This window comes from Nelusetta ayraudi, unplaced genomic scaffold (assembly GCF_046127955.1).
Source record: "Nelusetta ayraudi isolate G7.1 ecotype Tasmania unplaced genomic scaffold, CSIRO-AGI_Nayr_v1 ptg000026l, whole genome shotgun sequence".
NCBI lineage: Eukaryota > Metazoa > Chordata > Actinopteri > Tetraodontiformes > Monacanthidae > Nelusetta > Nelusetta ayraudi.
The window spans coordinates 10,340,663-10,479,120 of record NW_027466076.1 but is presented as its reverse complement, the minus strand read 5'-3'; the positions used below and the strand labels follow the sequence as shown (position 1 = coordinate 10,479,120).

Genomic DNA, 138,458 nt, shown 5'->3' with positions numbered 1-138,458 from the left:
CGGCGGGCGCCGACTGGACAAGGTCAGAGCCGCTGACAAGTGGAGAGGAGGGATGGAGGGAAGGAGGGAGAGGGGGAGGGAAGGTAAGAAGGCCAAAAAACAGATGACTTCATTGACCATTCCCTACCTGAGGAGAGGGGTTGGGGAGTGGGGGTTGGAGGGGTGGGGGGGGGGAGCAGAGCAAACACGGTGACGGCGTGATGGAGGGGAGTCACCGTTGGCTTCGATCAAAGCGGCAATTCCTCAGTAGTCACGCTGGTGGCAAAACAAATCGCTGCCGGGTTTACGAGCCGCATCTGGTCGACGGAGATTCATCACACACGTCGGAGAAGAGAAAAAAAACAACCAAAAAAAAACAATTATGCGCGGAAGTAATTGGAACTTCCTGAATAATTCAGTTAGCTAATTTAGACGGCACAGCACTCTGGCCCCAACTGTCTTTTCTTTTCCTTTCTTTTTTTTTTTTTTACTTCACACAAACTCGTCCAATCACGCAGAAATACCCAGTCTGGTTGTTTTCATAGAGTTTTTCTGTTTTGTTTTGTTTTTATCTTCCTCCATCCGCTCGTCCAATCTACTTGCGGTACAAAAGGCCTGTTCTCCAGAACCGCTTGAGGGCCAGATGACACATAAGCCGCTCTGACGGTGTATTTCTTAAGGATTTTTCAACTTCGCTTTTGTGGTGTGCAATGGGGACGGAAGCACCACACTCAGATAGCATCCACCTGCTATCAGTCCCAACGCTCAAAAACCCAACATTTTGGGACATCTCTGTTTTCTCTTTGGTTGGTTTGATTGTTTGTCGTTTGGTTTTCCGAAATCTGCTCTCCGTCAGTTCACTTTCTGCACAAACACAGCAGAGAAAGCCTGGGTGAGTCGGGGGGGAGGGGGAAATAAAATGTGTCTTGACCCAGCTTTACCATCCTCATCGTCAAACTTTATTTAAAAATCATTGAGGGCAAGCCCGTATTTTCAAAGATGTTGAGAGTACGGAAACATTCAAATACACTCATATTGTGTCCAGGCTAAACCAGAAAACGTTATGCTAGTTTGCTGAGCTGAGGAGCAACTGTTCCAAGTGAGATGTATATACTTGGGATGTGTGTGTTCTCCAACAGACTATAAGGTCGATAGTGGAATGGAATCGCTGGCGGAAAAGAGGAGCTGTGCATACATTTCAGCCACCCAGTGACTTATTTTGAAAGTGTGCGAAAGAGGCCGTCAGTAATTGGCCTCTCGCTTTAATAATCGCACCACCTGATCAATCGCACCGCCGAGTAATCGTATTATATTCGGCTAATTCCATTGCGGCATGAGAAGGAGCGGATAATTCCTGCTGGCTCAGCGCTCCTCCGTCCTACCTCGGCTCTCCGAGGTTGTGGCTGGAGTCGTTTTTGACCAGGGGCTATCTCGGCGCTGGAGCTCATTTGCTAATTGAAAAGTGATTGACAAATCAGGGGGCCTTCATGACGGGGAATCCCTTCAGCCAATTAGCGGCCTCGGGCAGGCGACGAAGGAGAACCGAGGGGGATGATGAGACTCCCCGCGTCCAACTTGGACGGGAAGGACTCGGGGCAGGACGCGGAGAAGAGGCTGAATCCTTCATTGCCATTCCCAGCGGAGGAGGAGCCACCCGGCAGCTGAAATGCCTTCTGTCAGTGCCTTTTAAAAGTGAGCAATAACAAATTTCGAGGCTAATGGTCAGTGAATTAAGCCGCCAGCCTGTATAGACAGTGCGCAGGAGAGCAGGGGCTCCGTCCAATCGTCCCCACCTCCCCCTCCCCCCCCCCCCCCAACAACCCATTACCTGTCACACCGCCGGGCCGCTCCGCAATTAACAGAGACAAGTCCTCTCGTGGCACGCGTGCGAGCCGAGGAGGGCTCACAGCTCCCCGGAGACTTGTCACGAAGCCGAGCGGCCCGCCAGAAATCACGCGGCAAGGCCCGATGGAACGATTGGAAAGGTGCGCCAGAGCGGACGGTGGGGGGGGGGGGTGGTCGATCCGGCCAGTATCTTGAGTGTTTTTAGAAGTTCATCGGTGCAGAGGCATGATACGATGTGCAGGGAGGATGTGAAGAGGAAAAGCCAAATTATCTACAAAATAAAAGATCTACGTGAATCGGGTTGGAAAAAAGAAGCTTGTATCCTATTTGGTGAACCTTTAGGTTGTAGTGCTTGTACCCATTGGAACCATGCTGCTGGATCCAGTCGTACATGGACCAACGTCCCTTTTTAAAGTAAACTGAAAACATTGCATTTTAGCTAAGACTGCTTTTGTTTGTTTCATTTCTGTTTTTTTCCGCTTGACTCTGTTTTATATATCCATTTATTCTTATTTTTTTATTAAATATTCTCATTTTTGTATTTTCTTTTTTTTAAAAGTAATAGTCATAGTTTATGCTGTATTCCATTTTATTTATCAGTTTATAGAATTTTTAGTCTCCACCTTCTATTGGTTCATTTCTTCAGGCTGCGTGTGGTAAAGTTTTGCTTTCCTTCCTTTGCTTGCTGAACGGGCACAGCAGGTTCTCTCCAGGCCAGCGGTTCACATTAGGAAGCGTTGGTAGTGTGAGAAGGCCAATGGAAACACCTGTTTGGTCGACCCTGAGATAATCCGGGCAAAGGTTAAATGCTTTCAGCCACATTTCCAGCTCCAGGTCATCTGGGGTTTCATTAATCTGATGGCTCTCAAGATTATCGAGGCAAACTTTGCCGCGGCGTGAGTTCTTTTAATGGTGATTCTTAGCCTCAGAAGATGATCGAGGCCACTCTGAGATGGTATCAAATATTAAACAATCAGTGATTTAAGATCAGAAATCCAGGTTTGATAAGGGGATGCAGCGGGAGGGGAAGGGGGAAGGGGGGGTGAAGCAGCTCACAGTGTGAAATTTTCCCTTTGTGATTAAGTTTTGGGGTCTCTCCTCCCCTCCAGCTCAATCAATCTCAGTGTGTAGCAGGCTTTAGACAGGTGCAATATGTACAGCCTAATGAAATGACATTTGTATGAACCTAATGAAAGCACTGCTTTGGGAAGGAGGAAGCAATTTAAGGCCGAATCTTGTTGAACACAGCAGGAAGAAGGAAGATGCATCCTCTATATTTACACACTGTGCATTGTCTTAAATCTAATATCTTGTTTTCTTGGTGAACCAGGCGCCCCTTAATTCTGGGTTTGCTAGTCGCCAAGGCAGCGGCCGAACAGCGGAAAACTCCTTCCGCCTCCCACTTCTCTCCACTGCCGCTGACCTTTCTTGACGTGAGAGCGCCCCACATCTCTTCCCTGCTGTTTAAGCCCCTCCCCCCCGTCCCCCCACCTCAGTCTCACAGTCACGAGTGACTAATCGTGGCGTCGTAAAAAAAAAGAAAAAGGAGAAGAGCCACCGCTATCTACACGGCATACATGCCATCCCGCCATCACTCTTCCTTAACAGTCTTTAATTAATCCCGATTATCACTACAGGGGGGGTCATTGTCCCGGGATGAATGGCAGCATTACACGGTCAATTTACCGCTGTGTTCTTATCAATGCCTACCTCACATAACCCCCCCGCCCCCTTCGCTTTAAAAGAGCTAATTAGCTGGAAAATACATGACAAGTCAATTGTGACTGCGGCTGAGGCAGAATGAAGCTGCAGTTTCCACCAATGTCTGCTGGCCACAGATACTCTTGTTGTGCAGCTGGGCGGTGGCCGCCCACCGCCTGATAATGGTTTGTTACCGGGCACCTAAAGGCAATTTGCTAATTGGTCCAACAGCAACTTTCCCTTAGATGCGCCATTTCTTTTCTTTTCTTTTCTTTTCTTTTTTTTTTTTTTTTGCGGCAGGATCACTGCAGGCTCAGGCTCAGGCTCGGGCTTACATTTCTCTTTATTCAAAACATTATATGATCTCTATGAATCAGCTTATGTAGCCCTGTGGCTGCAGGCTTTCACGTAAAAACTCTGGGTTCTTGCTTTCTACTAATATTTTTGAGTGAAGGATAGATTTTAATTTTAATTTCCTCTGGAGGGTTCATTCATAGGCTTGTTGTTATTACATAAAGTTTGGTGAAGGGACTTCTGCACAATACCTTGTGTTGCTTTCGCTATAGTGATACTGAATTCTAGCGGATAGCCCTCTGCATAAATACATTTTTTTGAGTGTTATAGTCCATAGGCCAGTGACTCACCTCTCGTATGGCATGGCACAGTCCTGTTGGGACTTCCTGACAGCCATATTAAGCCGACTGGCCCAATGAATTATTTTTGATATTTATTATCACAGTATCATAAAAAAAAAACACCATAACAGTTATGAATGAATGAATGAATGAATGAATGAATGAATTATTATTTTTTTTTTCAAACAGGTCAACAGTCAAAAATCATATGTGTTCATTTAACATGTATATATACAAAAAAGACAACAAAGAGAGAATCAGATAAATAACCATCATCTATCCTGTTTGAAAAAAGGAGGAGTGCATCTTACACATAGTCCCAGTTAACACCCTTCCTCTTCAAGATACCTACTGAGCAAAAGTACATCTTTTTTTTTTAAACTGGTCCATGTTTGTCCTCTGTTTCAGCTCAAGTTACCAGACGGTTGCACAAATCTACCCCACAGATTGATAAGATCACATTTTTCATTTCAGTTGAAAGATTAAATAAACGTATAATGAGGATATTATTTACAAAACGTAAATCCCAATTAACTGGACACATTCATTTTCAAATAACGAGACAATTCAGAGTGGCCTGGGTGCAGGAAGTTGCAGAGTAGTAGTAGAATAAAATGAGATTCAGACTCCAGCAACAAGTTATCAGGAGCGCGCAGTAAACACTCCAAACAGACTGGGAGAGCGGCGGACGCCCGCGGAGGAAGAGAATGCGACTGCTGACGCATGGACACGTTGCCGTTTGTTCGAGTCGACTGTGACCGACTCCACGTGTGTCCGCCGTCTCAGGGTCGTCCAAGAGAAACCAACTCGGGCGGCAGCTGCGTGCGCCATCGACGCGGCTGATTAATTTGCGCAATTAAACCCCTTTTTACTGCCGTTTTGATTCCTGCTGAGGCCCGAGAAAAGAAAAACGCAGCACATCTGCAGCGTGATCGCGGCGCTCTGCGGACAGCGAGGCTCGTCTCTGTTCTCTCTGTTTTGTTTCTGCGACGCGGCGAGACTAATGAGAGGTAACATCTGAAACTATCCCTCAAATGTCTGAATAGGGAAAAAGGATGAACTGTTGCTTTTGGCAGTGGCTCCGGACCCGCCATAACGCGCCCGTTAGCGCTGCTCCTCCTTTGGCTTTTGATTGCGGGCGGGGAATTTATGTGGCAGCGGATCCATCTTGCAGAGCGGCCCATCTGCCCTGAGCTGCCGCCACTGGCACCGACTCCCTAACGCTGCAGATTGCTAATGTGGCATTAAACGGTAAATGGATGAAACTCTGTTCCTTCGCTAATTCCTGAAAGCCGTCAGAGTGAGCAGCTGCACAGTCCTGGACTCGCTGTTTCCACGGTTAACATGGTTAAGCTTCTTCTTCTTTGTTTGTTTGTTTTTTTTTGTTCTAGAAATCATCTTCCCCTCCACTTTTCTCATCCACCTTGCCGGCTTCCAACAGATAGCAGTTTTTAACTGGGTGGTGTGATTGGATTCGATTATGCGGCCCAATCAGATTGAGATTCTTTTCAGCTGTGATGACCTGCACTCAAAAAAGCAAACCCTACAAGAAGACGACGATAAACAGAAAGCGGCGAGCTGGTGCTAAACAGATTAGCGCAAGGTGCTGCAGTAGAAGCATGTTTAAAAGACGGTGCTTTCACATTGAAAGATGGTCAAAAAGAAAAACTTAAACCAAAATTTCAAACTTTATTTGTCTCGATAATAGTTAAATGTTGCTTAACTAGCAATAACAATTATGACTAGGTCAGACTTTATGAGTTTCACCATCCCTTTGCAAATGATTTCTATGGGCTCTTTACCAGATGGCCAGTCAGAAGTCTAGATTGAGAACTAAGTGGGTCAAAAAGTGTTTTCAAGTGAAGTTGCGATGACCTCACTCATGAATTCCAACTGACTCCAAATATGATGAATGTCCACACTTTTCTCAATCCCGTCATGCAAAACTTCTGAATATAGAAACCCAATGGGGGATGTAGCTTCTGGGGTCCAAACCTAAAAATATTTCCGCAACACTATTCAAAAAAGAGCTCATGCTCGTGTTTTCTCTATTTTGTAAAGATGAAAACAATCTAATAATAAATTGCGTTTTTTTTTTTTTCTGTGCGCGATAACTCAGACGAGACACTCTTGAAAGAAAAATGATGCTGACTTTGGAGAGCAGCCGCGCACACGGTCTTCAAACGACCGGCGAACCAAGCGTGAGTAAGGCCTTGGATGCTCGGAGGGAAAAAGAAACAGAGGTCTGGGGTTGAATGTGTGGGCAGCGGAGGCGTCCCGTGGAGGAGGCTGTTTTCTCTCCACACACTGGGCACCGAGCTCGCCTCCGCTCCTCGCCAGTCCCACGTTAGCTCGCTGCGAGCCGTTTATTTTCGCTGCAGCAGCCAGAATGTCTCTTTTGATCCGGAATATTGTTCAGTCAGAGGTGTCAGTGGTCAGCGGGCAGATCTGGCGCTGGAATACTGGCCCGCTGGCCGCTGAGCGGAGAGCACGGGAGGAAAGAGATGTCGTAAGCAGATTTCTCAGCTTGTGCGTGACACATTACTTGAATTTGGCATTTTTGTCGGACTGCGTGATGATTTCCACTGACCGAAACAGCGCTCACAACCATCCCAACGTATTAGTGGCCGTGATAAGTATTTTTATAGCATTTGTTGGCTCCCAGATAGATTCTAACTAGAACCAAAAATGAAGTCAACTAAAGTTAAAGCGCTCTCATTAAAGAGGAACTGCTGCTTCTTCAGACAGCCGTGCAATTTAAAACCTCAAATATCCCGCTGTCACTTCATTGGACCGTTAAAGTTGGAACTTCATTATCACTATATGATTAATGACCAAGGAGGTGAGGTCATCTCACTGAGGTCTACGGCCTTGCCCGTTAAATGATTCTGATCCCATCCTCAGAAAGTAAAAATCTGTCACTTTAAAACATTTGGCCCTTGCCCTGCATACATTTTAAAGTTCTTGGAAGTCAAAATAAACGGTCATTGACAGGTAAAAATATATTCGATTTGGAGGTTTTTTTTTTATTCACGCAAGAACAAAGAAGAGTATTGAAGGCTTTTCTCGGGAGACAACACACTTTTTGAAGCACCGATTGACATTTGGTTTATCCAGTAACACACACAAAGACAACCGCCATGCAGGGAGCGAGACGCTCTCCCTCTTTTTACACGACGCCACGCCCTGCTGGAATGACGTTAGCCAGTGCCGCACTGGGTTTATAATGGCCCGTTGAGATGTGCCTTTGAGTTCCCCTTGTTTCAACCAGCGGGAGCAGCAGCGGCGCAAGCAGCAGGAGCGCGGGTCGGGAGGTCAGAGGTCACGGGGGTCGCCATCATCCGCTGCTTTGCCTAATTACAGTGGGGAGGCGAGAGCTTGGTTGGAATGGTCCTGATGGGAGAAGCGTGGCGGCAGTTCAGAGTCCCGCTATGGAAATCCTTAATATTTAATACATCGATTAACATTAAGAACTCAGGCAGAACTGTTTCAACAATTCCATTATTATTTGATATCTCTCCATAGAGCGATGATGGGTGGCATAATGAAAGGTGGATCTCTATTTCAACCTTGAAGGGGCTGGGCAAAATGCCAGTAATGAAGACATATTAAAGCTTAATGTAGCTTAATGTAGCAGGTGTCATATATATAATGTACAGAAGCTCTTTCTAAAGCATTATATTCATCGCTACTACCTTAAAAGCCACTAAATCTTCCTGGCTAAGTTAGTCTGGCTATGATTCTCTTCCAATTAATCAATAGAAAAATTGTTAACACACCTTAACTGGGATCCATTAGAGTGTCCCCGGGTAATAAATGTTCCCGCGGCGCTCCGAGTGGGGGATAGGCAAACTGCCGGCTGCACTCAGGTTAATGGGCAAAGTTGAGAGAAGTGACCACTAAATCTGCAAGGACACCACATTCACACTGGCCGAGCCCTGCCGCCCTGCCGCCCGCCGCGAGGCAAATGACCGCGCCTAAGAGCTCGGCGCTAATCAATTGTTTCTGGCGAGGGAGAGAGAGAGAGCGGCCGGGGGGCTCCGCAGAGACCCGCGAGAGAACATCGCGTGTGATTCATTTAACCTCCGTTTGAATCCGTCGCCGGGCCGCCTCGCGCGGGTTTAGGTGTTGTATTGATACAAAGGCCACTTATCACTGTCGACGGGCCTGACAGAAGGGAACCGCCGTGATGTATCGGCCCAGTTCTGCCGCGGCGAGGACCTCGCTGACCTCCTGAAGGAGAAAATTACGCCATGCCGCGCTCCATATGTACTTATAAAAGTGGAACTCTTTGTGTATTTCGCCTGTCAGCTCCTTGATATCGCAGCAGAGAAGGTCAGGAAATTGTGGATGTTGTGGGGGGGGGGGGGGGGGTGGGGGGGACAAAAAGCAAAACAGAATCCGCGCCGAGGTCAGACGTCAAGAGCGGCAGACTCGGAGTGATGTTGCAGGGTTGATGTGAGGAGAGAGCAGTGATAGCTGATAGCCGCTGTCGATTCTTCTAAAGGTCCCACATTAAACAGTCTTGCTGGTCTTTAGCATCCATCCCAGTAGACTCCAGTACAGCCGCCTCACTTGAAGTCTGACGGATGTCCAGAAAACAGTATTTAAGCCAACTGTTTTGGCTTCTTACTTAAGCTGATGCTGTATGCGACCTTAGGTATCCCCTGTATTCCCTTTATGACATCACAAGAGGTTAATTTCTAGAACTTTGTTTTTTTTTTTTCCGTACGCATATGTTTGCTCAAGAAGTGAAAATGGACTTTGCATCTTTCCAGAGAATTCACTGGCAGGCTGGAGGCACAAACTGTGTGAAAAATTGTCAAAATGAAATTTTCATGCTCGGAGATCTTTAAAAGTTATAGAAACAGACAAACCAAGTTACCATTTGTGGGAGACGGGAAAGAGAAAAACGTCTCATGGCCGCACGATTTCATTTTTCAGAGTAAAAATGCAAGTCGAACGAAGCAGAACGATGTCATTCTAATTTTTTGCGGGCAGAAAATATTTCCTCTGTTTGGTGCTAGAGGGGTCAGAGTGTCTATGGAGATTAAGGAGACCTCAAACAAACAGCAAGCACTGCACATTTTGCAAGCATAAAAACATGATAGATAATTTAGCTGCTCAAAAGGATAGAAATGGTAAATAGTAAAGGGGGATCTATTGGTTGGATAATTGTTTAGACACACAATAAAAATGTAATCATATGAATTTAAAAATGCAACAAAAAAAAAAAAGACCACCAGTTAGGTGACAAATTAGGAAATGTTCTAATGACATTTTGCATTCGCTGCATTCATTCTGGCAGCTTCACACGGAGCCATAAAGCCGTCCGCCGCCTTGCATCTTATTCACATTTGCTTCCTGCTGAGAGACCAGCCAAGTGTCAGGCAGTACCGGGCCCCGGCTCAGCAGCCATCATCATCATCATCATCATCATCATCATCACCACCATCATCATCATCATCATCATCATCATTATCATTCGGATGAGTCAGCTCCCCGTGCGTCACGGCGTTAAAAAGGGCCGGGAGTGAACGTCGATGCGAAGGCAGACAGCCGGGGGCCTCGCTCCGCTTTAGCGCCACTCTGAGCTGTCAGAGAATTAGATCAGGCGGAAAGTGTATGTGACAAGAGCTAATTAAGTCACGGCGCGCCGCGAGAACCTGACGGGAGGAGGAGGGAAAACGCCCGGGGATAATTGCGTTTACTTCATCTTGTAATGCGGGGCCATCATAACTGCTAATTCAATTGTACAATCATTCTGCCAACTCTTGGCCGTTAACCGCACATTTAATTGCTTCCATAAAGCTTTTAATATGCAGCGCACAGTGCGGGTGTGGAGGCGGGGGTGGGGTGGCTGGTGCTGGTCAGGGGAGAGGGGGGGTGGGGGGGGGAGAGACCACGGGGCCCTCGGCACCAGCACAACATGCAGATGTCCCGGCCGCCGTCACCACAGAGACACGGGCCCGGCCGTTATTGGACAGGCCCGCTTCCAATACATCATCATTAGACGAGTGTTTAGGGCCCATTTCGCGGTTGTAATCCTGAGGCTGGATGGATAGATATCAGCTAGTAATTTGTGTCCGACAAAGCTCCCCATTGTTGTGCGACCGCCGCCAGCCGCCAGCCGCCGGCCGCCGTCCCTGTCTGTCTTATCTCCGCGGCACCTTTCAATAACAAGGGGAGTGGAGGTGCCCGCGCAGGGAAAGAAAAAAAAAAAAAAAAAAGACATTATGGATGGCAGGATTGAAAGAGGCATGAGGGAATTTTAAAAGGGGTCATATCGGGCAGATTTTTATGAGAGCTGATACAGTTAAAATGAAGCCATCTGCATTTGACTTGAGTCTGAGGTGAGTGTGAGCTCTGTGGAACCCAAATGTTGCTTACAAGGAAGTTGCAGCATCACCTTTTTTTCTTCAAACCATTTTAAGGTATTTTTTTAATGATTATTTCATCTGATAACCAATCGTCATCAGCAGAAAAAGGAACAGCATCTGCCACTGTGGTCACATTTCATCATATCTCATCTGACAATTACTGGCAATTACCCTAACATCTTTAATAAATAAAATAAGTAACCCCCCCGCCCCCCTTAGTGGTCTCATGTAGCTACCTTAATGTTAGATACGAATATTGAAAATACATTTTTTTTTCTGTTTTGCTATTATATACAAAAATTCTGTTCGCCACAGACGGCTTTATTTCAGCAGTCAAATTAGATATTAACCTTCTCATTGAGCGAAATCTTTTTTTTTTTTAATTGGCAGATCTACAATGAAATATTGAAATATACATAGATATTGCAAAGCGCACCAAGACTCTGAGTGTGTCCCAGCACTACCCACACAAATGGCCAGCTGACTGAAAGTGTCAACTGCCGACAGCCAAAGGCTTCATTTAAACAGGGACTTAACCACTGTGGAGCAGTTGTTATCGAAATACGATGAATTGAAATACATTCAAGCGGGTCGTGAATTCCTAAAGTAAACAAACAGAAAAATTGAAAAATAGGAACCCCATGTTTGAATATCAAGTATTTTCACCTTTTTTTTTTTGTCAGAAATCACTAGTATAACGAATTTCATGTATCATGTGGGACTTTAAGTAGCTGCGTGTGATTGTGCCCCCTGAGGCGAAGGCTGGAATTGCAGTGAGAGGGTTAAAAAAAAAAAAAAAAAAATATATACAGTACGAAGCCTAATCTTGTAAATGTTGGTAGCAACAGCGTCCATGTGACCGCTTTTGGACGTGCGGTGATAAGCAGACGCGCTGTGTGAGCTGAAAGGGGGAGTAAAAGGGGGAGGAGCTGGCGTTAGGGGGAGAACAAAAGGGGGGAGGCAGTGTCTGATAACGCCCCCGTAGGTGCCCTGACAAGAGGCGGCATATATATCTGGGGGACAAAGCCCCGAGGAGGCGCACCATCAATACGCGAACATGTAACACCGTCCTTACTGTCCCCCGGACAAAAGCCCGTGTCAATAGCGGCGCCGTTATGGAGCGGTCGCTCAAATTAAAGTCCTGTATCAAACTTCATCTGATGGCAGCCGCCGTTTCACCGCCACGTTTTATGGCCGAGCCAATGAAAAGTAATAACAGTTTTATTTAATGTATCTGCTCGTGCCAGCTGCCGGGCAGAGAGGGTCTTAATAGGAGCTGTCCATCACTGTCAGTGCCGAGCCGAGGACCAACAAGAGGCCCGACTGTAATAAACATGAGGGAAGATAACGCCGGCTGCCTTCTGCCCGACCATCGCGCTCTTGTTAACTTCCTGCTCAAGTGCCCGTTTGTCATCTCGCGTTGCGGCTCTCGTCATTTGTCACGCGCCGCCCTCGGAGGGACGTTTTCACCTTAGTCCATGCAGCAATCCATCTGCTGGCGGGCCAGGCAGCGGCGTCGGGGACGCTGACTGACACCTGCACACCTGTGTGAGGATTAAAAGGCGCATCCGACATGCTCCATAATAGAATTCTTGACTTTAGGTGGGGTTTTTTTGGGGCGTGAGGGAGAAGGGGGGGGTAATATCGATGTAGCAGCATTTTCAGTTTTGCAGTATCACAGGTGAGGCGAATTGGAGTGACAGTTACTGTCTGCCAATGCCCAATCTGCTCAGCATACCTTCCTACTTACAGGCGTCCAAGGCAGTAGAGTTAAACTTGATACTTGATACGGAAAAAAAATATATATATATGATGAAACATAACAGTATATAGACCCCTTTTGAGTGCAACGTCACAAAAAATATGCGAGGCATTTGCACACTTTGTTGTTTTGATTGTTGCCCTGTCAAGATTCTTTCAAAAAGCAACAACAAAGTTATTACTTTCCTGGATTCTGACTGGGTAAAACCATTCTCAATCAACATTACATCCTATTGGAACGTTAATGTGCAGCTGCATTAGACGCCACGTGTTTCCCGTTTCAACAAAACAAAAGTCGTTTGTGGCTCAAAGCGCTAAAACAAGAAGACTGCAGTGATGCTGCTGCTGTTAAAGAGGCTCGTGTTGGTAGCGCTCACTTCATTTCAAGTTATCGATGATCAGCCCTTTCTGGTAGATTACACTGGAAAGCCTGGGACGCATGTGAAACCTATGCTGCCTAAAGTTATTGTGTGGTGGACTTAGCTTGCTAGCTTACAAACAGCCATCAGCTAGCATTCTTGTTGGCAACTAAACATGGCATGCTAACTAGGTAGAATTCCTCACGACCCTTAATGGACAACAGATGCGCATATTCATAATTATCTGGTGAAGGGCTGTGGGCGTCCATGCTCATTGCTTACCTGCAATGACCACATGATGCGCGTGCATCATGTGGTCATTGCTAGGCTAGGCTTGGAAATAGGGTTGCCACCCGTCCCGTTTTTCCCAGAACTGTTCTCTTTTTTCACCACCTGTCCACCACCCCCCCATCGACAGACTTGAGAAATCCCCCCCGAGATGTCCCAGATTTGAACTCTAGGAGGTGGCAACCCTACTTGGAAAGTCTGTACACAATGAAGAGGTCTCTGTCCAGATATTATGCTAAATTCAAACCGACTGCTGGTAAATGAGACAAGTCCGTCCTTTACTCCTTTTGCTCGCTCCACCCCGTAAGAAAGTGCATGTTTGAGTTGAAGCACTCAGATCGGGTAAATCAGCTCTTTGTGATGTCACGAGGGGGTCACGTTTTTCGCCGTGTTGCTACATATTTTGAAATGGCTTGTGTACACTACGCGTGGGCGCGGCGACAAATCCACTAGTGGGACTCCTCCTCCCCAGAATGCACTGCGGAGCCTCTCATCCCCTTGATTAGAGGACGGCAGTGTGGGTTGTAAGAGTGTGGCGTTTCCTGGTGCAGTTTTAATCTTTATAAAAACCTTCACCCGCGTCCCCCATCCCCGCAGGAGGGAGATTAAATGCTTCTTCACATTAGTAATGTCAGCGCAAAATGATTATCTTTTCTGAATAATTTATGCCCGGGCCCGGGCGTAATTTTCTTATCTCTCGCTTTTTGCCTCTTTTACTCGGCGGGAGACAGTAAATGGCCGTTAGTCTCCAGAAAACCTATGGATCGCCGTTTCCATCAATCAATTAAAAAACACTTACCTCACACTCAACATGATTTATATCTTGTTAATAGAATTGTCTCACTATATCCCTATATTATTATAGCCCTAATTCCATTAGCTATTTGCTTAATGCTTCTTTTTTTTAAGGCTGACCTCCGGGAGCACAGAGATAGAGGGGGGGATTAGTACCATTCTGGCCACAATATACAGGCTCATTTCTGGGAATGTTGTAGGTCAGTGTCAGGACTCCGGACACTCCTTCCTGATTGGCTGTTGCAGTCCTGCCTTGATTCCCTATTTACTGTTGTGGCATTCAGTGGAACGACCGCTTTGCGAACAAAGGATCGTTTCATGCAGACGCAGGTCCCAATGCTTTCCAGGCTCTTCGCTCCTTCCAGCAGGGAAACGATGGACTGGATTTGATTTCATTTGTGATCAGTCACTGTCAAGTCCTTGCCTCAAATGCAAATTCATTCGAAAGGCATCTAGACGTGGCGACGACTTCCTGAAGTTCAAAGCGAGCATCAGAATGGGGGGAAGGAAGGAGATTTGGTGGCACAGTTGCTGGTGCCAGACTTGCTGATCCAAGTGTTTCACAAACTGCTACTGGTCCAGTTGGATTTTTATGCACAACCATCTCTTGGTTTTATAGCGAGAAAGGAAACAGTGACTCAAATAAGCAGCGGTTGCAGCCAAATGACCCAGAATACAGTTTCTGAATCCACAACCTTGTCGTGCTGTATGTATATGAATATGCATATAGACACTTACAAGTCACTTCACTATGTACCGGAACCTGCAGTGTGGCCAGTGAGTGTCATTTGGATGCAAGATGCTTTTATCACACCACAGCCATTTAGCCTGTTTTTGTTTTTTTTTTGTCTGATTTTAATGAGAGAAGGCACTTGCTGTACATGACAGCTTGTTAAGTATACCAACAGTGAATTCCTTCTCATGATACCTGGTCAGAACTGTTCATATGTTCACATAGATTGCGTTGTACAGACGTTTTGCAGTTGCGACACAATGCGTTACAGTTACAGTCCTTTTGTTCACCACAGCATGCCAAGGTGACCTGAGAACAATGCAGCTTGGACATACGGCCGTACTTCTTGGATGGTCGTACTTGTTCCTGACTCACTTTCTGCATGACTCAAGCGCAAGTCACGCTGGAAAATCCCGATTTCCGCCCGAGCCGGCGAGTCATTTTACCGTCATCTTGCAAGTAGTGGCCGGAATCCAAAGTGTCAGGCCGGATCCAACACATGGGGATTCGTTCATTATTCAATCCGACGTGATGTATTATTCATAATGTTTGCTGTCAGCGATTTACAGTCAAAGTCCAAACAATTGATTTAAAAATCAGCCTGACGAGGAGTGAGCTGATTTGTTTATGGACTTGTCACCGATGCCAAACTAATCATTTAGTCCGTGCCCTTGACACAGTTGTGTGTAAGTTACATTAGGTTGTATTTTAAATATTCATCACATATGGCCCCATGAACCCATTACTGTGCTCCATGTTTAATACCCGCGAGGCTGCTCTCTCTCTCTCTCTCTCTCTCTCTCTCTCTCTCACACACACACACACACACACACACACACACACACAGGAAAATGGCGAGGGAAAAACTACCTGAAAGTGTCATCAAATAATCAATCATACGCCCTGACTGTGATTGCGCTCATCTATTACTTAAGCATGTTGCATAGTATTTTAATATATTAGAGGGGAACGAACAGGATGTCAACGTCGGGCCGGTGCTACAGGAAGCAGATGAATTCAGCTGTGCCGGTTAATGAGGATCATATGAGGCAACCTTTGGTTCCAAACCTCCTCCGGGTCCATATCAAACTGGAGGGTCTCACCTGGACAAGGTCACTGTCTTGTGTCCGGAGCGCCGCCCAGCAGCCAGTCTCCCATTGGTCCATTGAGATGAGAGTAAGAAAATGAAGGATGGGCTTTTGTCATGTCTGCAAAGTTTGTTAAGAGGCCAGAAAACGGTGGCAAAGCGGCAATGTGACGCTTTCATTCTGGAAGTGAAGGCGATTTGTCTTTGCCTGCAAACCAAAAACCACACGCCGCCATTATCACATTACTGATTTAGCATTATGTGGCGGGGGGTAGACAGAGCCTCAGATAATTCAGCCTAATTGAATGAGAGCTCTCAGGGCCGATCTCGCCCAGGATATGGAGCATTAATTGACATTTGCTGAAGCCAAACAAAGGACAGTGGAGCCGTAACGCTCATTTAAACCTATTAATCCCGGGAATAAATTGTCCTCTTCGATCTGCTATTGATCTGAAAACAGGTTAAGCGGGAAATCAATCCGGAATACATAAAAACAAATCGGGCATTTTCCCAGATTTATGTGAATTTGTTTAAAACCGGGTTAGGCGTCTGATTGGTCGGGGTTTAAGAATAAGGGAGCTCACACACACAGAGACACACACACAAACCTGTGAGACTGGAGAGACTCTTATTACAGCGGAGGCCCCCACCTCCCTCGACACACACACACACACACCCCTCCAGGGCTCCATCACGAGCCGATAGATAATCAGAAAGCCCTGCAGCAGGCTTCTAAGGACAGCGTGATAGTGGAGGGTTTTGGATGAGGGGTTAAACTGGCGAGAGCATGTTTGCTAAGCTCTTTGAGGAGCATTCTCATATGGCCCCCGCTGCAGCGATGGGGTAAGTGGGTGGAGGAGGGGTTGGTTGGGGATGAGGAGATGAGGAGGGGTATACTTCTTTTTTTTTTGCTCCCCCTTCCCTTCCCTTCCCTCTCCCACCACCTCCTCCTCCTCCTCCTCTTCTCCTCCTCCTCGTCCTGCCTTTCCATCTCAGTGTACCAAAGTGCAATGATGGAATGACCTGGACTTGATCTTTGAGGGCAACGCGTCTGATGGCTGCTGCAGATTGATAAATTGATTCAAAACTATTACCATGGTAAAAAAAAAAAAAAAAAAAAAAAGCAATAAGGTCATAAAAATTGCATCGGTCCAGCCGGCTAAGTAAATCCGAGGCATTTTCAGGAGTCGCACATCGGCGGGACAGGGGACGGCGGGCATGAGGTGGAATGAGAGAGCGAGAAATGACTTTGAAGAGCTCATCATCTTCAATCTATTTTTCCTGCCAGGGCTCCATGCCGCTGCATAGAGGAACTTCATTACAGGGGAATAACTGTATACAGGCAGAGCCGGCGGGCCGGCCCGCTCCCATCCCCTCGGCCCCCCGGGGGGATCCAGCTGGTTAATACCTCATCACTGGCTTCATTGAACGCTTTAATCTGCACTCCCGTGATCAATAGGAGGCCCGCTGTAAATTAAAAGGGCCATTCCGTGTAATCAACCCCGTTAATGCGCGTTCTGAAAACCATTATTTGTGGAAGGTATTTAGGAGAAAATTGCCGCCCCGTGACGAGTCGCGTGTCTACTTTGTGTGACACGCGACAGAAGGAGCTGCGCTGCCGGTGCTGCTGGGCAGGATCTCACTGACCGGGGAGGAGGGGGTGGGGGCGGCGGTGACGAGAGTGTTGTGTCCAGGGGAAGAGAGGAAGATTCTGTCAGTAAGCCTCCGAGATAAAGTGATGATAATGACAAGGGAGAAGAAAGAAATTGAATTTATAGACCATAACCCTCACAAAAGTATTGTATGGGGGAAAAAAAACAAAAGGCATGAGAGAAGAAATAGGGAAGAATGAAGAGACATTATGAAAAAGGTTTTGCGACACGTAGAAACCTACAGTCAGTTATCAAGTGAACTGCAACAGGAGAAAGGGTGGATGCAGCGTTGTGACTTTACATTATAGGAACGTGGTAGCAGAGTCGTATTCATTTGGGAAAGTCCCTATTAGCCAATGTAGTAATGGATCCTAATACAAATTTTTATAGCCATGAAAACTGGCTTTAGAAATCAAGGAACAGATTTATTATCAATGTCTTTTGGGTTTTTTTTTGCAGGCAATGACACGACAGGCAAATGAATTAACTCAACCATTGCTTTCATGTTTTCAATTAAAAATATGAAGTCATGAAATCATGAAATCATGAATGTTTTCTTTATTTAGGTGTCCTTCAGCAGCAGCTTAAGAGGCCTTATGTGCACTTGTGTGCTGATGTATTTGTCGTTTTGCTGATTAAATTAAATCCAACGTTTTAATTTCCACGACACAATGCACCGAATTCTTTTAATTTTCAGAAAAGCCCCCCCCCCAAAAAAAAATGTTCAAGATGCAAATAAAAGGAATAAAAAGGAATGTGGGCTTCCTCGTCCGAGCCACTGAGAGCAGCGCATGGCGAGGGAGAGGGAGAATTGTGAGCGAGGGGGTCCGAAATGGAGTGGGGCGGATGTCTGCACGGAAGCACTGAAAACTGCCAAATGGAGGAGAATAGATCAGTCGGGGAGGAAAAGGATGTGCCTCGACTGCACGTGCGCACTCGCGCGCACGCACCCCCCCCACCACCACACACACACACACACGTATCAGCCGAGGAGGAGCGAAAATGAAATTTTCCAGGCCGCTATTTCTGCAGCAAATTCAATTACTGGAGGCACTTGTACAAAGAGCTGTGACTTCCCTGATGGTGAGATTGGAAAGGTCCGACGGGCAGGAGACAGTGAATAACAGGACATGGCTGCCCAGGGGTGGGGGAAAGTGGGGGGTGTCGGTGGGCAGGTACCTGGGACCAAAACAATAAGAGCGGTCGGGGACAGGTGAGGGAGGGAGGGGTGACGAAAGGTCGCCAGTTTCGGACGAGAAAAAAAAAAGAAGAAAATTCCGTGGCCTTATCTTCCACCCTTATATATAAAGTGAGGGATCAGATTGAGGCGTGACCCCCGGCGCCGCGCCAGCATTTACAAATTGCCGTTGTCAATACATATGAGGCGTCCTCCATCACATGGCGCCGCGCTTAAACACACCTGAGATGATGAATAGGGGCCGAGACAGGGCAGGATATTAACCCCGCACACCTGTGGAGACACGAGGGCAGTGAATCAACAGAAAAGTTGAGGGGGAAAAAAAATAGTATTCAAAAAACTAAAATTAATATTTAGTAATTTAAATGTTTCAAACCGTGTTTTAAACCACAAGCACGGTAGTGGCGTCGATGTTTTTCTAATTCCTCTTTCTGTGCAATTGTCAGCAACGTTATTCTTCCCTCATTTATCTTAATGCGTTTCGCCATGTATGTATTATCCACAACCAACGCTTGCCAAGCCGAGGGTTTGAGTGCTTAAAAACAGAACACACCTTACAAAAGACAAGAAAAAAAAAAAAAAGGAGCACTGTTGCATTTACGGCCCCTCGCTCAGGCTTTGTCTGGCTTGACCGGCCACTGGAAAATGAGCGTCCTGTCAGGTAATCCTCATCGCCTGCTCCTCATTCACATTGTGTGCTTTCCCTTTAATTTCCCCTCTCTCTCTCTCCGCCACAAAGCTGGCCGCATTAGTTACGAGGAAGAGGGGGGATCTAAAGTATTTGATTCCAATTCCCGGCAAACCCTGAGGGGGACTTCATCAGCACGGCGGCCTCTCATGTTTCACACTGAGGCAGACAAGAGGGGGGGAGAGAAAACCTATTAAAGTTGTATCTTAAAAGGTCAATAACGTTCTCTGTAATGACTCCGACTGTTTAATCCAAATATATGGGTGTGTGGCTGAGCCCTGCTGCTGACACTGATAGACTTGAGTGGCAAGTGAGGGATCCCTCGCTGTCAAAACATTGCCGGGCTGCGAGGTAATGAGAAAGGCAAACTCTCTTACGGCACGTCTCGCTTCTCCCTTCAATCGGCAACGCGGCTTCCCTCCTGCATGCGGGTGCGTGCGGCGTCATGAATTCTAAGGCATTTTTACAAAACTGGAAAGAAATAGCCACTATATATTTTGGTATTTCTACAAAATGTGAACTGAGTTGTTTGAGACAAACAAGGCAAAATATATATTTGCATTGTAAAATAAAATATAATAAATAGATTTTGAAGAAACAATTTTACAATTGTTTTGTGTGTGTGTGTGTGTGTGTGTGTGTGTGTGTGTGTAGGGGAGGAAATATCTAGACACAAATATGTATATATATATATATATATATATATATATATATATATATATATATATATATATATAAGTAATATTTCCCCAATATGTATTCCGTCGTTCCGGTGTCAAGGTGAGGATTTCAGTAAAATACATAATAATTAATTTAATCTGACTCCATTTGATAATAATAACTTTACTTTTATATCTTGATTGAGAGAAAGACTTGATTAACAATTAAGAATATAGACTCAATAATAATAAAATTCTCGTGATCTGACATTAGTCTTCAGTTCAGGGATGGCTTCTATAAATTAACAAAACTATTCAGTTTGTTCATTAAACATGGAAGAATAGCCTGATGTCTGGGTTGGAGTATTCAGAGGTTATTGAACATGATACCCAATCTTATCTGACCAACTCAGAGGTTAAGGGTTTGAATAATGTCCAGTGAAACTTACCATATAACTAAGGTCTTTGGGATTCTGATTAATCCCTATCTTAGTTCAGTGATGGCAGATATAGACAAAGCATTCAGTGACCTTCTTAACATAGAAGAACAGCCCAGACATCTAGGTTGAGATATTCAGAGGTTTATATCTTCCAACTCAATAGTTAGAAAAACATGACACTCAATCTTTTCTATTCAACTCAGAGGTAAAGAGTACAAGCATTACTCGAATGAATTTACCATATAACTGAAGACTAAATCAATATCTGATGTCAGATTGCTCTCCACATAGAAACAAAAGTCTCAACAAGTTGATATTGAAGGGGAATGGATAACATACAAGTTTATTGCGATGTTCAGAGTAAAAATGCAGCAAAAATGTAACAGACCGGTTGTGTAAAAATGATGGTAAACAAATCAAGAAGTCAAAGAAAAAGAAGAAGAAGAGAGAGAGAGAGAGAGAGAGAGAGAGAGAGAGAGAGAGAGTGGGTCCCAGAAAAGGAGAGAAAAAAGAAGAGCTTCAGATTCTTGTTCCTTCCCTTAAATATCCTCCCAGAACAGAGACACTGCTAAAATGCATATTTAAAAGATTCAAATCAGATCAACTCTTCCTACTCGGGAACCTTTTGGTCATCAGGGGCAATTTTCCACAGCAACAATAGATCACCAAGACCTTCATACCTCTCGCACTGACACTCACAACATTTCAAAGGAAAGTTCTAAACAAAAGGCAGAGACAGTCCCTGAATGCAAATCCAACAAACACAAGGAGATACCTTTTGGCCCTCGGGGGTTCCTTTCCCACGACATGTAAATCATGTTAGTTAATTACAATAGGTGAGATTGATACAGTTGTAACCCACGTCTTTGAAGAACTTCCATTGTTAGAGAAAACACTTCAGGATGTGGATTTGACTGTCTTACATGTGTGTGTGTGTGTGTGTGTGTGTGTTGTTCAGACAACAGAATATTTGAATTCTGTCAATGAATTTCAGCAATTGCAGTTAAATTTTGAGGGCTATGTCTCGCTGGTTTGCTCAGATATTAATTTTACAAGCTTGCTCACCCATCGAGCCATTTAAAGCAGGTGGAATCAGGAGGGAGGTGCAAGTGGGGGGGGAGGGAATTAACATATTTGATTGGTTGACTTGAATGGACCAGGCAGGTCCATCCAATCCACCTTTCAGGATTTTTCTCCCCTTTACAAACTGCTTTTGCGAGTTCTTTAATGATGGACACGAGATGGGCGCGAACGTGTCTGAAAAATGAAAAACAGATATAAATAAGAGATAAAAGGGGAAACAACAAGAGTCCGGGCCTCCAATGGAGTTTTCCACCGCCAAATCCGCTCTTGTAAACTGGGAAGGTGAACTCGAATCACGGAGACATGAACCCAGGCGCTCAACAAGACGTGCGCAGTCAACACAATTTCCCCACGCAGGCGTTCAGAAGCAAAGTATCCTCGAAGGTAGATGCAGGCTAAGTACGTGCGTGCGTGGGTGCGTGCGTGCGTGCGCGTGCGTGTGTGTTTGTGTGTCCCTTCGGCGAGGTGGCTGAGGGTGTGTTTAGGAGATGGGATGATATGTGGTTGTGTTTGTCCGGAGCTGAAACACAGCCTGATATCATCTCTCCAGCTCCCGGGCAGCTAATGTGATATTTGCTGTCGCCCTGGCCCCCAAATCCGGTGTCAAGCGGCAGATCTCATCTGCAATGTAAGACAATTTCCGCATATCTGAAAAGGCAGTTTTCTCCCAGTCAATAGACTATAAATTGCTCTCGGGGGGGGGGGGGGGAATGGTATCATCTTAACTAGAGGTTATTCACTTTCCTCCCCGGGGTCCAGAGGGTGACCCCTCCCTTTTTAATAATTTGTGTGTTTAGTTGTTTGGTCAATCTTGCCCAGCACTTGTTATGTCTCATCGGCGAGCCCATCAATCAGATTCAGTCTGGCACAAATCTCCCGCCGCAATATTACAGGTTATTAAAAGGATGATCAAGAGGCGGCTGGGTGGGCTGCCGGTTGCTGGCCCCTCTTCTCATTTTCCGAGTGCACGGCCCGCCCGCCGCATAATCTAGCCATTCATCCCCGACCCCTCCCCGTCAACAAGTGTCGCCGCCCTCCGTCTCGGCCGTGATGAAACTCTGTTTACAGCGGCGGCGGCCGACGCTGAAACGGGACGCATCCCCCTCGGCCCGTCTCTCGGGTTGTGGCGAGAGGGAAAAATAAGACTTTGTTTTCACGGAGGGACAAAGCAAAGCTGAAATTAGAGAACTAGAAAAAAAATCAACGATGACTCGTTGGTGAAATTATTGAAGGTACTGCATTGATACCTCCCAGTCAGTAGGTGTCACACTCACACCCTCTCTGTTATGGCTATCACCTCCTCACAATATGAAATAAACAATTTGCCATGGATTTAGAAGTAAAATCCTCTCTGGTCTGCGTCGTTTTCAGCAAAGTGTGAATGTAACTGACTGGCACGAGAAACTGAAGCCAATACGGTTCTCATTTGGACAATCGAATTGGTGACAACAGCTTTAGTTCAGACAGCGAGGCACTCTGTCAGATGAAATGTTGGAATGCACAGTAAATATTGTGGAAATTTTTGGAGCCCAGTCAAATAATTTTGCGCAAAAAAAAAAAAAAAAAAGAATTCTGCACCTGTCTAAAATTTATTTTCTTCACGTTGACGTCCATACCACCAGATGCCTCCATATGTGTGGAACTGTTAGTACTTTGACATATTTTATCCGTTCAGAATATTGTTGCTATTTCAGACGTCGTTGTCTTCATTTCTCCTCATTCTCTCTCGTTCTCGCTCCTCATTTCATTCCGCGAGTCCATTTTTCTCCTCTGGCAACACAAAGTAAAGCCAGATAATGTGACTGTAGTCAAGGATGATCTATAACCTCTAAGCCCTAAAAAGATTTATGGTCCTTTTAACAAGCTTTTCGGTTAAACTGCAAAATATCGCTTTGATTACTCAGCATTAAAGAAATTAATGTCTGTATTTAAATTAAAATAAAGGCCTTATCAAGGTGCTATTTAAATAAGACAAGCCGTGACAGGACTTAAATAATGACTCTGTCTTTATGTTGGCCTTACATTAATATTACTTTTTATCTCCATCCAGGATATTAATAATGGAATGCCGAGGGAATTAATACTTTTGATCATTAAGAGTTCAGGGCGGCATGAGTGGGAGAAGTGAGCACTTGGGTCGTCATTAATAATCATCATAAAACACGGGACATGGTGGTGCCTCATTGCTTGATGATTGATCATGAATATTAATAACACCAAATGGCAAATAAATGGCGGCGTTTAAATCCTGGCGGCCTCCTCCGTGCGCGCCTCGTCGGGGAGGTGCCGCGCTGAAAGAGGCAACATATTTCATACGCCGAAGGTGTCACACGTGCGAGAGGTGTAATTTAGACTGAGGATAAGAAAGGCATGGTACCGTGTTTCTAAGATTTTTACATTTGTCTCTGGACTTTCACACTTCATTGCGGTGGCATAGGCAGAAATTGTCTTTGGGGTTTTTCCTCTAGAAAACCGCGCATCTTTTTCTGGAAGATAGGCCCTAAAAACTAGCCAAGGAAGGGTAGAAAAAAGGTACAACGACCTCAAGAAGAAAAATAAAACTAGCAGGGAAAAGTTTCTGCACTTTTGCGGACAGTTCTACAACACAAAGACAAAATGACAGCAAAACTCCACCTATATATGTATTGTGTACAATGAACAGAGCAAAAGATGTGCAGAACAGTATAGACAAAACATGTCTAGCTATTACCTAGCTACCCATGCTAACTACCAGTACCGAAGTAACTAATCTTAGGGGTTTAGCAAAGGGTCATTTCTGTTCTGTAAGCTTCCTTCAATTTGCTAATCTGATGACAAATTAAGCACTCATATCAAGTGAATAATAAATCAGTTGTATATTTATGTCTGTTCCTATATGAGCTTTAATTAATTAAAAAATAATAAGAATGTATTTTTCTCAAACACGATGGGCCCATTACTGGATATGCGCCGGCTTTAATATCCTCGCTAAAGACAATCAGTGTGTTGAAGCAGTCGCCCCCCTGAGATGTAATATATTTCCGGAGTTTTAATCCCTCCAGCATCAGCTCTCTCCTGTATCAATAAATCTCAGACTTCAGATCAGACATTGTTGATACCGCGTGGCTTTAATATCAGGGTGGACACAAATCAACCGCGGTATCGCTCATAGTTTTGTTTCTCATCTGACATTGTGATTATCAGGTCCAATACACTGATGCACAACCCGGTTCCCAGAAGGAACACGTCCAACCACCATGTTGTCTCAAATCAGTCTTGATTCACGTATTATTTCCACTGTATTCTTATTAAAAAATATGACACTCTTCTGTGTTATCCGATTAGTTGTGGCGCTATTGTGCTAGTGTGGCTCCCATAACTTGGTTGTTTGACAGAAAAACAATAAATTATGCTTTGGCAAGTGACGCGCGTTAGCTTGTTAGCCATTAGCAGCGGCAGTGTTGCAGTTGCAGGTGCAGGGCAGGTTTCACAGAAGGATGGCAATCATTACAGATGGTTATCATCACCCTATTAATCGTAGACGCTTCAAATATTGAAGACCAAGTCCATTATTTACTTACTGTTTTTTCTCTGCACGTTAGCCATGAAGCTAGTCGATTCACACTGTTCTGTAGGGAACTCAGAATTCAGAGTACAGTGAGACAATGTGGTCAACTATGAGAAATGACATCCAATTCTACTGCTGCCATAATCTCATTGTGCAGCAGTCATTTTTTATCATTTCCTTCTTCCCAGTAGCTTCTCCCGGCATCTTGGAGAAAGTCAAGTGTTTTTGTGTTGTCCCCCCCTTCCTTTTTCATTTTCTGTGTCGTTCAACTCTCCCTCTCGTTGTTTCAGGTGACTTCCTGTCCTCATGAGCCGGTGCTCGGTGTGATCACCTGGCCTAATCAGATGTGTCTCCACACCTGTTTTGATTGCCTGTCCTTTCCCAATGTGTCACATCCGGATCCCATTGTCTTCCCTCCCCTCCCAGCCTGTTTAAACCGTGTGCTACTTCCTTTCTCTGCCAGTTTGTCTTGGGTCTTCTTCGCAGCAGTCCAGCCTTTTTTGTTTTCCTCGTGCACAAGTTTTCTACCCCATCTTTGTCAACCAGTTCTTACAGAATTCAATTTTGTTCCTGCCTTCAACTGCTTTGCTGACACATCAGCATTTTTTTTGTGATTAACAATCAAGAATTTTGGATCACCAAAAAAAAATCCTGATCCTGAGTTTGCAGTAATTCCTTATCAAATCAGCTCAAATTTTAAGACTCACTGAAAGTGCCCCCAAGCAAATGTTGGCAGCAAAGGATGGTGAGTTGAAATCCAGCCAGCTGTCAAAGTTTAAAGATTCTGTTAATCCAATGAAAACATTTTGTTTATGAGTATTTTTCTTACATCATTTTTTTCTTCCTTTAATTCTCTAATATTAGAAAAAGCAACTTTTATTATAATAAAATTTAATTATTTTGAACCTCGCCCTGAACTGCTCCTTTATTAGCATTATTTACTGTTGCTCGCTAAGGTTGATTGTGTGATCCTTGGTCTAAAACTCCCAACGCCGGCGCCATCCAGGGTCCTTTAAATTACATAAAAGATAAACAGTCGACTCCTGTGGGACATCAGCTGTCTAATAGAGCACATTTCTGCTCCTCTGTACACTGTGGCAAAGCCGAGCTCGGCAGCTTTCCCATAGATTTATTTCAAGCGAGCAGCCCGGGGCGGTGCCACCGGCGTTACGGTGACCCCATACATCACGCCTCGTGTGAGCACATATTAAGTGCTTTTCTCATCCCTCCCGCCCATTAAAAGTAAATAATCCTGGGAGAATGAGGCATTTGTTACGGAGCGATCCTATTCTTCATTCGTGACAGGTATCTGTTTGTACAAAGGTGTGCAAGGAGAGAAAAGGAGGCAGGATGGAATGATGATGTGAGGGGACTGAACGTTGTTAACGCCTCATATATACATATACATATAGATACACAGCCCCGCTGCTGCTGCTGCTGCTGCTGCTGCTGCTGCAGCTCCAAGGGTGGATTTACACACAGAAGGTGCGGTTTAAACACCACTGTGACCTTTTTTTTTTTTGTAATTATAAAATTATATTAAAAAAAATAGCCTATCCATGCAAATTTAAAGGAGAATTTAAAGGGGACCTCGAGGCCCAACAGGCAGTCCATTAACCAACATTTTCTAATGAGGAACAGGAAACCAATTACTAATTACGTCCCGGCGTCGTGCAAGAATAAATTAAAATGATGCGGCCGTGCTTTTGTGTTTTTGCATATTCATGGCGCCGATTTCATTCCGCACCGTCCCCGTAATTCATGCAAATTTATGAAGCGAAGGTTTTGTTTTATTGCAGCGTATTATGTCACGTTCAATGTCTGAGGTGTCGCGTGGAACGAGGTGGAGGCCGCGTTTATTTATGGCCACTTCCTGTCCGCCAACACACAGCTGTGTTGCGAACCAGCCACTGCACAGGGGAGTGTGTGTGTGTGTGTGTGTGTGTGTGTGTGTGTGTGTCTGTACTGATTTGTATTATGTATTGGTTTTTCGTTATGTTTTTGATTTATGCATGAAGTGTATTTGCGTTTCTATTATAGAGCACTTGGCATTTGTTACAGTTTATCTTTAAAAATAATTTTAAAGGATAGATAGATAGATAGATAGATAGATAGATAGATATTCATAATCCAAAATATATATATACATATATATATATATACATATAGTGGAAATATCTAGTCTGGGAAGAAAAATTAGCTCACAGCATCACAGGCAGAAAAAGGTGGCATCTCTTTTTTTACTGTTCAGGAATAAAAAATAACGTTAAGTTAAATGTATATATATATATATATATATATATATATATATATATATATATATATATATATATATATATATATATACATATATATATATATATACATTTAAAAGAACAAAAGTGGAGGCTGCGTAAAACCTTGAGCAAGGTAAATTTGGATTTCAATATTTGTGACCCCAAACAACTTTACTTTAACTAATAAGTAATAAAAACAATAACAACAACAACGAGACAACGTCAGCTCCGGCTGTCAACAAACACACCAGCCTGTTACACATTGCCGCTTGCCAGGAAGGAGCGTCGCTGTTCATTCTACATCACCGAGGGGATTATTATTGTTCAGTTCGGCCAGCTAGCCAGCATGCGGAGGTAGGCGCAGAGCTGAACTGACATTTTTTCTTTTTCTTTTTCTTTTTTCTTTTTTTTTGAGCGAGCCAACATAATGGGACCAGGGTAGAACATTTCTATGATGCATTACGTGTGTGACACAGCGGCGGGGGATTAAACAGCTGCCCGAAAACTAGAAAGAAACGTAGGAAGAGGACAACAGCCCTCAGCACCAGAATGACAGTAATCAATAATAATAATTATATCAGAATCAACTGACACCCGCTACAAGTTAGCGCAGTCCCGTGGCCCCCTCAGTCATAAAAAAGGAGGTTCATATTTCACATCACCGCTACGGAATCAAGTGCAAAGTCGTGAACGGTGGGACTAAAACTGATGGATATAGTTGACGAAAAGATTTTTGGGACGGAAATTCAAAAAAGCTAAAAAGGACAAATAAAAGAAAAATAAACTTTCCCCTCATGTTTTTCAGATTGTAAAATGAATGCAGCGGGGAAAAACATGAGGAGGTAACACAACAACACTGATTGGAAATTGCCCTCATGCAAAGAACACTAAATGCTACGTTTGTCACAATGTCCCAATATTTGCTATATAAGTGCATAAATCAAACAGTGACTGTTGCCGTGAGGCATTTAGGCGCCTCGGCGAATGAGTGAAGACACCTTTACAACAGCGGCGGAGGCCGCAGAGTTCCCTTTTGATTCCTTCAATCACTGAGAAGAATCACACTTTAAATAATAGATGTGGCCGATCCCGCGGCCGCTGTAGAGAAAATCCCCGCGGCGTTAAATGATCTGAGCCGCGCTGAAAAGCTCACAATGAGCGAGGAGAGGGAGGAGGAGGAGGAGGAGGAGGAGGGGGAGGTGGAAGACGACGAGGGGCTGAGGGTTAAATGGAAACCTTGGACCATCCCCAACCCCTCTGTTGGTGTCAGGACCTTCACAGCACGACGGCGCTTCTTCAGAAACTCACCTCAGACTGGCGAGCGGCCGAGCGCCGGGCCCCCTGACCTGACGCGGCGCTCGGAACATGATTGCTTTTGTTCTGTCAAGAATATTTAAATAGGGCTTCATAAAAGCGTGGAGTGGAGGTCGTAACACCGCAATTCTTCCGGACTGGTACAGATGCCGGGGCGTCCGCCGGGGTGGAGGCGGCGGCGGCGGTGGGTGGCGGTGTCGGCGGGGAGTGTGTGTGTGTGTGTTGGGGGGGGGTCACAGCTCCGCGGTTAACAAAGCCCTCCATCGCTACAATGATCCAGACTTGCACATTCGCCGCAATTTAGCTTGAGTAATAGATGAGGGTCACGCTGGGTCACTTTCAATTTCCACTTCCAGGGTTGGAAAAATGAAAACAACTCATTTGCACAAATCTGAATAATTCAGTCACTCAAAAAAAAAAAAAAAAAAACGGGGGAGAAATGAAAATATGGGGCTCGGAGAGAGGATAAAGGAAGAGGAGGGAGACACTGTTGCATCTCCCCTGTTAATGACGGCCCGGCCTCTTAATCGCCTCGCATAAAGGCTAATGATGAGTCTGACGGAGGATATGAATCCAGATGTAAGAATAAAGCCCTCCTTTCTCCTGCCGGCCTCACTCGGGCGGGCTCTGCTGCCTCTAGCGAGCTTTTAAACTTATCATAAATGTATTAAGATTGCAGCGGGCCATGAAACAGCTGTAGACAATTAATCTTCTGCAAATCTTATCCGAGGAATTGGTTTCTGCAAAGTAACATCTGCTGCGAGGGGGCGATTATTCATGGGCATCGCGCCGCTTGCCGCCACCGCCGCCGCTGCTTTTATGCATGGGGCACAATCATTGCCAATGAAGTAAAAATTTATAGTTTTCCCTGTTCAGTAAAAATAACATTCAGCAGCATTAAAACATCATCCATCAACATTGTCCTGGAGCCCGGGGGCCATCCCAGGCAGACAAATTAAAAAGTATTCATTTCGCAGGGAAGTTGCAAAGCGTGCTGCTCCGCTGAACTGATTTTTTTTTTTTTTTTTTTTTTTCCCTGTCGCAGAGAATGAAATTGGAGACGTGGGCTTTGCTTTTCGCTCTGCTTGGTGGAAGAGGAGAGATGAACACACACACACACACACACACAGAGGCAAACGCACCCTGGAGATGCTGATCAAAAAGTGCAGGCAGGCCATGATGGATGACGTTCAACATGGACTTGCCAAATATGAACTTGGAATAAAACCAGGCTGTAATTTCCCCCTGTGAAAGGCTGTTTCGACCATGATGAGATGTCACAAAGTTTGGCGGAGGGGAAGCTAAACGGTGACACCGGACACAAAGCGGTTGGGGTCGCAGGAGGACACATCAGGGGGAAATTCGGAGGTCCCATGTTGTGCCTCCTCACGCGGCTTCATTTTTCAAGCGTTCAAGGAACAGCATCGGATGGTTGATTATCAAAATTCTGTTTCCAGGAAACAGAATATCTCACCCTCTGTTTACAGTCTAATGCGCAGAGGATCAGTTTTAGTAGGAGGCTAAAACTGGTGCCTCGTTTTTAAGGGGATACAGATGACAGAGCCAATTAATGGCTTTTTTGTGACTTCACAAGAGGCTGAACGCCCAGACCATATTCCACCAGAGAGAGAGAGAGGAGTTTCACCTGAGAGGTCGAGTAAGCTGGCTGGAGATACCATTATCTTTTTTTTTAAAGGTGCAATAATTAATAATGTTGGGCTTGGGGGGTAAATAAACAAGAAAAACTGTCAAAGCAAAAATAAAGTCAAGAAAATAGATTAGAATGCTATTTTAGACGGTAAAAATAAAGGTTTCTTATTGCATCTGCTGTAGACTATAGAAGATTTTTTAGAAGATTCATTATGTTTTCCTGAAGTTAAATTTTATGATTCAATCATTTTTGTATGTTGTATTAGAGACATTTTAATGACCAATGACACAACTGGATGTTTGCAACAACAAAAAAAAAACGCTCTCACTTTGCTTTCCAGGTAGCGGCAGCTCAATCATAAAAACCAACAAATAAAAAGAAAAACAAATTTTTATCATTCATATTGTTCAGGGTGGACCGGTTGTTCTAACTTGGCTCGGAAACTTTTGGCAGAAACTGGGCAGAAAGCGCAGCTCTCCAAGAGCTACAGTAAAAAAAAATTAAAAAAAAATGTTTATGCAGCTCTGTAGCACTGAAATATGAACGGCCGGGGAGGAGATTGATAGAGACGCTCTCCTTCATTCCCCAACTGTTGTGATCTCACAGATGGCAATATCATTTAGAATGGAGGCTGTCAGCTGGAGCCGGGCCAGACGCTTCCTTTAATACCAGTTTGATCATCTGTAACTTTGGCTGCCTGTCTCTTGTTCAGGGTTTTAGACAAAGTCAAATGAAATAATAAGAAAAACACTCGCAGGCATCAATTCTAATGGTTCTTTCCACTTCTCTTAGAAAATTATAAGCGATCCATCATTAGAGGAACATAATTATGTCATCTTAAAATGGAGGATCCCAAAGGACAGAAGATTAAAAAAATAAATAAATAAAAAAACTTTTTCAACTTTTCGAAAAACAACAAAAGTGAAAAGCGTCACACTTTATTTCAAGGTGTGAGATGGATCCAACGCCTGACCTCCGAGTGTCTCAGTGGAAATGTGTCCAAGGTTGTTTATTTCATTTTGAGTCGGAGAATTCTAACCCCTGACTGATCCAAGTTCAAGAGCCAGATGTTGGAAGTGTGTCAGTGCATCCGTTTATCCTGTTTATCCTTTTATCGGCAATGTGTGTTGGGGTGATGTCGAGGGGCGGTGAGGAGGAGATATTCAGTCTATCTCACGTCCCCTTAAAACTATGTGCTGTGGGGTCTGAAAGCCTCTCACTGCAATCAGAAAAGATTTTAGAAGGAGCTGCGGATTCCCTGTTCGGTTCCCCTTGGTTGCTGGTGGAAGATCATTTCAAGCAGCAAGATTTTTGATTTTGTCAATAGTAATCCGCCACACAGGAAGCCACTCGCACTGCATGCATTTCATTAGTTCATTCACTTTTATTTGCAAGTGGGCAAACAAATGCATTCCTGCACAGACATAAATTTTAGGTCGGCAGTGTCAAACTCAAATACACACTGGGGCCAACATGTAAAACTTGGACAAAGTCGCCGGCCAACATTGAATTTTTTTTTTTTTTTAAATCTTCCGGATATGACAGTGAACCTTTTAATATGGACCCGAACAAGTTTTGCTTCAACGCTGAATACAGAACAAGCAGAGCTTAATACTATACAATAAATAACTTTATTTTAATTTCAAATTTCAAATTTCAAATTGAAAAAACTCAACAGAATAAATAAAACGTAAATCAAATCATATGCCTTTTTAAATTGCATCCTTCTGTTTGACATTTCAACAGTAACCTTTTCACTAATAATACATTTTAAAATGAAATAACAACAAACTGTCTCGATTGACGAGGCAAAATACTAGTAGAGCATTCTGGGATTTGTAGTATTAGCGGTACACGTGCTGTATAACAGCAGCGGGCCAGATCTAGCAGTGATTATGACCGGCCAAAATTGGCCCACGGGCCAGAGTTTGACACCTTTGTTTCAGATGAAGTTCAACAGCAACGTTTGAATGTAAATTGCAACACGCGCCCAGCTTTTTAAAATGCGCGCGTGAAACGGAACCTGGACTCCTAATCACGTCCAATCATCGGCGCAGTAATACAGGTTATTGTACTTATATCAAAATGAGACCTCTGGTGCTTCTCAAAGAGAGAGACAGCTACTAATATACCTTCCACTCGTGCAAAAAAACAGGAAGTGGCGACGCGGCCCTCTAATGAGTGATAACAATTAGCGATGAGTGATAAACACGGATCCACTCTGGAAGCCGTCCCCACCCACCAGGAGCCGGATACCTGATGGGCCCCCGCCGTCGTCGTCACGGAGGCGACCGCGTTTTAAAAAAAAAAAGAAAGAAAAAAAAAACCCAGCATGCATTGTTCAACGTGACACGCTCAATTTATCATTAGTTGTGAGGGGAGAACGGATGAGTACACTTTCAATTTAGTTCCGCTGCTTTCTCCATTCATCACGCCTCTCTCATCATCCATCATTCGCCCGGCCTCGGATCTAGCGAGGCGGCCCTCTCATAAGTTAAATGCAATTAATCTTCATGCTGAGATAATTTCATATTAATGAACCAAGACGTTTATTTGATTATTCATTTGATGAAGTTGCGTCGGGAGGGGGCGGGCGGAGGGGGCGGGGTGTTGAGGTTTTGCGCGGCGGAGGGGGACCCATGTCGCCCGCCGAGCATGAAAGTGAGGTGTTGGGGGGGGGGGGGGGGGTTGACGTGTTCCTTTTGTGTCCAGGTTTATGTACATTTCCCAGGGAGGCGCCCACGACTGCGACGCCTCCCGGCTTCATACAACAAGACCCTGAGAAATTGGAAAAAGTTGCCGGCGCAGATAGGAGGTGACCTGGAAACAAAAGCAATCAGGGCTGCAGGAGGATGGCGGCGGGCCCGGGTAGCAGCGGCGGCGGCGGCGGCGGCGGTAGCTGCCACAAGGAATCCGGCCGCTCTGTCAATAAAGAGAAGAAATACCTTTTGAGGCACGCGTCCGAGGGCAAAGAGGAGTCTGCAATTTCACACCTTCATGTACCCCGCTGGAGGACATTTTTCATCTCACTCCACCTCCTCACTCGGTGAGACGCAATGAATCGCCGCGGACAGATTGCGGATGGCAGCAGAAATGATTCCCTCTCATAACAAACAGTCGGGTGGGAGGGAGGGAGGGAGGGGAGAAGGAGGGGGGCATGAAGGGGGATGGACGAGGAGGAGGAGGAGGAGGAGGAGGTCAGCGGCCTCGCCAATCGCTGCATAATTATTTTCTAAACTAAATAAACTGGAATTCAACCCCGAATCAATCAGTCCCCCACTTGAAGAAGTTCAGACTCAATTGCGGCTCAATCAGAGCTGGGGGAAACAAAATCAATCCCCACCAATTATAGCCGCTTTCATTAGCGTATGCAAATCACCGCTTCGGAAACTTCACGGTCTCATATTTCCCCCTTCTGGTCAGGCTGGCTCAGGCCAGGCCTGGCAAACAGGAAGTGATTCTCTATTCAGTTATTTATTGAGGGGAAAAAACAATCACATTGTGTTGCATTGTTTGTGCGTGTGTGAGAGAGAGAGAGAGAGAGAGAGAGACAGAGATCTTCGGTCAGTTCCATTTTGGCCTGGCTGCATCGTGACCAGTGGCAGCGTCACACATGCAACCCCGTGACTGCAGCCTGACCACCGCTAGGTGAAGCACAAAGAGAGCTGACAGTCAGGTTGGGGGGTGGAGGGTTGGTGGGGGGGGGGGATAGCGCGATGCCACAGTAGCAATTTCACAAAAGCTGAAACACAGACGAGGAACTTTCTGTGTCGGTTGTGCTATTCTGCACCATATTCAGTTTTTTGCTCTGTTTGTGGTTGTTTCAGAGTTGGCTGCAAACTATTTGATTGTCTGAAGATGAGCGCTTCAAAATTGCTGACTAATTTCTGAAGGTAAGCGACCAGGTGCAGGGGGGCCCCATTTTGGACCAGCACGCTAATGGAAATTCTAAACCTGTATGCACAAAGCAAAACAGAATATATTTTTTTTTAAAAACAGTGAAACGAACAGCAAATTGTTTGCAAATTGTTTTTAACCATTCTCTTGAAAGTGGGAAGTGGCATGAAGCTTCCGTATTGGCAATATAAAAACAACTTGTGTGTTGGTGAACATGAACAGAAAGGTTGCGGATGTCATGCGGAAGCATGAGAGGCCATGGAAGAAAAAATTTGAAAAAAAGATGCATTTTTTTCTTGACTTGGTTGGGCTTCTGTTCTGTAACATTTTAAGGTGTTTATCCTAATACCAAAAGGAAGCGAAGACTCTAACCCTCCTAACCTTCGCCAGGTACAGGAAGTATCGTAAAGATAGATCCTTACGACCTGTGAGTCCTCTAGCTTATAAGACCTGGATGTTGAAAGACTGCTTTTTTTTTAATGAGCCAAATTATTTTGGCCAACCCAAATTTTCGACAACTCCACAACATACACTTGTTTTTCACGGCTTGCTTGTGTGATGTTGTATTTTCTGCAAGGCTGTCTTGATTCCACAGAAATGTTTCTGGTCAAATACGCCACTGCTGGCGAAGGAAACAACTGTCCATCCGAGCATTAAGCAAACTGGTGACCTCACGTTGAAATGTGGAGGCTCCTCACACTGACACAGGACTCAGAATTCTGCAGGAGCATGAAGTCAGAGGCCCTCTGCTGCGGTAAAGAGCGTCTCAGTGCAACGCTGGAGGTAGACGTCCTTTAAAGTGTCCCGGTAAGACCTGCACAAAGCAATGGCTGCAGCCACCATATCATCATATGGCCCGTGTGGTTTCGCCCTCCTGCATGTATTGATCCTTTCCCTCTCTCTCTCTGTCTCTCTCTCTCTCCGTCTCTCTCTCTCTCTGTCTCTCTCCCTCTCCCGCTGCCTCTCTCTCCCTCTGCCTCGGCCCTGTCTCTGTTTGGAGCTCCTCGGCATCGCATGCATTACGGCGGTAGCGCAGAACAGATGGCAGAACAATGTATTTAAAGGCATTATGCTCCAGCTAATGGCGAGTCTCGGGGAGAGCCTCGGTCATTTAGCATGCGGGCGGGCGGGCGGGCGGTCGGCCTCGCTCGGTTTGCCCCCCCCCCCGCCCCTGCCCACTCCGCCCCGCGCGGCGTGATTTAAAATGATGTCCTCTGCGGACTACATTCACTCCGATTCAATTTGGAAATGTATTCATATTTACTTAGCGTATACCTGCATTGCATTTGTATAGATCAACCCTGGGTAAAAGTAAAATCGGCCAAATCGAATCAAGGTATCTGGGACGCACGGGCCGGTTGCACCGAGTCCACAGGCAGGGGTCACTCCAATGCCTTTTATGATGTCCCTCTGAAATCTATCTGAATCACATTAAATTGGATATAAAGATGTGCAGACACATACATCACAGTAAATGGTGCGGCGGAGCATCGCTCGCCAAGAATCCCACCTCAACAATCGGGTTAAAGAATCGGCTTTAGATCCTATTAATAATTCACAATCTTGTTAGGGGAGAACAAACATTTCTGTCCAAGCAATTTGAGCTGTGGGATTGTTATTATAGCCGCCGGGGAGCCCGAGTGCAGCCTCGGCGCGAGGCACAGAGAGGCTGTGAAATGCGTGGAACAATGACTCCATGCTATTTCACAGTCTCTGCTTTCTTTATTAAAGCGCCGTCACAGTAAACATGTCTGGATGCCGCGACTCGGCCGCGCAGACGTCTCCAAGCCTCCCCTCCATCTTCCGCCATTTCCCTGTCACGCATTGCAGCAGGGGGCAAAAAGGAAGGCGAGGTTTTTATCTGTTTTTCCGATTGCAGTCGTCGAGGACGGGAGCTTAAAGAGCCTCAGTGAGCAAAAATGGGGACTGTTTGTTAGGACGGACGCCCAAAGCGATGCGACAGGGTTTTCACAGCTGTCCAACAGGACGACTTCAGATGACTTGTTTTGTTTCAATGGAGGAATGTGAGATGATACACTTTTTCAGCGTGTCCACGCTTGGTAATTGCAGTTAGCGTTGAGGTGTTGTGCAAAGAAAGCAAAGCAAAAGTTTGTGTTGCAGGGATATTTTATCTATAAAGTGGGAAATTGAGGTGGAAACAAACATTTCTTCATTTGGAACTACAACAGTGGTGGGCGAACCGCATCAAAAAATGTCAGTGTCTCGACATCTTGTCACGTGACCTTTCAGTTAGTTTGCCACCTCGGCCTCACAATGGCAAAATGTGACTGTTTCAACATGAATCATCATCAAAGCAGAATATTTAGGGGCTGATTCACTTGTGTTTGTGAGTTTTAAGAACAGCATGTCACGCAACAAGTACTGGACCACTGGGCATGTGCATTGAAAAGTTTTGAAGAGGTCACATTAAGTTCACCTCTAAAGGTCGCAGTGCATTTTGGCCGCACTCTGAAATCTCTTCCGAAAAGCCAGTAATGCCTCTCTTTTGGTCAGCAAGCGTGTGTGACAGGACACACACGCTTTTATTTTTATTGACTGCCTGGTTTTCTGTTATTGACAGTAACTCAAACACGTCGCATTAGCAAATGTTGCAATGTGATTACAAATTGCAAATGCTTAGAAAACTAACCCGAAGTGACCATGAAGTCCTGCTAACGTGTGAAAATAACATTATTTCCAGTCGAGTCTGTTTGCACAGTGGTGTAAATTCTCAGAGAAGCAGTGTTCTTTCCTACAGCTAAACAAAACCATCAGCCAATAAATGGCACTGTTGCCATGGAGGACAAAATCTCTGCAGGAAGCTTAAAACAGTGGCACAGGATGTAATATGTAGAAAATAAAAGTAATTTACGGCCTCATATTTGTTTGCAGCAGCAAATAATTACATACATCCATGAAGCATTTCATCATCAATTACTTTTCTTCTTAATACAGTCAACAGTATATACTGCAACTGCCTCTTGGTTATCTCTATGATTCTTATTTAATGTGGGATTTTAGAAGAAAACTTGACAACAAATTGGATTCAGATAAGCTTTGAGCTCCGACTAAAGGATGAACAGTTGCAGGCCAACTGTTTAAATGTTACATTTAATTTTACATTCTCATGCTGACGATGATTCAGCTAAAAAAAAAAAAAAACAATGGGAACCAAATAATGTGTTTTAGCAAACTGCTGGTTAAGTTCACTTTGTTGTGTCTTTAAATTTAAAAATATTAAGATTTGAATTTGAGTAGAGGGTGGGGATCCATTAAAATAGAGGAAAACTATCAAAATAAAACTGCTATTAATTTGGCCATTTTTCCACTTCCTGATTAATTCATCATCATTCCTCATGACCAGCTGGCTCTTCCAAGGGCCCCCGACCCACAGGTTGGGAACCACTGCCTTAGATCGCTTTCCATGCAGATGAGAGCAAAAGGCAAGTAGAACGTATAATGTGAAAATATGCATATGTTTTACTATCTCGTCTTTACATACACTGAATTTTCCCCTTTTTTTTTTTTTATTTAAAAAACAAAACAAAAAAAACAACAACGTTAAAATATACCAGCGAGCTTTGCTTCGATTTTATTGTGCTTCAATTATTGCGTCATTTTAGTCTAAACGATGGACGATGACCATGTTATGACAGCAGCATGTGATGCCCGTTCATATATATTAGATGTGAATGTGTGTGTGATATTCAGCGAAATAAAAACACGTGAGAAATGTATTTCTGCAAATTGAAATATTAATCGAACATTTGGCATCAGTCAGGAGGCTCACGGTGAAGCATCTTCGACATGTAATGGGTTTGTTCTTTCTTTGGCGGGGTTGGGGGTAAAATATAAAGCACAAAGAAAATAATTCGTATTTTACAACTCTTTTTTTTTTTTCTTCATATATATATATATATATATACAAGAACAAGAAGTCTGCCTTTTGTCCCACACATCGGTTCAGTTTGGCTGCGTCGAAATGCAACTTCTGCCACATCACAGCGCTTCAGTCAATTTTAGAGAATCAAAATGAGAACAAATGTCCGTCTTTCACAACCAGTGTCATATTTTTTTTTCTGTAAACAAACATTCACAAAGGTAGTATCAGGAGTATCATAGTAAAAAAAAAAAAAAAAAAAAAAGGAAAAAAAAAGGAAAATAAAAATATAGGTAAAAATAAAAAAAATAAAAAAAAAACCTTTCAAACAGCGCAGATGCAGACAGAATGATGTCGCATTGATAGTGAGAAGTGGTTCGAGGAGGAATGACGCACAACTCTGCTGTCATACGCTGCCTCCTGCTGGTCCAATTACATTCCTACACACAAACGGCCTTAAGATGATTTCCGCGCTGAGGCTCCGACGCACAAAAAAAAACAAAAAACAACAACAACAACAACAACAACAACAACAACAACAACAAACTAAAACGTAAGACTTAGACGATTTAAAAGGGTTAGTCGATGCAGCATCCAGTTCCACCAGCAGGGGTCAGCCAGTTCAACCGCCGCTGGGCGGAAGTGGTAGAAACGGTCATCAGGAGTCTCGTCCAGTTGCACCAGTGTCCTCTGTGCTGGGGTCGCTTTCTTTAGTGGGGCTGTGACCGTTCTGTCCGACGATTATACTGCTGTACATCTTCTGCTGCTCCTCTTTGTAGGAGTCTTTCACCTTCTGCCTTTTCAGCCCTCCATCCCTGCAAGGGCAGTGAGGGTGGACAGTTAACTGACATGGCGAGGGAAAATGCTCACGTGCGGCCAGTATTGAATGAGTGGGATGAGCGATGTGGAGTGGATGATCCTCACCACTCGAGGTCCAGAAGTCCTCCCTTAAGGGCGATGGCAGATTTCACTCTGCTAGCAAACTGAGTGGCGTCCTCATCCTCCTGTTTACAAAACAAACACATTTGTTTTGTTTTTTGTTTGTTTGTTTGTTTTATAGTCCGAGGCTTAGCCAACAGACTATAACCCAAATTCATATATTGCCTCTAAACTTAAATCTATCCTAAAATGTAGCAATAGTTGATGTGGACCAGACAAATTGTGGCCATAGGTTAAAAAAAAAATACAAATAAATGTCCACACAATGAGAATCGTCGATAAAAAAAAAATAAAATAAAAAAAAAGTTGGGTCACACGCAGACACGCAACACAAAGACACGCGGTCAGACACACAAGGCACGAAAATGTTCCTCGGCTGGCCTGTAAGTCATTCATTATTTGAGGAAATGCTGCCCTCTAGTGACTATTTAAAGTTCTGCACGAGGCCCCTCCCAACCTTGAATATGAGGAAGTAGGGGAACAAAAACTCTTAACATTCCTCTGGTGCTAAAATTAACGCAGTTGGATGTTAACGTTGGAGTTCATTTAAAGGAGAACGATACAGATTTCCTGGTGAACAATTTAATTGTTTTTTGTAAATTTTTTTAGTCATAGATGTAAATATTTGAAAATTAGACCCCAGATCATCGGTTTGAAAAACTTTTTGTTATTCAAGAAGTCCTTGAAATTGATGAAGATGAAAAATGCTCAAAAGTTATCTGCATTATTGGAGTTATTTGCACTTTTGGATTGAGGCCCTCTCTCTCATTGTTATATGAGAGAGAGGGTATTATTCTTGAGTAAAGTGTGTGTGTGTGTGTGTGTGTGTGTGTGTGTGTGTGTGTGTGTGCGTGTGTGTGTGTGTGTGGGAGGGGGGGGGTTGCTAAAATAAATTTTCATGGAAACACGGAAACACATCTGCGAATCCTTTTGCAGGGTATCCAAAGCTGAGATTCAGCAAAAAATCAACACTAAGAAAGACTAAGAAATATGTTTGTGCCTTATTTTATTGCAAATTCTGGAACTTACTTGTTCTTCACTGCATTTTTTATTAAGATTTTATTACCAACATCTTCTCTGTGATCTTCCATCTAATATCTATGAAACAGTCATGTGATCATCACGATTTGTTGTCACCATCAAAGCCACATGAAGAAAAATAAGAGCAATTCGTTTGAAAGTTTATCAGACATTGAAGCTTTTTTTTTTTTAAGAAAAATAAAAAAATAAATAAAAATCTGAAACTACTACTACTTTGTTCAAAATTGAAATTGTCAGTGGCCGAAGAAGCCCCTGCATGAACTTGGATTGCTGCCGATCCGCAAGTGGCGACAGGGTCTCGGGCGTACCTGTAGGGTCATGGGGGGGAGGTACCACACGTTGACGACGATGGCCCAGCTGGTCATCATCCGCAACAAGTAGCTGACCATGTTGTATTTGCTGCTGTTCCAGAAAGCGTCGCCGAACCTGGGGTCGTACTGACGCACACACACACACACACACCCTTGAAAGAGCTGAGACTGAGTTCGTTCATTGAAACAAAGCTGCCTGGTGTGTTTCACGTTGCTGTTAGCTGAACGGCCCAATGCGGTCAGGCTTAAACACTGTGGTCCGTGTTTAGTTTGTGTGTGATGAAGTGTTGTCGACACTAGGTTGCCTTTTTCCAGTGTCAGCAGATGAGCAAGATAAAGAAGATGGCGATAAGAAAAGTTGTCACTTTCTGCAAGTATGAAAATTGTTGTGCACAGCAAAGGCTGCACAGTCCAAAAAGGGCATTGCATTAAATTAAGCACAGTCTTGAGATAAATGAGTTCACACGGAAGAGGGCAGGAGTATGACCTCAGATTTAGTTTGAGATTGGATTTAGAGGGCAACATGAGAACATTCTCTACACAATAGACACCAAAAAACAAATATATATAGATATAGATATATATATCTATATCTATATATATCCATTAGCTGTACCTTGATTGAGACTGGGTAGATTGTCCCGCCAATTTCAAAACTTCCCTTCTTGAACATCATGACCGAGGTGTTGTTGATGCAGGTTCCTGTTCCACACGGACACAATGCCAGAGGTCACCTGACCATTAAAGTCACCGACACCACCTCACACAGTGACGGCTTCAACGCGGCTCGGCTCTCACCTTCGGGAAATATCAGGATGGGAAGTTTGGTCTTGGCTGCAACATGAGCTCTCAACCTAAACCCACAGACACAGAAGACCGGATTCACAATTAGTCACACGAGGAAAGCTCATCAGAACCCATGATAGCGAGAACAGAATGTAGTCCACGGCCTGTCCTACCATTTTTGTCTTCACAATGTCCTCTTTCACTTTGATTTTTTAGGGTAATTTGTTTTGGTTGAGGCACAAGTGAGCTCTAGATCTTCTTTTCTTATCACCGCTCAACCATCTGACCACTTGGTTTGTCTCAAGTTCTAATCATTTTTAGAAGAAACAGAGCAGTGACTCTACCAAGACATTCTGATACAGTCGTATCTGTCTTTTTGTTGTTGCTATTCTTGACGATTAAGAGTTTTGTCATTAATGTTACACTTCTGAACAAGTTGAACAAAAATCCGTCATTCAAAGTCATGTCAATCAGCCCCAATGTGTGCTGTGCGCGAGAGGGTTCGTTCGTAAAGAACAGAAAACGGTTGTGAGTGAAGTGTCGCATTTTTTTTTTTCTCTCTTTCCAACAGATCGATGAACCCGCAGCGTCTGACGCGCCCTTGGGCCGGCTCACCTGCTGGTCACAGTGTGTCTGTCCTTCATTTCAGACCTCTCGAACCAGACGTGAGGGCACGACCTCACCATCGACCGCTGGATCACCCCCATCAGACCGCCGTGGATTTGCCCCACCTGTTGGACGGGAGGCGCGAAGCAGTGAGAGGTTCAGCCGGGAGGAGGAGGGAGCAGCGTCTCGGGCGTCACTCACCATGGCGTAGCAGCCGTCGTTGGCCAAAATCACAACGTCGATGGGCGACGTGTGATTGGCCACGCAAATTCCTCCTTTCTGAGGCCTGTTCTCCCTGTGAAAAGGAGGCGAGACGTCGCTGGTGAGTGCAAATGATTTGCTTCCCTTCTTCTGAGAATTGCGGTAATTTGTTTTAAAAAAAAAAAAAAAGAAGAAGAAGAAGGAGAAAAAAAATGTATGCACACTTTGAACAGTAACTGACTTGTTGTGGTAGTGGATGGTGGCTGACAGACCCCGGGCGCAGATCCTGTAGCAGGTCAGATGGATCAGCTCACTCAGCCAGTGCTTCAAACTGCATAGAGCATAGGTGTCAAACTCTGGCCCGCGGGCCAAATTTGGCCGACAGTATCAGTACATTTGGCCCTTGAGGCAAAACAAAATCACCACGAGAGCTGCCAGTCCCACATGTAGCACATGTACTGCTCGTACTACAAATCCCAGAATCCTCTGCTCAATCAGGACAGGATGTTCATTGGAGGATATTATTATGACTTTGTTGGATTGTTGTTGTCCCTTTATTTCTAAATTCAATATTAGCATTTTCAAAATCTTGAAGATTAAATCAGAAGGCTGCAAATAAAAAGAGGCGTAAGATTTTTATTTATATTTTATTTATATTGATGACTTTTTTTCAATTTGAGCAATATTGCAATGTTGCAATATGAAGTTATTTAGTGTATGGTTTTAAGCTTTGCTTGTTCCATATTCAGTTTGAAGCAAAACTTGTTTGGGTCCAAAAAAAAACGGTTCACTGTTATGTCTTAAGCAAGGTTTTTTTCAGTCACTATCAATGTTGGCCTGAGACTTTGTCCAAGTTTGAAATTTTGGCCCATTCTGTATTTGAGTTTGACATGCACGTGCAAGACTTTATCTGCTCAACTCTGCAAGTTATTGTGTAAACAGCAGCAGACAAGACACGCAGCGGTTCCTCTGTGTTGATGTGGGTACCTGCTCTCGGGGAGAAATCCGACTAGGACGGTTCCGATCACCAGCCACGAGAGGCCGATGATAGCCAAGGTGATCCTACAGAGACAGCGGTGGGAGGACAGTGAGGTTTCTGTGTTTATAGTTCAGTTTATACGCGTCTTTATCACGTTATTCAGGAATATCTTTATATTGTGCTTCGTGATTTCATGCGCTTCCTTTGTATGTATTTTATTTTGCTTTATAAAGCAGCTCAGGTGGGCCTAAATACTCTGCACAATTGCATCAATTGGACAATCAATCAAAGCGCCAAATCCCCTTTACAAGGAATCTCCAAGCGCTTTGTACAGTGAAAAAGAAAAACCAACACACATCCACAAGAAATTCATAACCTGGTCAATTATTCAGAGGGACAAACCCAACAGGTGATGTGAGTCTTAAAAAAAACAAAAAACTGACTGACCTCAGAGGGAAGAGGACGCCGTACCGCACGACGACGCCCACGACCCAGATGATGGTGAGGCGGAGGCTGATGTAGCGGAAATTCTGGTTGGTCCGGGTGAGGAGGTTCCACGAGGCCAGCTCCTCTGAGGAGAAGCGCTGCGTCACCTGGTCGTCCACGATGCTCTCCAGGCCCCTCTTGCAGAAGTAGAAGGCGTCGCTCAGCGCAAACTCCCCCGCCGCCAGCGACTGGCCGCCGCGCAGCTGCTCCATTTCCTCCTCCATTGATCCCCCGGCCCGCTCGATAATGCCTGGGCATGGGGGGCGGCTCGCCGTTAGACCAGCCGGTTGACTCGCGCTATCTTTTAATCTGCGAGCGAGGTTTGCTTTTTTTTTTGCCCGTCAGCGGGACTGCACGAAAAAACAACTGGGTCAAACGGACAGCGCCGGCGAGTTTGCTTAAAGTTTATCTAAACATTTACACACTGATAATGCATCATAATTAAATATTTACAGTGGATCGAGAGATTGCTAAATCCAGAAACGTGTGGCCATCTCTGCACACAAGCTTACGCTTCATTTTAAGTCCATGCTTTTCTGCTTTTAACGACACAGAGACATTATATTTGGCCCGCGAGGCAATGCAAACAAAGTTAAGTTATTCATTGTATAGTATTAAGTTTTGCTTGTTCCATGTTAAGGTTGAAGCAAAATTCGTTTGGGGTCCATATAAAAAGTTTCACTGTTGTCTGCGGGAACATTTCTTTCAGTTGATATCAATATTGGCCCGAGACTTTGTCCAAGTTTTACATTTTGGCCCACTGTGTGTTTGAGTTTGACACCCCCGACTCTTGGTTCCCTTCATAATGCAGCAGGGTTAAGTTGGGGCAGCTGGACTTGCTCTTACAATCTTGAAGACGTTTCACGTCTCATCCGAAAAGGCTTTTTCAATTCACAACCTACAGTGAGAAGCATTCAAACGCAAGAGTTTTAAGCGCTTGTGTGTGGGAATTGAGTTTCAGAAGGTCATCGGTCACGTCACTGCTGTGTTTACAGTTTCCTGGCGCCGCCCCGCAGGTGTTCAGAAAATCAAAGACGGCAGCTTTGGCCGCTCCTTTGTGGTCAGTGGATATTCACTCGGCTGGAGATTGATGACGATGGCACACGGAACGGTCTGCTGTACTCTGGTGTTGTGTAACATCGAGTACGTGATTCATTAACCTCTAAAAAAGAAGCACCTCTGTGCGGTTTAACACAAGGAGTGAGATATTTGCAGTGAACTGAACCAGCTGAGCTCTGTTCCCAGGAACATTTAGGAGCGATGGGCCTCAGTGGTAGCATTTTCTTTAAAGCACTCCTCCTATACAGAGCTGCTCTACTCCGGAGAGGAAATGGTTACGTATTTCCCAAGGTTCAACTTAAAAACTTCAAGTGAGACTTAAAGGAGCTCCCAAAACCGCAAGGACGGCGCGCGTTACGTTTCGGATCACGAGAACGCTGACAAATCACGGCTGTTTAACCCCTGAAGCGAGCAGCCTGGGATCTGCGAGTGAGGCAGCAATGCCCCCACGCTTATTAAAATATATTGCTTCTGACACACTTGTCCAGCGCTTCCCCTTTTTCTCCCCCTCCCCAGCTTCAACTGCACGGGAGTCTGTTATTTGATTAAGGTTACGTAATGCGCAGTTGCGTCATCATCCTGAGACCAGCCATGTGTTTTCCAGGCTACACCTCGACCAACAGATGTCGTGACTGACCAGTAAAGAGCCCCTGCCCGTGCACGCTCTCTCTCTCTCTCTCCCTCTCTCTCTCTCTCTCTCCGTCACTCATGCCACAGACGCACATGCTTGCACAATGTCACATGATCTCTGTCAGCAGCTAAAACAAATCCCTCATGCTTAAAACCGCAGTAGCAGCCACACATCACATTGCCATGTAAATGTGGTTTTGGACAGTCCACAATTGCACTGGAGGCCACATTCATTGTTCGCGCTGGAGGCTTGTTTGATAGTGACGATGGTGTAATTGCGTATTGGCTTTTACAAAATATGACATAGTGATTTCCAACTTAAACCACTGTTCATGTGACTCACAAGCAGAAATACAAAACTGTAATATTACACTATTTTATTATTAGGATTATTAGCAAATTCCTCATTTTAACTATTTATATTTACATGCCATGTAAGTCAAAAAATCTTGGGAATTTCCAAATGTGTTTTATTTTATGTGGCCACAGTTCACCAGAACTCACCATTTGGCAGAGGGACCGGGACACTGGGCTGCTCCTGCCTCCCTCTCTGGATGCGGCCTGTGGCCCACTGTGAATGAAACAATTCTCGGCTGAAGTTGCTGAATTCCTGGTTATTTGTCATACATGCGTACTAGCGAAACAGCAAACAAGAACCAAACAGTACTTTCATGGGCTATTGTGGAGAAATACATAGGACGACGTGTCTCGTTTCCCCACCTCCAAGATTTTGACAAGGACCTGGATGTAGACCCCGGTGACGCCCAGAGAGAGACCACACATGGCTGGGAGCATGATGAGGAACACCACCATGAACATCCACAGCTGGAAAACCCCAACAGCCACACCCCACAGGTCCTCCATCATCACTGACAGCTGAGGCAGCCACAACAGTTCAACAGGGGTCACGTCATCATCTGTAACCGGGACAAAAAGACAACAAAAGCAGAGTTAGATTTACTTCTCATTTAAATAACCAGAGCGGAACCATGGATGGTGCAGGATCGACCTTCCTTGGTCCTGAGTTAGATGTACTAGAGTGAGGGATGAGCGTGAAATCACATTTAAGCACTTTTGAGTATTTGCTTATGTAAATATTGAGGGTAAATCCTTCCAGTCACCTATGTAGAGTACTTAACGCAGGTAAGAATCAACTTAGTAATTCGATTAAATGGGATATGAAGGACATTCGTGTATTATTCCCAAAGGGTTTTAACCATTGTTGCCAATTCTGAACTAATTTGTTCAGTATGTATTTGACCCGGGATATTCGCACCCGCATTTAAACCCACAGAACAGTTTTTCATCACGACTACACTCCTGGATTTGGTACTTGGGAGCCTCTTTACCATGTAACGTTACACCAACTGTGTTGACTGGTCTGCTGCCGCTGGACGTGAAGTAACTTCAGCCATACCGTTAGTCGAAGTCTCACACAAAGTCCCGTGGAAAACACGCAGCAGCGACAAGCAAAATAAAAATGTCACGATAAAAAAAACAACGATGAAAGATAAATACCTGAGAGTTGGTCATATATTTCACAGTGTGTTTAACGTCCCGCGGCGAAAACACACACACACACACACACACACAAAAAGCTGCAAGTTGTGTCGCGACGTTCCGTTTAAAGCGCAGCCCCGAGGAGGGAAGCGAGGGGAGGGGAGGGGTGGTGAGAATGTACAGGAGGGAGGGAACGACTGTTTAAGCCACGCCCGTCCGTTTACGTCATGCGGAGCAGGCTGCGCAGGGAAAGCGCAGCGAACCTGCAATTCTGCGACGCCTCGGCGTTGCTCGTCATCAAGCTGGAGATTCAAGCATGGCGGAGCCGTCTGTCCGAATGCCCGGGATTGTTTTAGCTTCTTTAATGTTTCAGCATGTCAACAGTGATTCCGACGTGGTGAGTGCAGCACCCACGCCTCATGAAATCATTTGTTAGCACTTGTCACCGCTGGACGCTAAATTAAACGTCTTTTTTTTGTAAACCGGGAAACGTGATAAGCACAGCAGCAGAAGTTGCTCCACCTAACTTCCAAGTTCACTGGCTTCTGTGTGTTAGTAAAGTTCCAGATCTTGCAGCCTCTCGTCGTTTGCATCTATGGAAAGTGTTGTTGTTGTTTTTTTATCTTGACTTTCGTGGGGTAATTCTGTTACTTTTGAACTCAAACCCAAATCAACAGTCACCCTGCAACAGACCCTATTTAATATTGAGCGTATATATGAGTACAAGCAACTGTGGATATTGTATAATTTGTTAGCCACGTGAATGTGATACCGAATTCGTGTATATGCCGCCGACAGAACAGTGTGCATAATCAATATGTGGAAATGGCGCCCACTGTAGAGTCACGAGAGATTTCATTTCTTTGTAATTTAAATAATGTTATATCATATTTCATTGCATTGCATGTTATTAAAAAGCGGTTAATGACTTGTTGTAGCACAAAGAATCGTTTTCTAGCAGAAGAAAAAGAAGGCCAGTTGTCTTCCTTTATTACATTCAGTCATTGTTTTATTTAATAGCTTGAATACCCCCCCCCCCAATCAACAGTGTGCAACTGTTGTCTGTCCAAATATTGCAGATTTGAAAGTATGTGAAAACTGTTGCTTGTGTGTGTTTTTATTTTATTTCTAACGTTCCAGGAAGGTCTTATCCTCGGGGAGAGCAAATTCGAGGAGCAGGTCACCATCAGCGATTCTCAGGCTGACCACATTCAGATCGAGGAAATATACAGTGAGTTGGAACTGATCACACCCGGTGCGACCCGATCGCAGAGTTATGATGTGTATTTGCTCTTTTACAGACATTCAGCAGCATCTCCCCTGCCACAGACTCAACAAGTGAGTACTGCACTGGGAATCTGGAAACCAAATGCAGGCCTAATTTGGTCCGTTGGATTTAGCAAGACTCACAGTTCACTCACAGAAAGTCCATGCCTTTGATGTTTGCAGCTTCCATAACAGTGAAGGAGACGTGAACTTGGATGGCGTGAAGAAAATCCTGGCAGACAATAAGCAGGTAAAAACTGATTTTCATGACTATTTGAAGACTTACGGTTGCCAGCACTGATGAGGGTTTTTGTATTTTGTTTTTCCCCGCGCTGGAAGGAGAGTGTGATTGGCTGGTACAGACAGCGCAGGAACACAGATCAGCAGATGAGCTTCAGGGAGAAGCTCGTCCACGAGAAGCTGAAGAGGGCTCTGTCCAACCCTCACATGATCTTTGTGCTGCTGACGCCCAGCAAGGTCACAACGCCAGGCTCAACTCACAGGATGGAGTACGCCGCCTTCATCTCACGTAGCAGGTAAGTGGATCCGCTCACTATTAATCCATCCTGCTGACAAAAGGTCAAGCGGTCCTTATTATTTCAGCTATTCGGCGTGTTGATTTTGCTTTCTAACTGCAATCTTCTGTGCACCGTGGAGGCTGTTCCTGAAGGTTCCCGTGCTGGTCAACAACCTGGGCCTGCTGGAGCAGTTGGCTTACTGGAAGGTGTCCTCCCCCTGCTCAGCGGCAAGTTACAACCTCACCATGAAGAAACACAGGTACAAGCCCACTCGTTAAAAGTCGCAGCCAGGAAGGGGACAATACTAGTATGATAACCCCATGGAAAAATTCTAAATTTATCACTGGATTTCCTTACCAATTTTGAAATGGGCTCTTTTATGCTGAACACAGTTCATCTTCTATTTGTGTTGTTGTTTGTATGGTATTATCTGAATTGTATATTGGGAATTGAAAATGAATGTGTTGGCTGGCAGCTATTTGTTTTGTTTATGTTTTTGTTGTTTTTTATATTACTTTCTTTTTTAATTAATTTCTGGAGATGAAGGGGCAGATACAATAAGATTAGTCTTCTTTCTGCTCCCTTTCATTCTAGGCTGGAGAATGTTTGTTTTGTTTTTTTCTTTTATAAAGAATAAACAAACAAACACATTAAACTGGCTCTAGGATATCAATATCTCATTACTGGTAACAATTCCTCATTTGTCTCCTCTGTTATTTACAGCTCCAGCTTCTTCTCCTCTAATGGGCTCCTGAGAGAGGTTGACGAAGTAAACAAAATGAATGACTCTCTGCAGTCGGAGCTGGAGGTGAGCGCTCAGAAGAGGCTGTTTGAAGTTGGAGTTGCATCTCCCCTCTTCAGGATTGCTGTTTCCTTTTGTACAGAAAGCCTGTCGCAAGCTGGAGGAGAGCGAACGTCTGGTTGAGACGCTGCAAGCTGACGTTTCCGCGCTCAAGAAGCAGCTGAGTGAAAAGAGGCAAAATGGAGCAAATGGAGGTTTGCTGTCGTTTTTCTTATCCGAGATCAGCAACACTCGAAGTAATCCTGTTGGTTTGAAACCAGTCTCTTTGCTTGCAGCCTCAGACGAGGATCCACCCGAGGAAAAGAACAACCTGATGCTGCACAAGGCCATCAGAACTCTGTTCGCCCGCGCTCCCCTGTTACACACTCAGACTTTAAATCTCGCGGCGCATCCCGTCCCCGAAACCTGTTGCTGCTGCACGGAGAACAATGCAGAGGGGACTGCGACGGCGCTGGAACAGACAGACGCCGCAGAAGATCAGGAATCACTTTCCCTGCTCTCCCCATGCAGGACAAAGCCTCAGAAAAGACAGAGAGGAGCAGATCTAGTAAGGGAAAGGAAACGCAGAAAAAGCTGTTCCTGAAGTGAATATTGTATTTTGCAATGATGTATATCAATTGACTGTGTTTTCACTTTTTAAAGGTAGTCACAAAATCAGTCCAAAAGGCTGGTTTTAAAATCACTTGACAACAATCAAGATGTACTTCTCAGTTATTGTACTGAGAATGTATAGGTGTATATGTTTTTTAAATTAGTTTGAGAATGTATTTGGAATTTATTTTTTTTCATTAAAAACTAATATTAAAATGAATTACTAAACAGAAACTGTCGCCACGGCAGCAGATATAAAAAAAAAATGTCATTACAAGCATTTTGGTATTGGGCATTCAACAGTAAAGACAACTAAGGCTGTTAGAACATTTAATTTTTCTTTCTTGAAAAATAAATACATTATGAGTTGCACAGGTCGCAAAGAGAAAATCTGTCAGCAGTCGTGCGGCTTAAATACAACACTTTATTGAACAGGCGATGACACAAGATTGGACACAAACAGGGAGCCACTAATCCAGACGCTTGATACTGCAGATGTTCGGATCCTTCATAAACTGAGGGTGTTTGTGCGTCACTGGCATGAAACCTGGTAGGAGGAAAAACACAAGCGTCAAACTTGATGATCTACGACTTCTCACAGGATAAAACGATGAGTTGATCCTTCAGAGTTATTGTGGTGTAAAGGGATTTTCTTTGACAGAAAGTTTATTGTTTCAGTGACATTTCTTTCTGGTAAAACATTGATTAGACTGCAAAGGAAAATAAACTCACCCATTGAGTGGGCTTTCTTTATGGCTTTGCTGATTTCCTTTTGTTTTCTACCACAAAGGCCTGGGGGGGGGGGGGGGGGGGGGGAATACAAAAGTTTTGTTTTTGTTTTTTTTTAAACGTGGAAACTAATCCACATTAATGAGACGTTTTCAGGTTCAGCTGCTCACCTGTAATGTGTCTTCCATAAATTCTGCCGGTGTGGGGTGAGATGAACTGCGAGAGAAGCTGTAAAGAAGACAGTTATGAGTAATTACATCTATTTTGTGCAGACACTTTCCTAAAAACACAACACTTTAGCGGGATGTTACGACCAAACATAGAAAGGGACGAATTTTCTGCCCTCATAAAATTTTGGGTGGTCACACTGAGGTCCAGAAAAAAAAGGTATGCAGTATGCGTTTAAGACTTTAAACTGAGCCTAGAGTGGACTGTTGAAGGTGTTTTGTTTGTTTTTTCTGTTTTTGCCACGATCCTCACTTACCTGGGTGTTTCTGTAGTCCACTGTTATATTGCAGAGGATACATCCTTTCTGTTGTTCTTTGAACGGGTTTTCCATCTGTGCAAACTTTGAGATAATAAAGATTACGTTTCCAAATGAACCATACAACTGCGCAATTCATAAGAGGTTTTGATAAGGTACAGTGATTACCTCATCCTTTAGATGTACGCTTGAAGACGTTGTAAGAGTTTTTAAACCTAGAGAGGGGGAGAGAGGTTAGCATGTGTAATTGCAGCTTACCGGTTTTCTGGTATCGTTAGCATGAGTGCCAGAGAAAACATAAGGACACTGGAACAAAACTACGAGTAAAATAAGAGCAGTTAATTTAAATTTGCACAAAGAAACACCGACACAGAAGTTGAAATATTTCTGCTGTCTGACCTGTGTTTCCATGAGGCGCTAAAACAGGTTTTAGCCGTTGAAATACCCGCAGCGTGAACATTTTGACCTGTGGGGAGACAGGATGTTGTCAAACGGGTGCTTTCTGCTATTCCCTCCGGTTTTCAAGTTAACAGTTCCTACCATTGCAAATAGATGCAGCACACTTTATCTTACTCTTTGTCTTTTTGTTACTATTAAATTAAAAAAAAATACAGTTAACTTTTGTGTATGAATGTATGAATGTAAGCTTAGTTTTTATTGCGAAACGCAGTTATTTTCATGAGAGGAACTGTTTCAAACTGACAGAATTAAATTACACCCTGCCAACAGACCTGCAAATATGTGTTTGAACGCTGCCATGTTCCTGCAGTTGTGATATCTTACTGTAGAATGCTTGTGAAATATTTTTAAGCTATACGGTATATTGTAAATAGTTCATGCTCTAACAGCCTACTGACTGCCATGGGGTGTAGAATCTGGAAGTCCTCGGTATAGCAAATGTTTCCTTACGGAACTTAATAATGTACACCGTCCAAAGACTACGAAACAAGGAAAGATAATAAATAGCTGAAATAGTGGTTTTGGGTTAGAACGCCGTCAAAATAGAATGCATTGGGCTTTAACAATTTGTGACAGCTGGAAACAAGTGTTTGTAAGATTTATAAAAGCTAATATAAGAAACTATACACGCAGTTGCCATGATGTCATTGTGCAAATAATAATACGTCAGAATTTTTGTGGGGAAACCTCAACATTTTGATTTTGGATCGCACCATGACCTCGTAAGTAAGTGTAACAGAGCACTGTCTACCTTAACTATCGATGGGTTACACATTGGGAAACACCGTAGCAAACTAGCATTTTAAACTGTTTCAAATACAGACTTTGTAAGGTACTGCTAAAGATATATTGTCTAATTTTTGTCCGCCGCTTGCGCGTGCCCTTACTCGAAGGCGGAAGTAATAGTGGGACTTCTCTCTTGCTCTGACGACGCTGTTGTCAATTTCAAAATGCGACGATCTTTGTGATCTGCAGTACATAGCTAAAACAAAAACAAACAAAAAAAAAACGTTGCTGAATAATATTACAGTTCACTACATATTTATTTTGTGCGTTCGTAATCTATTAGCAGTAGCAGTTGTGAATTATTGGTCGGGAGAGCAGACTTAGGAGCCCAACTTCTAAATGCAACATGCTAGGTTAACTTTTAGTATTGTGGTAGACGTTTTGGAGTTGTTTTGGTAACCAAACCCGGCGATTGTCAATGACTTTGACAACATGGAAACTAGCGAGTTGCCAAATGAAGTGCTTTGTCTGAAATTAGCTTTTTGCTTGTTGACTAAAGGTGTTTGACATGTAGCAGCGTTACGCAGTTGCTGTGACAGCTGAATCGACTGTTCTGTAATGAATGCAGAGAGGCAAGAAGTCAAAGTAAAACGAGTTTCCTCCAGGAAGAGGTCGATAGACAACCTCAAGTGTCTTCTGACACCCGCCACGAAGAGAGGTGGGGGGCCCTGTTTACAGCAATGTCCCCAGAACCGAAGGGTCAGCAGCATCATGGCTGATGGACAAGAAGCGGAGGTATGTTGTCCCAACATGAGTCTCAGTAGAAGTCCTTTCATCGGATAAACAATAAGCAAGTTGTTGGGCAATCTCAACATTCTGTACAAAATGTGTGCGTTAAAGCTATAATTCCTATATTTATAGAATCCACTCGATGTGAAATATGGTGGGTGTGTTCCTTTTTGTTTTAATTACAATGTGTCATATCCTTCCAACTGCACCTTTTTCCGTATTTTAAAATGCGCTGTCAGATAATCTGTTCTTCCCACTGTTAAGTAAGAGAGCTGATGTACTGTACTGGTTTTTAACCAAGATTTGATGTCAGAATTCAAGCTTACAGGGTCAAAAGGGAAATTAAGTTTTTTTTCAGGAGCACACTGCAAAACAAGATATCAACAACTTATTTTATGGTCAGTTGTGTTAGTCCAGGCAAAGTATAATAATAATCACTTAAAAAGAAAAATAAATAGGTTTTCAGATAATGGAAATTAATGTATTAGATATGCATGCATTGACTGAAAGAGAGTATGGTAATGTCATTTATTAGTCAAAATAATTTCTTTATTTAAAAAAAAAAAAAAAATGATTATAACACAAGATATTTTATTAAGGGGAAAAGGGTGACACTAATTATTAGAGACCATCAATGAAAAACTAATAATGTCAGTTAGGTCACTGTTTTTGTTTTGTTTTTGCATGCTGTCATCTGAGAGTGCTTGTGTTTGTTCTCCAGTACTGCAGTGACAACGAGGATTTGTTTGGCGACTATGACAGTTTCCTGGAGGACAGCTCTGTCTTAGCAAAGCTGGACGATGCAGAGCAAAACGCACGGCAGCATGACATCCAGCCCTCGGTTCACAGCAATGCTGTGGTCCATCCCAACCCCGAATCTCTGCAGCCATCAGAGAAAGACCCGGAGAAGAAGCAGGCCTGTGGCAATACTCTGACTGACTCCATCCTGGACGCTCTCGGAGATGAGCCCTTTGAGGACGTTCCAGCCAGCCAGCTTCAGTTTCAGGAGCAGGTTCTCCAGAGCGTTAAGAGGAGCAGGCTGCAGGATGAAGATAAAACCTCCACACCTTTCAGAGCCGCTGGTGGGAACTCTGAGACGGCACCGGAAGCAAACACGGAAGGCAGGACCAAGAAGCTCACCAAGGCCAGGAAGAGCATGGCCGAGCAGCTGAAGAGGACGATGCTCTGCAACGCAGCTTCTCCTGCCGTTCTGTCCCGGAGCGTCACATTAAAGGAAGCCGTAGTGTCGGAGGAGATCAGCGTTGCCATGCAGGCCATGGAAACCATATCCACTGAGACACCTGACCTCGGGCCCTTCTTTGGACTCCCCTCCAAAGTAAAAGACTTAATGTACACGCTGAAAGGAATCAAGAGTTTATACGGTGATGAACAGTTTTGCCTTTTTTTTTTTTTATGTCTTCAGTAATGTATATTTTAGTTATATTTGGGCTGTAGGGTAAATGTAAGCATGCGTACAAGATTTCATACATGTTTATGTATAATATCTTGTATAATATACCAGACAAGCTGTAATGGGATCACTCCAAATGAAGTTATTTTTTCCCTCTCTCTCATTTATCCGAGTTTGTGAATTAAAATGTTTCTCTGATTATTTTAACACGCTAATGCTAAATATTTTTGTTTTGGTCTCCCTCCTTCAGATTGGCAGGAGACGTGTCTGAACCTGGACTGTGTTCAGGCGAGGAAGAACCTGATCTACTCTCTCCCCACCAGTGGAGGGAAAACCCTGGTGGCGGAGATCCTCATCCTCAGAGAGCTGCTGTGCAGGAAGAAGGACTGCCTGTTCATCCTGCCGTACATTTCCCTGGTGCAGGAGAAGGTGCTGCAACACTACAGGAAACAGTGCTTGCACTGTAAAGTAGCTCTAGTTGTAAAGTAGTTCTAGTTGCCTCTACATTGTGACACGATGAATACCTTCCAGTGGTTGGGAGATCGATGAATTTGAACTCCAGCAATAAAATACGTTTTTATTATTAAATGCTGCAAGAAACGGCCGTTTTAATATAGTTGTAGAAAGTGAAAGCCATTACATCATCTTACGTGTAAACATAGGATGATGTAAAGGTTTCCTATTATCATTTTAGTGACCTTGCATAACAACAGCGGTTGTTACCTGCAAATGTGACTAATTGAGCCTTTAACTGTTTTGTAGGTGCGTGGGCTGGCGAGCTTTGGCCTGGAGCTGGACTTCATGGTGGAGGAATACGCCGGCAGCAAGGGCAAGTTCCCCCCGGTGAAGCGCAGGAACAAAGTGTCGCTCTACATCGCGACCATTGAGAAAGCCCACAGCCTCGTCAACTCCCTGATAGAGTGCGGCAGGATAGAGAACCTGGGCCTAGTGGTGGTGGATGAGGTACGAAAAATATGATGCTTTTTTTTTTTTTTTGGTAATCAAGATGGGGTGAAAGGCTTATGGTTTGATGTTTGTGCGCAGCTTCACATGCTGGGTGACGGCAGCAGAGGGTCTGTGATTGAAATGACCCTGGCCAAAGTTCTCTACATGAGCAGTAAGAGTCGTCGCTTCACTGGTTAACCTGAAAAATAACAACAACAACAACAACAACAACAAATACTCCTTCTTTGTTCCCCCCCAGAGACGACTCAGGTCATTGGGATGAGCGCCACCCTGGGGAACATCAAAGACCTGCAGACGTTTCTGAGGGCTGAAAATTACACCAACGACTTCAGGCCTGTGAGTGATTCTGAAACGTTTTACGTCACCTCAACGCACTGCCAGCCGTTTCTCAGAGTATGCTGCTTAAAGAAGTTAATTGAAACTAAAAATAGCTGCGATTTGAAAACAAAAATTCATGTTTCAAATCAAAAATTCAAGTAACGATGTTCACACAATCCTCAATGTGTGTTAACCAGTCATATAAATGTAAAGCCTGTCAGAACAGCCTTATAATGAACTAGCCAACCCTGATCTGCTGGTGAATTATTCCATTAGACACACAGACAAATTTGGATCTCAGTGTGAATCAACTGGCTGCTGTCTTGATGTATATGACTTTGAAAACAAAACATGAATTGCTCAGGTCCAGCTAAAGGAGTACGTTAAGCTACGGGACACCATCTACGAGGTGGAGCCAAAGGAAGAGGAGTGTTTCCGATTCTCGCGTCTTCTCAACTTTAAAGTGAGTTCAGCGCTCACTGATGGTTTTTATGTCATTGTTGTCTTCTTTTCACTTGCTTCTTTGTTTTAAAAGTGGTGACGCTCAAGTGTTAAAGGCCACTGCAGAGCTTCTGAGCTGATACAGTTTTGGAGAAAAAATAAAAAATAAAAATAAAAACACATGGCACTTACAACCATCAATATTATCCTAGAGGACTTTTGACTTTTAGCAACATTTGAGATGCTGACAGGGAAAATATGAATTGTGTGTCGTTAGTACTCGAGTTCCATGCAGAAAATAGACCCGGACCACATCATCGCTCTGGTGGCGGAGGTCATTCCGACACATTCATGCCTGGTCTTCTGCCCCACCAAGAAGAACTGTGAGAACGTTGCCGTGATGATCTGCAAGTACCTCAAAGAGTGAGTTGACCTCTCGCAGACTTTCTGACCTTTCTGTCTCTCTCCTTACGGTGCCAGCAACTTGTTTTGGATCCTTATTATTTATTTTTGCTATTTCAGAGAGTTCCTCCGGCACAAGGAGGACAAGAAAGCGGTCCTCCTCAGGGAGCTGAAGGACAGCGGCAACGGCTCGGTGTGTCCGGTGCTCAGGAAGACGGTGCCGTATGGTTTGGCCTATCACCACAGTGGACTGACCTCAGAGGAGAGGAAACTGGTGGAGGAGGCCTACTCCAGTGGGGTCCTGTGTCTGCTCACCTGCACCTCCACCCTGGCTGCAGGGGTCAACCTCCCTGCTCGCAGGTTAGTCACTGATGGAGTGAATTGCTAGAATGCACCTATTGGTGCTATTTGGCCACTCACCTGGGCAACCCAGCTAGGGGTGATCCACCACCGACTTGGTTTTAACTGGCCCTGCAGAACCACCTTTGAAATCCACAGCCACCTTGAAGGCTTTTTTAGCAGCTTGAATGATGTTGGAGACATTACTATTACATTACGTTACATAACCTTAAAAACCTGAAAACTAGATTAATTAATGAGATATTTTGTTTCCATCTACTGGATGGGGGCCATCAAACGAGAAAGTGTAAAATAACAAAGAAAGAAAAAATGATTCCCCCAGTAAATTACAAATAAGACAGAAATATAAAAGAAAACCAGATGGATTTTTAAACGCCACTTCACCGTTTTTGTCCTTCAGTGCTTTTAAATTACAAGCTGCAATTCTGCATGCAAGCTCATGATGGAATATTTTTGAAAAGCATCCTCAACCCTGACTCAGTCTGAAAATTACTGTGTTTTGACCTCTGCGTCTTTAAACCAGAGTCATTCTGCGCTCGCCGTACGTGGCCACGGACTTCCTGAAGAGGAGCCAGTACAAGCAGATGGTCGGACGGGCCGGTCGAGCTGGGATTGACACTGTGGGAGAGAGCATCCTCATCCTTCAAGACAAGGACAGGGACATGGTGAGCGCGCTCACGGCGCATCCAGTGGAGCTGCAGGGTACTGCAGGGATTTAGATTTGGTTAAAAATCGCCATAACATACCGCAGATTACATTTTTAAAATGTTTTATATGCGTTTTCCTTCAGTGATCTGTTTCCCCTGACAGGCCAAATCCCTCGTGAGCGCCCCAATGGAAAACTGTTTCAGCAACCTGATGCATAACGATGGAAAGGGCCTCCTGAGCCTCATCCTGTCCCTTATTGGACTGAATGTAAATCGCCATCATCACGGTCAAACTGGAGCGCGTGTCCCTGGCACTCTATCTTCTCAGTGCAGTTCAGTTCAGAGCGCTTTTTTTGTTGCAGATCACCACCTCGCTGGAGCAGGTGAGGGAGTTCCTGAAGGGGACGCTGCTGTATGTCCAGCAGGGGCACCTGTGTGCTCAGAAGAGTATATGGGAGGAGGTGCAGCAGTGTGTGGACCTGTTACAGGACAAAGGTCTCATCACGGTCACCATGGACTCGCACGGGCAAACTATGCAGGTCACCAAGCTGGGAAAAGCTACTTATAAAGGTGAGTGAGTGCTTTATTTGGTACGTCTTTGTCATAGAATTTGCCCTTGGACCACACATAGACAGTATTAAGTCATATTATATTTTAAAAGACGCCTTTATCTCCCAACCTTCAGTTAAAAAAAAAAAAAAAAAAAAAAAGATTTCTCAAATAATTAGGTGCCGTTCTTCCAGAATGATGTCTGCCAAGCAACCAACCAAGCTGCTCATAGAAAACTTCTCACAGTATATTTTTGATGACCCTTCTGTGTGTATGACTGCTGTTCTCAAACATGCTTTGGTCCACAGGCTCAGTGGATCTGACCTACAGCGACGTGCTGTACAAAGATCTCTCCATAGGCCTGGATGGTCTGCTGCTCAATAGTTACCTCCACCTGGTCTACCTGGTCACGCCATACGATATCATTTCGCAGTGCAAGCCTGACTGGATGACGTACTTCAGACAGGTACGGAGCCAGCGTGAGACTCTGCAGTCAGCCTGAATCAACCTGATTGCAAACCAGCGGGTTTTTTCTCGTGCCACAGTTCAGCCTCCTGTCTGTTGCGGAGCAGAAGATGTCTGCGGCCGTCGGCGTGCCCGAGAGTTTCGTCGCGAGGAAAGCCGCAGGGCAAACGGTGAAGAAGGTACGGTTTGCTTCAAATTCTACTGAAGCTTTTTTTCTACTTTGACGATCAGCCCACAAAGACACTCACAATGGATTTGTTTGAAAATGTTTGATTGCAGCATGACTAGCTGCTAGCATAGCACAGATTCCGTGACCTGCCGCATTTCATTACGCCAATTTAGGTGTGCAAAGAATAGAAATAAATGGAATGCAAATGCATGGTAAACTGAGCATTGAGATTGATGTCCTTCCTCATTGGTACAAAACACAAGGACTGAGTGAGGTGACAGAACTGAAAATTGGAGAATGTGTTGTTTATTTTCCTTTTTTGCAGTTAACTAGTTTAATGCCTCCCTTCACCACAAAGATGTGCTGTGCACTTAATAAAGTCCCTTAAAAATAAAATAATTTAGATAAAAGGGTAAAAAAGAAAAAGAGTGAACTGATGAACCATGATGCATGCCTACATCCATTTTGTGCCCTGGTTTTGCTGGCTTTTGCAGAGTGCGAACATGGAGGTGGTGAGCCGCATGTATTTGGCCCTGGTGCTGTTCACCTTGCTGAAGGAGACAAACCTGTGGAACGTAGCCGAAAAGTTCCAGCTGAGCCGGGGCTTCATCCAGACGCTGCTCAGCTCCTCCTCGGCCTTCTGCTCCTGCGTGCTCCACTTCACGGAGGTATCGGCACAAGTGTTACCTGCGCAGCTTGCTAAACCTTAGACCTGGAGACCGTTGAAACTGGTGAATAGGAACTGCTCTCTCTCTATAATCGCCACAATCAGGAGCTGGAAGAGTTTTGGCCCTTTAAGGCCCTGCTGACGGAGCTGACGCGAAGGCTGAGCTACTGTGTGAGGGCGGAGCTTATCCCTCTGATGGAGGTGGTTGGAGTCATGGAGGTCAGTGTGGAGGTTCAGATAAAAGTGCCTGTGTTTGTTAATACAGTATTAAATCACTAGGATAAAGGTTTAAAACTTACTGAGTTAATTAACTGAATTCTGCAGAATTTCTGAGATCAGCTGAAAACGCAACAAACAACAAGATGAATGAACTGAAATATGACCTGTGAAAAGTTAAAAGTCTCTACTGCTTTTTGGTTGTTAAATGAACAAGGCTAACACCTGTGTGTTGATTATGATTTTGAGCTCCTCTTTCAGTCTCAAAATAATCTCCTGTTTCCCTCGTAGTCACGGGCAAAGCAGCTGCATAACGCTGGCTACAAAACGTTGGCCCACCTGGCCAACGCAGACCCTGCTGCCCTCTGCAAGACCATTGACAACCTTTTCAAGAAACAGGCCAGTCAGATAGTGGCCTCCGCTAAGGTAAGCGCCATGTCACCCAGTCGTCAAAGGCAAAAAGAAGCTTTCGTGTAAGAGGAATAAAATAATTAACACATGAACTATTTGTCCATCAGATGATGTCTCTCTGTGTTCCAGATGCTCGTGAATGAAAAAGCTGCAGCACTCCAAGAGGAAGTGGACGATCTGCTCATGATCCCTTTGGATCTGCCTACTCCTTCAGAGACAGACAAACTAGCTTGACTTTTTTTTTACAGAGAGGTTTTATTGTCTTTGTTAAAAAAATATATATATATAATTAAAAAATGGCAATTTTTAATTTGCTTGTATTGACCATCTTATGAGAATACCAGTAGTGTGTAATTATAATTTATTGGACATGAAGTGTATGTCTTTCGATTTTTTTTTTTTAACAAAGAGGACTTCAAATAAATGCAACATCTTCCAAAAATTAGAATCCTCTCATTTCTTGCACTAGAGTTTGGTTCCCCGACAGCATGACTTCTGGCTCTCCACCAGAGGGCAGCACAAGATATAAATTGGTCCTTGCACTGCGGTGCGGCGTCTACAGAATTGTATTGCGGATGTTTTGGTTTTGCAATTCCTCGAATCAGGCGGATAACAACCCCATGAGGATTGTGGGCCACAAAATGGATACTTTCACATGTTTATCGACGAATAACTGTTAGAGCACAGATCATGCATTTGTAGCACGATATTTTGATGTCACACGAGCACATTAATAATATATTCCACTGTGTCTTGAAGAAAAGGCTGTGTTTTAGTGAGAATATTCCCAAGACGCTGAAATGCATTATCATGTTTTATTTAGTCCTCCAATATGAATGGCTCCTTTTAATTTTGAGGTGTTTCGCAAATCAACCGGAAATTGATATGCCCTGACATCAATTATTTGTCATGTCATTTTTGTACTTCTCACCTTTTTTTTTTTTTTTTTTTTACTATTATCATTTTTTACTATTTTGAAATGACCAGACAACAATAAGTTCCCCTCCAACTCCCCAACCCCACCTTCCTACATTAACAAGCCTGCCGGAACTGAGCTAACCGTGTGAAAAACGCGTCGCCCCTCGGTCCTGTTGTAAACACAGTCACACGCGCCGGGAGGAAGCGGTGAAAGGAAGTGCTGAGCAATGCGCTCCGGGGCTCGACTCGAACCGCCGGCGCAGTCATGATGAGCGCCGCGGGGCTGGTGGTGGTTCTCTTGTCTCTTCTCCACTGCCGCGCTAATGGAGTTTCCGCGGAGGGGACACCGGAGCCCAACTCGACGCGTGTCGCGGACGCCGCCGTGTCGGTGGATCTGTCGGCAGCGAGCGGCCGGGTGGACCAGCGCTTCCTGTCCGTCACCATCGACGCCAGCCTGGCTTCGGACGAGATGTTCATGTACCTTCTCGGGTTGGTTTCCTGCGACGCGGTCATTGAAGCCAGCAGAGTTGGCGGCTTTATGTTTTTTTATTTGTTTATTTATTTATTTTGTTTATTTTGTTTTTTTTAACTACTTCTCCCTAATCCCGTTACCGTCGAGTCCGGTTAATGTGCCTTGATCTGCCGCCGCTAACTTCCATTTAAAGCCGCTTAAATCCTCTCAACTCCCGAGTGATCATCCCACAGTGAGATGAGTTATTCCCCTCAGCACCGAGGAGGAAGCTGTGTGCTGAAATAATGCGCTGATTGGATTTGTCTCCTTTTTTTTTTTTTTTTTTTTTTTGCAGCGTTGCTCTAACTAGCGCCTCTGTTTGGGCTTTTTAGCAGATTACACAACAGCTACAACAACAACAACAATAAAAAGCTGTCAAACAAGTTGGTATCAAATTCTGACGCTTTATTTAAGTCCACCCGGACCTCCCAGACTCCACTACAGCAGACTTGATTGATTATCTATCAAAATAGTTCAGTTTACAGCCTTTATTTACTGTTGGTGTACCTGACAGATGTTACCGGAAAGGGACCCAAACACCAGGTAATCTCTGTCTAGGGAAGGTTCACATTCACCTGGGGCTGGTTCTGTGACATTCTCCAGTCTTGTGCCAACTTATGTTTTGTGGCACTTTTGAACACTCCTCTTGTATTGACCCTGTGGAGGAGAGCCAGGCCACCTACTCGCTATTCCTCTGCCCAGGGGGTTGAATGGAGGCAGTGAGCAACCGTTGAGCATCAACTCTCCAGGGTTTGCTTTGGTCCGGGCAGCGACAGCATTACTGTCATTCTTGCCCATACTACACAACATCAACAGTTTCTGTGTTTGTTGTGGTCATGATATGTGTCCAGAAGTCTCGAACTGGACTCAAAAGAAACGAGAACGGTGCCCATCCTGGGTAATTGTTTCTCGGGTTGAGGTTGGACCTATGGACGTCATTAAAATCAATCTGTTGATGGTCTGGATCTTTGGAAGCACAAACTATCAAAACCATTTCTTATCCCTATCAGAGGGCTTCCTGGTGGATGTTTGAAGCATTCCATGGTGTAGCGGAGGCGTGCAAAGCGTCGGACATGCCTTCACTTCCCATTTCTGCGCCCTCTGTCCCCACTAATAAAATACAACTATTTTGTGTGTAATCTGGAGCCGCAAGCCTCATCTTCTGATTGCATTAATATCTTTAATTCTTTTTCAATGTGTTTTGCACATGCTTACGTCCCCACCTGCTGTTGACACATTTGCTCTGCGTTTGCTTTCTCAAGCTCTCCAAAGTTACGGACGTTGGCAAGAGGTTTAACTCCAGGTTTTTTAAGATTTGGTGGGACCAGACAAGACTTCATGGTGTTCAACCCTCAGAGGCGCCTGTCCAGCTCAGCTTTCACCGCAGGTGATACAAGTGATACAAGATTTACAAAATTAACCTCAGTCGTACAATGTTCACATTGTTGTGTTCTGGTGCATTTCCATCCCATGGATCATGGATGGATGGATGGATAGTGAAATAATTTCATGTAAAATCTTCTCTTCTTGTGCGTTAGAACCATCCTGTGACAAGCTGGAGTTGCCGCCATGGCTTGAGCAGAAGCTGAAGAGCGACTGGGATAAACAACAAGTCATCCTGATGAACGAAAACATGCAGAGGAAGTTCAAGAGAGTGAAGTTCACCGGTACGAGTTGTCAGACTCTGCCCACTCCTTGTTTGTTTTTTTTGCGACCTCAAATTTGACTACATACGGTTAAACTTGGCTTTATGCAGTGTTTAAGTGACGCACTGCAATAGTCTAGAGAGCTGTCGATCGGTCAGTATTTCTTGGACTGACTTCTGTGCTTTCCTTCCGGTGACAGAGTACACGGTGGATTTGCTTTACTCCTTCACCAACTGCTCAGGACTGGACCTCATCTTTGGGCTGAACGCTCTGCTCAGGACGTCTGACAACAGCTGGAACAGCAGCAATGCCCGCTCACTGCTGCAGTACTGTGAATCCAGACAGTACACTATGTCCTGGGAGCTGGGCAACGGTACACAAATGCAAATGGGTTTTTAACAACAGTCCAAGGTTTTCTTAGAAAACTGCTTAGAAACTCGAAATTCAAAAAAATTGAAGTTACATAAAATGAGAAAATATGCTCCATTATCCCTCACTTTCAAAGTTATACCAATTGTTAAATGCTGCCTCTGTGATTAGTTTTCGCTTCAGTGTTTTGTCATGTGAGTGATTTAGCAATCCAAGTTAGTCATTATCAAGGACAGTCATTCATTCCCCTAATGGGGACTTTCTGTTCCTGTCGCGCAGAAAGGTTAACAGGAAGTGGGACATAAGAAACCGTTCAATTCGGAGCTGACTCAATGAATCTGACTCAATATTGACTGTTTGCCCTCAGAGCCCAACAGTTTTGAGAAGAAGGCCGGGATTCGAGTGGATGGATATCAGCTGGGACAGGATTTCACCTGTCTGAGAGAGATGATGTCAGACTCTCCCTTTTACCGCAGCGCCAGGCTGTACGGGCCAGATGTAGGTCAGCCGAGAGACCACAGGACAGACCTGCTGGAGGGGTGAGAGGAAACCCTGTTTCCGTCTCTACTGAGCCATTGGAACCCGACAATGAAGGAGAAACGTATTGCATTAACTGTCCTTCGAGTGACATCACATTAAAACTGGGGGGGGGGGGGGTTTCCATGCATATATATCGAAACTAAAACCAAACAACTATCAAAATTGTTCAAGATTTTTTTTTTTTTTGTCTTTGCACTCAGCGAAAAAATAATCAACAGAAGTCATTTTTAGCTTTGTTGGAAAACAATTCTACACCGCTCTGGCGTGAAATTAAAATGTAAAATGTATTTTCTATATAGAACTGCTCCTCACATCTCCTGTCACATGATGAATTGCTCTACCGTTATTGAATCACACTGCTAGTCATTTAATCACAGTCAGCGAGGAGGTGCGAGCCTCGCTTTTGTTCCCTCCCCATGAGTGTCTGCTGTGCAGTTTACTTGCTCTGAGTGCCTGTGGGAATCAAGTCACATGGGTCATTGCAATCCCGGTTTCAACACCCTTTTATTGTCACCGTCAGGTTCCTCGAGGGCGGTGCCGAGGCAGTCGACGCCGTCACCTGGCACCAGTGAGTTTGTAGATAAGGAATGAAAAGATAAGAACTGTTTGCCCTCTTTCAGGTTTACAGTTCCATCCACAGACCGTGCACAGTTAAACTGTAAAACTCTTCTGAAAGTGCCAGCTGCTGTTCCTCAGATTCCTCAATCAATTGAATCCACACTTGTGTTCACCCGCTCTCCCTTTTCTCAGTTACTACGTCAATGGGAGGGACACGTCCTTGGAGGATTTTCTCGATCCTGAGGTTCTCGACTCGTTGGCTTTGAAGACCAACGAAGTCCTGGAGGTAGTAACGTGCGGTGCAACCGGTCACGCGCAAACCAGCGCGGTGGTGTTCGAATTGAGTGTACAGTTGCCTTTTCTGTGACTCAGAGAGTGAACCAGGTGTCCCCCGGCAAGAAGGTGTGGCTGGGAGAGACGAGCTCCGCCTACGGAGGAGGAGCCCTGGGGCTGTCGGACACGTTTGCCGCCGGATTCATGTGAGTTTTTTTCGTGGGCAAAGGTGAATTTTAAACCAGCCAGCTTTACGACATGATCACTGCCAATCACAGGAAATAAAGTGCTTCTTAAAGGATTTGTCATTCACCAGAGCAACAGTTTTGACAACTGGCCTGATGAATGTGAATATTTGCTCTCTTTCTTTTGCTTCTTTTGACTTGGTCATGCATTCAAGACTAGCTAATCTATTTGAGCACAGGGGAAAGAAGCAGTGTTGCAGTTCGAGGCCTTCCTTCCCTAAATGACTGTCAGCAGGAAATCTCAGGAATGCAGTCAATTGAGTTTTCTATAACCAGCATCACCAGACCCGTGACAATCCTTCAAGTATTGCTGTAGCTCATTACCAACTTCACTGTGCTTGCTGCACTTAAAAAAAAAACAACCAACAACACAAAAACCAGAACATTCCTGTAAATGAACTCCTAACGATGCATCAGATTTTCAAAGTGTTTCTCTCATGTGGGTCCACAGGTGGCTGGACAAACTGGGCCTGGCAGCCACTCTGGGCCTGGATGTTGTGATGAGGCAGGTGTTAATTGGTGCTGGCAGTTACCACTTGGTGGACAACAACCTCGACCCACTGCCGGTGAGATTTCTTTGGCTGTTTCCAACACTTTTTTTTAAGCTCTGCATATGTTTTTATGATGTTAAAATTCTCTCTTCTCTTTACTGGTACTTTAAGTGAGGAAGTGTTAGATGGTCCACCATGTAATATTTTGCCTCTTCTGCTCCTTTAAAGTCCATGTTGTATGATTTGGCTGATCTGCTTTCACTTTTCCTTGGCTATCGAAGCTCTAACTGCACGTGTCTACAGCCTGTCTGTTAACTTTCCGAGAAACGTGTCAAGTCTTTCCTTTGCTTCTCTGGTTTTGTCTACCTTTGAGACTGTGTGCCAAGGCACGCAGTTCCGGAGATCAGCTCTTTGTGATGTCACAAAGGGCATCAGTGTTTACAAACACTTGGAAGATCCAACAAAGCCGGAGATTTTGCATACATTTCTGCTGGAGGCTGCAACCAGATGCACGCTTTCTTCAGATCAGTCAAATGTTCATGTTTAAAAAATACATAATGTGGAACTTTTAAAGAGGGTTTTAAATGTATCCAGGCCTCCTCTCACATTCTAAACTCATTAATGATGACATTTATTTCTTTGTTTATTTATTGCCTTTTAATACTTTACCCTTTTAGACTGTCAGAGGACGCTGTTAACACATTACTTAACAAATTATTATTTAATCTTGGCACCACTTTGGTTGAATCTTAGCCAAGTATCCTGCAGAAAGACACAGAATGGAATTATCCACTGACCAGATATCCTTTGCTGCAAAACAGGTGCACGCTCCATTAGATCATTGTTTGGTTTTTGGATGTGTAATCAACCAGCACTACATGGTTCACTTCTCATGTGTCTCGTCTTCTAGGATTATTGGCTCTCTCTGCTGCACAAGAGACTGGTCGGACCGGAGGTCCTGAAAATAAAGCTAATCCCCGTCACTGCCAGGAGTAAATACGTACGGCAGTATCTCCACTGCGCAAACAGAAACAGGTACTGTTGTTCTAGGCGCGTGCTTTATGTTTTTTTTTTTTTTAAAAGACATTGTGCACAAACTTGTTCATCTGCTTCTCAAAGGTACCAAAGCGGAGCGGTTACGCTGATGTCCATGAACTTGAGTAAGAAGCCGTCCAGAATCTCCTTGCCCTCGCCCCTCTCCGCCAGCACAGTGGAGGCTTTTGTGCTGGAGTCCGGGGAGGAAGGGCTCGAGTCCAGGTGCGTTTCAATACAGCCATTTATGAGCCAGTTAGCTGGAAATCTCCTCTGTGTTGTGTGGCAAATAACTATTTCTTACGTGTCACTTAACGTGAAACCTTTTGCTATTGACCTATAGTAGTTGGGCGGGAAAAAATTATTCTCTTCATTTCACCAATATGAGAACTCCTCAGTGATTCAAAACATGAGGTCCAGTCTCCTGGCGGTGGATATTGTCCGCCTTTGGAAACGCAGCTATCATTTTTGTCTTGATGCTGGGAAGCTTCGTTAACTTAGACATAAGCCTGATTATGAGCTAGCATATTACCTACCAAGATAAGCTCCCGGCATCTTTGCTTGTTTTCAAAATTCAAAATGCGTAAGTGTCATCTGGCTCTGATGACACTTGACTTACTTTACCAAACTGCTTAGCAGCAGAGATGCTCGCCCTTGCTTTGCGTTCTCCTCTGCGTCTTCTCTGGGCTTTTCAGTTGCTGCCGGCTGTCAGCAGTTGCTTCCCGGTTTCATCACGACTTAAAGGAAGCCGAATGGTTACAAAACCCAGTGTAATCCTATAGCCAATCAAAAACACTGTATTTTGTAGGAGATGTGGAGAAATTAAGTATTTCAGTGTCTCAGCGTTTGTGCTTAGCAGGCTCGTATCTTGATTTTTCAAAGTAAATCGGAACCTTTAAGTCGTCTGTCATTTAGCCATCTGCTGACCGCCCGTCTCTTCACGAAGGTCTGCCAAACTCAACGGAGAAGTGTTGAAGATGGTGGATGACAAAACTCTCCCTGAGCTTGAAGGACGCCACCAGCCTGCGGCCGGACATCTGGATCTTCCCGCTTACTCGCTGGCCTTCTTCGTGTTTCCAGATGCTCGCGCCACAGGCTGCATCTGACCCCGAGCCACAGGTCGCCGCGGACTCCACCGATGACACGTGTCTGCAGGCCACACCAAGTAGCCTATTACACTCGGAGCAGGACCAAAATGACTTGAACTTTTCAGACGATGGCACTGTTATTTTGTTGGTTTGTTTTTCTTGTTTTCTTCATAGCGGAAGCTGTGGTGTGAAAATATTTGGATAATAAAGTCTATTTTTCATTCCCGTTACACCGAGGAAGCAAAATTTGTTACTTACGCAACTTTTGTTGGACTGTAATATTTTTCAACCCAACAGACAGACCTTGTAAGGGTGTTTTATGTTAGACAAGCTTGTCGCAGATGGTAGTGCAGTGGGTAGCGCAATTGGCCCCTAATGGCAAGGAGGTTTGCAGGTTCTTCCCGCGTCTGTGTGGGTTCTTTGTGGGTGCTGCGACCTCCTCCCGTGCACGGTGGGTGAACTGGTGACTCAAAATGATGCAAACGCCTTGTTTCTCTCTTTGTTAGCCATGTGAAAAACTTGCCCAGGGTGTTCCCTGCCTTCGCTCTGTAATAGGTGGGACAGGCAGGTGGAAACCTGCATTAAATCAGGGGGAAAACAGTTCTTAACTGTACACAGGTGCGTTGCCACATCACACTGATTACGTTACCTCGGTAGCTGAGGTGGCTGTTTGCTTGTTTTATTTACAGAAACAGGCAAATAAAATAAAATAAAAATAACCAGATGCCCTCATTAAAAAAAAAAAGTACTTCCTTGCATGTTGATGGCCTAACCTGACATACCAGCTGGAATCTTTAACGTCTTGCAAAGTTTGACACGTGGTATGAAAGTAGTCAAAAAGTCAAATCAGGCATAAATCTGAGTACTATGTATGTTTAGTAACCTGTCACCGGGGATGCACCAGGCCGCCCGGCACATGGATACAAACATGCAGCCGTTGTCCTCAACACCCCCCATTACTTCCCTGCACCAGCGACCCGACAACCTGAGCTGACCGCTGATGAGTCACATTTGTTTGGCCCATAAGCCCTAACGTGAGTCAGGTTGCTCATTTTAATTTCAGAGTTTGGTTTAGTTCACACTCACGTGGACCGATGCGGTGACACGGCGCACGGATGAAACTGCGTGGAGGATTTGAAGTGCTGAGGGTCAACATTCCAGAGCCGCGGAGGGCGTGTGCGAGCAGGTTGGAGCGGGTGGAGGAAGAAACCACTGGTGTGACGTCGCGACGGCAGTCTCGGCAAGAACGAAAGGAGAGGTTGACAAAGCGCTGGTGAGAGTGAGCGTGAGCGATCTTGTACGGCTCAGAGGCGGCGGCACTGAGGAAAAGACAGGCGGCAAAGATGGAGGTGGCAAAGATCAACATGCCGAGGTTCTCTCTGGGTGCGACTAGGATGGCATTGGGAATGAGTACGTCAGAGCGACAAGTGCACCTTAGACATTTGGAGATAAAGCCAGATAGTTTGGACACGTCCAGAGGACAGATGGTGAATATATTGGTGAAAGGATGCTGAGGGTGGAACTGACAGGCAGGAGGCCTGCAGTAGGATGCAAAGCACAGGGTGAGATGGAGGAAGCAGTTTGCTGAATGAAACAGCCGCACTCATTCCAGGATCCTAACAATTGGCTACACTGGCATATGTCTCAACCCGTGTGTTGACCATAAAGAGAAAAAAAAAACATTCTGTAATGATGAGTTTAAACGAATAAAGACAAAATGTATTCAACTTGTTGGACATGTTGAAACAGTGGTTGAGGCAGTTTGTCCATGGGATGGTGCTAGAGTCATTTTTTTCAGCTCCAGTTTTCATGTCATACACGGATATGCAAATGGTTATTATGAAACCCTTCATTATACAACAACGAACACGGAGAAATCGCCTCTTTAACAATAGGATTGTTGCAGTGGCAGCATCTTGCTGAAAACCATCCAGTGTTAAATAATTCACTGTTACACAACATGCTGCACTAACGCTTGATTGTATTTTTATTCTGCAAAGATCTCATTGCCAATGGCCCATATACTGTATGTATAGCCTATTTGAATACTCCTACTATGTTTATGTAGGTTGTGTACATAAATGTAGAATTTTTTTTTTTTTTTTTTAAACAAAAAACAAAAAACCTTTGATATTTTTCTTGTCTCTGGTGGTGTAGGAACAAGCATGATTATATACGGGACATGAAGGAAAATTATCATTTTTTACAGCGTCCATAATCTGTCTTTAGGAATATAAATTCCCAAGTGTTCAGCCTACATGTAATAATGTGACAAAATGTGTTCTATTCGAGTGTTTGCAGTCTCGTTATCTCGTCAGAATTTTAACAGTAACAACTTTTCAACAACAACACTTTTCATCAACAAAAGCAATAAAAAATATTTTTCTTCGACTGCGTAATTCGGTATGTAAAATAGAAAGCAGCATAATATACACATAAATATATATACACGTTATAATAATTTGCTAACTAAAACGAATGCTTAATTTGAAAAAATAAATAAATAAATAAATAAGTACATAAATAAATAAATAAATAAAACTCGGAATGCCTTATTTTCAGCGCTGCGGTAAACGCAGTCAATGCCTATTGCTTGGTGGACTGTGAACGCATCGCATTAATATCGCATTAATACTACATTACCCACAGCCCCCCGCGTTGAGCCATGTTGTAGGAAATCCGCTTGCGGCGGATTATTGTAATCCGACAGAGTGTCTGGACGACACATCGGATCACGACACAAAAAAAAAAGGAAAAAAAAAAAAAAGCAAAGCCCAGCGGCCTGGAGCAGATGCACCTCGTCCAAGAATAAAGGGATAAAGTTGAGATATGATCTGACGCACTGCTTGCTGCTCCTGAAGGCATCAGCGGCGGTGCCCGAGCCGTTTCCTGGACCAGTCGACTCGCCTGACAGACACTGACAGCGGCTTGGCATCACTGCACCGCAGCGCGTCGGGGATAGGAAAAGCTTTAATTTGTTAGTTACAGACGTCTCCCCCTTTTTTTCCCTCCCCCTCGCCAGGTTAAGCTCCAGTCCAGCTCGGCTTGGTCGCTCTGTCTGCGGAGCGAAGCGCTGCTGCTCCGAGCCGCTGACACACTAGCTAGCGCGGCTAGCTTACCCTGGCTAGCTCGCTAGCTAGCTAGTAAGGAATTTGTCAAGTTTTTAGATAGAAATTTAGCGAATTCTCCGGACCCGCAGCCCGCACAGAGGGAGGATGTCGGCCAAAGACCAAAACAAGCTCTCCACCACTGAACGGCCTATTAAAGGTATGTGACACGAATGGCAAAGGTTTTCATCTGTTGGTGCAGGAAGTCCACGATTGCTGCTGATAGAGCTAGTTGGCTAAATGGAAGGAGGGCAGCGTAATGTGAAGCTGAATGGCAGCTCGCGCCGTGTAACGGTTGATTTGCTCCGAATATATATTTTTTGTTCAGTCGTGTCTAGTGGCACACGATGCTAACGACCGTTTCGCCACATAATGCGAACGGGCAGCGATGTTATGCAAGTTAATCAATCCAGCGACTGCTAATGAGTTAACCTAGCTCTCTGACTTAGCTGTCCAGAGTACCAGATGTCAGCTATGCGTTTGACATTTAACGCACACATTTAGCTCAGGTTCACCGAGCAAAGCAAGGAACAAAACCGAGGAAAACACGTTCGTGCGTATACGTATGAACGAAAACGACTTTGTTTTATGTGGGATTTCGATTATGTATTTTACGTTACTCTGCATGGTGAATTTTTCTTTCTTTCTTTCTTTTTATTTTTTTTTTTATTTTTTATTTTTATTTTTTTTACGGCTAACGGGAGTAAATGCAACACTGCGGTCATGAATGCAGGAGGGGTGTGCGCGCGCGTGCGTGTGTATGTGTTGGCCTGATTATAAGAAACCCCTCCCTTTTCAACAGCTGCTTTTTTATTTTAGAAGACGACTTTTGGTTAGTGAAGAAAAAAAAAAGAAAAAAAAAACAGAGGAGCGACTGTGGAGACGGTTTCCACCAGAATATTATTCTCAAGTTCAGGGCTGTTATGAAAGTCCATTGATCCCTCTGTTCGTGGCAGGAAAGAGAAGAGCAATCCTCCTGAACACGCGCTCTGTGTGCGAGCTCGGGTCTATTGTTTTTTTTTTTTTTCTCTCACAACAGATCACTCATTTCCAAGCTATCGTGTGTGTGTGTGTGTGTGTGTGTGTGTGTGTGTGTGTGTGTGTGTGTGTGTGTGTGTGTGTGTGTGTGTGTGTGTCAGCCATCTTATTGTAGAAACCTAATGAGGGGGGTTACATAATTATTAAGCAGGATAATCGATAATGATGATCTAAAGTTGCAGCCCACCATGCCACCAGATCTGTTTCCAAATGCTTCCAATGTACTCTAAACACACACACACACACGCGCACACACACACACACACACACACACACACAAAGTAAACCTTGTTATTTAACAAAAGGTCGGTTTCATGTCTTATACGCCTTTTCTGATCCTTGTCTTTGTCCCAGATGTTTGCACCAGTATCTGGAACTCCGAACTGCTTTTTGCATAATCACAACTGTTTTCAAGTCAACGTGGGATTGTGTTATTACTTGAAACGGTCGTCATAATCGTTCAATAATGACTTTGGGGGGGGCGTGTTATTCATTTTCACTGGAGATGCGAGAACGGGCGGCCGTGCATTCGCTGTCGGGACATTTTGGTGTTGGCTCAAGGCGTCTTACACTACTCCTATTTTTGGTCTGTTTGCTCAGCCTCAGCGGCAAACATTCGCTGTTCTGCTGGCTGACACGGTGTAGGGAAGGAAGGTGAGGCCAGGCTGTCACAGAAAGGCTTCTTGTTGCTGTTTTGTGTCTATTGCTTAGTTTGGTTATTGAGGACATATTCACGCAACCGTTGAGATTTTAGGTTTCCATTGCACCAACCGATTCCACTGATGAGCCGACTTTGTGTCTGCGCTTTTCCAACCAGTGTCTGTGCGCTAGCGTGCGTGCACACGTACCGGTGCAACTCGAGATCGGCCTTTTTACAAGTCGGGACGGGGTGTGGTACCGTAACTAAAGCATTACATTGTAAATCTGCCCCTATAGCGCCTTGGTCAGGTTAAGATAGTGTGTTCAAGGCCGTCGCCTCTGTCAGTTACTGTTGCTTGTCTTTAGACCGCCAAATCTTAATTCACCACTTCACCACTGTCAGCCTGTTTTAAGTGTTTGAAGAATCTGATAAAGATGTTCTATTTAGGACCGCCGGCTGAATCCAATGTGTTCAAATGAATGTTTGAGACATATCGCATCTCATCCACATTTAAAGTAGGAAATGTCTAAATTAGGACAGCGGTGGTTTTGAGTTTTGCATTTTATCTTCCTGCCTGTGCTGTAACGCTTCAGTTTCTTTGTTTCAACCCAGGCTTGAGAAATGTTCATAGCCGCGCTCGACACCGTCACCTTTCCACTCTGTCCCATTTGCATGCAATTATCATTCTTGTCCCAACAAGGAACTAGGAAGCAAATATTGCTCACTAGTTGGATGCGTACAGAACCTGAAAGTCTGTTTCAGCAGTGTGAAGGACAGAAATGCTTGTTGTAAGATACTGCACGCGCCACAGTTGCACACTATACATTATATCATATATTTTTTTATGTCACTTGATCTCAACATATCAGCAATATATTCAGACGTGTAATCAACTGTATCTAATGTGTCAATTCTAAAAACTGATCAACGCTTAAAAAAAAAGAGATCACGCACTTTAATCAGCAGTTCAGTTTTTCTGTTGACTGCAAGCACGTTCAGATGTTCCAGTGAATGCAGACCTGCGTGTGTGTTGATTGCACAGTGGTCAGCAGTGAGTGCCGGTGGTCTGGTCCTCTTGCCAGCCGGGTCCACTCAGCTGCAGTTGGAGAAGATGCAACATATAGTTGCAAGAGGTGCATCAGACCGATTTGACATTATAAGCTTTATTAGTGCACGCCTTCAAAATAAAGCAGCGCACTCAGCAAAGCAGCTAACCAAGCAAACGTTTTTTTTGTTTTTTTCACATTTCCAAATTTCTCCAGAGTGAGTTTGGCTTATTGTGCAGAAAAAGTTTGCGTGTGGGCAGAGTAGCTGTAAAATGTTGTTAATTCAGGGCATCGCAATAGAAAATCCACCGAGGCTGCGCGGCATTTATTTTGACATGATTACATAGACTGACTTTCCCTTTGCAACGCCAACTCCGACTGGCCTCAAGCCACCGTGCACAACACCCACTTTTTCCAGCATGATTTCCAGTAAAGAAAAGAGGGTGTGTGTGTGTGTGTGTGTGTAGGGAGGTGGGGTAAAGGGGGGGGACGACGACACACTACCATTGTGCGTGTGTGTTTCTGGGCAGCCACGTATGATAGGCTCAGTGGGTTAGGAAGGCTTAGGAGTGTAAAGCTGCAGGAGAGCCTCACATCATTAAACCTGCCCTCTTAAGGCTGCCGGTCAGTAAAGAAGTCAACACATTGGCTTTCTGACTCGGCTTTGCTGCTCATTCGGCCTCTTCCATTTTTTTTTCCTCCACCTTTGCCTGCTGGGCCATTACCACAAAAAAAAAAAAAAAAAAAAAAAAGTGCCAGGCGTCGTTGCTTTGATATCGCCAGCAATTTGGGGAAACCGCAGCGTTAAAGTCTCGGACCAGACTAATTTCAGTTCAGCCCGGTTTGACTCACGATTCATCGCATCGGGTTAGATGTGGAAGAATAGTGACGTTGCGAGAAAGTCCCTGTGCGAGTGACCGGTGGTTTGAAAAGTTAACAGCCGCTGATCATTTCGACCCATTCCAAAGCCTTGGAACCTCGGTATGAAGAATCACTTACAAATAGCCGTCCAGTCCGGCGTGATCTCGGTTGTGTTGCTCCACCGTGAAACCTGTTGGGTTCGCCCCGAAGGCTGTGTGCTGCAAATTATGCGCATCAAGTGGATGGTATTCATTTTGTGGGATGCAACAAGACGACAGTTTTTCTGTTTTGCTTTTCAATAGTGTGCAATACATTAGAGAGGACGCGAATATAAAGTTATCGGCCGCAGAATTTACCGTGGGAGAGAAATCATTTCAAATGTGAAGTGAAATAACATTTTTTTTTAGCTGCCAGCCTTTTGTTTGCTGCTGTGCTAATTTACAATTCAAACCAGTCTGGTAAAAGTACCCCCTGCATCTCGTCTGCATCTCATCTATATTTTCATTATCAGGTTTTCAGAATGTTTTTGTTGTTGTTGTTGTTGCTGCAGCAAGTACAACATCAGTACGAGGGTTTAATATCAAACTGCCAGTTGAAATGGATGTTTTGTTTTTTACAACTGGAGAAGAAGCGACACGGTGGACACCTTTTGAAAATGGACCTTTTCTTTTCTTCCCTGTTTTTTTTTTTAACACGTGTGTCTTTTATCCGTCATTTTGGTTGGACTGGCCGCAACATCTGTGACCCATAAAGTGGCCGATTCCTCAGACTTGGCTTTTCTTTTTGCGTTATTCCAGCATCTCGGAGTCATTCTCCTGCTTTGACGTCATCGTTCATGTCTTTATCTGAATGAGGCTGCGGCAGCTCATTGCCTCCCGTTAATCCTGGTCAATTAGCTGTGTGTGTGTGTGTGTGTGTGTGTGTGTGTGTGTGTGTGTGTGTGTGTGTTATGGATCTCCCCTGTCCGCTATGGATCTCCCCTGTCCGCTCTGGCCTTTTGGCTTAGTTACCGTTGGTAATCGAATCGCTCCGTCTCTTTGCATAGTCCGGCATGTGTAACGATTCTGTCCCTCATCCATGATTGATGGAGTGAGTCGGTGCGAGGGAGAGGGCAACGCTCGGGCGTCAGGATTTCGCCCGGGCCCTTCCTTCACATCCTGTGTCAACCCCTGGCAAACCCCCCCCCCCCCCCCGCCCAACCACGATGCCGCCTAATAAACCGCAAATACTGTCAGCGGTAAAGAAGGCGCAGTACAGTGGAAAACCCAGCCGCGACTTCAGGATTTTAACCTGTTGCTACAGCAGCTGCTTGCGTGTCCCCCCCCTCCCCCCCCCCTTCCTTCAAAGTTTCCTCCCTATTTTCTGACTCATGTTAAAACTATTTCATCTTGTTCTTGCGGTCGTTTGTGTTTTGTTTTTTTTCTTTTTCCTCCCCTCGATATTCATCAGCAGACTCAAGGATCCGTGGGCGAACAATGCGCGATATGTTTGACGATTAGCTGCAATTACTTTTTGATCAAGCGGCAGCAGCACGGTTTGAACGAAGTGGGAGTCGGGTGTGAAAGGATTCGTAGTACAGTGTGAATCTCAGCCGGTCCTGAAGAAAAGGATGATGAATTATGATCGTGCTTGATAGGAGGGATTGTTTAACTCCAGATGTGCTGGTAAGATTCCATAAATCAAAAACCCATTTAGATTCACAATCAGTTCCTTAATGTGAAGACGGCTCGGGGTTTTCTTCATCTCTCAAAGATCTCTCAAGCCCATTTATTCTCACTGTGTGCCACAAAGATTTTTTTTTTTTAATGTCTTATATTGGACATCTCTTTAAATGATTACGATTCCGTTGCTGTCTTTCTTTCTTTTCCTTTTACTTCCGAAACGCAAAGAGTTGCAATGATGCTGCTGCTGATGGTGATGATGATGATGATGATGATGGTGATGAAGCTCGGCGTCGGATCCGCGTGTCGCCGGTTCTGCCGCGCTGCCAAAAAAAATCAGTGTGTTCAGGCGGCAACTGTGTTTGTTCTCCGCTCACTGCGATTTTTCCCGGGCAGGCACCAAAAGCACACAGCGGCCGGCCTTCTGCAGCGACTCCGACTCCGCAGTCGCTGTGCACTGAAATCATTTCAGGAGGCTCTCGTGTCAAAGCACTTTCCTCCCGCTCCACTGGTCTAGTTTTTTTTTAAACGCGTGCAACTTTGGGGAAGAAAAAAAAACAAACCAGGTCGCGCGCTCTCAGCCAATCATGTCGCGCCCTCCTCCCCTCCCCCTCCCGAACTGGTTCAGCACCAGCTCGGTTTTGTCACCAGTAGTAGCCGGGGCGAAAGCGGCCCAGTTCGGCCCAGATTGGGCACGCCTGTGATAAAGAGGGCACCATCTGCATTTTTTTTTTTTGGGTTCTTCTTTTTTTGGTCTTCGGCTGAGAGAGGGGCAAAAAAAAAAAAAAAAAAAGAGCTGGAGCTGTGAAGTGAAGCGCCGCAGAGCTCTGGAGGAAGTGGTATTCAAATAATCAACGTCGACAGACGAGCCGTTGCACGCGGAGGCGATCGGGACGGTGGCAGAATTCAGATTTTCTGTGCCAAAACTCTCGGTTACAGCAGTTTCCCTCAGCGGCGTCAACTGAGTGCGACTGGCTGCGTTGAAATAAGCTTGGACATTTAATTGATTTTTTAATCATCATATTAAAACCCATGGGAACGCAGCACAACAGGAATTAAGAGGAATCTGATAAACGGCTCATAGATGACCGGTGGTATACGTGTGTTTGTTTTTATAGCTGCATCCGTTTTTCTATTTCAGACATCGCGTTCGCTGTCTGGCATCACGCGCGTGTTTTAGTCGTCTGCTTCCAAACTGCACCAGTTGAGTCATTTAGTCCCGGTGAGCAGGTTGTTTGCAGACGGTGCAAATGAGAAGGTAAGACGCTAAAAGCGCGGGGGGGGGGGGACGTTTGGACTGGTGGGGCCACAATGGGTTTGAACATTTGACAGGAAGGCAGGAAGGCAGGAGCAGATGGATGGAGCGTTTTGGTGGAGGAGAGTCACATATATCATGGGACCTGTAGAAAACGAATGTGTTTTAATGTCAATTTAAAATGAACCAAAGCGTGACAGCGAGATGTGTCTTCAAAGCCCCCATGGTGTTTAACTCTCGGCTGGAACGACTGAAGAAACGGATGAAACACTGCTGTTTTATTACTTGCTTACTGTTAATATCATTTCTTCCAAGTTCGGCGGGCCGGATTAAAAAGCTTAACGGGCCGCGCGTGGCCCTCGGGCCCGTAGTTTGCCCAACTCCGAGCCCGTCCGAACCCTAAGCGCTGTCCACGCTAATTGCCCGGTTCTGATTCAACACTTTGCGAAGTCGGGATTGTTTGCGTCGCATTTGGCTTCGCCCTCAACCCTTAACTTTCAAGTGAGCCCGCGGGTCGACCTCGCACACTTCACACCCAGCCCACTTCACACCCAGCCCACTTCCCACCCAGCCCACTTCCCCCAAATGACACCACACCAAACTCCAGTGTTTGCTTGTTGCCGGGCCTGCGTCAGCTCAGCGCCAGTCGAGTGTAAGCAAACAATGAGCGTGCCGAACAGGCGCCGTGTGTGTGTGTGTGTGTGTGTGTGTGTGTGTGTGTGTGTGTGTGTGTGTGTGTGTGTGTGTGTGTGTGTGTGTGTGTGTGTGTGTGTGTGTGTGTGTGTGTGTGTGTGTGTGTGGTCGGTCGGTCGGTCACCGGGGCGGCTTACTAACCCAGCACGTTCTGAACCAGCGTTAGCGCATGGTCAGCGTCAGTAAGGCAACTCGATGTCTTCATCGCACTTTATTTCAAGACTGCGCGGTCGTCGTGTTGGATTTGGTTCGAGGTTGAGGTGTCTTAAAATGGGGAAGTGTTTTTTTTTTTTGGTTTTCTTTTTTTATTACACGCACCATATGCATAATGCACTGCTGTCAGACCTTTTTTGCCGATCTGTAGCTGCAGGAGTGCAGCCTCGCGTGGTCGTGTGAGTAGCCCTCTGTTTACAGCCTCCCTCAAACTTGTTCTGTTGTTGTGTCATCACCAAAACTGGACAGGCAGAGCTGTTTGCGTCGGTGCGCGCCTTTCACCTTTTAGCTCTCCAGTTTGTCAGGTGTGTGACGCATGGTATTCTGAGAAGAAAAAAAAATGGGTAAAAACAAAACAGAATTTAGCATAATGTGGGACCTTTAATTGCATGAAGCAATTTGTTGCTTGGTTCTGATGGATCTTAAGTGGGATCTCCCAGGTGTTCGCCCCCAGGGAGGCAGAAATCATCCACAACACTTCTTCAGTGTAGAAAATTTTTCGTCGCGGTCGTGAAAGACGTCACTCGGCCTCGACGCCCGTCTCAGACGCTACGCTGCCGAGCCGCTCTCCGACCCACTCGTTGACGTTTGAAAGCCGAGATCTCGTTGGTTTCCCTCTGCGCAGGCATCTCATTCCAAGCCAGACCTGCCTCCGCTGCTGAGCCGAGCACACGTCCAACTCAATGAGCGGAATGATTTGTGTGCGCGAACGCGCTACACTGTACGCTGGCAGCGCGGCCTGCCGGCCTCTGGAATCATCCGCTGCCCCCCAGCTGTGGTGGTGCTGCTGTGCTGTGCTGTGCTGTGCTGTGCTGTGCTGAGGCGACCTACTAAAGGATCTCAAAAGCCTATACATAGACGTCGGAAGTGAAATGCGGTCTAACGAGCAGCTGAGTTCTCGGGCCCTAGGTTACATGTCGCGGCTCTGGAGAACAAGGATTCCTTCTTCGTGTGCCGTCATCAACAGCGATGCCCTTTCAGGACGCATTTCCAGCGTAAAACCACTTTGGCTGTGTGTCAGCGGTCCCCCCCCCCCCAGTAATTACGTCGTTTGGTGTTTCCCCCCCTGCGGGCTGCGCTGTCGTGTCCGCGACCAGCTGCTCTCGCCGACGCGATTCTGAGAATTCTGATTCTTTAACGGTTCGCAGACACATTCTCGATGGACGCCCGAGATGATTCACGCGGCTTTCAGAGGTCGTCCTGGTCCTGGATTGATTTGTTTCGCAAAAGATGAGACGACGATCTCCATAGCACAAAAAAGAGATATAGTAGGTGGCGATGACTTAAAAAAAAAAAAAAAAAAGTACTGCGACGACTTATTGTTGTGATAGCGAGCTGATCACAAAGATGTAATGGTCAAAATAAAGAAGACCTTGTCAGGAAACTGCATTTTTAATCGGGGGGAATCTGATCTGTGTGTTCTAAAGCAGCGTTTCTCAACCGGTGGTCAGCAGAGCGGGTTCGATTGAGTCATAGCTTGGTGGGTAGTTTAAAGTATCTATGTTTGGAGAGAAATTGTCGGGCATTTACTTCGCAGGACACAAAATTCAATTCAATCATTTCAATAATTTAATGACTAACCATGATAGAAAGTGGGCCTGCGTATTTATTTTCTTTGGCATGCTTGTGGTATTTTTGAGTGCTGTGGTAGAAATTTGGGTCACGACTTCATGATAAGGGGTGAAAAAAATGTGGGTCTTGAGACTCCGCGAGTTGAGAACCACTGTTGGCTAAATGGATTTCACCGATCTGTTGGTCACTTTCCCATAAATCTGCCTTTGTTTCTGTGAAATAAAGGCGTCGGCTGCGGCTCCCCGAGTCCTCGTGGGCCAACAGGACCGAGTCAGGATCGGGTTGTTTCGGCAGTCTGCGGTTTTTATCCTTTTGAAAAACAATGTTTACGCTCCCCTGTAACAAAGCAGACCATCCCTTCAGTTTTCAGACTCCACTTTCTGCGTGTGTGTGTGTGTGTGTGTGTGTGTGTGTGTGTGTGTGTGTGTGTGTGTGTGTGTGTGTGTGTGTGTGTGTGTGTGTGTGTTCAATGCCGCTGACATCATTTCTTTCCCTTCTCTCCCTCTCTCTCTTGCATTTTTTTTCCCCGCAGGAGTGCCGTATCCTCCCGGCACACGCCTGACGGTCAAAGACCTGTACGTGGACGGGAGGCCCAGCGTGGAGATCCTGAAGGCCCATCTGGTCAAAGAGGGCCGCCTGGAGGAGGAGGCCGCCCTGAAGATCATCAACGACGGAGCCGCCATCCTGCGCCAGGAGAAGTGCATGCTGGAAGTGGAGGCTCCCATCACAGGTGACGCCATCGCGCCGAGAGAGGCAGATTTTATTTTATTTTTTTTTCCGTCGTCGAGGTTTTTCTTTTCCGCCGCGGCGGCGGTCTGCGTGTCGTCTGGGAAGCCCGGCCTCGGTTTCACTGATCCGCCCCCCGTCTCAGACGCCGCGGCAGCTGCCCTCCCTGACATGTGGCTTAGCTTAGGTATCCAACCCTCCACCCTCGGTGCCCTCCCGACTATTTCCGTCTCCTGCTACGCTCTCCTCTCGGTCTCACCAGGCCCACATTTTCTCTCCCCCGCTCCGTTCGCGCTCCCCTTTCAGACGCCGCACTTTAGCCGTCACCTGATCGCGGCGCGGCGGAGGCGCCGAAAGACGCATTGTTCAGGTGCCCCGAAACGATGAAATATTGTTTTACACACCAGCTGGACGGCTCGGGTTTCATCTCGTGAGATCCAGCCCACCCGCCCGCCCGCCCGCCCGCCCGCCCGCCCACCCGCCCTGCCAGGCCTCGAATAGGCGGCCGGCCTTCCAATCCGTCTTAAAAGTTCAGTGGATCGTATGACCGGGGCGTCTTCCGCCGCAAATAAAGAAACAAGATGCGCCAGAGGGAGCAGTCATCGCTCCAGAGGGCTGTGAAAAAAAAAAAAAATCAAACAAATGAAGATAAAAGACCAAAAAGACAAAGCTGCCTGGAGTTGAGAACAATGACGGTTGCTGCTAAAGAGGTTAGCATGGATGCTGCCGTAGCATTGTTTTAATCAGAGCCGGATGGTTCATAAGATCTTGAAGAGTATTCAAGGCTTTTTCTTTTCTTTTTTCTTTTTTTTGACAAAATTTTTGTACTGTGCGAATTCTGTTAAATGACTCGGTTCTAGTTAACCGTGAGGTAACGACATGTTGCACAGCGACAGATCGCCTCATTCTTCTATGCTCGCCCTCCAACGCTTTCTTTGGGCTCTTCACAACTCGGATGTGTGATGAAAAATTCAGAGAATTCTGGTTGTGTTTTTTTTTCTGTCTCATTATGAATGAGACACCGTCAAGATCAACCTCAGCTTTTTCCCTCCTTCTTCTTCTTCCTCTTCCTCCATCCTCACGCTCTGCCCTGTGCTCCGTGTTGTGCTCCGCAGTGTGCGGCGACGTCCACGGCCAGTTCTTCGACCTGATGAAGCTTTTCGAGGTGGGCGGCTCCCCGAGCAGCACGCGCTACTTGTTCCTGGGCGACTACGTGGACCGAGGGTACTTCAGCATCGAGGTATGTGGCCGCTCCTGCCCCCCCCCCCCCCCCACACACACACACACACACACACACACACACACACACACACACACACACCCCCTACCCCCCACACCCCTCCACCCCACAAGCTTTTTAAATAGCCGCGGCTAATGAAAAGGCGCACTGTCTGCCTGCCTCCCTCCTCGCGCTGCCCGACCGCTGCAGCAGGCGCCCCACCCGCGCAAACACACACACACACACCCAAAGCACACAAAGTTTACATGCACACACTCGCGTTGCGTGTTGTCATCGAGCGTCGGCCCCGCGTCTTTTTTTTTTTCTTCTTTCTTTCTTTCGAGACAGTTGCAGGGAAGCGTAGAGGGCGTGGCCCCCTGCAGGGGAGGCCCGGCTGCTTGCTGCAGACGAGGAGGGGCCCGGAGGTTTTTATAGCTGCTGTCATGCTTCCTTGTTAGGATTAGTGGATATCCTGGAACTCCTTGCTCACTGCTAGTCTGTATAGTTTGGAAAAAAAAAAAAAAAAATGCGGGGGCGTGGTCTGCAAATTTTTTTTTTATTTTGTTCCTCTTTTAAAGCTGGATTAGTTTTAAGAAAGTTAGTTTTTAAGTTCTTACCCAGAGGTTTTATTTCTTTTTCTTTTTCTTTTTTTTTTACATTTTACAATCATCTTTTGATGGGGGGGGTAAAAGTTTGACAAATGTCTGCAAGTACCTGACTGTAACAGTTTTCACCTGCGTTTGCCTCCCAGAGCCCTGCTGCACTCCGGCCGTTTGGAGAACGCAGTCGTTTTTTGTTTTTCTTTTTGGAGTCTGAACGTTACAATTCATCCCCAGTGTATCATGTTCAGATATTTCGGGCCCCCCCCCACCCCCCCCTCCCCGTCTTGCAGATAAGCTCCCTGACAGCAATCGGACTCGGTTTCAACCTCTTCCCCAACCGCGTGTTACTCGAACTGTGTGGCGCGTGACGTCGCGATAAGCCCAGATGCTCTGCGTCCCCCTGCGATGATGACGGAGCAGCTCCACTTGCATAGCTGACGGTTTCTGCCGGACAGAGTGTGAGAAATGAGAGGGACGCGCGGAGAGGATGGTGGAAACCCTTGTGATGTTTATGTTGCCAGAAGTGTCTCCGAGCACATCGACCATCTGCTCCGTCAGTAAAGTGCAATTCAGCTGTTGGACAAAATAAAATCGATACCTCACTTCATTAGAAGCGCTGCTTCTTTTGAATGCGTACACTCCAGTAGACATCGGCCTAATGGGAAATGTTAATGAATTCTTGCATGTGCCAGGGCCAGTTTTCATGAGTTCCATGTGTGTTTGCGCCTCTCCCTGCAGTGTGTGCTGTACCTGTGGGCTCTGAAGATCAACCACCCCAACACCCTTTTCCTCCTACGAGGCAACCACGAGTGCCGGCACCTCACAGAGTACTTCACCTTCAAACAGGAGTGTAAGTCGCCGCGGCCTCGCTCGCCCGCTTTGCCTTGTCCTGAGGGTCGGGAACAGCTGTGGGCAAACGTTTAGACTGGTGGGGCCACAGTGGGTTCGAAAATTTGACCGAGTGGGGCCGGAGCAGCAGCAGATGGATGGAGTGTTTTTGTGGCCCACCTCATAGGAGAAAATAATGTATCATCTGTAGAAAGCCAATGTGCTTTAATGTCAATTGAAAATGAACAGATATGTGTGTCTTTGAAGCCCCGCAGTATTTAGATCTTTATTGAAATGAGTCTTAAAACACTGAAAAATGGAAGAAAAACTGCTATTTTATGACTTGCGTACTATTAATATCATTTCTTCATTGCTGGTCTAGAACCTTTAACCGCTGAAGCTGCTGCTTTACACGATCAGTCCATAAGAAACCGCCGTGTTTGTTTGCGCTCCCCGCAGGTAAAATAAAGTACTCGGAGCGCGTGTACGACGCCTGCATGGACGCGTTTGACTGCCTGCCCCTGGCCGCCCTCCTCAACCAGCAGTTCCTCTGCGTGCACGGAGGCCTGAGCCCCGAGGTCACCTGCTTGGATGACATCCGAAAGGTCAGCTTCAGTGGCCGCGAGAGACCGTCTGCTCCCTCCGTGCGCTCAGCGCGAGGAACGCATCGCTCAATGCGGCACGAATGGAAAAATAACAGCAGTGCATTTTTAAGTGTTGGTTCAGTCAGATTTGAAACGTAGCCCATTATTATCCCAGCACCAACCTGATGGCAGAACTGGAGACATTGTCTCGGCCAGGAAGCGCCCTCGAGTTTCACAGTGGGGAAAGAATTCCAAGCAGTGCCAAAGAAAATTGATAGTAGCTGTAAACTCAAGGATAAAAAAAATGTTCTTTATTGTTATTGGAAAAAAAAAAAGAAACACGGCAGTGATTCCTTCCACAACGAAATGTCGTTGCGCGGTTACAGCAATCTGTTACTGTGTATAGACTGAGATAAAATATAAATATAAAAAAATATGAGATATCTGGAGGTAGAATGTTGGTGTAATAAAAATGAATAGACGGAGTAAAATGTTTTTTTTTTAGCCAAAACGTCCAAATTTTATGAATTCCGTCATTCATAACAAGCACTTCATGTGAAAGTTGTGAAGCACGCGACTCAAAAAACTGCAGCAATTTCAGAAAGTAACTCGACTTCACTGCATAAGTTCCCAGGCGACTGAGCGTCCGGATAGTTATGGGTCTTTTGACAGCTCGTCTTACCAGCCGCTGACCGTGCTTCTCTGCGTGCAGCTGGATCGGTTCAAGGAGCCTCCGGCGTTCGGGCCCATGTGTGACCTGCTGTGGTCGGACCCGGGCGAAGACTACGGTTCTGAAAAGACCCAGGAGCACTTCTGCCACAACAGTGTCCGAGGCTGCTCTTATTTCTACAGGTAAGCGTTGCGACGTGGGAGCTGTTTTGGGGCGAGGGAAAAAAAAGAGAGAGAGAGGAGAAAAAAAAGAAAGACAGAAAGCAGCTCGCTCTTTTAATCTGGCCTGATTAAAGCTTTTTACAAACAATGGCTTATCTCTGGATAAGTGACCACATAGTTAAATCCGCAGGCAGGCAGACAGATAGTGGAAATAAATATTAGCATACTGTGCTCTGTTTTAATATTTGTGGTGAATTTGCAGTGTTGTCGCCGCCGAGGTCACAGGGAGGGGAATGCCGCTGCTGTTTGGCAGGCGGCTGCTGCTGCTGCTGCTGCTGCTCTCACGTGACACTCAACTGTTTCAACTGGCGGGACTTTGCGTTATTTGTCCCTTGAATCGTTAAACTCGCTCCTCTACATCGGCGGATGTTTGATTTCCACCGCAGACTCTGTTGATGCAGCTCTACGTCTTTTATCATCCAAAAAAAACCCTTCTGTAGAAGCGTCCTGCAAAACCCCGTCTCACCTCCTTGTTAAAACTGCAGCTTTGTTGCACCTTTACAGGGGCGTCCCAGGGAAAATAGCTAAACACCTCTCTGGGTGTTTCTGCACCCTTTGTGACATCATAAAGGGTTAATTTCTCAAACCGTTTGAGCAAACGGTGTCTGATAAGAAGCCAAAGACACCCAGGGTGGACTTTTCCCATTTCAGAGGAGTTCATTGACTGGATACAGACAACTGGAAGAAACCGTTGCAAGGGGAGTTTTGTGTGTTTTTCAACAGATTGATTAGCAGTTCATCTTCAAAGTGGGTTTTGCCGCTTTGCCAACCTCCAAAAGCCTTCGTCAGATTTATCCTGCCTGTGACACTGAATTAGACTGGAAAACACTAGGGTAGATTGTTTAACAAATCATAGGTATAACATCATGAGGCGTTTGACCAATCAAAACCACAGAAACACATGCATCATTTCACTCCCTCGGATTCCATCCGTCGTTTGTAACGATATGAAACGGACGGTCAGCTGCACGACCATCCCACAGATACTCCCACACACCTTTTTGATTTATTTATTTTTTTCTCTTGCGGATAAAATCCTCATCCTTCATTTTAGCACTCTTGAGCCGCTCTTGTTCTACTCCAATTCAAACAGCCCTTTCAAATGTCATAGCAACCAGGGTGACGGAGAGCCAGAGCAGAGCAGAGCTGCGGCAGAACAACCCCGAGCCCGGCTCGGAATCATCTCCTCCTGAGGAGGGAAACGCCAGTCCCCTGGCACATAATAACGTGTGTGTGTGTGTGTGTGTGTGTGTGTGTGTGTGTGTGTGTGTGTGTGTGTGTGTGTGTGTGTGTGTGTGTGTGTGTGTGTGTGTGTGTGTGTGTGTGTGTGTGTGTGTGTGTGTGTGTGTGTGGTGTTTGTCTTTCTTTTCCTTTTTTTCCTTTTCAGTTACCCAGCAGTATGTGACTTTCTGATGAACAATAATCTGTTGTCTGTAATACGAGCACACGAAGCCCAGGATGCAGGGTGAGTCGTGCAGAAGCACCGTCTGCCTGAAACCAGTTTATTAGCTTCTCATTGTGTCTTTATTCTATCACGCAAAATAATTTTGCATTTGTAATTTCTTTGGCATCCTCACCAACTGCATGTACATCTGTAGGGTTGATTCAAAAATAATCCTGCAGGCTGATCGTGAACGTTTTCACCGGTTTAATCTGCCCGTCAAACCTGCACTGCAACATCATCACTGATGAAGATTGAAATATAGCAGAATTACAATTGAACTGAGCCTAGATTGTAACATCAGAGCTGGCTGTTGCTTACGTGCTGGTTACATGTCGCACTCACTCCACTGTGTTTTCACCTTCTGCAGGTATCGAATGTACAGGAAAAGTCAGACGACAGGCTTCCCCTCTTTAATTACAATTTTCTCTGCTCCTAACTACCTGGATGTGTACAATAACAAAGGTAAGACGAGCCAAATGATGGAAACCTCACAGCAGCAGTCGGAGGAGGAGGAGGAGGAGGAGGAGGAGGAGATGCAGCAGAGCGTCTGTCATCTCAATGTGTTTGTTTGTTTTGCTCCCAGCTGCCGTGCTGAAATACGAGAATAACGTTATGAACATCCGGCAGTTCAACTGCTCCCCGCACCCTTACTGGCTGCCCAACTTCATGGACGTGTTCACCTGGTCGCTGCCCTTTGTCGGAGAGAAAGGTGAGGGACGCCGCCGCCGCACGCACGCTCGAATGTCACGGGGGAGTTAAGTAGCGAACGGTGAATCACTTCCAAAAGAAAATGAAGGGTTGTCACCATGGGAACAGATGAAGCCCTGCGCAGCAGACTGGAGCGTCTGAATAAAGGGCGGGGGGGAGAGGGGGTGGGGGGGTGGGGGGGGGGAAGGCGAGGAGATTGTAATGGCAGAGAGTTCGCAGTGAGGACTGGAATCTTCCGAAACATAGAAGTTTTCATGGTGATGGGAAACATGTGAAATTGGAACGGGTTTGCTTTCAGGATGTACGAATACAAAAAAAAAAAAAAGAAGAAGAAGAAGAGGAAATTTTACGACTTGAACAGAGCACAACATGAGGTCTGTTTTACATTCAAATTTCTATCCACAGCCTGCGCGTTCGTCTGTTGTAAAAGCCCTCTCAGAATGACTGAGCAGGATAAACTACCTGCACTCTCTCCGACTTAGATTCGCAAAGGAAATTTTGCGCTTTCGGCAACGTGTGCAAAACACTCATCGCAAAGCCGGAAACAATCTTTTTTTTTTTCATTCATTTATTTTTTTTATATTGAATATAGAACATATAGATAAGTACAGGTTTGTGGTATATGTATTGTTTTGTTTTGGTTTTGGTTTTTTAGCTGTGTGCATCTGTGGCATCATAAAAATTAGATGATGCTGTCCGAACAAACATAAGATAAGAAATCCAGTCCACAGAAATCAAAAATCAAAGATGAAAAGTGCTGCATTTAGTCTCTGGTCTGCCTTGTAGAGGGGTGGGTGGGTAGGTAGGTAGGTAGGTAGGTAGGTAGGTAGATGGATAATTTATTGATCTCCAGGAGAAATATGCTTCCACACCAGCTTGACAAGGGAACTAGAGTCATAAAAGGCATGCAATGTGCTAAACTATAGTGTGAAGAAAGATAAATGTACGGTATAAGATAAAAATAAAAAACACTAAAGCAAAATAATAATAATAATAATAATATAATCAAACACTTGTTTAACTTTTTCCCAAGTGTTCATCCAGTCTTCCTCTTTGCCTGTCGACATCTAGAGCGGAGCTTCATTGGACGCTGTCTCTATCACAGCGTCCAAGCCCACTCAGATTAGGCGTCACGTCCGTCTCCCACTTTCTCGAAAGCCCTCTAGAGGCAGTAATCGGACACACCACGATAAGGAGAAAACGTTTGTTTTGATGCATTTGGTAATCGAGATTTTAGCCGTCTACCATTTTTCAAGCGTCACCGCGTTTTGTTAACCCGCACTTTGCGTCTCTCTCCCGCTGTGTTTCCCTCCCACAGTCACGGAGATGCTGGTGAACGTGCTGAACATCTGCTCCGACGACGAGCTGATGTCAGAAGGGGACGACATGTGCGAGGGTGAGAGGATGTCGCACCTTCTCCCGTCACCGCGCACGTCACAGCGCCGCGTTCGCGTTCAAGGACGCTGGGCGCGTGCACGTGGCAGATAGCTGGGCTGCAGGGCCGAGCACCAGCCACACTTGTCGTGCCCTTTATCTCGACATCGCCGAAGTTACTTTTTTTTTTTTTTCTTTTCTATTTTTTCTTTTCCCGGACAGGATGTCAGATAAGCTGCTTGTCATTGGTTGTGTAAGGACAGAAACAAATGTTTCTTCAGTGCGAGTTCTCATGTAGGAATGCACCTTGGAAACGTCTCAATCATCTCCACTGAGAGTCTTTAATATGGTTATTATATTTAATATAATCTGATACAGTTGATCCCGATCCAGACTTTAAAATTGAAGGCAGTACAAACATGCCCATCTCTCTCTCTCTCTCTCTCTCTCTCTCTCTCTCGCTCGCCCTGTGTTTTCTCACTTCCTGTCTGCTTTTCAACTGAAAGCGGTTTTCTTCTGAAGTCTTAAGGGTTTCAAAACACTTCACAGATGGTTTATGGTTTTGAAAAAAAAAAAAAACAAAAGTTGGGGAGTGGGGGGTTGCTCAGTCATTTCCTCGAACCGCTGCCGTTCACTATTTTTGTCACACCTTTTGTTGTTTATTTTTTTTTCTCTTAGTTTTGCCTTTGGTTGGTTTTTAATGTCTCGACTGTAACGAGTCTCAACCCTCAAACTTGGACACCTAAAACTGCACCCCCGTGCGCCGCGGCCAAGCGAAACGGGACGGCGCGAAAGAGAGGAACCGAAAACGGAGTCTGTTGAAGCTTGGTGGCTCCACCCCGGTGACAGACCGCAGGGCGCGAAGGCCTCTCCTCCGCGCCTCACGCCGGACTGTGGCGCGAACTGTCTGCGGCGTCGAAGCCCAAGTCCGCACGCTAACAGCGCGTTCAACGTGACTGGGAAAATGCCCTCTGCGCTCTGGGGTTTTCTGCAGACGTAGACGGCAGACAGCGAGTCGACTGTGTGGCCATATTGTGGTGGAAGGGGGGAGATGGTGGTGGGGTGGGGGTGGGGGGGGGGTAGTGGCATTATTCACACTCCAGACAGACGGTTTTACTTCGAGACACCCAACTCGCTACAGCTGCTGCATCGACAGTGAAGCAACTCACTTTTGTGACGGTGGAGGGTCTTCATTACTTGAACCGTGAAATTGGATCATTTTTGACGACACACCTGACCTTATCTCACGGCACAGTAGTGTCCCGCGACTGGTGTACAGCAGTGGTAAAAAGTTTTCGGACGCCCTTAAAATTTAGATTAGAATTCTAAGAACTATTTAATGATGATAATTGGAATTTAGTAAGAAAAAAAGAAAAAAGAGAGAATATTTTTAAAAGGGTCGGCTTCACCGGAGGTGCACAAACAAAAGGAAATGATTTTGTTACAAGACACAATAAGCAGGCTAAGTTCTCAGTGTTCTGGATGTGTTGCAAGGGGGTGTGGGGTCACCCAGCTCTGAGCTGTACGGACGAGCGTACGTGCAGCGTGTGGGTGAACGCTGGTGACGGCACTAAAGTGAACTGCACTGCACTGAGCTGATTAAGAGCGATTCTCGGCACAGTTGAGGACGTCACAAACACACGAGGTGTCCGCCAAGTACAGCCGGTCCCGGCGACCCCCCGCCCCCACCAGCACCACCACTTTTTCTCCCAACTCCTGCGCACATCCCTCCCGTGGCGCTGCCTCATCCCGACTCCCTCCACCTCTTGCGTAACGCCGCCCTCGGTGCCGTCCGGGTTGGCGGCCGAGGCTCGAGAAAGCAGCCACTTGAAAGGCCACCGCGGACAGCACAAACATTTTGGATGTGGGCGTGCGGCGGGGACCCGTGACGAGCAAAATGTCCCCTTTTTTCAAAAAACAAACGGTTAAAAAACATTTTAAAAGTTAAGTGAGATGATGAAGAGGACGGCGTGTCCCTCAAGAGTGAGACAATAGCGGTTGTAGCTGCGCAACTGCTCGACGTTTTGAATGTGCTGCGACCTCACAGCGTCACATGGCTTCATGAGTTGCGTCAAATTAGAAATAACTTGCTAATGAAAGTGAAAAACCGACCTCGGGTCCGACCCCTGTGACCCGAGGCGCCCTTTTTGTTTTCTACACCCTTCAGCTTTTGTGTCTTGGTTTTGCCGCCAGGTGGCGCTCCAGCCGTCAGGAAGGAGGTGATCAGAAACAAGATCCGGGCGATCGGGAAGATGGCCCGTGTCTTCTCTGTGCTCAGGTTGGTAATATATATTTTTTTTCCCGCCCTCGAGAGGTCGGCTGAATCACGGCCTCGGTATCACAGGAGCAGCTGAAGACGCTGCGAGGAGGTCGAAGGTTTCAGGGGTTTGTTGGCCGTCCACGCAGTTGAAAGAAAAGCACGCGTCGCTTTAAATATTCACGCGTTTTTAGAACAAGGTTATTGGACGGAACGCGACGCTCCGGACGGCTTCCCTACTTTTCCGGGTCTCGCTCCACTTCAGTTTAAGGCTAATGGCTTTTTCCTCGTTTCACATGCGTCCTCTTTTAATCCCGCGGAAGTGTGTCAGAGCATTTTGTCCCTTTTTTTTTTTCTTCTTTTTTTTTTATAATGAACAAGCATGTCGAGAAAATGTCTTTGAGTTATTTTCAGTCTCGGGAAAGGTCACAGTGTCTGTATTAAGTGAAGTTCTGAAGCCTCCTCATTCAGTTCTGTGAGGAGGTGGGAGAGACGGGCCGGCCGTCGTCCCTCCGATTCCAGTGCACGTAGTTCGTTCTGACCTCGGGCAGAACCCGCAAAGTTTTGCGTCAACATTGACTTGCATATTGAATTTTGGATTGCACCATAACCTGGAAGTAAATTGTGCTCAGGTGTGGTTCTGCCAGCCTACTGCAGGTCCTTCAATATGGCCCGATTGTTCATTTAGACTGCATTCAGCCTGTGAAAATGTGAATGTAACTCCAACAATGTCCTAAAAGAATATGTTAAAGTTCAGCTCATTTTGTGTAATGACATACTTCCACCAGAGAGGGCGATGTTTCCAAATGCCAAAGAGTGACTTTGATGAAGCGTAATATGTACTGCACCACTTCCATTCGGTGCAGTCAGTAGCAATAAAAAATTGGAAGTGTACTGACTTAGTTCTGTCATAAGGTTGATACATACAGTACACGTACATATGAGCGAATTTCCAAAATATAATAATATGTCAATTCTACTGGTAATTGATTTGGGTTTGACCACTTTATTTATTTAAAGTCAAGCTAATTTGCTTCACTTTGCCAATAAGAAAAGACTTAATAATGTGGGGGCTTCAAAAATATAATAATATGTCTATTGTACTGGTAGTTTATTTGGATTTATCCACTTTGTTTATTTATTAATTCGTTCTTTTATTTATTCAGACATGATTTGAATGTTCCATTTTCTTTTGCAGTCACACAAAGCCGTCCTCTCCTTTCCTTTCTTGCTCAGCATCAGCGATCAGGCCACCATGTCAAGTCCCAAATTAATCTCCCACTGTGTTTGTTTCTTTTTTTCTGCCACGCAGAGAGGAGAACGAGAGCGTCCTGCAGCTGAAGGGTCTGACCCCGACGGGCACGCTGCCCCTGGGAGTTCTGGCCGGAGGCCGGCGGACCCTGCAAAGCGGTGAGCGCCGCCCAACGCAGCCTCAACCTCCCACCCACACACCCACACACCCACACACCCAACCAGGAACGCTAAACCAGGAACGCTAACGAGAGGCCCGGCGAGCACTAACTTCCCCTGAACCCTCCCCTGCCCCCACCCAGCGCCTCAGACTAACCTCGTAAAAACGCTCCAGCGTAGCTCCAGGGTAGCTCCAGCGTACACACACAGCCAAAAGTCAAGAGGCGCCTGGCTCCGCCTCTGGAGCGCAGCGCTGCTCGGGTCCGTCGGCACGCTGCCTTTTAAAAAGGACTAACAAACCAAGGCCAGCCAAGGCGCCGCTCTACAAGGCCGCTTTGCCCGTTATGCAAGTGTGCAAAATACCTGGGAAATTGTATATATGTATAAAATGATATATATATTTTTAATTAGACAGGATCTGAAAGGCATTTCAGTGACCATTAGTGACAATGATATGTTGGGGTTTTTCTTTTTAGCTTTTTGAAAAAAAAAGATTTCTATGAATTTTTCAGGGGGTTAATCGGGGGATTAATCGGGGGTTAATCGAGTGGGTCCAAACCCCTCCTGTGTTTCGCACACTGCGTAATGCTTGTCGGCGCTCTTGAACAGGGGTTCAGTAACTCCCTTTCAAAAGCCGAGCGACGAGCCTCCGACCCGGCAGCTGAGCGACGAGCCTCCGACCCGGCAGATGTTCTGTTCCGTCATCCAATTATCAATTTGGCCAATTTGCCAGCGAAACGTCTAGACTGAATGCCGGCGCCGTTTTGCGAGGGCCCGGGGGGGCGGGCAGGGAGTGAACGCTTTCGCCTTTCATGCTAAGCGAAGCTAACAACCCGCACTTGCCGACTAACCGAACCAGCGTTTCTCAACTGGTGGGTCGCGACCCAAAAGTCGGTCGCGGAGCTGTTTTTATTGGGTCGCGGCTTCATGGGCAGTACCCTTTTTTTTTTTTTTTTTTAAATAAAAGGGATTTTAAAATGTATATATTTGGGGATACACTGATACCAATACCAGTACTGGTATTGGGTTTGGGTACTCGTGCTCTTAGTAAGTGGCGATACCACGTTGTGTATTTATGTATTTGACGATTATGTTAAATTTGTGTCGCCCATGTTCGAGTAAAAAAGCTGAGGAATGTTGGGGGGGAAAAACAGTAATTCAATAATTATAAATGACCTTAATACTCAGTATTGTTGTGTACCAAAATGCAGCTACTCCCAAATACTCATACTCTACTTGCTCTGTAAAAAGTGGTACAGGTGCAACCCTATCTATTTAGAGAGAAAATCCTGGACATTTATTTTGCACACACACACACACACACACACACACACACACATGATTGAATTCAGTAATTTCACTGATTTATTGAGCGGACTTGTTAGAAAGTGGGCGTTTTTATATCTGTGGAGTAAATTTGGGTTGCGACTCCATGTAGAGGGAAGTCCTGAGACAGTTGAGAACCACTGAACCGAAACCCACCGGAAACACACCTCGCCATACAATGTCCTGTCGGTGCAAATGTGTTTTTACATGATGTCTCTCAAACTGTTACTATGAAGACTCTGTTTTATTTTTTTTTTCTCCTTACATTTATTTCTAAGTCTAGCAGCTGTGGTTCTAACCTCTGTTTCTGTGGTTTGCTATCATTTTTGGATTGTGTGTGTGGGGCTGTGTGCAAAGTGGGCGGGTTGGGGGGGCTGTATGATGTTTGACTTCATGTTAACAGGACTGACTGCAGTGGCAAAACACGACTGACCGAATGCGTTGATATTTAACGTTCCCACTCTCTCTCTCCATTGGTTTTTGGGCATGGCACTTCTACTCACGCTTGCACAGCCACCGTAGAGGCAGAAGAGGCACGAGGTACGCATCCATCTGTCCGTCCGTCCGTCCGTCCGTCTCCTCTCTCTCTCTCTCTCTCTCTTTCTCTCTCTCTCACTCTCTCTGTTTGTCTCTCTTTGTCTGTTTGTGTGTGTGTGTGTGTGTGTGTGTGTGTGTGTGTGCGTCTCCCGGGCGCTCCTGTTTAACAATGCCTTTTTCATATGAATATGAATCAATGCTGCACCTGTTTTCCGGGGCCAAGGCCGTCACCTAACCCTGAGTAGCAACAGTTTGAATCGGGCTTGTCGTTTTTATGACAGCGCGTGTGTGTGTGTGTACGTGTGTTGCGGGTTTTGTTTCCACAACCAGCAAAGGCGCAAACCTCATGCACACTGGTATATAAATTTGAAAACACGAGCAACATATAGAGAAAAGGCTACAGTCAGATTTTACATATTGCATGTGTTGTGATTTTATATAGTCGCATGATTATGTTCATTTAAAGGTTTCATAAATTTGTAATTAATCGTAAGTGAATTATAATTTACTGATATATTATTTACAGTTAAAAAGGAACTAATGTTAACAATATACTGTACAAGCTAAGTTTCATTAATATTCCAGTCGTGAGTGATGCACCAAACTCCGACTCCCAGCAGGCTTTGCGCCAAGAGTAAACAGGAAGCGAAGCACGTTCGTGCCCGTGCTCAGAGCAACGTTTGCCAGTAACTAGTTTGTAGAAAAGCCACAACTGTAATTCTGCAATCATATTTTTACCATATAAAGTAACTACCGATGTTAACAATCGATTATCGATTAATTGTCGATTAAGAATTTAATCGGTTAAATAAAATTAGTCGCAATTTATTGAAAAATCTTTACACTGTTTTTTTGGGGGGCTTAACTGATGTGGTGTGTACCTGTGTATACCTTGAACAAATTGCTTTTAAACAACTTTTGGAAAAATAATGTTGAAATGTGACCCATTTGAAGTCAGCTTAAAGTCATAGGATAAATGTTTAGGTTGTTTTTACTATTAATAAAAACTAAACTTAAAGATAAAAATTGGTCACATTGGACCCTCAACATTATTCACGGGTTAAATATTGTGTTCCCTATACATTTTTCATTGTGAAATTTGGGTTTTCAGCAACAATCGCCATTTATGAATTAATGGTTATTCGATCGATGAGGTCAATCAACGATAATTGAACTAATCGATAATTTGCATCTCCCAAAGGAACACTTGTTTATTGTTTCATAGACCAGTTTCTTCCAGTAGGACCAGTATTCGAAGGTAGTTTCTACCTTCGACAATTCTACAGCATACACGCCATTGTTTATTAATCTCTCCCAAAACTTCACGTCAAAGCGAACACACACAAAGGAAATAATGTAAAAGAAAAAAATCGTGCAATGTCTCTTTAATGAGTCTGTCTCACTTTTCTCCTCCATGCGTTCCTTATGCTGTCTCTGAAGTAAGTCCTTCCTCTCTTTGTCAGACCAGTACCGCCGCCGCTGCTCTGTCGTAGAGACCCTGCTTTTATTTATTTTTGCCCGTTAACACGTCGTGCTGCCGAGCCAACTTCTCCTCCAGCCTCGGGTTTTCAGAGGGCAAGGAAGGGGATGTTCGCTCGGGGCAAAGATCAGTCGCACAAGTCCAATTTTGGCGGTTGATTCAAGATTCAAGAACTTTATTTGTCACACGCTCATAGGACGTGATGTGAAATGTGAAAGTGGCGATGCTTACCAGAGATGGCGCAAGCAGCAAAATAAACAACATTCGCAGCGTAGAAAGAACAGCAGGAGCCATCAAGAGTAATCGAGCATGACGCTACATACAGCAATATGCAACCTTTTTTTCTTTCTTTTTTCAAATATTTCTTTTTTTTCTTTAAACAAAGGCACTGGCTTTGAAAAACCTCCAGAGTGTGTGAACAATTGTAAGAGTGACTAGAAGCATCCGCACTGTGCAAGTGTGTGAGATCATTCATCATATGTTTCAAGGTCATCAAGGCTTGAGGTGAGCAAAGGCTCCGCAGCTCCAACAGTGGCTGAAAAGCCTCTTTGTCAAGTTTTTTTTTTAAATTTATGATTGAACAAAAAAAGCTGAGATAATTATTATCAAAAGATGAGGATAAAAGTCAATTCTGAAACTCCTCGCACTGCGTTTCTATCCAGTTTATTCTTTTTTTTTTTTTTTTTTTTTTGCGTTGGTCCGGACATCACCCGCGTCGTCTTCTGCTCCTGAACGGACCTCTTTGTGTCTGCGGCTCCGGTCCCGACGACTGGACTCGACTGACGGCTTCCTGTCTTTTCTCCCCAACCCCTCCGCAGCCATTCAAGGCTTCAACCCGCAGCACAAGATCCAGAGCTTCGAGGAGGCCCGGGGCCTGGACCGCATCAACGAGAGGATGCCGCCCCGCCGCGACAGCAACCAGCACGAGCCGCCGCCCTCCCTCAACAACCTGCCCGCCAGCACCGGACCCCCGGACAAGAACGGCACCAATGCGCAGGCCTAAAACCAAACAAAAAAATCCCTCTTCTCCTCTCCCTCCTCTTCCCTCCCTTCCTTCCTTCCTTCCTTCCTTACCCCGCCCTCCCTCTGTTTCCTTCCCCCCCTTCCCTCCTTCCCTCCTCGTCTCCTTTAAGAGCAGGAGAAGAGAGGAGGCGGTTCAGTCGGAGCGACTCTCACCACGCTTAATTTATTTTATCATCTAAATAAATATCATAGTTTAAGACTGAACAGGATTTAAAAAAGAAGAAGAAGAAAGAAAGAAAGAAAGAGAATCTCAAGCGCACACGGACTTGCTGAAGGCAATCACTGCCCAGTGGAATCCATCCTCAAGTAGGGAGGCGGCCGTTTCCGCCACGACACCTTTTGACCGCCGGCGTTTGATTTCGTGTCCGGGCGGGGAGGAAGTGACGCACATTGAGACGCCACACACATGCACACACCCACACCCACCCACACACACACACACACACACACACACACACACACACACACACACACACACACCAGGATCCAATTGCATAAAATCCATCCTTTCTTATGCCAATGATAGTGTGACTGAGCTCAAAGGAGCAAGTATTGACATTTATATTATTATTATATGTATATTTTAATTGTTCCCTCTTTTCAATGTGATGGTTATTTTTCTTTGGTTTGTTTTTGTTTTGTTTTGTTTTTTTACAACGCATAGATTTAAGCGCGGCGTGGGTGGGGGAAGGGGCGGGGGTCGCGGGTTTGCAGGAAGAGAGTAAGATTTAAAAAGTAAAAGGAAAAAAAAATATTTCAACTCTATTTCGTCTTGTATGTACATCGCGGTTGAACGGGGAACCTGGGGCTGCAGAGATATTAAAACTAAAAAAAAAAAAAACTCGATAAAAAAAAAACTAAAAACTCGAGGTTCGCCTATTACGTTTTTTTTTTTTGTTTTCCGATAATGCTGTCGTTGGTGCCGCCGGATGCGCGAACATCATTTTTCTTAGTTTCCAAGACGTCGGCGCTGATACAGCAAATGAAGGCCCGATGGAACGGCTTCCTGAAACTGAAGGGCAGTCCCGACGTCTCCGACGCTGATTGGAAATGATGTGAAGTGGTGAAGAAGAGAAGCGTCGTCCAACCGCAGCGCTGCGCAGCTTTTTGGGGGCGTTGGGTGTATCCTTTCTTTTTGTTTTGGTATTTTTCTTTTCTTTTTTTTTTTTCAGGGGGCGGGGGAGGGGTTGAGGGAGGTGAAGTACGTTAAGGTCTTTTTTTTTTTTTTTTTTTTTTTGCCTCCCGATCCCGGAGCCTCTTTATTCTGACTTCTGTTCTCGTCTCGGAGCATATCTCGCAGAATGTACAGAAAACGGTTTGAAAAAAAAATTAAACTCAAGTTGTCGGGGGTTTTATTTCAGTTTTTTTTTTTTTTTTTTTTCCTTTTTGCTTTGAAAATGAAATTTGACAAAAAAAAAAAAAAAAAAAAAGACGAGAGAGAGGACTCGCACGTGTTCCTGCGAGGCCTCTCGCCTATGTAGATGTTTCACTCCATTCAAATAAAAAGACAAAACTGAAAGGTGGTGCTGTGTGTACGTGTGTGTCAGAGTGTTGGGTTTTTCTCTCAAGGACGCCACCACACAGCTGCCAATCAGCGCCCTTGCGTTGGAGGAGTTTGTTTTTTTTTTTTTCTCCCTTTTCTTTTTTTTTCAGTGAATGCGAGTGGCATTGAATCGTCTCTGGCTCTTTGGTTTTCACTTGTGGGCCCATATGTTTCTTAGCAACGGCAATGCTGCACTTCATTATCCACAGTTCACCTCCGATCGAGGCTGCGTCCCCCGCTCGGCTCGGAGAGGGAGGGAGGGATGGAGGGATGGAGGAAGGGACGGAGGAGGGAAAAGTTGATGATTGGTTTAAAGAAAAGAGGAAGGAGAGTCACTACAAGAGGTGTTTAAAAGTCACTGCAGCCGAGGACAATGGCGCGGCATAGAGCTGCTCTTTAAGGATAACGGTAGCAAATAACGGCAGTTAGCTTAAAATTGTATTTCAGTTTCATGTTTCCTAAATATTGAAGGCCTAGTGTGTAACATCTAAAGGGATCTAATGATTGAAATGGAAAATAAAGATTCATGGTGTTTCTTTTTATTATTATTGTAACTAATACGTAGCTTGTAATTGTAGTTACAATTGTGTAATTGTAATTGCTAATAACAAGCAGCAGGTACAAGAAAGATGTGAAAGCAACATTGGAAAACTGGTATTTTCATTGTTTTCATTACACTTTCTCACCATCAGGTGCTGCTAAATCTTACACGCCGGCCCTTTAAGTGTCTTTTATAATCGAAATGAAGAGTCCAGCGTAAAGAGACCCTTTCAAGTCTTTTTCAGATTGCCTCGATGATTTGGATACAAGGTGACCGGTAGCTGCTCACAGCAGCCAAAGAAGAGATTGAAATACATTCACTGGAAAACGGTGAAACGGCATCGAGTCAAAGCCTCGGAGAAATAGAAATGCGTTGCTTAATCATGAAGTTTGGTGAAACAAAATGGATGAGCTTTGTATGACATAGTTTACGAAGATAATTAATTAAATGCTATTTATGACTTTATGACTTGTGGCCTGTGGGGGCACTCCAGACCCAGTTTTGTTTCCATGAATGAGTGGGCTGTCTCCAGTAATTAAGGCCACAGTGAGATCGCGTTTTGCCTTTCAGCTTGATGGCGTTTGCGATTCAAATTTTGGTCGCAGTGTATTTTAAAAAGAAAAAAAGAAAAAATACAATTGACAAATAAAGCTGATGAGGTGTGAAATAGCTGTCGAGCAAAGCAATTTATCTACAATGTTAAAAATCCTGCTAGTCGCTGGTTTCGTGATGCCTGCTGGTCATTCCCAGGCCCAGTTTACTGCAGGAAACGCTGTCTAGGTAGCTTGTGCAACTTATTGATGGGGCAAAGACGGTAAGTTGTGCTCTTTTAAAGGACTAGAAGGGGGTTTATCTCCCATGGACGGCAAGAAAATCAACATTCAATATCAGTGCATCTATCATTTTTGCTTTATTTGACTGCTTGACATCATACAACAGAAACACTGGTGGTGGTGGGGGGGAAAGGGCTGGGGCGGGGGGGGGCTCGATGGTGTGATGACAGACACATCAGAGACAATCAAATATAGATGCTGCTAATGTGGATGGTTGCAAAAGTGTAACTGCTCCTTTACCTGTCGGGTGAAGACGAGAGGGTGAGAGGGAGAAGGTTCAGTTGAAGCAAGGAACAAAGTCAAAGTCGCTGCTTTTGAAATGTTCAACGTATGACAACAGTTCAAGGAAAGTCGTGGCAGCAAAAAATTACAATCGTCATAAATAAATAAGAAAGACCACCACATGAAAAATAAATAATAATAGATATTACAATCGCTTACGTGAGTTCCTCGTCACATTTATTGGCTCTCTTTAAAGTGGAACATCCTCCCAGAACTGAGCCAGTGATGTTTTTCCTTGAGCACTTTATAACAAGTTTTGATTATGTTTTTTCTTTTTAAGACGCTGTGCAAGTACAGTTTTGCTATTCTCGCATAGTTCCATGGACCATGGTACAGAAGTCACTATGGCATTTAAGGGTACGTTTTATAGCAAACCATACGTTTAAGAGCTTGTAAATTCACAAGCAATTTAAAATGATTCATATTATGCAACTGATGAGACCAAATGTAGTTCGAGACATTCGTGGCCCGTCGGGACGATTCTGTGAGCTTTGGTTGCACTTTGTGTTTACATGCTGTGGTACAAAACGGACCAGGTGGACGAGCCGGTCATAACCCCGCACAGTGAATGGAGTTCTGGCAGGTTTTTGGCAGGTTCTGGCACTGACCCGTTTGCTGATGTGAGTGAAATCCGTCCCAGAAGGTTCGGGCCCACACGTTCCACCCGCTGTGCCGGGTGTAAATCAGCTGACGTCGTTAGGAGGGTGTGAGCGTTTCGACTCAAAAAAGACAGAACAAAAAAAACAACCCAGAAACAAACATACTGTGTCTCATAACAGCGTTGCAGACCTGCTAGCATGGCTGAGTTACAAAATACACAGTTGGCGTTGGTGTTGAGGAAGTTCAGCTGAGTGAACTGAAGCAGGCAGCAGACGAGGGGGAGACGGTGGAGGTCCTAAAAACACAGGATTTTAATGTGGCGGTATTGCTTTTACGTTCTTTTTTTTTTATTATTATTTTTTTTTTATCAGCACCTGCAGTCGGTCCTGCTGGCTATAGTCGGCAGATTGTACGTTTTCAAGCCACCACCCCCCAACTGCGAGCGCACGCTGACGATTGCGGAGCGCGGTGGCATGATAAGGCCCCACTGTCGCGGCCTTCTTCCTCTCTTTGAAACGTTTCAAAGCAGCCTCGAGCCAAGAGACTTCCTGATACGGTACCCGTTGACCTCAGTGAAAGCTAAGAAGCGATGATGATGATGATGATGATGATGGTGGTGATGGTGATGATGGAGGATGAGAGGACACACAATGAGGGTGATCTGCAAGCAGTGGTGGTTATAAGTGCAGCACAGATAATATGTCAGAGTGTTAGTGCATCAGGTTACGGTTAGTCAGAGTCAAATGGCAAATCAAGGCCAGCTCTGATCCACGGGGGGGGGGGGGGGGGGCGCCGCCGCACGAGGGGCAATGATTGGTTAGCTACATCATGGATCGCTCTGTCAGTTTGTAGATGTTGTCTATGTGATGCGGCCTGTTCTTTTTTTTTTTTTTTTTTTTTTTTTTTTTAAACTCCTTGAGTATTTGGAAGGTGGGGGTGTGGGGGGATCACTTCCTGTTAGAAAAGCAAGACTTTCTTCTTCAGTTCATTTCGTTTCCACAAGGAGAGGCGGTCGAACTCGGCCATGGGCATCCCGAACACCTGCTGGAACTCCTCTGGAGCCAGATGCCTCTGGAAGACAGATGGGGAGAGAGCGCTCTCATCGCCGGCAGCCTTTCCAAGTACGTTTTTCCACTTTGCTCGATGTGTTGGGATTCTTAAAGGTCCCGTATTTTTTTTGCAGAATTTACTTCAACAATATTTCCTAACATTAATCCGTCTGTCAAGAAACTCCACCCAGAAGTGAGAACAGATCAGCCTTTACTTTGGTGGCTTGCTCCATTTTTCAAAAAGTGTTTCCTAAACTGTAAAAAAAAAAAAAAAAAAAAAAAAAAAAAAACAGCCTTTAGTGATGTCACAAAGAGCAGTGACTCAACACCTCCAGCCACGTGATTCTACAACCACGCTGTAGTCTTTTTGTTTCAGTTGCCTTCCAAACATGACTGCATCACTTGAGGCAAGAAGCTCTAACTGAGCTTTTATTTATTTTATTTATTTTTTAACAGAAGGCTGTTAACACGGGGCTAAATAAGATGGATTTTTTCGGAGAGCTTTCTTGCTTTTTGGATATCACTTGAGGCTGTTTTGCAGATGTCCAGGATGAAAATTTAAAATCAAATTAAAAATCTGAAAATTGGAATAATACAGGACCATTCAAGCTGAAAAAAAAATATATATATATACCACGACTGAATGCATCCTTATTTTTCACCTGAAAGCTTCTTTTTAAGGCTCCAAACCAGGGCACGAGCATGCGCACCTTCACCCATGCATCTGTCACATACCTCCAGTCGGGTGCGGTCGACTCCCGGCGGCGGCTTAGGGCGCCCTCTGTGGGTCACAATCAGCACTTCGTAGGGATAAATCTGAAGACAAGATAGGGAAATTCGGATTTCCACGGGAGGAAGATATAAAAAACAACACAGGAATACTACAGCTGAAGAAGAAGCCAATAAAACACTTTTTGTTGCCTGTTCCTGATTTATACTTGGTGAAAATGAAATGTAATTGTCAATACTTCCTTTAAACATACAGCTCTGGAAAAAATTAAGAGACCGCTGCAAATTTCTCTGAAATCAACATCTCCACATGTTTGACAGCCATTCCATTCCAGTGTCTGTTGAATTCCAACACAGGCACACCCCATTCTACTTCATGAAGTATTGATTAGGTGAGCACCTGCACAGAATCTTGTATAGCAAGGAAAAGAATAGAAACCACCTGCTATGGTCATCACTACCCTCTTGCAATAGGACCAGCTGGATGGTAAAAACAGTGTTAGTAGTACCTCAAAAGTAATTGGAATTTAAAAAAAAAATAACTACTGACCATTCAAAAAGAGTTGAAAAGAAAAGTTTTGAGTGAGGAAAAGTAGAAGAAAAAAAAGCCCTTCATCAATGAGAATCAATGAAGAGCCAGGCTGAGGTTTGCAAAAGACCATAAGGATTGGACCATAGAGGACTGGAGTAAGGTCATCTTCTCTGATGAGTCCAATTATCAGCTTTTTCCAACACCTGGTCATCTAATGTTTAGACAGAGACCTGGACAGGCCTACAAGCCAAAGGGTCTCGCATCCAACGTGAAATTTGGTGGAGGATCTGTGATGATCTGGGGGTGCTTCAGCAAGGCTGGAAAGGGGCAGATTTGTCTTTGCGAAGGACGCATGAATCAAGCCACGTACAAGGTCGTCCTTGAAGAAAACTTGTTTCCTTCTGCTCTGATAATGTTCCCCAACTCTGAGGACTGTTTTTTCTAGCAGGACAATGCTCCATGCCACACAGCTAGGCCGATTACGGTGTGAATGAAGGACCACCAGATCAAGACCCTGTCACGGCCAGCCCAATCTCCAGACCTGAACCCCATTGAAAACCTCTGGAATGTGATCAAGAGGAAGATGGATGGTCACAAGCCATCAAACAGAGTGGCATGAGGTCACCCAACAGCAATGTGAAAGACTGGTGGAGAGCATTGCCAAGACACATGAAAGCTGTGATTAAAAATCAGGGTTATTCCATCAAATATTGATTTCCAAACATTAATATTGTGGTGTTTCAAAACAAATATAAACTTGTTTTCTTTGCGTTCTTTGAGGTCCGAAAACACTGCATCTTTTTTGGTCAGTTTGACCATTTGTCATTTTCTGCAGATAAATGCTAGAAATGATGATATTTTTATTCGAAATTTTGGAGAAATGTTGTCAATAGTTTAAAGAATGAAACAAAAATGTTTAATTTACTCAAACACATGGCTATAAATAGTAAAATGAGAGAAACTGATAATTTTGCAGTGGTCTCTTGATTTTTTTCCAGAGCTGTATATGAGCACCTTTGTCTAACTTTGTCTGATTTTAATAGCAGATACATAGTTTTATTTCTATTTCTCTACATTTTTTTTTTTTTTTTTTACAATTCAATGACTGTTAAAATCCAATATCTGCTCTCCTTGCTATGAAGTTATATTCTGAGACCCCTCATTAAATAGTTGTTATTAGAAGTTGCAGCAGTGGCTTTGTGTTTGTGTCAAGAATGAATCTGTCTGCGAGCCTCTTCCTCCTCTACTGACACGGGTCTGCCTGGTCATACTTTGGCTGGCGTTTGGCTGGAAACCAATGAGATGACAGGTTGCGAGAATCAAGAACAATCCAGCAGCCCTGAGATGTGGAAATGGCGTGAGTGTACTGTACTCTGTCCTCATCATCTTCTTCTTCTTCTTTCTTCAATGCTACGCTAGGCTGACAGGCTAACGGCGTCCTGGACCCTGTGTTTAGCCTTCACGCAAGGCAAACGCAAGGCGTGTGTGTGTGTGTGTGTGTGTGTGTGTGTGTGTGTGTGTGTGTGTGTGAATCGAGGCTGTGCAGGTGCGAGCTGGAAGGACGGCTAACCTTCTGCTCTAGGATGCTGGGCAGAGAGTTTCCTCTGTCCATCCTCTCCCTGCGAGCCTCACCGTTCTGCAGGGGGCACATGCACAAACGTGCACACAAACGCACAGAATGGGATGAGAAAAGCACCCACAATTATTGGGTGATGACAACAACAGTCATTGTCATGCAAAGCCAGGGGTAAGCATCGTGTTACTGAGAGCTGTGCCGCCGCGGTGAGATGCAGGTTTCAAGAGCGTTGGTAAGTCGATGGCTGAGATGCGTCAAGGTGGTGGTGCAGGAGGTCAGAACGCAGGAGGAGCTCACGGAAAAGTTGCGCGTTTCGTTTTTTTTTTTTTTTTCCCCCGCGCTAAAAGGTGTCAATTTCGCAACACCGCCGATTGCCGTCAATCGGGCATGCAACATCCCACACAAGCAGCTCGAGCATGCGACGTGCTTACCTGAGCAGCTGCAAAGACAGAGAGACAAGAGAATCAGAGCGTGAGGAGGTCCGATCGGACGGAAATCACAAACACCATCACACCAGCACAGACACAGACACAGTTGATCAGCGGCGACAGACACGGGGCTCCAGAGGGGCGGCAGCGGCGGTTCGAGCACCAAGCGCTCCCTCGTCACGTCGTTTTCGTTTCCCTCTCACGGAGCCGCAGCCTCACCTGAAGCATTAGTCTCCCGACTTTTATTTACCCAATGATCCAATTGACCGACGATGTGGAAATAACCTCAAATGCCCCGATAGGTTTCTCGATTTCATTGAAATCAACGTGGCGACAGACTCAACCAGGAGGAGAAAAAGACACTGCTGAAATATATGAACTTTGAACACGGAGGTGTCGCACCTTGTCTTCCTTTATCGGCCTCTGAAGAAAACTCTGCAGACTGCATCTGCAAACACACACACACAATGCAACTATCATTATTTGGATTGTTTACATCATAGACTTGTGTCATTTACGAACATAACAGATATTAAAATACTGTATATAGTGTTTTTAATGCACATGGATATATAAATGTTATTTAAACGATTGACATCTGTTTGTTCAACACCTGATAGGATGAATATTATTAGACTAGCACAGGATATTAAAATGAATTATTCCTAAATGAGCCATCAAATCTGTTGCAGTTAATGAATCTTAAAATTATGTAACACAATTGGCCTCAGTCGCACCAAATCAGCAACAGATACGAGCAGATGTGCGGGGAGCTGGCGCTGCAGAACTCACTCTGGTCAGGCCTGAGCTTGAGTGCGAAGGAGATTTGGAAGCACCGGCAGACAGACCTGCGGGGAACGAAATGCATCAGAACCCATGAAGATGCAGAAAAAAAAACAAAAACAAAAACAGTTTCGTGAGAAACTGTCCTCCGGCTCACTGGTGTGCATGTGCGTTCTGTCGGGCAGCGACTGGGTCTTCCTCCGAAAACGGACGGCTTTCTCCTTCTCCTCCTTCTCCTCCTTCAGGATGAGCCGACCCAGGTTGGACTGGATCTGAGCGTGAACACCGTGAGTCGTTACACCGCCTCGGTGGGGTTCGGAAGGCGAAGGGACGTTTTTTTTTTTTTTCAAGCGGGTCGCGCACCAACCTTGTCCAGCTCCTGCTCCTGCAGCGTCTTGGCCTCGTCCGTCAGGTCTTCAAACTCGTCTTCCTCCTCCAGCCTCTTCTTCTTCCACTCTATCTCTGCAAGAATTCACAGTCAAGTCCACTCAGAGCAGATTGACAAGCAGGCCTGGAAACGTGGAGCTCTTGACAGGGTTGCAATACATTGAACAGCATCACCACTGCAAAAACAACAAACCATTAACAAACTACAACTTGTTTCAGCAAAATATTTGTGTTTTAGTTATGAGGACCACCTCATAGTCTCCAGTGTCTCCTGTGCATGTTCTGCAAGAAGTTGTTTTATTGCATTACATTATCCTAATACTCAAAATTAGACCAAATCAGACATTAAAGCATATTTTCATACATTTTCATAAATGTATGAATTAGGTGTCAAACTTTGGCCCGCAGGCCATATTTTGGCCTGCATTGTAATCATATTTGGCCCGCGAGGCAATACGACTAGAGCTAGAGCTGATACTGTCAGTATTATACGGCACATGTACCGCTAACACTACAAACAGGACAGGTGCCTCTCCCCTGTTGACAGTAGTCAACCTGTTTGGGTCCTTTCGAAAAGCGTCGCTGTTATATCTGGAGGAGGATTTAAAAATAAATAAATAAATATCAATGTTAGCCCACAATTTTGTCCAAGTTATACATTTTGGCCCACTGTGTATTTGAGTTTGAAACCCCCTGAATCAAGGGCTACTTTCCATATCATCAGCTAATCATTTTTAGTCTTTTTGCAACCAATGTTTGCTGTTTGGCACGAGGCTCCTTTTTGAAACCGGAAGCTCCGCCCCTCATTTTATACAGTCACTGTTGCAAGCGAACGCTACCTTGTCAAGCTGCAGCTGCCAAGTCATGTTGTCATTGTCTGATTCTGTCTGAGTCTTGGGTTTAAAATATGGGGCAGGTCGACTTCGAGTGGAGTTAGTATAATTCCTGGATTTTTGGAAGCCTTGTAAATGCATTATATCTTCCATTTAGTCAGAAGTCATGTTGACTCTACTATTAGGAGTATTTAAGTAAAAAAACAAACCCACACGTAATAGTCTGTTTACGGGGAGCAATGTCAGTGAGTAATCCATTACTAAGTAATCCACTACTGTAATGAAACCACTTTTTTAGTAACAGAGTAATGTAACGGGATTACTCTGGCAAAAATGGTAATTACACAATAATTACTTTATCAAGTCACGATTCCATTACTTTTCTGAAATATTTTGCAACCTAAAAATGTCTCGTTATCCACAAAATGTGAACAAAAAACAAACAGAAAACACTGATGCCGCAGATTGATGACGCAGCCGTGCATGCAACGCCATTGATATGCGGCGACGCACCAAAATCAAGGCCGGCGGCGGCAAAAGAAAAAACAGCGATTGCGTTTGTCGCTGGAAATACAAACATTATTTTGAGTTTGCCTCATGTAATGAAAGAATATTGTGGCTCGTTGTACTTTATGTGCAGGAAACAAGACGTTCTCAACTGTTCCTTTATCTTTTTTTCAACTAAAGTAATTAATAATTGATCACTTATGAAATGAAGTAGTTACAGAAGTAATTAGATTACTGATTAGGAGTAATCAGTAGTTGGATTACCTTTCTGGAGTAATCTCAACAACACTGACGGTGAAACAGTGACCCCTAGTTTTAAAGAAGGTGATTTTCACATGACAAGTGCAGCTGCTCGCCGATGAAGATGAGGGAAAGCAGTTTGTCAGCCGAGGCGCTTCGGTGTCCGTTTACCCATAGCGGCGAGCGATGGCGGGCAGGGCCAGTACTCTGTCTCTATCTTGGACGGCAGGTTGGGATCTGGAGGCTGAGCTGCGGGGAACTTGGCCGACTGGATGACGCCTTCCACATGCTTGTTGGCCTCTGCGAAGACACAGAGCGTCAGCACGCGTTAGCGTCGGGGGGGGGGGGGGGGGAGAACAGCGAGGTTCGTGAGGACCTCGCTGAGGACGTGAGCGGCCGCTCACCTTGCTTGTAGATGGGAGGTTTCCTGTAGATGTTGGTTCCGTTGTCTGGAGATAATGCAAACATTCAGTTTTACTTCAAGGAAAATTTAAAACATGCTGTTTCTAAATGAAGTTCTCTCTGTGGTTGTGTTTGTGTTACCTGGTCTGTGGAAATGCTGCTGACTGGTGCTGATCTTGCGCGTAGCCTGCAGTTGCAGCGATGAACCTCCAGGGGAGCCACTCTCACTTTCTGCTCTACGTGCCTTTATCTTATAGAAAAAAAAAGCAAACATAAATACATTTTTTTTAAAAAAAAGTCAGTTAAAAAGTTTACTCTGAGAGTAAAAAGTATTCTGGCCAAAACAAAAGGCAGTCTTCATTTGAAGCCTTCACTTTGTTCATTTTTAAGGAAAAAATCTAAAAAAAAGACAAGATCAGAGGATTCAGACCTCACAGTTTCGTAAGAATAACATGGCAGGGCATGGGAGTTTTAACCATTTTGCAAAGCAAATTTGCATGTATGTTGTGACCATTCATTTAAACTAGTGTTGTCACGATACTAGATTTCAGACTTCGATACGATATCTGGAAAAATATTGATTTTCGATACGATTTTCGATAGTGAAGTCTCGCAGAAGTAGGGGACGTAGGGGAGGGAGCACTCGGAGCGTTTCTGTGTGTGTTGGCGGCGCCGCACGTCGAGTCGATGTAGTATTAATATATCGATACTACGGAAAAGTCATATCGTACCGTTTTTACTTTTAAGTATCGATATTTTATCAATATATCGATATTTTTGGCAACACTAATTTAAGCTTTGCTTTACAAATAAGCAGTTGATTGAGCAAAATACTCTAGGCCATCCTAGTCAAAGCTACCCCCCCCGCCCCCCGCCCCCGCCGGGCCCCATCTGTGAAGAACACTGCAGTCCTCTAAGGCAGAAAGAAACTTTTGACTCAGACAGGAATGAGAGTATGTCGCCCAGTAAGATATTAATTATCTTTTTTCTCTATCTTAACAACATTAGAGCCGCTAGAACTGAGGGCATAGCGTGGAGGGGGACTGCTGGCTGCAGCCTGCAGAACAGAGACTCTGTGTCTCGGAGGCAACGGGCTTTAAATGTCACATTTTAGCGGCGTGAGGAAGACAGGGTCCCGATTGAAGAAGGACACCGACAGAAAGTCATGAGTCGATTTATAGTTTTCTCAAAAAGCCCGAGTTCCAAACCATGGCTGACTCATAGAAGCTTTGACCGGGTCACGGGGGCGGCAGGATGGCGGTGGTGGTGGGGGGTTCATCTGCTGTGTGACGCTTCATTTAAAACAAGGATTTGGACGTTAGGCCTCTTAGATATTGACACGTTAGTCGCTGCAGTGCAGGAGCAAAGACAGCAGGTTTGATTGGAGGTAAAAAAACTAAAATAAAATAAATGATTCCGCTAAGTTTTACTACTGTTAACCTCTAGATACCCCCTAAAACACTAGTGGACTAATATTCTATTTAACAAGCAACAAGGGCTGCTTTTTGTTTGTCTGCTTGTGTGTGTTTTTTTTATTTTTTAAATGCAGTCCCTTCTTGGGACACGGGACCGACCAGGAGCTTTGCTAGATGGATGCGCTACAGCAGATTTTTCACATAGCAAAAATGTTTATTTTTTACCGGCTGTTGCTCTTACCCCGGGGGAGGCTGGAGGAGACGTGTGGGGAGGAGACATGGATCTCTGCGGGTGAGAGAGACACAGGAAGCTCACGCCGAGGCTCTTTCAGAAGAAAACACTTCAGGAAAAGATTGTCAATCTGAGGCTGCGTCCTTATTTCTGAGCGTGTGTGTGTGTGTGTGTGTGTGTCGGGGGGACCTCTCTGCGGGGCGGGTCGAGGGGCGAGAAGGTGAGGTGCGGCTGGTAGGTCATCAGGTCGGGACGCTCCACCTGCAGGATGGCTTTGTCTCTGGGCAGCGCCGCCAGGTCTCTGTAGCCCACCACTTGGTCGTTCACCCGAGTCTCCACACACACACACACACACACACGCACACGCAGAGATCCCAGGTCAGTGTCTGTGTGTTTGACGCACCGACCAAACAGTTTTGTGTTTCGCGGACGTAGACATGGGCTCACTGTGATGCTCGAGGCCGGAGACCCCGGGGCGCTGAGGCCCCTGGATGCAGGCAGGTTGACCGGGGTCACCTGTCCCTCCACCTGTGGAACCAGAAACCGTTACAGTGACTCCCCAGACCAGGCATGGGCAAACTACGACCCGGGGGCCATATGCGGCCCGAACTTGAAGAAATTATATTAATAGTAAACAAGTCATAAAATAGCTTTCCGTCAATTTTCGGTGTATTTTCAGTACAGAGTTAAATACCGTGGGGCTTCAAAGACAGATATTTTGTTGTAACTCTTTAGTTAATTTTCAATTGACATTAAAGCACAGGTTTCCTACATATCATCACCCTATTAAAATAATGGCCAAAGTCATTTTTTTTTTTCAAGTTTTTGAGATAATTTAAGCAAAAAAAATCATTTTTGTCAAAAAATGACTTAGGCCATTATCTTAATAGTGTGACGATATCCCATGGTACAGTTGTTCTCTTATGAGGTGGGTCAACAACACAACACTCCATCCGTCTGCCCCTCTTTCAAATTTTAGAAAGAGGCCATAGATTATTAACTAATAAACAATAAACTCTGCCAAACCTGCCGGGTTAGAAAGACTTCTTTTTTATCCCGCTAGCCTAGCATGGCAGAATTTCACTAAACTCCCGCGGCAAAAGGTACAACATCGGCAATGTTTGTCATTTTTATGCATTTCCACAATTCCGAAAATGTCTCCAGTGAGTCTATGAACTTCTCAGAAGTGTGAAAAAGTATTTTTATACTTTCTCTCTTCGCGTTAAAACAGGTCATTCTGGACATCGACCACTATGACACCTGTGGCCCCCTAGCCAAAGATTTTTTTAGAAGGAGGCTGTAAACAGAGGGCTACCAGAGGGATCTAGACATAGTTTTTGTGTGTGTGTGTGTGTGTGTGTGTGTGTGTGTGTGTGTGTGTGTGAGGCAGCTCTGCTGGAGTCCAGGATGGAGAATAAAGCTGAGGAAATGACCCCTTTAAAAACCTGAGACTTGGACGCTTGAAAGGGTTTTTTTTGCGTGTTTGTGTGTGTGTGTGTGTCTGTGCGCCGTGTTGGATCCCAACCAATCGCAGCCACGTCTCCTGTGACGTCATCAGGAAGGAAGCGCGAGGGAAGTGACTTCCATGAGGGAAGAATGTCAACAAACGTGTTGTGTCGCTTGCACTGTGTGACTCCAGCCTCCGTCCAGCACCGTTCCTCACAGAGGATGATATGATCGGTGGGGAGGAGGGAAAATGGATGCTAAGGATGTTGACAGTGTCCAGACTGGGGATGGTTCTGTCACACAGCGTCATTTACAGCATGAGATAGAGCCGCTGTTTGTTGCTATCAGATATTCTAAAGTTGCTTTCCGCCTCCATCCGGCTGGACCGCGCCTGCTTCTTCCATTGCAGTTATTTATTTGTTTGGTCATTTTGCGATGATGTCACCAGCCGCGCTCCCCCAGAATTTTGGCTCACTGGAGTAGGATTACCTTCTGCATGGCTGAAGAGTGGCCTTCCTCCTCCTCCTCCTCGTCGGGTTTTTCAGCAGCTGGAGAGGCGGACGGGGGATCGGGGGAGAGAATCGCAAATGCATTAGCCGGTACGGGCACACACATTGTATTATGGAATGACTCATCGAAAAAAACCTCAAGCAAGGGAAAATTTAACTCCTGGAAGTAGGGGAGCGCTGACGCGCATCCGGAAAAGAGGCTTAAAGCTTGGGTTTGGCTTTGATCAAATTATCAGGAACCGAAAAGCTGCACTTACGGGGAGTTCTCCCTCAATCAAAGTAAATTACGGTGATTTGCTGGCTTTTTAGCGCACATGAAGAAAGACGTTCCAAGAGGATACACAGACTTATTTATTTCTTCATTTAAAGGTGCACTACAGTACCTAAGACTATAAAGTACTCTGAGAGTTTAAGTTGACCTGCTCTAACATCTATGTGATAAAGTGCTGTTTAATTTTGGGGCTTTTGCTCAATATAAACACACGTGTATTTACAATTTTAATTTCATTTCACGCCAGTCGATCCCTTCAAAATGTTCCGCTAACGGTACAATGTTGATATAAGCTCACTTTGCCAATGTTTTCTAACAGTATGTGTCTCTCCTCTCTACATCATTTTCTTACTATTTCGCTTTCTATACTTTTCAGAGTATTCGAGGCCCCTGCCAGCTCTCCCCGGGTTGGTGACAACAGGCCCGGCCATGTGTTTGTTCCATCCTTTGAGACAAACTGTCGGGGGACGTTAGCATGCTAGTGCAGCAGGTGCTCGTCCCAAGTCAAGCATCAGCGTGTTCGCACCATGTTGCTGCAGGTATTGTTGTTATTATTATTATTCATTCATTCATTCATCATTCATCTTCTATACCCGCTTATTCCTATTCAGGGTCACGGTGCTCTGCTGGAGCCTATCCCAGCTGTCTTAGGGCCAAGGCAGGGTGACACCCTGGACAAGTCGCCAGTTCATCGCAGGGCCACATAGAGACAGACAACCATTCACACTCACATGCACACCTACGGACAATTTAGAGTGTTCAATTCACCTCACATGCATGTTTTTGGAGTGTGGGAGGAAGCCGGAGAACCCGGAGAGAACCCACGCAGACACAGGGAGAACATGCAAACTCCACTCCTTGCAGACTGAGGATTCAGCCAGCGTCTGTGGTGGCGGTGGGGACGGGGGAGAGTGGAACTGGATCCAGAGGCGCCTGTTACCAGAGCCACCTCAGGGGACGGTTGGGGGGTCCGACCAGCGGCAGTAAGGACACCTTGAGCCCTCCACTCAAGGCAGACATCCCGACCCATCCCCCCTCCCCACCCCTCCTGCCTGACTGTTTATCGGCTCCCCCAGCTGGGCCAACGCCCCAAGCCAGGCCTCAACAGTTACCACCGCGGTTCCGCTCCTCCCTCCGGAGACCCAACAGCACGCTGCCGGGGGGCATCGCCTGCCCTCCTTCCCTCCCTCCCATCCTCACCCTCCATCCAAAACACTGTCAACTTTGCTGCCACCAGATCAGCGAGCCCCTGTCCTCAGCTGAACTCGGCTGGATTGGAGGGAAGAGGTTTGCGGTGATGTAATATAGACTCAATGCATGGAAGCACCAAACACATCTTCACTTCACTGACTTTGGTGGGAAAGGAAAGGAGATTTTATGCTTATTAATCGATCTTATGAGGAAAAAAAATTCGAACATTCGACTCTAGGGGGCGCATCGATTCTTAAATAAAAAGATCTACATTTACGAAAAGAAAGCATAGCTGGATGTATTGCTGAGCTACGTTCGGCGTGATTGCGCTCTAATGCTTTCATAGAAAATAGCTTTGACGTGCACTCCGGCTAATATAATATTGATATGCGATCTTTGGAGCAAACACCTATCAAACAAAGTCAGCAACCTTCATTAGAAAGACAAAGTAAGAGGCTTGAACAAGCTTGTTTTGCACATTTTCAGTTTGTTGACACAAACACTAAATCTTTAATAGAAAATGTAAATAGAAAATAGCACTTAATTAACTTCACTTAACAATATTCATTTTTATTTTTCTAAAAATGGAAATACTTTTATAAAAATAATGAACAGAGCTTTTGAGCTTTTGAGCTCTAACTGTTTTGGGGTTTTTTTGTGTGTTTTTTAGGATAGAACCAAACCAGCTTAACTGGTTCAGTCCAGTCAATTCTAGTTTAAGCTAATCAGATTCACAGTACAATTGTGGGTCACTGGCTATTCTATGTATTCCGAGAGCAGCCATTAGCTAAATGTCATTGTATTTTACCACACAATCTTAGCATTAAGCTAATCGCACTGTTATGTCCACGGAGGTGTTTGCACCAATGTAAACATTTTCCCACAATAGCATTAGCGTAGCGCTCCCCCTGGAGTACAGTGCTGTAGTACAGTGGCCTACAACAGTCAGCGTGGCTCCGTCCACCTGACCGGCAGCGGCCTGAGTGCCTTCTGTGTCTGATAGTCTTATCACTAAGAGCTTTTAACTGCCAGGGAGTCGTCAATGGGGCAGAGCCTGTGAGTGAGTGTCTCGCCCATTAGTCTGTACACACACACACACACACACACACACACACACACACACACACACACACACACACACACACACACACACACACACAAACAACAACTGTTCTTTCTCAACAAAATCATACAGAGATCTGGCTTTTGTTGTGGTGACAGTTTAGTCTAGAATTATTACTTAAGTAGCATTGCTAGCATTCAAGTTATAACAAAGTCTGACTTCCAATTAAATAATAATATATATGTTTATCAGTGGATGCTGTGCACGTCAATGATTTTAAAATATTTTTTTAATTAATGATCATAAGTATATTGATCATACTTTTTTTTTTTTTTTTTTCTTTTTTAAGAAAAATGAATATACACATATCAGCAGGAACGCATGATAATAATCAATGTTATTCGCAGCTGCATTGAGAAAGTTCTGCCACTAGGATTTGCTCTTTACGGTTTGTATCACTTTAATTTAGGCCTGCGTTGGTCTTTTTCTGACTGGGGGCTCAAGAGGAAATGTGGTTTTTAGACCTCGATATTGAACACTTCCCGTCGCGCTCTCACATTTCATGCTAGCAACAATCAGCAGATCGTTTCGGAAACAGACTCATCAGGAGGAAACGCGATGCTCCCAATATGGAGCTTCATAATTTAGTCGCACACAACTGTGAGCTTCACACGCAGCCTGAGGATATATGAACGCAGGCGCCTGAAAAACTGACCAACTGGAAGGACATGTGGGTTGTTGTCTCCCCCCACTCCCCCCCCTCCACCTGTCTCTGTCCCCCGCACGGTGGATTTCCATCATGACAAACGCTAGACGCTGTATTAAATAACATCAGGGGCGCTGCTGCTCCCGATGATGCTCATGTGGCCTCCGGGTGCGCGGAGGAGAGGAGGAGGCAAGTGCGTTTGAGGAAAAAACAAAAATAATCCAGGACCGGAACATTTCAATGATCATCACCCGCATCTCGTTCCGTGGGGGGGGAAACAACAACAACAACAACAACAGCAACAGCAGCAACAATAACGCGAGGAATGAAAATCTCACCTCGGAGCAGCGCAGCGGAGAAATCGGCGCGTGCAGGTTGAGAGCGAAGGGGCGAGATGGTGACGCTCCTCGGCCGTCACAGCCTGGGGAGGAGGAGGAGTGGGTGGGGGAGTGGAGATGGAGGAGGAAGAGGAGGAGGAGGAGGAGTGGGTGGGGGAGTGGAGATGGAGGAGGAGGAGGAGGAGGAGTGGGTGGGGGAGTGGAGATGGAGGAGGAAGAGGAGGAGGAGGAGGAGGAGGAGGAGTGGGTGGGGGAGTGGAGATGGAGGAGGAAGAGGAAGAGGAGGAGGAGGAGTGGGTGGGGGAGTGGAGATGGAGGAGGAAGAGGAGGAGGAGGGGTGGAATGGGATGGATCCTGCTTTTATGGCCGGACTGGGGGAGGGGCGGGAGGTTGTGTGACCCCCCCCCCCCCCCCCCCCCAGGAGGTGGGAGGTGATGGAGGAGGAGTCTTCCTGTTGCTGTGAGGAGGGGGCACAGACACTCACGTCTCTGTGTTGTGACTTTACAGAGGGATCCTTGAAACATGATCATGGGCTGCTGCTGCTGCTGCTGCTGCTGCTGCTGCTGCTGCTGCTGCAACACGGGCTCGTTCCCGTTCACGGAGGAGTTCAGTTCATTTTTACAAACCCTTGCTCATCCTTGCCCCTGCACAACTGGCTGCCGTTTGCACGTCTGCTCTTGTTTGTTTGTCGTACATAGATTTAAGTGACTATTTCTTGTAATTACAATCCGTGAAATGCATCCATTCGATTCTATTATACATATTATTACAACTGTAGGTATATATTATCAACCTTGTGTGATACCTGGGTTGCTGTCCCTCATTGGGAACCTGAGCTGCCCTCAAAAGTCACTTCACAATCTGGTGGCATTTGCATGGAAATACAGGCAGCAAATGTGATCCTTAGCTGCTGCTAAACGTATTAGCGTGACTGGTGTTTTAATAATAAAAAAGTGGGATAAAAACAGTGCTTTTAACTCTTAGCTCTTAGCTTTGTGTTTCTGCTCTCAGGCTGCAGTAAAACCTCGCAGCGCATCGCAACCACCCATGGCATGCAAATAGCCTCAAGTTTTCTTCCGGCAGATTCAACTGATGGTTCGAAAGAAAAAAATCTTCCTTTTTTTTTTTGGAAACAGCCTCCCTTTAAAAACAACAACAACAACAACAACAACAACAACAACAACAACAACAACAACAACATTTATATGGTCAAAGGAAGAAAATGAATTTGCGGTGACTCAAAACCTATTACCCAAGTGAGTTAGAGTAGACAGAGGAAAAAATGAAAAAGTTTCACTTTTATGATGTCATAGTCCAAAACACCACTGCAACAACAAGAACAACAACAGTAGTAGCAGTAGTAGCAGTTGTATGACACAAAGAGTCTCTCTTGTTAAGGGCTTTGTGAGAGTTGTATTTCATGTGTTGATTTTGGAATCATAGTTCTTTCCTTATTTTCCCAATTACTGAGCCGAAAGCTACATTGTGATACTTTACGCAGTTTGTCCACAAGGTGGCGGTGTACCATTTTTCTTCGCTACTGTGTACAATTTGGGATCGTAGAAGAAGGCAGAGGAGGAAGAAGAAGGAACAACGTGTGCGGCGGTGCGGTGTCTGTCGCCTCCGGTTGTTATTGAACAGTTTGTACATGAAAAGTTGATTGATTACCTGATTGATTGATACATCGGTCGATCGACTACCCAGGTGCCTTCCGTGTGCCAGCGAGCTTTGTGCAAGGAGACATGTCGGACGAAATGCTAGCCTCTCTGGTAATGTTCCAAATTTTAACTCGTCTAACTAACTTGGTGACTTACGCTTTGAACGAATTGAAAACTTTTTGAGTAATGAAAAAACAAATAAATAATCAAAAATCAAAAAGGCTGTCTAGATAAACGCTTAGCCACCGTTGCTAATGCTAGCAGCACAGAGCGTAAATACATGCAGATGGCGGTACTAGATCGACTCTGAAGCCTGAGCGTGCCATGTTTTCACGCCACACGGTAGCTTTGCCCTCAACTTTTTGATGTTCGATTGTCGGAGGGATTTGTTGGCAAAAATCGATGTTGCGAATGGGAGCAAGATTTTATTTACACATTCAGTGTGGCAACTAGCAACTCCGGTGCTTGCTACTTATACTCGTCTTTTCTTCTTCTCTTTGTCCTCCTAATGAATAACTACGAAAACAACTGCGGTCTAGGTCCCCCCCCCAAAACTGGATATCACAGCTTGGACCATGACCACTGTTGCGACTCTCACAGTCTTTCGTGTTTTTGTGCTTTGCAGGGAGTCGAGGGGTCGGTGGCGGCCGCGAATGCTCTGTCTCACCCTGCAGACGCCTACGGAAATGATGTAAGTGGACATCAACGCATCCTTTGGTCTGTAGCTCCCAAAGTGTGTGTGTGTGTGTGTGTCTGTAGCTCCCAAAGTGTGTGTGTGTGTGTGTGTGTGTGTGTGTGTGTGTGTGTGTGTGTGTGTGTGTGTGTGTGTGTGTGGACATCAACGCATCCTTTGGTCTGTAGCTCCCAAAGTGTGTGTGTGTGTGTGTGTGTGTGTGTGTGTGTGTGTGTGTGTGTGTGTGTGTGTGTGTGTGTGTGTGTGTGTGTGTGTGTGTGTACATCAACGCATCCTTTGGTCTGTAGCTCCCAAAGTGTGTGTGTGTGTGTGTCCAATTATTTCATTGATATGCCACCTTGATTCTTAGTCGCATGCTCGACTTCTTAGAAGATGCTCTTTCCAGATGTGCGCGTTGCGCTTGTGCTCGAACTGCCAGCGACTTCACTGTGCTCAACCTTGCGTCTCTTTTCTCCCTCAGCCGCGGCTTGAAGCCATGTGGGCGATGAAGGCCTTCAATCACGCGGAGATTTACTTCAACGTAAGAACCTTAACGTGCTCCGACTTTTAAATACAAATACAAACAGCCGCAATGCAACGCATCGCCCGCCTGATCATCTCTGTCTAAACCCACAAAGTCAAGCTGCGTTGATGGTTTTTGGCAATGTGGAAAATGTGACGTGATTTATTGGCAAACGCTTAAAAGTACAGCGGGTAAAATGTGGCCAATGTAGCTTTTAAATTTTAGATTGCAGCGCCCATTTGCTCTCCCGTCCCCTCCTGAGCTTGCCGGTGAACTACGGTGGGCTGCACACACAAACCTGGATACCTCGCCCACCGTCTTCTTTGTTGGTTTATTTGAAGTTGCTAGTGCTCACCCTAAATATGAAACGCGCTGTCGGGCAAGCTGTATTGTCCACAACAGCTTCCTTAGAAATATGGCAGTGCAAGATGGCAGCTAACTGGGTGCATGACCCTTGCTCTATCTAATATTCTTATATTTGAATAAGGACTATGTTCTATGGGTATTGGAAAACCAAAATTCTTTTATTGTACTGTGAGTATACACTTTGATATATTTACGGGCAATATATTAAGCTTGAACACATATAAAAATATTAAATCAGGCCAAATTTTACACATTGGACCTTAAATATACTCCCCATAGATATGTTTGTGGAAACTTATATTTGGTGTCCAATAAAAAGTTATGGACATAGAGTACAGGGGGCTCGCGCCAGCACTGTGTCTGGCAGTGTGAGAAAAAAAACATCATTATTATGGCTGCCTTGTGTGACCAAGAGTTCAAGTTTTGCAACCTACGGAAACAAATGGTTGCACCGTGACTTTTGATTGCGAAGACCACCGTAGTGCATGCATGAGCGCACTGCACCTTTGTGCTAGAGTCTTGAGTGATGTTCAGATTTCAAAAACATTAGCGAGCCTTGTGAATTGAAAATGCTTAGCGTGATGAAAATGTGACCTCTTTCAGCTGATTTCATCAGTCGATCCCAAGTTCCTGAAGCTGACCAAGCAGGACGACCAGATCTACTCTTCCTTCAGGGAAACCTTCAAAGATCTTGACGTCAAGCTGCTGAAATCAGGCGACCTGAAATCTGACAAAGCCAAAGAGGTCGGTGAAAATAGATATTCTAGATATTTAAAGCGCATAGCGTCGACTTGCAAATTATGAATATGATTTAAATTATGTAATGAATGCAAACTCCGCATGTAAGGTGTGTGTGTGTGTGTGTGTGTGTGTGTGTGTGTGTGTGTGTGTGTGTGTGTGTGTGTGTGTGTGTGTGTGTGTGTGTGTGTGTGTGTGTGTGTGTGTCTTGTGCAGTTCTTTTGCAGGACCCAGAATTCAATCATTTCAATAATTGATTTACTGGACATGATAGAAAGTGGGCTGGCGATTTTCTTTTTGTGGAATAAATTCTGGGTCGCGATTTCATGACAAGGAAAAAAAATGTGGGTCCTTAAATTCAGCTCGCCGACGAATGGTTCAGTTTGTAGAGACACTGAAGTGTTTCTGTCTGGCAGATTTGGCGTCCTTTCTGTAACCAGTTTGAAAACATCGTCGAGGATTACAACTACGGCACGCTGCTTCGCCTGGACTGCACAAAGGATTACACAGAGGAAAACACAATATTTGGTAGGTCGCTGTCCCTCAGCAGGAACCATTTCTGCAAATCCACTTCAAAGTGTCTAATGTTTGCCTTTCTTTCAGCCACCAGGGTTCAGTTCTTTGCCGTTGAAATCGCCCGAAACCGAGAAGGCCACAACGACGGCGTGTTCACATCCAAGCCTTCCAAGAGTTAGCTTGTTCAGAGCATAACGGGGTTCTGCAGAAAATCACTTTTTAAGCTATTGGGCTGTCCTGAGGGCATTTGTTTAAAGGAGACATCCAATAGTTCTGTTATTTGTGTGTGTGGAGACTTGCACACATTTTGTATTTAAAGTTTTAATGTGCCAATAACAATATTTGTTTATTTTCCAACAACTGCGGGGATGCATTTGTTTGTCTGTAAGTAAGGAACAACAAATAAAGTCCTGTTTAAACCGGTGTTTATCAAAAGAAAAACATTGAACTATTTAAATCAAAGTGTATCATTGATTTTATTGTGTCGAAATAGCACAATCAGTGCAGAGCAGAAAGAAAAGACCATGGGCCCCAGTGCAGACCAAAATCAAATCCAAAATGTGTCTGCACTCGTCATGTGCACTTTCTCCAGGTCCACACCACTCACCCATTTTATGTGCGTGAGCTATGGATTTTTTGCTCTTTTATCTTGTTTCATGCTAAGCTATCATAGAACACTCATCCTGGTGAGGTTTGGACAAATGTGAGTTGTGAACCACTTTCCAGTTGAAAAATCAATCAAGTGTGTAGTGCATCTCTTTTGGTGCGTTTGGGACGCGATGATTCTGCGCTCTTTCAGCTTTCAGATTCGTATGCCAAATAGAAAAGGGATGGCTTTTTTACTTTCAGCTAAATTGAAGCATATGGTGGAGTGACAACCTGATTTTCAAAAATGTATTCCTGACATATTCAATTCTCCTATTTGGTTTTTAAAACAGTCATCCCATTGAGTTTCAGGCAAATCTGAGTCCTCACCCGACTTTGTTTTGTGATCAATCTTGTCTGCAGTTTGGTGTTTTGTGTTGCGTTGGTTTGGGTCAGATCTCTCAGTGTTGCCTATCTGGACTGGACTGCCATTCTTGAGGACAGTTCTCCCTTGGGATACCATGTCTCATTGAGATTTTCATGTTAAATAAAGGTCAAAAAAAGCAAGTGTATATAATATGCTGCTCTTTGAAGCGGTTTTAGTGTCTTTTTTTCTTCTTCCCCTTGTCCGGTCTGGCCATGATGTCAAGCAGAAATGTGTCCGAATGTCTTCATGATGGCTGACAGATTTTATTCTCAAAGGTAGAATTTGTGACCCGAGGGTGTGAATCCCACGGGTCGGTTCAGGAACTACCTGTTGAGTGGTTGTATTATATTTTTTTTTTTATAGATGAGTGATCTTCTGGCCATGACAGGACCGGGGAAGGAAAGGGAGTGAAAAAGAGAGTAGAACGGGGATGTAAGTGAGTGGCTAGAGGAGAGAGAGAGAACAACTGGCAACAATATAACAGGTATTATGTAAAAAACAACATCAATTTGCATAGTTAATTATCTAATAATGAACTAATTCAGATAATGAACATATTAACTCATCAAGAAAAAGAATTAAGATAAATACACGTACAAAAAATAAGATAACCATCTTTAAGTAAGACAATAAACTATGCGAATGTGTGCATGCACATGAGTTTGCAGATGTGCGTGTATGGGTGTGCGAGTGCACCTGGGTGTGTCGGTCTGTGTATGAATGCATGTGCATGTGGAATTGTGTGGGTGTGGGTGTACCTGAAGGTGTGTGTGAGTGCGCCACTGGAAGGAAGCTGCTGGTTAGTGTAGCCGCCTGGCCACACGGCACAACCCCCGCAAAGACGGTCGGGAAGAGGTCGAGAGCAGGAAGCCCCCCCCGGCCAGAGGGCACCTGCCCCGCCAAGAGCCAGGCCAAGACGGCAGGGAGGCAGAAAGTGAGAAACAACTGGTCGTTGTGATGGCACTACAATTCTACAATTGCATAATTTCATTCAGCAGATGCTTTTATCCAAACCAACATACAAAACGAGCGAGAATTTAGATTGGAATAAAATAAACCTTAGTTAGTGGAACCACATCGTGCTTCAGGTTTGATTGGCAGAATAATTGCCAGGTTTTTGTTTGTTTCTTCATCTTCATCTTCATCAGCTTCTGTTTGCTGCAGTGTGAGCACATTCCTGTTGACTTCATTGACCTGATGATGACACTTGGCGTTTGTCACATGATGATTTGAAGGTGTGTTGCTACTGGCTCACTTCTTTTCTTCAAATCATTGTCTCACACTTATGTGTGTGTCACTAAGTTTTTGTTTGGCTCAATTACTGTTAAGGCGGCAAATCAGTGTTGGTGCAGCATGGAGGATGCCTCTGGAGCTCCTCCTTGTGTTAAACAACCCATTTTTCTTTTTTTGGTGGGTGATTTAAATATTAAATTGAAAAAAACGAACAAACAACTGTTTGATGATTTTGTCTTCTCTGTTTTTTCTCTCTTTGTATTTTGCCTCACTGACTAACTCCTTGTTTTGATCTCAACATGTCTTTGTTGAATTTGTCTCACTGCTGCCATCATGTCGTATCTCTCACTGTTTGTCACCTAATGCATGAAAGCTGCACTTGTGCAGTTGCTACATACTGACCTGTCTACCTCTGTGTGTTCAGCACTGCATTGTTATCAGTAGCATCTTGATGTTTGAGCTTTCATCGCGTGTCGCTTCCCCTTCATGCCGGAAACGATGCAGCGGTTTTGTGTCAACCAGATGCACAACAACGCCTCAAACAGCCTCAAGGTCAACAAACATTATTGGCTTCAAGAGTAGATTTTAATTCAGCAGGACAGTCAAAACAGTCTTCGTGTCTAAACAGAGGTCATTATCCAAACAGAGACAAAATACACATTCTCACTGCAGGTAATTTCACAGTTCAACTCAGTTTCAGTGCTTGGTTAGTTAGTCTTTCTTAACAGGCTTAGTCACTAAACGTTGGATCCTGATGCCACCCCTCATGTCTTTGCTGGTCACTGGCTGAAATAGAACCACACTGTAGATGGATTCATCATTGTCTGGGAAAACAGAGAAATAAGTCATTATTATATACTGCATGTTAAATTTGAGCTATTAAGCATCTTAACATTTTGTTACATAAAATAATAATTTTTATAAACAAAGAATCAGAAAACATGCAGATAAACCTAATAACACCATGCAAGTTTTAGTAGAGTGAAATCAATTAGATCAATTGTGATCATAGATATTTTATAATTGCGTAGAATTAATGGGGTGATTCAGAATTTGGATCATCATTGGAGACCATTTCATAGTTTGCAGAGTTGACGGGTGCTAGGCTAGTGCAAGTCAATGATTTCCTCCAGCCTGCCAGTAAAATCAGTCCTCCCCACTCCACAGTGGGTAAGACTAGTTTCTCAGCAGCGGCAGAGTTTTACTTTTCTCTGGTTAGTAGCGTAACGCCGAAAGGTAAGCAGAGAAGACCAATAATATCAGTCTGCCAATGTTGCAGGGTTAGGATGGCTACCACCAACTACAGGAAGTACAGCCACGCGCTACCTGCACATGAATCACTAGTCCCTCAAAATGCAATGTGATCATTGCTATGGAAGAGTAGTTGTATTTCCCCACATTGTTCCATCAACACAGACATTGACATCAGTCCTGCTCACCATCAGCAGCTGCTCCTGGTTTGAAGTTTCTCTTCTCAAGATAAACAGCTGCAAGAAGGACGAGGACACCTCCGACAGTCATCGCTACCACAGTCGCAGTCACAAAGTGTGGAGAAAAGACAAATGGCTCAGGTTCTTCTGGGTACCACCCGCAGGATTTAGTCACCCAAAGCAGATCCTGCTGTTGGCTGAAGTGGTTCCAGACAGTGCACACCAGCATTCCCGTCCTTTTGATGGGCAGCATAATGCTTCGTGACCCTGGACGACCTTGTTTGAGCTGCAGCAGTTCTCCATCCAGCGTGAGGTTGAAGTTCAGCGGGTTACCCTCAGCAGAGCAGGTGACGATCCTATTCTCTGCTGACTCGCACCACTGTGACAGGTCCACCCTGGACACAGCAGCTGCCAGAGACATTCAATCTCACTTCAATGTCTGTCTGCTGTAGATATTGTATCTCATCTTCTCTTCACCTACCTTGTATCTGGACATGCATGACTTCCCTCTGAATAGTTCCATTGTTTCCATGCCGCTCCAAGGTGTATTTTCCAGAGTGGGACGTCTTGGCACGTCCCAACATCAGTGTTCCATTGCTGAGGAACTTTGTTTCGTTGGTATATTTCATATACAGTGTGCCCGTGCCATTTATTGGGATTTCCAGAATTCTATCACTCTCATCTTTCTTCAGCATGATGCCTGATTTTGGTAAGTGGAAGAGCAGAAGCTGCCCAGATGCTCCTGAACATTCTGTCTGAGGTGGAGTGATTACAAAATTGCACTCAATGGAACCTAAAATGAGCAGTAAAATAAAGGAGTTGAGTAAAAGGATTACACACATAAAAGGATTGAGTTGGGCACGATGGAAAAACCTTTAGCCTGGGCTGAAGATGTCAGCACCATGAAGACGGCCAAGATGGAGATCATCTTTCATCTGTTCAAATACGGTGATGATGTTGAAATGACGACTCTGTGTTACAGAATTAAGTTGTTTTTTTAAAATCTGTAAATGAGCAACTCACCTGTTTCACTGACGCAGTGGACCCTCAAACTCCTCTTTTGTCCTCCTTCTCTTCTTGAGTGAAACTCGTCCAGGAAGTGGCCGTTAGTTCATTTGCAGCCCCAGAGGAGGCGGAGACTTCTTCTTCTCTTCCAGTCAGTGACGTTCTGCTGATGGTGATGATAGTGGTGGACGAGTTGGCAAGGAAATACTCCGTTAATGTCCGTTACTGTGCTCTGTTACTGTACTTGCGTAGGTTTTTCAGGTCCTTTGTACTTTTAGAAGTATTTATATTCTTGACGACTTTTTTCTTTTATTCAGTGACATTTTTAACATAAATCACTGAAGCAAGAATTTAGATTGGAACAACAACAACAACAATAATGATAATAATAATAATAATAATAATAATAATAATAATAATAATAATAAGAAACCTTAGTTAGTGGAACCACATCGTGCTTCAAGTTTTAATTGGCAGAATAATTGCCAGGTTTTCTTTTTGTTTCTTAACCTTCATCTTCGTCAGGTTTTGTTTGCTGCGGTCTGAGCACATTCCTGTTGACTTCACTGACTTGATGACTTATGACTCAGTGAGCCCTTGTTTTTACCAAAGTCACCTTCATCATCAAGTTTGACTGAGTACCTTCCTGTTGGCCTGTTGCATTGTTGACTTGATAACTTTTTGAATTGTTGACTTGATGACTTCACTGACCTGACGACTTGTGACTCGGTGAGCCCTTGTTTTTTACCAAAGTCACCTTCATCATCAACTTTGACTGAGTACCTTCCTGTTGGCTTGTTGCATTGTTGACTTGATAACTTGGGGACTTGAAGACTGGATGACTTGTTGACTTGATGACTTGTTGACTTGAAGACTGAGGACTTGTTGACTTGTTGACTTTCACTCCCTGCTGTATGTCAGGTGTTGTTCTCGCTGATGTTGCTGTCAGATCAAAACCTTGTGGCTGCGGCTGCTGTAGAAGTCAGAGAGTGGTGACCATCGCTGGAGGAAACTTGTAAAATTCACTTGTTGTCGCTTGTTAGAAACACACTTGGCCTTTGTCTCATGATGACTTGAAGGTGTGTTGCTACTGGCTCACTTCTTTTCTTCAAATCATTGTTTCGCACTTATGTGTGCGTCACTAAGTTTCTGTTTGGCTCAATTACTGTTTAGGCGGCGAATCAGGCATCAGTGTTCTCAGTATCTCATGTCGTATCTCTCACTGTTTGTCACCTAATGCATGAAAGCTGCACCTGTGCAGTTGCTACATACTGACCTGCCTACCTATGTGTGTTCAGCACTGCATTGTTATCAGTAGCATCTTGATGTTTGAGCTTTCATCGCGTGTCGCTTCCCCTTCATGCCGGAAACGATGCAGTGGTTTTGTGTCAACCAGATGCACAACAACACCTCAAACAGCCTCAAGGTCAACAAACATTATTGGCTTCAAGAGTAGATTTTAATTCAGCAGGACAGTCAAAACAGTCTTCGTGTCTAAACAGAGGTCATTATCCAAACAGAGACAAAATACACATTCTCACTGCAGGTACTTTCACATTTCAACTGAGTTTCAGTGCTAAGTGTTGTTCAGACAGAATACAGTTTAGTCTTTCTTAACAGGCTTATTCACTAAACGTTGGATCCTGATGCCACCCCTCATGTCTTTGCTGGTCACTGGCTGAAATAGAACCACACTGTAGATGGATTCATCATTGTAGTCTGGGAAAACAGAGAAATAAGTCATTATTATATACTGCATGTTAAATTTGAGCTATTAAGCATCTTAACAGTGGGTTACATAAACAACAAACAAACACTGAATAACACTTGGAGGTTTATGTTAATTGGAAATCGTTGTGCTAAATCCTGTCAAGTAAAATGTGACGTTTGCAGATGAGACCCACTTGGTTCTAATAAACAAAGAATGTGAAAACATGCAGAGAAAACTAGCAACACAATGCAAGTTTTAGTAGAGGGAAATAGAATAGATCAATTGTGATCATAGATATTTTATAATTGCGTAGAAGTAAAGGGGTGATTCAGAATTTGGATCATCATTGGAGACCATTTCTACACATTTCATCCAGTCTAATAGTTTTTGCAGAGTTGACGGGTGCTAGGCTAACTCAACTCAATGGTTTCCTCCAGCCTGCCAGTAAAATCAGTCCTCCCCACTCCACAGTGGGTAAGACTAGTTTCTCAGCAGCGGCAGAGTTTGACCTTTCTCTGGTTAGTTGCATAAAGCCGAAAGGTAAACAGAGGAGACCAATAATATCAGTCTGCCAATGTTCTAGGGTTAGGATGGCTACTACCAACTACAGGAAGTACAGCCACACGCTACCTGCTCCTGAATCACTAGTCCCTCAAAATGCAATGTGATCATTGCTATGGAAGAGTAGTTGTATTTCCCCACATTGTTCTATCAACACAGACATGGACATCAGTCCTGCTCACCACCAGCAGCTGCTCCTGGTTTGAAGATTCTCTTAACTCCAAAGCATGTGCAGAGAAGTCACGAGGCAGGCAGGCTTAAGGCCTTTCGGTACAATTTCCCATTACACTTCCCCCTTTTGATCATTCAATGATCACTTTCAGAAAACAAATTGACAGGAAATTAAAAACTCAACATCAATGTAGACTCATCCAGTCGGGTTTAAAATCCACACATCATAAGTGAGTTCAGGAAAACAGCTGTTTTGGTGGTCTATTGGACCTATGTCAAGAGCAAAAAGAATGGGGGTTTGGTTATATAATCAAAGCAGAGGATAAAATATGTTTGCTCTTCAAACAAACAACATCAGTCAAACTTCTTACACGGTAACAGAGTTGTTAGATGAGGCATCAGAACCACTGAAATCATCGTCACAAGTCAACACAGGAAATAAGTCGGGTTTTTGAGATGAAAGACAACATTTGTTATCATGCAAGTGAGGAGCCGAAGGCGATTTCATCATAGAGATAGAATCAGCATCATTTACACATCTTCTGAGCAGCGGCACAGCACAAGAGGAAATAACCATGAGAACGACTAGTGCAATCAAAACAGGAGTCAGGAGTCTGATCAGCAAAGCCGTCCAGTTCCCAGAAGTCAACCAGGAAAACCAATCAATATTCTATAATAGTCAGATTGGTCAAAGTCATGATTCGAAAATGTAAAGTATCAGCGAGGAGAAGAGCTTTTGCGACGGAAGCAAAGACAAAACAACCCTGTTTCCTGAGCTAAACCTTAGTTAGTGGAAGCACATCATGCTTCAGGTTTGACTGGCAGAATAATTGCCAGGTTTTTGTTTGTTTCTTAACCTTCACCTTCATCTTCATCAGCTTCTTTCTGCTGCAGTCTGAGCACGTTCCTGTTGACTTCATTGACTTGATGACTTTTGACTCAGTGAGCCCTTGTTTTTACCAAAGTCACCTTCATCATCAAGTTTGACTGAGTACCTTCCTGTTGGCCTGTTGCATTGTTGACTTGATAACTTTTTGAATTGTTGACTTGATGACTTCACTGACCTGACGACTTGTGACTCGGTGAGCCCTTGTTTTGTTACCAAAGTCACCTTCATCATCAACTTTGACTGAGTACCTTCCTGTTGGCTTGTTGCATTGTTGACTTGATAACTTGGGGACTTGAAGACTGGATGACTTGTTGACTTGATGACTTGTTGACTTGAAGACTGAGGACTTGTTGACTTGTTGACTTTCACTCCCTGCTGTATGTCAGGTGTTGTTCTCGCTGATGTTGCTGTCAGATCAAAACCTTGTGGCTGCAGCTGCTGTAGAAGTCAGAGAGTGGTGACCATCGCTGGAGGAAACTTGTAAAATTCACTTGTTGTCGCTTGTTAGAAACACACTTGGCCTTTGTCTCATGATGACTTGAAGGTGTGTTGCTACTGGCTCACTTCTTTTCTTCAAATCATTGTTTCGCACTTATGTGTGCGTCACTAAGTTTCTGTTTGGCTCAATTACTGTTTAGGCGGCGAATCAGGCATCAGTGTTCTCAGTATCTCATGTCGTATCTCTCACTGTTTGTCACCTAATGCATGAAAGCTGCACCTGTGCAGTTGCTACATACTGACCTGCCTACCTATGTGTGTTCAGCACTGCATTGTTATCAGTAGCATCTTGATGTTTGAGCTTTCATCGCGTGTCGCTTCCCCTTCATGCCGGAAACGATGCAGCGGTTTTGTGTCAACCAGATGCACAACAACACCTCAAACAGCCTCAAGGTCAACAAACATTATTGGCTTCAAGAGTAGATTTTAATTCAGCAGGACAGTCAAAACAGTCTTCGTGTCTAAACAGAGGTCATTATCCAAACAGAGACAAAATACACATTCTCACTGCAGGTACTTTCACATTTCAACTGAGTTTCAGTGCTAAGTGTTGTTCAGACAGAATACAGTTTAGTCTTTCTTAACAGGCTTGTTCACTAAACGTTGGATCCTGATGCCACCCCTCATGTCTTTGCTGGTCACTGGCTGAAATAGAACCACACTGTAGATGGATTCATCATTGTAGTCTGGGAAAACAGAGAAATAAGTCATTATTATATACTGCATGTTAAATTTGAGCTATTAAGCATCTTAACAGTGGGTTACATAAACAACAAACAAACACTGAATAACACTTGGAGGTTTATGTTAATTGGAAATCGTTGTGCTAAATCCTGTCAAGTAAAATGTGACGTTTGCAGATGAGACCCACTTGGTTCTAATAAACAAAGAATGTGAAAACATGCAGAGAAACCTAGCAACACAATGCAAGTTTTAGTAGAGGGAAATAGAATAGATCAATTGTGATCATAGATATTTTATAATTGCGTAGAAGTAAAGGGGTGATTCAGAATTTGGATCATCATTGGAGACCATTTCTACACATTTCATCCAGTCTAATAGTTTTTGCAGAGTTGACGGGTGCTAGGCTAACTCAAGTCAATGGTTTCCTCCAGCCTGCCAGTAAAATCAGTCCTCCCCACTCCACAGTGGGTAAGACTAGTTTCTCAGCAGCGGCGGAGTTTTACTTTTCTCTGGTTAGTAGCGTAACGCCGAAAGGTAAGCAGAGGAGACCAATAATATCAGTCTGCCAGTGTTGCAGGGTTAGGATGGCTACCACCAACTACAGGAAGTACAGCCACGTGCTACCTGCACATGAATCACTAGTCCCTCAAAATGCAATGTGATCGTTGCTATGGAAGAGTAGTTGTATTTCCCCACATTGTTCCATCAACACAGACATTGACATCAGTCCTGCTCACCACCAGCAGCTGCTCCTGGTTTGAAGTTTCTCTTCTCAAGATAAACAGCTGCAAGAAGGACGAGGACACCTCCGACAGTCATCGCTACCACAGTCGCAGTCACCAAGTGTGGAGAAAAGACAAATGGCTCAGGTTCTTCTGGGTACCACCCGCAGGATTTAGTCACCCAAAGCAGATCCTGCTGTTGGCTGAAGTGGTTCCAGACAGTGCACACCAGCATTCCCGTCCTGTTGCCGGGAAGCATAATGCTTCGTGACCCTGGACGACCTTGTTTGAGCTGCAGCAGTTCTCCATCCAGCGTGAGGTTGAAGTTCAGCGGGTTACCCTCAGCAGAGCAGGTGACGATCCTATTCTCTGCTGACTTGCACCACTGTGACAGGTACACCATGGACACAGCAGCTGCCAGAGACATTCAATCTCACTTCAATGTCTGTCTGCTGTAGATATTGTATCTCATCTTCTCTTCACCTACCTTGTATCTGGACATGCATGACTTCCCTCTGAATAGTTCCATTGTTTCCATGCCGCTCCAAGGTGTATTTTCCAGAGTGGGACGTCTTGGCACGTCCCAACATCAGTGTTCCATTGCTGAGGAACTTTGTTTCGTTGGTATATTCCATATACAGTGTGCCCGTGCCATTTATTGGGATTTCCAGAATTCTATCACTCTCATCTTTCTTCAGCATGATGCCTGATTTTGGTAAGTGGAAGAGCAGAAGCTGCCCAGATGCTCCTGAACATTCTGTCTGAGGTGGAGTGATTACAAAATTGCACTCAATGGAACCTAAAATGAGCAGTAAAATAAAAGAGTTGAGTAAAAGGATTACACACATAAAAGGATTGAGTTGGGCACGATGGAAAAACCTTTAGCCTGGGCTGAAGATGTCAGCACCATGAAGACGGCCAAGATGGAGATCATCTTTCATCTGTTCAAATACGGTGATGATGTTGAAATGACGACTCTGTGTTACAGAATTAAGTCGTTTTTTTAAAATCTGTAAATGAGCAACTCACCTGTTTCACTGACGCAGTGGACCCTCAAACTCCTCTTTTGTCCTCCTTCTCTTCTTGAGTGAAACTCGTCCAGGAAGTGGCCGTTAGTTCATTTGCAGCCCCAGAGGAAGCGGAGACTTCTTCTTCTCTTCCAGTCAGTGACGTTCTGCTGATGGTGATGATAGTGGTGGACGAGTTGGCAAGGAAATACTCCGTTAATGTCCGTTACTGTGCTCTGTTACTGTACTTGCGTAGGTTTTTCAGGTCCTTTGTACTTTTAGAAGTATTTATATTCTTGACGACTTTTTTCTTTTATTCAGTGACATTTTTAACATAAATCACTGAAGCAAGAATTTAGATTGGAACAACAACAACAACAATAATGATAATAATAATAATAATAATAATAATAATAATAATAATAATAATAATAAGAAACCTTAGTTAGTGGAACCACATCGTGCTTCAGGTTTTAATTGGCAGAATAATTGCCAGGTTTTCTTTTTGTTTCTTAACCTTCATCTTCGTCAGGTTTTGTTTGCTGCGGTCTGAGCACATTCCTGTTGACTTCACTGACTTGATGACTTATGACTCAGTGAGCCCTTGTTTTTACCAAAGTCACCTTCATCATCAAGTTTGACTGAGTACCTTCCTGTTGGCCTGTTGCATTGTTGACTTGATAACTTTTTGAATTGTTGACTTGATGACTTCACTGACCTGACGACTTGTGACCCGGTGAGCCCTTGTTTTTTACCAAAGTCACCTTCATCATCAACTTTGACTGAGTACCTTCCTGTTGGCTTGTTGCATTGTTGACTTGATAACTTGAAGACTGGATGACTTGTTGACTTGATGACTTGTTGACTTGAAGACTGAGGACTTGTTGACTTGTTGACTGTCACTCCCTGCTGTATGTCAGGTGTTGTTCTCGCTGATGTTGCTGTCAGAGCAAAACCTTGTGGCTGCTGCTGATATTCTCCTGCTGACTGATCTTTGTGTCTGTGTGCCGACAGGATTTCTTGCCACCGCTGGATTCAGAGAGTGGTGACCATCGCTGGAGGAAACTTGTAAAACTCACTTGTTGGTGCTCATTAGAAAAACACCTGCCGTTTGTCACATGAAGGTGTGTTTCTATGGAGGACTAAAAGTGCCAAAATTAAATAAATAATCATCAAAAATCCACACATCATAAGTGAGTTCAGGAAAACAGCTGTTTTTGTGGTCTATTGGACCTATGTCAAGAGCAAAAAGAATGGGGGTTTGGTTATATAATCAAAGCAGAGGATAAAATATGTTTGCTCTTCAAACAAACAACATCAGTCAAACTTCTTACACGGTAACAGAGTTGTTAGATGAGGCATCAGAACCACTGAAATCATCGTCACAAGTCAACACAGGAAATAAGTCGGGTTTTTGAGATGAAAGACAACATTTGTTATCATGCAAGTGAGGAGCCGAAGGCGATTTCATCATAGAGATAGAATCAGCATCATTTACACATCTTCTGAGCAGCGGCACAGCACAAGAGGAAATAACCATGAGAACGACTAGTGCAATCAAAACAGGAGTCAGGAGTCTGATCAGCAAAGCCGTCCAGTTCCCAGAAGTCAACCAGGAAAACCAATCAATATTCTATAATAGTCAGATTGGTCAAAGTCATGATTCGAAAATGTAAAGTATCAGCGAGGAGAAGAGCTTTTGCGACGGAAACAAAGACAAAACAACCCTGTTTCCTGAGCTAAACCTTAGTTAGTGGAAGCACATCATGCTTCAGGTTTGACTGGCAGAATAATTGCCAGGTTTTTGTTTGTTTCTTAACCTTCACCTTCATCTTCATCAGCTTCTTTCTGCTGCAGTCTGAGCACGTTCCTGTTGACTTCATTGACTTGATGACTTTTGACTCAGTGAGCCCTTGTTTTTACCAAAGTCACCTTCATCATCAAGTTTGACTGAGTACCTTCCTGTTGGCCTGTTGCATTGTTGACTTGATAACTTTTTGAATTGTTGACTTGATGACTTCACTGACCTGACGACTTGTGACCCGGTGAGCCCTTGTTTTTACCAAAGTCACCTTCATCATCAACTTTGACTGAGTACCTTCCTGTTGGCTTGTTGCATTGTTGACTTGATAACTTCGGGACTTGAAGACTGGATGACTTGATAACTTGATAACTTGTTGACTTGATAACTTGATAACTTGATGACTTGATGACTTGATACCTTGATGACTTGATAACTTGATGACTTGATAACTTGATAACTTGATGACTTGATGACTTGATAACTTGATGACTTGATAACTTGTTGACTTGATAACTTGATAACTTGATGACTTGATGACTTGATAACTTGATAACTTGTTGACTTGATGACTTGATAACTTGATGACTTGATAACTTGACTGCGGACTTGATAACTTGATGACTTGATAACTTGATGACTTGTTGACTTGAAGACTGAGGACTTGTTGACTTGTTGACTGTCACTCCCTGCTGTATGTCAGGTGTTGTTCTCGCTGATGTTGCTGTCAGAGCAAAACCTTGTGGCTGCTGCTGATATTCTCCTGCTGACTGATCTTTGTGTCTGTGTGCCGACAGAATTTCTTGCCACCGCTGGATTCAGAGAGTGGTGACCATCGCTGGAGGAAACTTGTAAAATTCACTTGTTGTCGCTTGTTAGAAACACACTTGGCCTTTGTCTCATGATGACTTGAAGGTGTGTTGCTACTGGCTCACTTCTTTTCTTCAAATCATTGTTTCGCACTTATGTGTGCGTCACTAAGTTTCTGTTTGGCTCAATTACTGTTTAGGCGGCGAATCAGGCATCAGTGTTCTCAGTATCTCATGTCGTATCTCTCACTGTTTGTCACCTAATGCATGAAAGCTGCACCTGTGCAGTTGCTACATACTGACCTGCCTACCTATGTGTGTTCAGCACTGCATTGTTATCAGTAGCATCTTGATGTTTGAGCTTTCATCGCGTGTCGCTTCCCCTTCATGCCGGAAACGATGCAGCGGTTTTGTGTCAACCAGATGCACAACAACACCTCAAACAGCCTCAAGGTCAACAAACATTATTGGCTTCAAGAGTAGATTTTAATTCAGCAGGACAGTCAAAACAGTCTTCGTGTCTAAACAGAGGTCATTATCCAAACAGAGACAAAATACACATTCTCACTGCAGGTACTTTCACATTTGAACTGAGTTTCAGTGCTAAGTGTTGTTCAGACAGAATACAGTTTAGTCTTTCTTAACAGGCTTATTCACTAAACGTTGGATCCTGATGCCACCCCTGATGTCTTTGCTGGTCACTGGCTGAAATAGAACCACACTGTAGATGGATTCATCATTGTAGTCTGGGAAAACAGAGAAATAAGTCATTATTATATACTGCATGTTAAATTTGAGCTATTAAGCATCTTAACAGTGGGTTACATAAACAACAAACAAACACTGAATAACACTTGGAGGTTTATGTTAATTGGAAATCGTTGTGCTAAATCCTGTCAAGTAAAATGTGACGTTTGCAGATGAGACCCACTTGGTTCTAATAAACAAAGAATGTGAAAACATGCAGAGAAAACTAGCAACACAATGCAAGTTTTAGTAGAGGGAAATAGAATAGATCAATTGTGATCATAGATATTTTATAATTGCGTAGAAGTAAAGGGGTGATTCAGAATTTGGATCATCATTGGAGACCATTTCTACACATTTCATCCAGTCTAATAGTTTTTGCAGAGTTGACGGGTGCTAGGCTAACTCAAGTCAATGGTTTCCTCCAGCCTGCCAGTAAAATCAGTCCTCCCCACTCCACAGTGGATAAGACTAGTTTCTCAGCAGCGGCGGAGTTTTACTTTTCTCTGGTTAGTAGCGTAACGCCGAAAGGTAAACAGAGGAGACCAATAATATCAGTCTGCCAATGTTGCAGAATTAGGATGGCTACCACCAACTACAGGAAGTACAGCCACGCGCTACCTGCACATGAATCACTAGTCCCTCAAAATGCAATGTGATCGTTGCTATGGAAGAGTAGTTGTATTTCCCCACATTGTTCCATCAACACAGACATTGACATCAGTCCTGCTCACCATCAGCAGCTGCTCCTGGTTTGAAGTTTCTCTTCTCAAGATAAACAGCTGCAAGAAGGACGAGGACACCTCCGACAGTCATCGCTACCACAGTCGCAGTCACCAAGTGAGGAGAAAAGACAAATACACGACCATACAACCACCTGCAGGATACATTCACCGAACGCAGATCCTGCTGTTGGCTGAAGTGGTTCCAGACAGTGCACACCAGCATTCCCGTCCTGTTGCCGGGAAGCATAATGCTTCGTGACCCTGGACGACCTTGTTTGAGCTGCAGCAGTTCTCCATCCAGCGTGAGGTTGAAGTTCAGCTGGTCACCCTCAGCATAGCAGGTGACGATCCTATTCTCTGCTGACTTGCACCACTGTGACAGGTACACCATGGACACAGCAGCTGCCAGAGACATTCAATCTCACTTCAATGTCTGTCTGCTGTAGATATTGTATCTCATCTTCTCTTCACCTACCTTGTATCTGGACATGCATGACTTCCCTCTGAATAGTTCCATTGTTTCCATGCCGCTCCAAGGTGTATTTTCCAGAGTGGGACGTCTTGGCACGTCCCAACATCAGTGTTCCATTGCTGAGGAACTTTGTTTCGTTGGTATATTTCATATACAGTGTGCCCGTGCCATTTATTGGGATTTCCAGAATTCTATCACTCTCATCTTTCTTCAGCATGATGCCTGATTTTGGTAAGTGGAAGAGCAGAAGCTGCCCAGATGCTCCTGAACATTCTGTCTGAGGTGGAGTGATTACAAAATTGCACTCAATGGAACCTAAAATGAGCAGTAAAATAAAGGAGTTGAGTAAAAGGATTACACACATAAAAGGATTGAGTTGGGCACGATGGAAAAACCTTTCGCCTGGGCTGAAGATGTCAGCACCATGAAGACGGCCAAGATGGAGATCATCTTTCATCTGTTCAAATACGGTGATGATGTTGAAATGACGACTCTGTGTTACAGAATTAAGTCGTTTTTTTAAAATCTGTAAATGAGCAACTCACCTGTTTCACTGACGCAGTGGACCCTCAAACTCCTCTTTTGTCCTCCTTCTCTTCTTGAGTGAAACTCGTCCAGGAAGTGGCCGTTAGTTCATTTGCAGCCCCAGAGGAGGCGGAGACTTCTTCTTCTCTTCCAGTCAGTGACGTTCTGCTGATGGTGATGATAGTGGTGGACGAGTTGGCAAGGAAATACTCCGTTAATGTCCGTTACTGTGCTCTGTTACTGTACTTGCGTAGGTTTTTCAGGTCCTTTGTACTTTTAGAAGTATTTATATTCTTGACGACTTTTTTCTTTTATTCAGTGACATTTTTAACATAAATCACTGAAGCAAGAATTTAGATTGGAACAACAACAACAACAACAATAATAATAATAATAATAACAATAATAATAATAATAATAAGAAGAAGAAGAAGAAGAAGAAGAAGAAGAAGAAGAAGAAGAAACCTTAGTTAGTGGAACCACATCGTGCTTCAGGTTTTAATTGGCAGAATAATTGCCAGGTTTTCTTTTTGTTTCTTAACCTTCATCTTCGTCAGGTTTTGTTTGCTGCGGTCTGAGCACATTCCTGTTGACTTCACTGACTTGATGACTTATGACTCAGTGAGCCCTTGTTTTTACCAAAGTCACCTTCATCATCAAGTTTGACTGAGTACCTTCCTGTTGGCCTGTTGCATTGTTGACTTGATAACTTTTTGAATTGTTGACTTGATGACTTCACTGACCTGACGACTTGTGACCCGGTGAGCCCTTGTTTTTTACCAAAGTCACCTTCATCATCAACTTTGACTGAGTACCTTCCTGTTGGCTTGTTGCATTGTTGACTTGATAACTTGGGGACTTGAAGACTGGATGACTTGTTGACTTGATGACTTGTTGACTTGAAGACTGAGGACTTGTTGACTTGTTGACTGTCACTCCCTGCTGTATGTCAGGTGTTGTTCTCGCTGATGTTGCTGTCAGAGCAAAACCTTGTGGCTGCTGCTGATATTCTCCTGCTGACTGATCTTTGTGTCTGTGTGCCGACAGGATTTCTTGCCACCGCTGGATTCAGAGAGTGGTGACCATCGCTGGAGGAAACTTGTAAAACTCACTTGTTGGTGCTCATTAGAAAAACACCTGCCGTTTGTCACATGATGATTTGAAGGTGTGTTGCTATGGAGGACTAAAAGTGCCAAAATTAAATAAATAATCATCATTCTTCCTTTTTTCATTCATCTTCTATACCCGCTTATTCCTATTCAGGGTCACGGGGGTCTGCTGGAGCCTCTCCCAGCTGTCTTAGGGCAAAGGCAGGGGACACCCTGGACAAGTCGCCAGTTCATCGCAGGGCCACATAGAAACAAACAATCATTCACACCTACGGACAATTTAGAATGTTCAAGTGACCTCACATGCATGCTTTTGGAGTGTGGGAGGAAGCCAGAGAACCCACGCAGACACAGGGAGAACATGCAAACTCCACACAGAAAGGTCCCAGGTCCAGGCCCCAGAATCGAACCCACGACCTTCTTGCTGTGAGGCAGCAGCGCTAACCACTGCGCCACCGTGTCGCCCATTAAATAATTAATTAATAAATAAAATAAAATAAATAAATAAATACGTAATTAAAAAATTATTTAAGTGTGTCATTAATTAATTGAAATTTGAATTAAATACAAAAATGTGTTATTAAATGCGTCATTAATTCATTAAAATACCAATTCATTTTTTGTAAAAAAAAATAAGTATATATATATATAATTATTTCACAATTTAATTATTTCATGGTTATGTCGCAGCGCTTCATGAATTAATTATATCTTTCAAACCCGCCCATCAAAATCGATGGGTGGGGCTAACTCGAATGTAGTCTAATCTATGGTCTAATCCACCGCTTTGGTCTGAAGTCTTTGTAAACATGGCGGCTTTGTTGGTGGAGGATCTCCATGAAGGTTGGAGGGAGTTGGTGAGAGATATTTTAGAACTTGCAGACTATGTGGAATCAGGACCTGCTGACCCCGAGCATGTAGCGTGTAAAGCAGAGGAATTTAATGAAATTGTGGGAGTTATTTCTGCACTCTCTGACCAATTATTCGGAATCGATTTGCCTTGACTTGATGTGCAGGGTAGCCAATCAGGTGTTAGGATCCGCGCACCGACTTTGATGGGTGAGTTTGACAGATAAAATAAATTCATGAAGTACTGCAACACAGGACCATGAAATAATTAATTAAATTGTGAAATAGTTATATATATTTTTTTCTTCCATGAAATGAATTGGTATTTTAATGAATTAATTACACATTTTTGCTACTGGCTCACTTCTTTTCTTCAAATCATTGTCTCGCACTTATGTGTGTGTCACGAAGTTTCTGTTTGGCTCACTCACTGTTAAGGTGGCCAATCAGGCATCAGTGTTGGTGCAGTGTGGAGGACACTTCTGGAGCTCCTGTTTGTGTTAAACAGCTGATTTTTCTTGTGTTGGTGGGTGTTTTAAATATTAAATTGAAAAAAACAAAAAGAAAAAACAACTGTTTGATGATTTGTCGCTTCCCGTTCATGCCGGAAACGATGCAGTGGTTTTGTGTCAAACAGACGCACAACAGCACCTCAGACAACCTCAAGATCAACAAACATTATTGGCCTCAAGAGTAGATTTGTTCAGAAAGAATAAAGTTTAGTCTTTCTGAACAAGATTAGACACTAAATGTTGGATCCTGATGCCACCCCTGATGTCTTTGCTGGTCACTGGCTGAAATAGAACCAGACTGTAGATGGCTTCATCATGGTTGTCTGGGAAAACAGAGAAATAAATCATTATTATATACTGCATGTTAAATGTGAGATATATTATTATAATATAACAGTGTGTTACATAAGAGAAAACAATAATTTTATAAACAAAGAATCAGAAAACATGCAGATAAACCTAATAACACCATGCACATTTTAGTAGAGTGAAATCAATTAGATCAATTGTGATCATAGATATCATTATGATTGTGTAGAATTAATGGGGTGATTGAGAATTTGGATCATCATTGGAGACCATTTCATAGTTTTCAGAGTTGACGGGTGCTAGGCTAGTGCAAGTCAATGATTTCCTCCTGCCTGCCAGTAAAATCAGTCCTCCCCACTCCACAGTGGGTAAGATTAGTTTCTCAGCAGCTACGGAGTTTGACCTTTCTCTGGTTAGTTGCATAAAGCCGAAAGGTAAACAGAGAAGACCAATAATATCAGTCTGCCAATGTTCTAGGGTTAGGATGGCTACCACCAACTACAGGAAGTACAGCCACACGCTACCTGCTCCTGAATCACTAGTCCCTCAAAATGCAATGTGATCATTGCTATGGAAGAGTAGTTGTATTTCCCCACATTGTTCTATCAACACAGACATGGACATCAGTCCTGCTCACCATCAGCAGCTGCTCCTGGTTTGAAGATTCTCTTAACTCCAAAGCATGTGCAGAGAAGTCACGAGGCAGGCAGGCTTAAGGCCTTTCGGTACAATTTCCCATTACACTTCCCCCTTTTGATCATTCAATGATCACTTTCAGAAAACAAATTGACAGGAAATTAAAAACTCAACATCAATGTAGACTCATCCA

The 138,458-nt window shown here is 44.6% G+C and overlaps 11 protein-coding genes across 16 annotated transcripts; 5 read left to right on the top strand and 6 right to left on the bottom strand.

Moving 5' to 3' along the window:
• Positions 1-37,891: 37,891 nt before the first annotated feature.
• On the bottom strand, positions 37,892-46,574 carry gpat3 (glycerol-3-phosphate acyltransferase 3). 2 transcript variants are annotated; one of them, XM_076029814.1, is made up of 13 exons: positions 46,405-46,574; positions 45,607-45,803; positions 45,391-45,457; positions 43,159-43,447; positions 42,720-42,794; positions 41,974-42,063; positions 41,733-41,826; positions 41,541-41,656; positions 40,938-40,993; positions 40,756-40,841; positions 40,137-40,265; positions 38,773-38,852; positions 37,892-38,663 (listed from the first exon to the last, which is right to left on the bottom strand). In XM_076029814.1, the coding sequence occupies exons 2-13, from the start codon at positions 45,751-45,753 to the stop codon at positions 38,507-38,509; spliced, it is 1,386 nt and encodes a 461-aa protein (XP_075885929.1). In that variant the 5' UTR covers positions 45,754-45,803; positions 46,405-46,574; the 3' UTR covers positions 37,892-38,506. The 2 variants fall into 2 exon arrangements, with proteins under 2 accessions (XP_075885929.1, XP_075885930.1); XM_076029815.1 differs by lacking the exon at positions 46,405-46,574 and adding an exon at positions 46,236-46,374.
• A 51-nt stretch (positions 46,575-46,625) lies between these two features.
• On the top strand, positions 46,626-50,360 carry abraxas1 (abraxas 1, BRCA1 A complex subunit). Of its 2 annotated transcripts, none has more exons than XM_076029816.1 (9): positions 46,626-46,783; positions 47,527-47,617; positions 47,688-47,724; positions 47,836-47,902; positions 47,992-48,188; positions 48,310-48,429; positions 48,894-48,978; positions 49,055-49,166; positions 49,248-50,360. In XM_076029816.1, the coding sequence occupies exons 1-9, from the start codon at positions 46,703-46,705 to the stop codon at positions 49,553-49,555; spliced, it is 1,098 nt and encodes a 365-aa protein (XP_075885931.1). In that variant the 5' UTR covers positions 46,626-46,702; the 3' UTR covers positions 49,556-50,360. The 2 variants fall into 2 exon arrangements, with proteins under 2 accessions (XP_075885931.1, XP_075885932.1); XM_076029817.1 differs by having other exon boundaries at positions 49,032-49,166; positions 49,248-49,386.
• mrps18c (mitochondrial ribosomal protein S18C) lies at positions 49,974-51,298 on the bottom strand. The gene is made up of 6 exons (XM_076029818.1): positions 51,176-51,298; positions 50,945-50,991; positions 50,777-50,860; positions 50,463-50,520; positions 50,296-50,355; positions 49,974-50,110 (listed from the first exon to the last, which is right to left on the bottom strand). The coding sequence occupies exons 1-6, from the start codon at positions 51,234-51,236 to the stop codon at positions 50,034-50,036; spliced, it is 387 nt and encodes a 128-aa protein (XP_075885933.1). The 5' UTR covers positions 51,237-51,298; the 3' UTR covers positions 49,974-50,033.
• A 357-nt stretch (positions 51,299-51,655) lies between these two features.
• On the top strand, positions 51,656-60,732 carry helq (helicase, POLQ like). 2 transcript variants are annotated; one of them, XM_076029812.1, is made up of 19 exons: positions 51,656-51,867; positions 52,026-52,756; positions 53,472-54,132; positions 54,412-54,590; positions 54,924-55,124; positions 55,206-55,278; positions 55,366-55,463; positions 55,810-55,908; positions 56,164-56,309; positions 56,409-56,648; positions 57,172-57,313; positions 57,459-57,563; positions 57,658-57,865; positions 58,153-58,310; positions 58,390-58,488; positions 58,973-59,146; positions 59,251-59,364; positions 59,653-59,787; positions 59,880-60,732. In XM_076029812.1, the coding sequence occupies exons 2-19, from the start codon at positions 52,580-52,582 to the stop codon at positions 59,913-59,915; spliced, it is 3,045 nt and encodes a 1,014-aa protein (XP_075885927.1). In that variant the 5' UTR covers positions 51,656-51,867; positions 52,026-52,579; the 3' UTR covers positions 59,916-60,732. The 2 variants fall into 2 exon arrangements, with proteins under 2 accessions (XP_075885927.1, XP_075885926.1); XM_076029811.1 differs by having other exon boundaries at positions 51,658-51,867; positions 59,902-60,730.
• A 94-nt stretch (positions 60,733-60,826) lies between these two features.
• Positions 60,827-67,673, top strand: hpse (heparanase). The gene is made up of 12 exons (XM_076029813.1): positions 60,827-61,179; positions 62,464-62,588; positions 62,740-62,868; positions 63,047-63,220; positions 63,584-63,755; positions 64,277-64,324; positions 64,507-64,600; positions 64,687-64,793; positions 65,284-65,398; positions 66,234-66,358; positions 66,443-66,580; positions 67,302-67,673. Exons 1-12 carry the CDS (start codon positions 60,956-60,958, stop codon positions 67,459-67,461), a joined length of 1,611 nt encoding a protein of 536 aa, XP_075885928.1. The 5' UTR covers positions 60,827-60,955; the 3' UTR covers positions 67,462-67,673.
• Positions 67,674-70,122: 2,449 nt separating this feature from the next.
• ppp3ccb (protein phosphatase 3, catalytic subunit, gamma isozyme, b) lies at positions 70,123-97,457 on the top strand. Of its 3 annotated transcripts, none has more exons than XM_076029809.1 (14): positions 70,123-70,710; positions 80,062-80,259; positions 81,371-81,495; positions 82,815-82,926; positions 83,364-83,509; positions 84,201-84,340; positions 85,767-85,844; positions 86,191-86,285; positions 86,407-86,532; positions 87,850-87,927; positions 90,099-90,183; positions 91,475-91,572; positions 93,412-93,438; positions 95,743-97,457. In XM_076029809.1, the coding sequence occupies exons 1-14, from the start codon at positions 70,659-70,661 to the stop codon at positions 95,916-95,918; spliced, it is 1,536 nt and encodes a 511-aa protein (XP_075885924.1). In that variant the 5' UTR covers positions 70,123-70,658; the 3' UTR covers positions 95,919-97,457. The 3 variants fall into 3 exon arrangements, with proteins under 3 accessions (XP_075885924.1, XP_075885925.1, XP_075885923.1); XM_076029808.1 differs by having other exon boundaries at positions 70,124-70,710; positions 95,734-97,457; XM_076029810.1 differs by lacking the exon at positions 93,412-93,438 and having other exon boundaries at positions 95,734-97,457.
• Positions 97,458-99,365: 1,908 nt separating this feature from the next.
• dmtn (dematin actin binding protein) lies at positions 99,366-112,121 on the bottom strand. Its single transcript, XM_076029807.1, has 16 exons — positions 111,932-112,121; positions 110,786-110,844; positions 109,298-109,378; positions 109,040-109,183; positions 108,860-108,904; positions 107,345-107,453; positions 107,206-107,250; positions 106,973-107,101; positions 105,202-105,296; positions 104,992-105,106; positions 104,844-104,899; positions 104,454-104,499; positions 104,055-104,062; positions 103,618-103,683; positions 101,522-101,602; positions 99,366-100,808 (listed from the first exon to the last, which is right to left on the bottom strand). The coding sequence occupies exons 1-16, from the start codon at positions 112,104-112,106 to the stop codon at positions 100,695-100,697; spliced, it is 1,368 nt and encodes a 455-aa protein (XP_075885922.1). The 5' UTR covers positions 112,107-112,121; the 3' UTR covers positions 99,366-100,694.
• A 3,813-nt stretch (positions 112,122-115,934) lies between these two features.
• Positions 115,935-120,013, top strand: pbdc1 (polysaccharide biosynthesis domain containing 1). Its single transcript, XM_076029806.1, has 6 exons — positions 115,935-116,143; positions 116,658-116,723; positions 117,187-117,246; positions 118,198-118,338; positions 118,749-118,860; positions 118,936-120,013. The coding sequence occupies exons 1-6, from the start codon at positions 116,117-116,119 to the stop codon at positions 119,025-119,027; spliced, it is 498 nt and encodes a 165-aa protein (XP_075885921.1). The 5' UTR covers positions 115,935-116,116; the 3' UTR covers positions 119,028-120,013.
• A 1,643-nt stretch (positions 120,014-121,656) lies between these two features.
• Positions 121,657-123,819, bottom strand: LOC142890608 (uncharacterized). Its single transcript, XM_076029804.1, has 5 exons — positions 123,547-123,819; positions 123,397-123,458; positions 123,005-123,316; positions 122,533-122,931; positions 121,657-121,917 (listed from the first exon to the last, which is right to left on the bottom strand). The coding sequence occupies exons 2-5, from the start codon at positions 123,449-123,451 to the stop codon at positions 121,805-121,807; spliced, it is 879 nt and encodes a 292-aa protein (XP_075885919.1). The 5' UTR covers positions 123,452-123,458; positions 123,547-123,819; the 3' UTR covers positions 121,657-121,804.
• Positions 123,820-127,730: 3,911 nt separating this feature from the next.
• On the bottom strand, positions 127,731-129,919 carry LOC142890609 (uncharacterized). Its single transcript, XM_076029805.1, has 5 exons — positions 129,794-129,919; positions 129,644-129,705; positions 129,252-129,563; positions 128,780-129,178; positions 127,731-128,044 (listed from the first exon to the last, which is right to left on the bottom strand). Exons 2-5 carry the CDS (start codon positions 129,696-129,698, stop codon positions 127,929-127,931), a joined length of 882 nt encoding a protein of 293 aa, XP_075885920.1. The 5' UTR covers positions 129,699-129,705; positions 129,794-129,919; the 3' UTR covers positions 127,731-127,928.
• Positions 129,920-132,678: 2,759 nt separating this feature from the next.
• Positions 132,679-135,144, bottom strand: LOC142889890 (uncharacterized). The gene is made up of 5 exons (XM_076028566.1): positions 134,871-135,144; positions 134,721-134,782; positions 134,329-134,640; positions 133,863-134,255; positions 132,679-133,127 (listed from the first exon to the last, which is right to left on the bottom strand). The coding sequence occupies exons 2-5, from the start codon at positions 134,773-134,775 to the stop codon at positions 133,012-133,014; spliced, it is 876 nt and encodes a 291-aa protein (XP_075884681.1). The 5' UTR covers positions 134,776-134,782; positions 134,871-135,144; the 3' UTR covers positions 132,679-133,011.
• Positions 135,145-138,458: the final 3,314 nt, after the last annotated feature.

Excerpts from the sequence above, each read along its gene's own strand:
- dmtn (XM_076029807.1), bottom strand. The coding sequence starts at position 112,106 with ATGGGTCGGGATGTCTGCCTTGAGTGGAGGGCTCAAGGTGTCCTTACT. Across the intron at positions 109,379-110,785 it reads ACTCTTCAGCCATGCAGAAG|GTGGAGGGACAGGTGACCCC; the intron begins GTAATCCTACTC and ends CTGGTTCCACAG. Across the intron at positions 105,107-105,201 it reads AGGAGCAGGAGCTGGACAAG|ATCCAGTCCAACCTGGGTCG; the intron begins GTTGGTGCGCGA and ends GTTCACGCTCAG.
- helq (XM_076029811.1), top strand. The coding sequence starts at position 52,580 with ATGAATGCAGAGAGGCAAGAAGTCAAAGTAAAACGAGTTTCCTCCAGG. Across the intron at positions 56,310-56,408 it reads ATCTGCAAGTACCTCAAAGA|AGAGTTCCTCCGGCACAAGG; the intron begins GTGAGTTGACCT and ends TTGCTATTTCAG. Across the intron at positions 56,649-57,171 it reads GTCAACCTCCCTGCTCGCAG|AGTCATTCTGCGCTCGCCGT; the intron begins GTTAGTCACTGA and ends TCTTTAAACCAG.
- LOC142889890 (XM_076028566.1), bottom strand. The coding sequence starts at position 134,775 with ATGATCTCCATCTTGGCCGTCTTCATGGTGCTGACATCTTCAGCCCAG. Across the intron at positions 134,641-134,720 it reads ATCTTCAGCCCAGGCGAAAG|GTTCCATTGAGTGCAATTTT; the intron begins GTTTTTCCATCG and ends TGCTCATTTTAG. Across the intron at positions 133,128-133,862 it reads ACCAGGAGCAGCTGCTGATG|ACTACAATGATGAATCCATC; the intron begins GTGAGCAGGACT and ends CTGTTTTCCCAG.
- pbdc1 (XM_076029806.1), top strand. The coding sequence starts at position 116,117 with ATGTCGGACGAAATGCTAGCCTCTCTG. Across the intron at positions 116,144-116,657 it reads ACGAAATGCTAGCCTCTCTG|GGAGTCGAGGGGTCGGTGGC; the intron begins GTAATGTTCCAA and ends TGTGCTTTGCAG. Across the intron at positions 118,339-118,748 it reads AATCTGACAAAGCCAAAGAG|ATTTGGCGTCCTTTCTGTAA; the intron begins GTCGGTGAAAAT and ends TCTGTCTGGCAG.
- LOC142890608 (XM_076029804.1), bottom strand. The coding sequence starts at position 123,451 with ATGATCTCCATCTTGGCCGTCTTCATGGTGCTGACATCTTCAGCCCAG. Across the intron at positions 123,317-123,396 it reads ATCTTCAGCCCAGGCTAAAG|GTTCCATTGAGTGCAATTTT; the intron begins GTTTTTCCATCG and ends TGCTCATTTTAG. Across the intron at positions 121,918-122,532 it reads ACCAGGAGCAGCTGCTGATG|ACAATGATGAATCCATCTAC; the intron begins GTGAGCAGGACT and ends CTGTTTTCCCAG.
- mrps18c (XM_076029818.1), bottom strand. The coding sequence starts at position 51,236 with ATGTTCACGCTGCGGGTATTTCAACGGCTAAAACCTGTTTTAGCGCCT. Across the intron at positions 50,521-50,776 it reads TGGACTACAGAAACACCCAG|CTTCTCTCGCAGTTCATCTC; the intron begins GTAAGTGAGGAT and ends TCTTCTTTACAG. Across the intron at positions 50,111-50,295 it reads AAAGAAAGCCCACTCAATGG|GTTTCATGCCAGTGACGCAC; the intron begins GTGAGTTTATTT and ends TCCTCCTACCAG.
- abraxas1 (XM_076029816.1), top strand. The coding sequence starts at position 46,703 with ATGGCGGAGCCGTCTGTCCGAATGCCCGGGATTGTTTTAGCTTCTTTA. Across the intron at positions 47,618-47,687 it reads TCAGATCGAGGAAATATACA|ACATTCAGCAGCATCTCCCC; the intron begins GTGAGTTGGAAC and ends GCTCTTTTACAG. Across the intron at positions 48,189-48,309 it reads GCCTTCATCTCACGTAGCAG|GCTGTTCCTGAAGGTTCCCG; the intron begins GTAAGTGGATCC and ends TGCACCGTGGAG.
- ppp3ccb (XM_076029808.1), top strand. The coding sequence starts at position 70,659 with ATGTCGGCCAAAGACCAAAACAAGCTCTCCACCACTGAACGGCCTATT. Across the intron at positions 82,927-83,363 it reads CTTCACCTTCAAACAGGAGT|GTAAAATAAAGTACTCGGAG; the intron begins GTAAGTCGCCGC and ends CGCTCCCCGCAG. Across the intron at positions 86,286-86,406 it reads GGATGTGTACAATAACAAAG|CTGCCGTGCTGAAATACGAG; the intron begins GTAAGACGAGCC and ends TTTTGCTCCCAG.
- hpse (XM_076029813.1), top strand. The coding sequence starts at position 60,956 with ATGATGAGCGCCGCGGGGCTGGTGGTGGTTCTCTTGTCTCTTCTCCAC. Across the intron at positions 64,601-64,686 it reads AGACCAACGAAGTCCTGGAG|AGAGTGAACCAGGTGTCCCC; the intron begins GTAGTAACGTGC and ends TCTGTGACTCAG. Across the intron at positions 66,581-67,301 it reads GAGGAAGGGCTCGAGTCCAG|GTCTGCCAAACTCAACGGAG; the intron begins GTGCGTTTCAAT and ends CTCTTCACGAAG.
- LOC142890609 (XM_076029805.1), bottom strand. The coding sequence starts at position 129,698 with ATGATCTCCATCTTGGCCGTCTTCATGGTGCTGACATCTTCAGCCCAG. Across the intron at positions 129,564-129,643 it reads ATCTTCAGCCCAGGCTAAAG|GTTCCATTGAGTGCAATTTT; the intron begins GTTTTTCCATCG and ends TGCTCATTTTAG. Across the intron at positions 128,045-128,779 it reads ACCAGGAGCAGCTGCTGGTG|ACTACAATGATGAATCCATC; the intron begins GTGAGCAGGACT and ends CTGTTTTCCCAG.
- gpat3 (XM_076029814.1), bottom strand. The coding sequence starts at position 45,753 with ATGATGGAGGACCTGTGGGGTGTGGCTGTTGGGGTTTTCCAGCTGTGG. Across the intron at positions 40,842-40,937 it reads CATCCTGATATTTCCCGAAG|GAACCTGCATCAACAACACC; the intron begins GTGAGAGCCGAG and ends CGTGTGGAACAG. Across the intron at positions 38,664-38,772 it reads GGACTTCTGGACCTCGAGTG|GGATGGAGGGCTGAAAAGGC; the intron begins GTGAGGATCATC and ends CTGCCCTTGCAG.